Below are 122,414 nucleotides of genomic sequence, written 5' to 3' on the forward strand. Positions count from 1 at the left end.
CTTCATTCTTAGCATGTCCAGGCTTCATTTCAGGACTAAAGTAAAAGCAAAAAACTGCAGATGCTGGAAATCCAAAACAAAAACAAAAATACCTGGAAAAACTCAGCAGGTCTGACAGCATCTGCGGAGAGGAACAAAGTTAACGTTTCGAGTCCATATGACCCTTCAACAGAACTGAGTAAAAATAGAAGAGAAGTGAAATGTAAGCTGGTTTAAGGGGTGGTGGGACAAGTAGAGCTGGATAGAGGGCCAGTATAGGTGGAGATAAACAAAAGATGTCACAGACAAAAGGACAAAGAGGTGTTGAAGGTGGTGATATTATCTAAGGAATGTGCTAATTAAGGGTAGAAAGCAGGACAAGAAAGGTATAGATAGCCTTAGTGGGGGTGGGGTGAAGGAATCAAAAAAGGCTAAAAGGTAGAGATAAAACAATGGATGGAAATACATTTAAAAATAATGGAAGTAGGTGGGAAAAAGAAAAATCTATATAAATTATTGGAAAAAAGGGGGGGGATCAGAAATGGGGTGGGGATGGAGGAGAGGGTTCATGATCTAAAATTGTTGAACTCAGTATTCAGTCCGCAAGGCTGTAAAGTGCCTAGTCGGAAGGTGAGGTGCTGTCCTCATTGCTTCTGGAGGAACAGGAGATCAACCCTGGTTCAATAAAGAGTGCAGGAGGGCATGTCAGGAGCAGCACCAGGCATACCTAAAAACGAGATACCAACCTGGTGAAGCTATAACACAGGACTACGTGCGTGCCAAACAGTATAAGCAGCAAGTGATAGAGCTAAGTGATCCCAAAACCAACAGATCAGATCTAAGCTCTGCAGTCCTGCCACATCCAATTGTGAATGATGGTGGACAATTAACTCATTGGATGAGCATCTTCAGCCAGAATTGCCAAGTGGATGATCCATCTCGGCCTCCTCTGGAGGTCCCCAGCATCACAGATGCCAGTCTTCAGCCAATTCGATTCACTTCACGTGATATCAAGAAATGGTTGAAGGCACTGGATAGTGCAAAGGCCCTGACATTATTTTGGCAAAAGTAGAGAAGACTTGTGCTCCAGAACTTGCTGCGCCCCTAGCCAAGCTGTTCCAGTACAGCTACAACACTGACATCTACTCGGCTATTTGGAAAATTGCCCAGGTATGTCCTGGACACAAAAAGCAGGACAAATTCAACACTTCACCTCACTGATTCATGCCAAAACAGTACTCACCCTTCCCGGGTGCAGCAGGTCGTTGAACACAATGTCATGGCTGCTGACCAGGGCTGTCACCTTATTCCAAGCTTTTTTCTCAGGTGTGGTGGCCTCCTCCTTCCATTTCTGGGGACGAGGGAGTCCCTCCTGGTGACCACCTGCTCCAGGAGGACCGTGAGACACTCTAAGTGCCAACCTGACCTGCCCTCCTGCCTGGCGCCTGCAACCGCAGTTGAGGCCATAGCTTTGGTCTTCAGCAACGCAGAAGATATATTCTTCCTTGGCAGCCTTCAAGGAGCTGCCTGTGCTGTTTTTAAACCGCCTGGCGGGTTGCCATTGGACCCGGCGCCCGACAGGTGCCTGCCCCTGCCTGGCCCCTCCCGACCATTGGGAAGACGTGTTTCATGCTGCCGGGCATTACTTGGCCAGCCAGTGTGAAGTCGCGGTACTGGGCTAATCACGGGCGGAGGCCCGTATCCCGACTGGTCCATGGCTTGGCAATCGCGCCAAGGGTAAAATTCAGGCCAGGGTGGATCATAAATTCAATCCCAGGTCCATATTAAGTTTGATGATCTCAATTAGGATGTAGGGTCACTATAATTGACCTTGGTGTTTTCTGGATTAGGATGCAGAATGTCTGGAACTGCTGTTGAAAGTATATGTTTGAGGCCTTTGTGCAAGGACAGGGTTGAGCTTGCCTGTTATTCCCTGATAGTCAATGCCCAAGCTCACACATAAAGAATGGCTATGTAGTCAAGGTACAATAGTGTCAGCTATAACTTAGTTGGTAGCACAGAAGGTTGTGGGTTCGAGTCCCACTCTTTGGACTTCAGTACAAAAATCTAGGCTGATGCTCCAATGCAATACTGAAAGAGTGGTGTGTTGTTGAAGGTGCCATCTTTTGGCTGGTGGAATAACTCACCTCCTGACTCCCCAAATGTGTCCACCATGTACAAGGCACAAGTCAGGAGTGTGATGAAATACTCTCCACTCACCTGGATGAGTGCAGCCCCAACAACACTCAAGAAACTTAAAACCATCCAGCAGAAAGCAGCCCATTTGATTGGCACTCCATCCACAAACATTCACCACTGACGCAACGTGGCAGCAGTCAGCACCATCTACAACTACTCACCAAGGCTTCTTAGACAGCACCTTTCAAACCAATGACCACTACCATCTAGAAGAACAGCAGTCACATGGGAACACCATCACTTGGAAGTTCCCCTCCAAGCCATTCAGCATCCTGACTTGAAAATATATCTCCATTCCTTCACTGTCGCTGGGTCAAAATCCTGGAACTCCCTTCCTAACAGCACGGTGGGTGTAGCTACACCACATGGACTATAACAGTTCAAGAAGGCAGCTCACCGTCACCTTCTCAAGGGCAGTTAGGGATGGACAATAAATGCTGGCCAAGCCAGTGCGCCCACACCCCATGGATGAATAAAAAGAAAATCCCTTAGGTTGTCAGAAAAGAAATTGTAGCATTATTTAAAGAGTAGTAGGGGAGTTACCCCTGGTGTTCTGCCCAATATTTATCCCTCAATCAACAACATTAAAAAAAGATTATCTGATTATTATCATATTCATGTTTGTGGGACCTAGCTGTGCCCAACCTGGCTGCTGCTCTTCCTATATTTATAGCAGTGATTGAACTCAAAATTACTCCATTGGAAGTAAAGTACTTTGGGGTGTCCTGAAGTTGTGAAAGGTGCTATATAAATGCAATTCTTTTTTTTCTTTCAATGGGGCTACTGGTACCACTGGAGCCATATCCTAGCAAGTAGTCAGCATCTTTAGTAAAGGAATGGAAGACTTGAGAAGACAAAGCACCTCTCCATAATAAGGTACAAAGTTATATACCTCCTAGTGACTAGCTTTAGAATAGCATTAAGAGAAGCCAGAGTATAGGCTACCTCCCAAAATCTTAATTGTCAAGGAATGATAAAAAGACATGCATTTGTATGTTGCCTCATCCCATTTTTCAGAAACATCTCAATACACTGCAAATTCAATAAGTTGTTTTGAAATATGATGACTTTTACTATGTAGGAAAACATAGCAATAATTATACACATAACATTATTCCACAATTAGAAATAAGACAAATGACCAGTTAATTTGTTTTCTTTTGGTGATGCTGGTTGAGGAAGCAATCAGTCAACTGTGTGGACATACTTTCCATAGCAGCATGTGATCTATCACATCTACCAGAAATGGCAGATGAGGCCTCTGTTTAATGTTTCTGAAGGATGGTATCTTCAACAATGCAGAACTCCTTCATTGCTGCAGCTGAGCATCAGCCTAAGTTATAGGCCCAAATCCCATTAGCACTTGAACCCACAAACTTGTGACTAAAAACTGAGCCAAGCTGGTGCTTTTTGCTCAAATGGGTAGCAGAGGAAGACAAAGATAAATAAACCAAACCATCACTCTCCTCATTTGAGATAAGTTTTATTATTCATGGTATGTTTATAATGGGACAGACTGTACAAATGCTTAAATGAGAAAGAAAGGTAGGTGACAAGTAAGAGACAATCCTCCACCTCTCTCCCTTGCTACATGTCATCCACAAATGTGAGCATTTCTCTTTAACAAATTTCATGCAATATATGGTATTTTGCTTTGTTTCTATAAGTTTCATCTGATTAAGATGTCTAAATTTTTCTCTTTTATTTATTGCACTTCATCAAAAGCAGTTTACCTCTTTCTCAAATCGTGATTACTGTCTTTTTCCATTCATTCTTTTTCCATTACAGTCCCAACAATTTTCTATCTTGTGCCTGCATTCGCCATGATCAGTTAGTATGGTTTTGAATGGCAGAGTAGGCTCAAAGGGCTGAATGTTCTAATCTTGCTCCTATTTCTTATGTTCTCATATTCTTAATACATTGGAGAGCTTCAATTGTGCTGCAGATACAGGTGCAAAACATATAGGCCTGGATTTTCATGGAGTTTTGGAGACTCAGCAGTGGGGGAAAATGGGTGGGACATGCTGAGTTCAAACAGGCCTCATTTTCACTGTAGCAAGGGTCTAATTCCGCGGTGTGGGAGTTAGGACTTTTTAGAGCAGTCATAACTACTCTTGAAGTGTGGATAAAGTTTGTAGACCCATCAAGCTGTGAAGTTATTTAAATTCCCAGCCCTTTAAAAATTGATACAAAAGGCCTGCCTGTGTCAGTGAGAAGTAAAAAAACTCAACTGTCAAGTTATTTAAATCCCCAATCCTTTTAAAAAATAAAAAAAGCTGCCTGTGTCTGTGAGAGCTGAAAAAATCTGCTCTAACTTTTACAGTATCCGTTTGTTGAAATAACCCTAAGGGCTATCATTATCTCATTTTTAATGCTTGATTGCTTTCCACAACCTTTCATTATCATGTTAGGGGGAGGGGGCTGTAAGTTCAAAGCCTGATGGACAGCTCAAAGAGGTTATTAAAGCTGCCTTTGATGTGAGGTTATGAATACAACTGTTTGTTTTATAAGGGATAAAGTACTTGAGGGGATTTAATTGTATTGAATGGGCTTTCATGAATGGGAGCTTTTTTTTATATACAGTAGTGAAGTCTGTAATAGATATTCAGAGCTTTATTTTATTTCACCTCAACATAGTTCCTGAGGTCTGCCCATGATGGATACTGGGTGAGTTGGCATTAAGGTGACATAGGGGCTATAAGGGGCCATGAGGCTAGCCATGGGTTGGCTTTAGGGTCGTATAGGGGCTATTATGGGAAATGGGGTGGGTGGGGGCATTCGTTGGCATTAGGTGGAATGGGGGCTATAAGGGGCCATGCGTGGGTGGGAGGCATGGGTTGCCATTAAGGTGGCAGGAGGGCTGTAAGGAGTCATGGGGTGGGTGGGGGGCTTGGGTTGGCATGAGTTGGCAATAAGGTGGCATAGGGGCCATAAGGGGCCATGGGTGGGGGGGGGGGGGTTGAGTGGGATCATGGGTTGGCATGTTGCTATGTATGGGGCATGAAGAGTGGGTGGGGTGGTGAGGGTATTTAGGGGTGAGTTTGGATGACCTAATAATTAAGAAAACAACTGGGACAAAGTCTCAGAGAACTGAAGCTGGCCTTTCAACCAGCCAGCCTCAGCACTCAGCAGCCCTTGTGGCTGCCTTCAATCTGTGCCTGGGGGCAGCGGGCCCACTCCATCATGCACCTACCCCCCCACCCCCAAAACAAAGACCCACCACTCAGGGGAGTATTTCCAAGGGTGTGGCGAGTCGGGAGATTTCCCCGCTCCCTGACCCGGGAGTGAGAATCTGAGCCATGTCCTATGTTAGCCAGGTATGATAAAAAAAACTGGGAAACATCAGGTGGAATACCACAATAAATATAAGCTACTTGTTTTTCATACAGTTCCACTGATATGCCCCTAATTTGAGCATAGATAAATATGCTAGTACTGAAGTCAAGAAGCTTGACACCATCCAGGACAAAGCAGCCTGCTTGATTGGCACCACATCCACAAACATTCACTCCCTCCACCACTAATGTACAGTAGCAGCAGTGTGTATCATCTACAAGATGCACTGCAGGGATTTACCAAGGCTCATGAGACAGCACCTTCCAAACCCATGACCACTACCATCTGGAAGGACAAGGGCAATAGATAGATAGGAACACCGCTTCCTGGAAGTTCCCCTCCAAATCACTCACCATCCTGACTTGGAAATATATCTCCATTCCTTCACTGTTCGCTGGGTCAAAATCCTGGAACTCCCTTCATAACAGCACTGTGGGTATACTTACACCACATGGACTGCAGTGGTTCAAGAAGGCAGCTCACCACCAACTTCTTAAAGGCAACTAGGGATGGGCAATAAATGCTGGCCCAGCCAGCAAAGCCCACATCCCATGAACAAATAAAAAAAATGTTTGCTTGATATTACCCCTATATCCATGACAGAGAATCACACACCACAGGAGGGAACCATTCAATCCATCATATCTTTGCCAACTCTTTGATTCACCCAATTAGTCCCACTCCCCAGGTCTTGTAGCCCTGAAAAAAATGTTTTCCCTTCAAATATTCATCTATCTCCCTTCAGAAAGTTGCTGTTGCATATGCTGCAACGACACTTTCAGGTAGTGCACTCTAGGTATTGACAACGGATTGCGTAAAACAAAATTTCTCCTCATCTCCCCTCTGGTTCTTCTGCCTTAAATCCGCATTTTCTGGTATCCTAGATGTAGCACATAGGGCAGAATTTTATGCTGATCGGGTGGGTGTGCGCTCGACCTGATTGGACGTGAAATCCCATGAGATGACGTCGTGAGTCCTGTCATCCCGCACTCACGCGATATTTCGATTGGCGGGTGCACGCAAAAGTTGGAAGCGCGCCTGCTGACAATTAAGAGTGCAATTAATTAATGGGGTAATTGAATCCGATTTTTTGTGATCTGTCCAACTTTGCGGTTGGCGGATGGGCAAATCAGCCAGGTGGACCTTGCATTTTCCTGGAACCTCATCCAAGGGCTGGATGAGGTTTCCGTTATTAGATAAAATAAAAACATATGGACAGCATTTTTATCATCTATACGTTCAGGTGCCTGATTGTGATGCTTGCACATTTTTTTTCCTGATTTTGAAAACTTCTAATCATGACTTTTGGATCTGCAGCTCCCTGAGGCAGCTCTCTGGCCTTCAGAGATATTTCTCTCAGCACTCACCCGTGCCCACGGAAACGTCATCGCCCACCCTCCTCCCACCCCCACCCTGGTAGCGCTGAGCATTTCAGCGCACGTTTCATGCTGGCTGACCGTTAATTGGCCAGCCAGCATGAAATCACAGTCGGCGGGTGGTCCCTTTCCCTACTGCTCCCGCCCGCCAAGCTGAAAGATGTTAATGAAACAATAGTCAATCTTAAAAACAAAAAAACTGCGGATGCTGGAAATTCAAAACAAAAACAGAATTACCTGGAAAAACTCAGCAGGTCTGGCAGCATCGGCGGAGAAGAAAAGAGTTGACGTTTCGAGTCCTCATGACCCTTCGACAGAACTTGAGTTCGCGTCCAAGAAAGAGTTGAAATATAAGCTGGTTTAAGGTGTGTGGGGGGCGGGGGGAGAGAGAGAGAGAGAAGTGGAGGGGGTTGGTGTGATTGTAGGGACAAACAAGCAGTGATAGAAGCAGATCATCAAAAGATGTCACAAACAACAGAACAAAAGAACACATAGGTGTTAAATTGGTGATATTATCTAAACGAATGTGCTAATTAAGAATGGATGGTAGGGCACTCAAGGTATAGCTCTTGTGGGGGTGGGGAGAGCATAAAAGATTTAAAAATAATGGAAATAGGTGGGAAAAGAAAAATCTATATAATTTATTGGAAAAAAACAAAAGGAAGGGGGAAACAGAAAGGGGGTGGGGATGGAGGAGGGAGCTCAAGACCTAAAGTTGTTGAATTCAATATTCAGTCCGGAAGGCTGTAAAGTGCCTAGTCGGAAGATGAGGTGTTGTTCCTCCAATTTGTGTTGGGCTTCACTGGAACAATGCAGCAAGCCAAGGACAGACATGTGGGCAAGAGAGCAGGGTGTAGTGTTAAAATGGCAAGTGACAGGGAGGTTTGGGTCATTCTTGCGGACAGACCGCAGGTGTTCTGCAAAGCGGTCACCCAGTTTACGTTTGGTCTCTTCAATGTAGAGGAGTCCACATTGGGAGCAACGAATGCAGTAGACTAAGTTGGGGGAAATGCAAGTGAAATGCTGCTTCACTTGAAAGGAGTGTTTGGGCCCTTGGACAGTGAGGAGAGAGGAAGTGAAGGGGCAGGTGTTGCATCTTTTGCGTGGGCATGGGGTGGTGCCATAGGAGGGGGTTGAGGAGTAGGGGGTGATGGAGGAGTGGACCAGGGTGTCCCGGAGGGAGCGATCCCTACGCAATGCCGATGGGGGGGGGGGGGGGGGTGAAGGGAAGATGTGTTTGGTGGTGGCATCATGCTGGAGTTGGTGGAAATAGTCAATCTTCTTTGGCATTGCACACTGGGAATCAAGAGCTCATGTAGCCTTCAGGTGAAATGGGGTTAGAGGCAAAGGATAATTGGACCAGACAAACAGGCATGGGGATGGGGAAGGATTGATAAAAGCAGGCAGTTCCAAGTAGTTAGTGGTCTAAAGCAAAGGGCCATAGGCACAAGATTAAATGGAAGAAATTTAGGACAGAGTGTAAGAGAAACTTCTTTATACAGAAAGTTGTGGAACTCACTTCAGGACTATTACAGTAAAGTCCCACCTTTTGCGACTTCCCTGTTTGTGTATTTGCCTACCTGTGCTAAAGTCTTTTTACACCGCATCACCCATGGCATGAGCGTTTTCTTTCCCCCTCTCCTCTTTCCCCGAGGAAACAGCAGCCATGATGGAGCAGAGTCCTCAACAGCTATTAACAGGGAGATGGTGCTGAAGCCTGTGGAAGAGGATTCCTCTATTAGTCCTGGCTGTGGACATTTAATTCTCTTTATTTTTTAAGTACCTTTCTGACAGGGGTGAGAAGTGGTGCCTGAAATGTTTGCAGCTGAAGTGCAGCCCAAACGGAGAGATAAACCTGGAAATGTCCGAATCTCTCGGTCCAGAGCTGCAATAATGGTTCTGTTCAATTCTGAAACGTTCACAGATTTGTCTGCCAGTTTTGAGGTGATTTATTTTTTCCTTAATTGGGGATTGTCTCTTTTTAAAATTTTCAATACATGTCTTGAATTGCTTACAGGCTCCCCCATCCCCATCTGTCGTATGAAGGTACTACAATTTGCTGTATAGTAACTACACAAACTAATGCTGCCATCGCATTGCTCAACCTATCTAATTGACTCCCGTTGAAAAGCATGTTCATCCTTCGTGATTTCGCCGTTTGCGAGGTTTTGCGGAAACGTAACCCTCACGAATGGTGGGACTTTACCGTATGGAGGCAGAATCTATGTCAAGAATCTGGATTCAATTGGATACTTAGATGAAGGGTAAGAGGACGATGGTGCATCAGTAGAGCAATTTGTTAGCATGGAGGGTGAATGTCAACTGGTTGGGCTGAATTGCCTGTTTCTGTGTAACTTCTATATAAACTCAGTCCACATTTTAAAACCATACGTTATGCATCTATAATAGAAAATGCCTATGTAAACCTGTTACACTGTAATTGCACACATCAGCTTGTATTGACACTGCAGCACTTCCAATTGCAGGAAAAATATATATTCACAAGACAAGTCTACATAGGCAGTTTACGTTATAAATGTGGGCAGAGGAATTTATAACGGAAAAGGCTACAAAGACTGGGAAACGCTGGTATTCAGAGGGAGCAGGGTGGCCTTGTACAAAAATCACACAAGGTTAGCATGGCAGGTACAGCAAGCAATTAGGGAAGCAAATAGTATGCTGGCCTTTATTACAAAGGGATTGAAGTAAAGGAGCAAAAAAGTCTCCGTCCAGTTGTACAAAACCTGGGAATATTGCGAACTGTTATGGTTCCCTTGGCAAATGTATACATATGTAAGAATTGTAATAAATCAGTAGATGCATTTGGGGTCCTTTGCTTTTAATTTCTTTTAATCCGTGGGATGTTCCTTGTTTTAAAAAACATGTAATTCATATTCATTTGGATTGAATATTAATTACAAAACATATTTCTCAGAGAAAACCACAGGCAAAATTTGATAGTTGCAAAAATCTCAGCAAAAATCCAAAATTCACATAATTTTACTGTTAAAATATAATAAATTATATCCAATTTCCTAGTTTTACTCAGATCGGCGATAAATGTTCATGGTTCGCTGAAGAGGAAGTGAGAGAAAACAACGCAGACCACATAGGATGCTATTTTCATGTACAACTGAAAGAAATGTACAGAAATAAATCCTACGTGGGTCACAAAAATCCCAGAAAAGAGAGGAAGTTGTGTGTGGTATCGCCTTCAAGCAGCTCTCCACTTTGACTCACTCAAGCAGCACTATCTGGCCGTGTCTGCATTCTGCCATAAAGGTTGTTGTTATTATTATTTTGCAGGCCTTTGTCTTCCTCTTCACCCTCAATGGCCTGATTTTCCTCCTTCCTGGGCTGTTTCTCAATCATTTCCATATTTGTATTCAGGGCAACATCTGTGTTGTCAAAACTTCCTTGAATGTCTGCGATAATACTTAGTTTGTCAAATGATTCTTCACATAGATTATTAGTCTGGGGCAGCAGGAATTGACGATTCAATGAAGGTTCTTCCAGGTACTGTACAAAAAAAAATTCAAGTATTTTAGATTAATCATTCTCACTTCAGTGTAATTGAGAATCTTCCATAACATGTACCCAGTGTTACACTTCATTTTTTGTGGTGCTTTCCTGGCATGGCGAGTATTTTGGTGGTATAAAAAAAGTGAAATCCTGACAATAAATTGGAAGCTGGGAGTCCAGAAAGCAAAGATGCCCACATCTAAAGTGAAGACTGGTATATAGAATGATGTACACTTAAGGAATATTTCCTTGGCAGTTACTAATTTTATCTACTCATTTCTCTTAACCGTATGTATAGGGTTCCATTTGAACTAGATGAGCTAAATGAAGTAGAAGGCAGGGATCCATTGCTATTTGTGGGATGTTGCTGGCACAGAATTGCTGACACATTAACCTTCTTATCTGCCTTCATGAAGGACCTCTGAATATCAATTAATGTACACAACGTATTATAACCTAATGTCTGGAATTTTGATCACCACCCTAGGCACCATCCTCACTGCCAAACCATTTTCCTGGAGGCATGGAAGGGTTACTTGCCTGCAAATGGCAGGCAGTCAATTAAGGTAAGTAAAAGGCTAATTAAGGCCTATTATCAGAGACCGACTGGAATTTTTCAACAAACAGCTTCCACAATGATCGCCTGGCAGCTTTGCACGCTTTTGTGGTAATATGAGGTGTAATACACCTTTAAGAGACTGTGAGCAGATTGACCATGTGACTATAAGACCCAAGAGTTGTTTAGCGCAGGCTACCAGGCTAATGTTAGTCTAGAGTAGTTAGTCTGGCTGGAGAAGCACACAGCATGTTAATGCTCTGGCGTTTGTGTAAATATAAATGCTATGTGCTTCATTTGATATTGGGCTCGAAGTCTGATGTCAATTGTAATCGACTCGCCTGCTGACAGATAAGTGCGCAACCAGTTTGCGAGCAAAGCGACCCATAGGCAAAACATCACCAGACGATGACTCCAAGGAAAGCTGTGAAAACTCAACTGTACTGAAGTAGCCGAGCCTGCAGGCCGATTGTAAGTACATTACAATTGCAAACCTTCACCATAGTCGAAGTTATCTACCCCCAGTATGCTACAATTTGGGCACATTGAACCGTTTGATCAGACCACCGGTGACTGGTTGCATTATATTGAATGTCTCGCGTTTTTCTTTTTGGCCAATGACATATTGGGGGTGGAGAAGAGGCGGGTGGTTCTCTTGTCAACATGTGGCAATAAAATGTACAGCCCAATTCACAGTCTAACGGTACCCAACACCCCAGATTCCAAGAGCTTTGATGAATTGGTGAATCTAGTGAAAGTCCATTTCCAACCGAAACCCTCAGTAACAACGCAGCATTTTAAATTCAATTTGAGGTGTCGCGCCCCTGGAGAGACAGTCACTTGCTATGTAGCAGCCTTAAAACAATTGACAGAGCACGGTGAGTTTGGGGCATTGATTAATGACATGTTAAGAGACCAATTGGTGTGTGGGATTAACGAAGATGCCATTCAAAAAAGTTTGCTGTCTGAGACAGATTTGGATTTCAGCAAAGCCCTCGAGTTGCTACTTGCAATGGAAATTGCTGTCAGTGACTGAGAAGAAATCAAGGGAGCACAAAATGACACTGTTCTTCATGTCATGAGGGAGGCACCGGTTAGAAAAGGCACAGAAGCGCAGGGCTACACAGAAAGGCAAGAAATAGCTGCTGTTAACAGACCAGCAAAAACCAATGGCTTAATGGATGAAAACCACATTCATAATAGCAGAATTGGAAACAGCCTTCAGATGAATGACAATTCAAAAGAACCGAGTGCTTCTACTGCCATCGCAATGGGCACATGATGCGATATTGTAAAAAGAAAGATTGAAGCCAAAGTTCAAACAAAAAGGCAGAAGTTGTGAAATTTATATAATGGAGGAGCCTGAAGAAATCACAGAATCACAATGCAGAAGAGGCCCTTCGGCCATTGAGTCTGCACTGACATGTGAGAAACACCTCACCTACCTACCTAATCCCATTTACCAGCACTTGGCCCATAGCCTTGAATGTTATGACGTGCCAAGTGCTCATCCAGGTACTTTTTAAAGGATGTGAGGCAACCCGCCTCCACCACCCTCCCAGGCAGCGCATTCCAGACCGTCACCGCCCACTGGGTAAAAAAGTTTTTCCTCACATCCCCCCAAACCTCCTGCCCCTCACCTTGAACTTATGCCCCCTTTTGACTGACCCTTCAACTAAGGGGAACAGCTGCTCCCTATCCACCCTGTCCATGCCCCTCATAATCTTGTACACCTCGAACAGGTCGCCCCTCAGTCTTCTCTGCTCCAACGAAAACAATCCAAGTCTATCCAACCTCTCATCATAACTTAAATGTTTCATCCTAGGCAACATCCTGGTGAATCTCCTCTGCACCCCCTCTAGTGCAATCACATCCTTCCTATAATGTGGCGACAAGAACTGCGCACAGTACTCCAGCTGTGGCCTCACCAAGGTTCTATATAACTCCAACATGACCTCCCTACTTTTGTAATCTATGCCTCAATTGATAAAGGCAAGTCTCCCATGTGCCTTTTTCACCCCCCGACTAACATGCCCCTCTGCCTTCAGTCAGACTTCTATGGACACACACACCATGGTCCCTTTGATCCTCAGAACTTCCTAGTGTCACGCCATTCATTGAATACTTCCTTGTCAAATTACTCCTTCCAAAGTGTATCACCTCATACTTTTCAGGGTTAAATTCCATCCGCCACTTATCTGCCCATTTGACCATCCTGTCTATGTCTTCCTGTAGCCCAAGACACTCAACCTCACTGTTAACCACCCGACCAATCTTTGTGTCATCTGCAAACTTACTAATCCAACCCCCCACATAGTCATCTATGTTGTTTATATAAATGGCAAATAATAGGGGACCCAGCACAGATCCCTGTGGTGCGCCACTGGACATTGGCTTCCAGTCACTAAAGCATCCTTCAGTCATCACCCTCTGCCTCCTACAACTAAGCCAATTTTGAATCCATTTTATCAAATTACCCTGTATCCCATGTGCATTTGCCTTCTTTATAAGTCTCCCATGTGGGACCTTGTCAAAGGCTTTGCTGAAATCCATATAAACTACATCAACTGCACTACCCTCATCTACACACCTGGTCACCCCCTTGAAGAATTCAATCAAATTTGTTAGGCATGATCTCCCTCTGACAAAGCCATGCTGATTATCCTTGAGCAAACCTTGCCTCTCCAAGTGGAGGTAGATACTCTCCTTCAGAACTTTCTCCAATAGTTTCCCTACCGCTGATGTGAGACTTACTGGTCTGTAGTTCCCTGGCTTATCTCTACGACCCTTCTTAAATAGCAGAACCACATTAGCTGTTCTCCAGTCCTCTGGCACCTACCCCGTGGCCAGAGAGGAATTAAAAATTTGGGTCAGGGCCCCTGCGATCTCCTCCTTCAGCTGTCTGGGACACAAATCATCTGGACCCGGAGATTTGTCCACTTTTAAGCCTGCCAACACCTCCAATACCTTGTCACTCTCTATATCAATTTGCTTAAGAACCTCGCAGTCTCTCTCCCAGAGTTCAATACCTTCATTCTCATTCTCTTGGGAGAAGACGGATGTGAAGTATTCATTCAACATCCTAGTGATGTCCTCTGGCTCCACCCATAGATTGCCCCCTTGGACCCTTACTCTTTCCCTTGGCCCCTTATGGGCCCTACTCTTTCCCTGATTATCCTCTTCCCATTGATATAGTTATAGAACATCTTGGAATTTTCCCTTTTACCAGCCAGAGCATTCTCATATCCTCTCTTTGCTCTCCTCATTGCTTTCTTAAGCCCCATCCTGCACCTTTTGTACTCCACTAATGCTTCTGCTGATTTGCTTCCCTTGTACCTGCTAAAAGCCTCTTTTCCTTCTCATCGTAACCTGAATATCTCTGGTCATCCATGGTTCTCTGGGCTTGAGAGTCAGATACTTACTTCCTACACAATTTAAAAATGGGTAAAACACAGTAGAAGTCAACAGAAAACCCCTTCGAATATGGGTGGATACAGGGGCATCCACGACAGTCGTAGGGGAACACATGTTTAAGTATCTGAACGGAGGAGGCCACGCACTAAAGCTGGAAAACTCAGATGACAAACTAAAGACATACACTGGCAAAAACATACAAGTGAAAGGTACATGCAAGGCTCCAGTACAATATGGAAGCCAGTCTGTAAATCTGCCCATCATGGTTATAGAAGACAGAGGGCTGAGTCTCCTTGGAAGAAACTGGTTAAAAGAGATCAATATTAGAGATTACTGAATTCTCAATCAGAAGCAGGAAATGTTGCTGTTTGGGAAAAGGAGCATGTAAAGACTCAACAAAAGGAATTTGTAGGGCTGATGCTTCAGGACTGAGTTCAAGTTGAAGTCAGAACCTCCAAAAAGAAAAAGAAAAGCTGTTAAAGGACTTTCGCAAATTGCAAGATTCCCTCAGATTCCAATTTGCACCATTAAAAAGGTATGAGGAAGAATAGAAAGAATTCTGCATATCTCTGGCCGAGATGAAGAATCAATTAGCTGCAAAAGCACAACAATACTTAATTCTACCGGAAACAACGAACAAATATAAAAAAGAAATGTAAGAACTGAAGAACCAATTACGTGGAAACCAAGAAGCCTTAAGAATAGAGACCCCTGAGTTTTCAAAGGAGCTGACGGATGAGGAAATGCTGGAAGATTCAACCACTGAGTTCACTCAAGTTGAGCTCATACCTGAGCCTAGTCTGGCCACTAGGGAAGTTGAAGAGGAAGCTGAGATGAAAGTCAGCGCTGCCAAGAAGGAAACCCATCAAAAGAAGACATGTAGGAAGAAAAAGTGAAATTGCTAACAAGTTCCTGATTTGTTTTTTCACACAACAGGAGGCTGATCATTTTGTGTTGCATTTAGCCTTGCCCAACACCCAAATTCTCAGAAACTGCCTGACAGTCACCTTTCAAGTGGTTGAATTAGGAGGGCAGGAGCAGTAGGAGTGCATGTGATGAGGCCCAAAAGAGTGTGAGAACATTTCTGTTCGAACCTACACCACAGGTAAAAGGAACTCCTCCTACTTTGGAAGTACCTTCAGTATCTGTTGAGCTTGAGAGAGTCGAAGAGGCAAATTTGGAAGTTCCTACTGGGGAGCCTAGTGGACAGATAATTCCTGAGAGGGAGGCCTCAGATAAACCATCCGAAGTTGTAGAACTACGTCGGTCGACACGTTTGACAAAGCCTCCTGAGACACTAAATTTGTAAATAGTTAATTTTTGTAAATAGCTAATATATGTAAAATGTACTTTCAAGTAAATGGGGAGGGATGTGGTAATCTGAGGTGTAATACACCTTTAAGAGACTGTGAGCAGATTGACCACGTTATTGTAAGACCCAATAGCTGTGTAGCATGAGCTACCAGGTTAATGTTAGTCTAGAGTAGGGTCTGGCTGGAGAAGCACACAGTATGTTAATGCTCTGGCATTTGTGTAAATAAATGATATGTGCTTCATTTCATAATGGTCTCTAAGTCTGACACTTATTGTAATCGACTTGCCTGTCAACAGGTAAGTGTGCAACTGGTTCCTGAGTAAAGTGACACCTAGTTAAAACATAACAATTTTTTAAATCAAAAATTTTAAAAGTTACTGAGATGGCACCATTTCTCTTCCTTACCTGCAACTACAGTCTGCAGCTCCTTCGGTATTGGAGGGCTTCCTATTGGTGCTCCAGCTTCCAGAGCCTGCCTACTGTCTTTGTTTGGATGGCAAGAGTGCCCTCTGGCCACTAATTGGCCAATTCAGGAAAAATTACTGCTGGCTGACTGCTCCTGACACAGTGCAGGGTTGGGACCCCCATTTGATCCCAACATCAAGGTCCTGACTCAAAACCCAAAATCCAACCCTATCTCTGCTCTGTGTACGTGCTGAAATATCAAGCATTCACAGAAAAGATAATGTGCAAAGTCATGGAAGGAATTTAAACTCCCCGATTAACAAATATAGGGGCTACTGTCCAAATAGCATGAAGTGAAGGTTGAAAAGTGGAGGGCTCTCTTAGAAAGCATGCAGTTAACAACTATGGGTGGAATTTAATGCCCACCCCCATGGCAAGTTTGGCGGTCTGATCATTCAATCAGGCAGGCGGATGGTGGGTGGGGACCACACTGCCATCCTGCCTCCACCCTGATTAAGCCTGGAATGGAAAAGCCCTTAGATGGCCTTCAGGCCCTACTGCCAATTGAGGCCCTTAAGTGGACAATTAATGAACGTACATACGATGGGTATTAACTCGGTGGGCAGGAGGGCTTGCCATGCAGAGAGCATGAAAAGCAAAGCCGTGCAGGATTGTTTGAGGACTTCTGGGTGGGCTAGGCCTTGTTCAAAGGCACTCAGTGCCTGATTGAGGAACCCAGCACCCAGCATCGGTGGGGTGGTTGGGGGGGGGGGGAGGAGGTGCAGGGGTTCCACTGAGAGTCACTCCTTTGCCCTTGATCCCAACTCCCTCATCCCCCTCTCCTGTGACCCCTAGACCATGATGCCCTCCTCTCACCATCACTCAACTGTGGCCTGGGATCCAGTGACGACACTAGGCTTTGAGTAGGTGTTGTACTGGTAGCAGCCACCCCCTCCCCGATTGTGCTGTCTTTCAATAGAGCTGCTGGCCTCTGATTGGCCAGCAGCTCCTGGCAAGCGGGACTTCCAACCGGGATTTGCTGATCCCAAGGGTAGGCCTGCCGTTGACCTGACAAGTCCCTGAGAGACACATGATGCTGCAGGCCTTCCCTAAAGGAGGTGATATGGGGCTCTTGCCAGTTCCCCAGTTGGCAGATGAGATCCCCCAAGTCACCTCCATTAAATACTGCCTTACGTGTTGTTGCCATTAGGTGACTAGAAAGTAATAGCAGTTAATCTGGTAAGGAATAGCTAGTTTTATCTGACAGTTTTAGGGAGATTTGTCCTGTGACAGCCAGGCATTTCTGGCACCCCCTCACCCTGAAGCACCCACCCCCCACACCAGCAGTTTGTAAAACCCAACTGTTGCATCACAGTGCTGTTTATCATGGCGACAGTGGGAACTTTTACATTACAACCATGTTATTTCTAAACTTTCGAGCTTATTAAAGTGGATATAAAATTTACTAGCAGCTAACATGGCAATTTTGGACAAGAATTTCCATGGAGTTGCTGCTGTAACTTGGTGGGAAGTGCAGAGCATAAATAGGGCTTCTGGCAAAGCTAAGGCAGTGAATTGGGAGTAATTTGGAGCAAATCACATCCTTGCACTCTCATGTTAACCTTGCTTTGTAAACCTTAATACATCCCACCTGGAAAAGGATAGCTGAAGTTTGCTTACATTTGCCAAGTTACGTGAGGTTAAATTTGATAGCTTGTAAATCAGGAATGGAGATAAATGGCTGGAATAACACATACCTCTTTTATGTGTTCAGGGAGGTTGTAGGAAGGAAAGAAACCATATCTGACAGCCTTGTAAATATGAAGTGACGCATAGAAAGTTCCCATTGTTACACTGAAGACACTAAAAAGTGACATGAGAAGAAGCACAATCACCTGCCACTCTGGAACTCTACCTGCAAGCACAAACATTTGTAGGTAAAAAGCATCATTTGGCCACACATCTTAAATCCTACCTCTGTTGTGAATTGAAACTACTGTAATGAAGATAAAACATGAGGCCAAAGACTTATTGCATAAATTGTGTTGCAAGAATGGATTCTGTTAGTTGGCACAAGTCTTGCACTGATTACAAAAACAAAAATACCTGGAAAAACTCAGCAGGTCTGGCAGCATCTGCGGAGAGGAGCACAGTTAATGTTTCGAGTCTGAATGACCCTTCAACAGAACTAAGAGGTGAAATATAAGCTGGTTTAAGGGGGATTGGGACAAGTAGAGTTGGATAGAGGGCCAGTGATAGGTGGAGATAACCAAAAGATGTCACAGACAAAAGGGCAAAGAGGTGTTGAAGGTGGTGATATTATCTAAGGAATGTGCTAATTAAGGGTAGAAAGCAGGACAAGCAAGGTACAGATAGCCCTAGTGGGGATGGGGTGGGGTGAAAGAATCGAAAAAGGCTAAAAGGTAGAGATAAAACAATGGATGGAAATACATTTAAAAATAATGGAAGTAGGTGGGAAAAGAAAAATCTATATAAATTATTGGAAAAAAAGGGGGGGGGGGGCGGAATGGGAAAGGGGGTGGGGATGGAGGACAGAGTTCATGATCTAAAATTGTTGAACTTAATATTCAGGCTTTTTACTCAGTGACAGTGAAGGTGCGGTGATGTATTTCCAACTAACGATGGTCAGATTGTAAAAAATTGTACATTTATGTAAAAAGGAAGTGATTAGTGATTACTGAAGTAATACTTAGCTTTAGGGGCAGAGACAGGAGAAATTATAATGGGGATAAAGAAAATGGCAGAGCTATCTTCTAACTATCTTCACAGTAGAAGACATAAAAGCAGCTGAAATAATGGGGGGCCAAGGTTCTAATGAGACCGAGAAACTTGAAGTAATTAACATCAGTAATGAAAAAGAACTGGAGAAATTAATGGGACTAAAATCTGACAAATCCCTTGGATGGCCTACAGTTTAAGGCTTTAAAAGAAGTGGTTGCAGGTAATCGCTGCACTGATTTTGATCTTCCAGAATTCCATAGATTCTGAATGGTCCCTGTGGGTTAGAAGCTAGCAAATGTAACCCTACTGATCAAGGAAGAAGGGAAAAGGACAATGGAGAAATATAGGCTAGGTAGCTTGACATCTGGAGTAAAATCTATTATAATACATGTGTTAACAGGCGCTTAGAAAATCATAATATGATTAGGCATAGTAAACAAAGTTTTATGAATGGAAAATCATGTTTGACAAATCTATTAGTTTTTGAGAGGTGCAACTGACAGGTTAATGAGGAGGAACCAATGGATATAGTACATTTGGCTTTTCAGAAGCCACTTGATAAGGTGCCACACAAGTGGTTGTTACACACAATTAGGGCTCATGGGATTAGGGATAATATATTAGCATAGATTGCAGACTGGTAATGGATGGAAAAGAATAAATGGGTCATTTTCGGGTTGACAGATTATGGCTACTAGAATATTGCGAGGATCATTACTTGAATCTCAGCTACTTACAATCTATATCAATGGCTTAGATGAGGGGATCAGGGGTAATATATCTAAGTTTGCTGATATACAAAGCTAGTTGGGAAAGTAAGCTGCGAGGCAGATACAAACATGCTGTGAAAGGGTTATGGGCAGGTTAAATGATTGAACGAAAGGTGGCAGGTGGAGTATAATGTTGGGAAATGCGAAATTGTCCACTTTGGTAGGAAGAATGGATAGCAGAATATTGAATATTTTTTAAAAGACAAAAGGTGAGCAAATATTGGTATTCAGAGGGATTTGGTTAGAAAACTAATGTGCAGGTGCAGCAAGCAGTTAGGAAGGCAAATAGTATGCTAGCTTTTATTACAAGGGGTTTGGGGTATAAGGAAACCTTGCTGAAATTGTATAGGACTTTAGTGAGACCGCTGTGTATAGTTTAGGTCTCCATGCTTAAGTTTCCTTAGAAGGGGTGCAACAAAAGTTCACTAGATTAACCGCTGGGATGAGAGAGTTGCCTATGAAGAGATTGAGTAGAATGGGCCTATTCTGTGGAGTTTAGAAGAATAAAAAGTGGTCTTGTTGAAATGGAAAAAAATCTTAGAAGGCTTGCCAGTATAGATGCTGAGGAGCTGGTTCTCTTGGCTGGAAAGTCTAGAAACAGGGGTCATAGCCTCAGGATATGCAGTTGGTCATTTAAAAACAGAGGCCTGAATTTTACACTCCCCCACTGGCTGGTTTGAAGATGGGGAAGCATGTAAAATCCAGCGGACAGTCAACCCGCCACCCCGACCTGTCTGACATTTTACTGTGGGTGGAAAAGGCCACTCAAGGGCCTCATCCTGCCTCTGCTGGTATTTTACTGGTGTCAGGGGTAGAGCCACATGATGTGGGACGCTTAACAGCTTCAGATACATGGACTTCTATCGGGCAAGTTGGGGGGAGCTCCTTTGCAGGTCTCCCGGGCCCATTGAAGGCATCCGTCTAAAAGGTCATTCTCCATGCCTTAAACCTTCCCCTGCCGGCCTCTTGAACCCAGTCCACATAAACCCATAGAAAATTTGCAGCACAGAAGGCGGCTCATCATGTCTGTGCCAGCTATCCAGCCTAATTCCATTTTCCAGCTTTTGGTCCATAGCCCTGCAGGTTACAGTCCTTCAAGTGCATATCCAAGTATCTTTTACGTGGAATAAAGCTTTCTGCCTTTACCACCCTTTCAGGCAGAGAGTTCCAGATGCTCACTATTCCCCGGTTGAAACCATTTCTCCACAATTCCCTTCTAATCCTTCTGCTAACTAATTTAAAATCTATGCCCCTGGGTAATGACCTGTCTGCTGAGGGAAAGTGCTGAGGCACTTCCAATCTACTCTGTTTAGGCGTCTCATAATTTTATTCAGCTCAATTAAATCTCCCTTCAGCCTCCGTTCCAAAGAAAACAACCACAGTCTATCCGATCATTTCCTCAATTAGGACTGAGATGAGAAATGTCTTCATTCAGAGAGTTAAGAAGTATTTGGATGTACACGTGCGATGCCATGGCAAACAAGGCTATGGGCCTAGTGCTGGAAAATGGGATTAGAATAGTTAGGGACTTGTTTGACCGGTGCAGACTTGATGGGCTGAAGGGCCTTTTTCTGTGCTGTAGACCTCTATGACTCTATGAGTTGGGAATCTTTGGAATTCTCTACTTCCAAGGCCATGGCTGTTGAGTCGTTGAGTACATTCAGGACTGGGATTGGCCGATTTTTGGGTACCAAGTGGGATAAGGGATGGGAAAGTGGAGTTAATGTTGAAGATCAACCATGATCTTATCAAATGGCAGAACAGGTTCAAGGAGCTATGGGGCCTACTCCTGTTCTTACTTCTTTTGTTTTCATCCATTTTGTGCACAACAAAGTCCCACTAAAAGCACATGTAATTTATTTCTAACTAATCTGTTTATGATATTGTTGGGTCAGGAATAAACATTGGCTTGTACACAGATGAACTACTTTTTTAAGAATTCAAGGGGTCCGCCTAAACTATCAAAATACATTGGGCTGGTTTTTTGTTTCCAAGGCAGATGGCTCAAGTTGAGAAATTTCCTGACTCAGCAAACCCACCTTGGGGAAAAAGTGCCCTGAATGTCCCAATTTTCACTCTGGGGGGTGATGGAGGATGGAGTCAGGCCTACCGCCCCTGGAGGCAGCACAGGGAATGCTGAGTGCCGAGGTGAGCTTTTGAAAATTCCTGGCTTGGTTTTCTGGGCCTTTGCCCCAGTTGTGTGTTAAATACTAGGCAGTCTAGCCTTCACTCCTCACCCCCTATCAGCCCCCACTCACTCTACATGCCCCATTGATGCCAACTAATGCCACCACATATGACCCCTCACATCCCACCATGTCAACTCATGCCCCCATCCCCCATGGCCCCTTATAGCTTCCATGCCAACTTAATGCCAACTCATGTTGCCCTTACACCCACCATGCCAGCTCACTCAGTATCCACCATGTTGAGGTGAAATAAAGATCTAAATATCTATGACAGCTTTTACTATAATAAAAACACTCCCATTCATGAAAGTCCATTCAAAAATTTGAATGCCCCTCATGTACAAGAGATTAATTAATCTCTTACCAAAACAAACAGGCTTGTATTCATAACCCCACATAAAATACAGTGAATCTTTTAATAACCTCTTTGAGCTGCCAATCAAGCCATAAATTTAAAACACCTCCTGCACCTCCCCCCCCGGGATAATTGTAGGTTGTGGAAAGCAGCCAACCATTAATTAATGCTATAATAATAAACCTTTGTGTAATAAACAACAGTTCTTGTAACGGCTGAACAGATTTTTTTCAACCCTCACTGACACAGCAGGATGTGTTTTTCAATCCTTAATAAAAGGGCAGCAGATTTAAATAACGTCACAGCATGACAAACCTTATCCACCCTTCTTGAGCATATGTCTTCTTCATAAATTCACGACTCTCACATTGCAGGATAAGGCCATTTCTACAGCAAAACTGGGGTCTGTTTGAGTCCAGTATTGAGTTTAAACAACCCTGCTGAGTTTGAGTTTCCTGCCTATGTGAGTCTGCTCTGCCCCCTTTCCCCTACCAGCGAAAATTGGATTTGTCAGAAATGGAGGTGGGACTTCAAGACACAGGTTCCATGAGCCATTTTTTTTAAAGGCCCCTGGAGTCTCCAGAACTCCTCAAAAATCCAGCCCATAGTTTCGAGCAGCAGGAGCAGCTGGGAATATGTGATTTAGCAATCCAACATCGGTGTCTGGCAGACCCTTCCTCTATGAAGAGAAAAAAATGTATCCAAATGTATAATGGTTTTATCTGATAGTTTTCCTTTAAGAGGAGCTGACTGTATTAGTGTAAATATTGTAATGGGACAAATAGAAGAAAATAGTAATACCGTTATCCATTGTAGTTTCACAGACAATTGAACTAGGATGAGTCTTTCTCTTAGGTAAGACAGGTTCAACTCTCAGGCAGTAGGTGGTCCAAGGTTTAAGATTTATGAGGGTTTTCATCTTCTGATTAATGTTAACGCTCTCAGTCTGTGGAATTCAAAAGGTCTGTCAAATAATTACAGGAGCCAAATAGTAGAAGCAAGACAGATAAAATGAAGCATATTAAATGGAAGCATTATGAAGGGAGTACTGTCAATATTTTCATAAAACTACTTAATAGACTCACACAACAGACATAATTCTTCTCAATATACTTGCCAGACACTACTGATGAAATCATGGAACTTCTTGTTTCATTGGGTTGACCAGTTTAATAAATATTGCTGAAAAGAGAGACACGTTGCCAGAGCTTCTCGTCTTGCATTCAACAGGACAAACACAAGAATGCCAAATTTCAAATGATCACACAATTTATATTACGGGAGAAAAGGGTATTGATTGTTTGTAAGTTGACTCTGATTAGCCAAGGTGTTGCCACGGAGAAAGTAACGAGAACTGTAAGCTCCCCTAGCTCCTGGATAATTCAAAAAAGGCACAAGGCTTGAACATATTCCTTTTGTTTGCAGAGAACATATGTTGCTTCTAGTAAGTATAAATGAGTCATGTTACAAGCCCAACTGATTATGTTAAATTGAGTGTTAGTGTAGCTATTAGTGCATTCAGGACTGTTCAGTGAGTGCCTCCAAATCACAGAATCACATCCACAAGGAAACATTTTGTTTTGGGCTTTGCAAGTGCAGACTAGTTGAACACTGTCTGTACATCGCCTATTATTAACAATCGAAGGGACATGCTGTTTGATTCAATCAGCCAATTAGTGGGACATATAGCCTGCGTACCTGGCATCACACTGACACTGAACTTCATACACAAGGTTGCTCAATTGTGTGGTGAGCAGAATGTCTTTTTTGACTTACGACAACATCTTGTTAGTGGAAAATGTCACTTGTGTAATTACTGCATAGTAGCAGTGTGAAATGGCTTACTTAATCTATTGCTCAAATTTTGAAATACTTTGCCACTCCAGGTAATTTGAGGTAGACCAGGCACTTTTCAGGTCCGAAAATGGTGGCCTTTGGCCCATTTGTGAGTTTGTACGATACACAGCGAACAATGTTCTGAGCAGGGCAGCCACTGACTCACAGGATAGCAGGTTAAGCAACAAAAGGAAAATAGGCTGTGAAAATCCAGCCAAAGTACAAAAAAACAATGATGTTATGGTGAATATAACACACAGGTTCGGCCTCAACTGGAGTATTCTAAACTTCTCCCCTTGATGTTCAATGGCATTATCATCTTTAAATCCCTCACTATCAACATCCTGGGGGTTGTCATTGACCAGAAACTGAACTGGACCAGTCATATAAATACTGTGGCTACAAGAGCATTTAAGAGGCTGGGAATTCAACGGCGAGTTACTCATCTCCTGACTTCCCAAAACTTGACCATCATCCAAAAAGGCACTAGTCAGGAGTGTCATGGAATACTCTCTACTTTGCTGATGAGCGTGGCTCCAATAACACTCAAGACTTTCAATATAATCAGAACAAAGCAGCCTGCTTGATCAGAACCCCATCCAGTAACTTAAACATTCACTCCCTCCACCATCAACACACAGTGGCAACAATTTTCACTATCTAGACAATGCACTGCAGCAACTCACTGAGGATCCTTCGATAACACTTTCCAAACCTTTAACCTCTACTACCTAGAAGGGCAGGAACACATGGGAATTCCATCACTAGCATGTTCCCCTCCAAGTCACACACCATCCTGGCTTGGAACCATATTGCCATTCTTTCACTGTTGCTGGGTCGAAAACTTTGAACTCCCTTCCTAACATCATTGTGAACAAACCTACATCACAAGTACTGTGGCGGTTCAACACCAACTTCCCAACAGCAATTAGGAATAGGCAAGAAATACAAACCTTTCCAGCAAATTTCATATTTCCTGAATGAATAAAAAAGTTACGTGGAGAGATTGGAGAAGTTCGTCTAAGGAAAGATTGAGATAAGATTTGATAGTGGTGTTCAAAATCATGAGGAGTTTGGTCAGAATAGATAGGGAGAAACTGTTCCCATTGTTAGAAAGGTTGAGAACCAGAGAACACTGATTTAATGATGAATGGCGAAAGAACCAGAGACGACATGAGGATAAACTTTTTCATGCAGTGGGTGGTTAGGATTCAGAATGCACTGCCTGAGTGTGTGACAGAGGAAAATTTAATCATGGCTTTCAAAAGGGAACTGGATAGTTATCTGAGGAGAAAGCATTTGCAGGGCTATGGGTAAAGAGCAGGGTGAATGGAACCATCTGAATTGTTCTGGAAGATAACTGGCATAAACACAATGGGCTGAATGGCCTCTCTCTTTGCTGTAATCATTCTGATTCTATGAAATAGACTGTGAACAGTTTACAATCGTTAGTAGAACCAAGCTTTAATTACAGCAGTAAATTCAGCTAACTATTGTGGTCTGTTATGTAGACATTTTACATCTTATAGGAAAATTGTTCTTAGTAAGGATGACACAACATTGGTGAAAATGGCTAAAAATGATTTTAAAAACCTGCAGGAAGATGATATTATTCAACATTATATTAATAACTTTTATCAATGGATTTCTGATAAATTCTCTCTTACACAATTGTAAATAACTACAAAATGATTTTTGAAATATTGGGCAGATTGTACACACTTGCCAGTATTGACATTTCAGTTGAACTGCAACCTAATACAAAGTGATCCAACTACTTTAATGGCTTTCTAGCTCACCAGAATTTACAATTACAAGGAAGCTGTCCTTCTAAACTAATGAAAAAATGTATTTATATCTCTTTCTTCAGTCCTGTGAAATTTACCTTTTCTTCCTCTCCAACTTTCCAGTAGGACACTTTGTAAGCCAAGTCCAAAAAATATTCATGCATAGACATATTATCATTCTCATTTACAGGTTCAGAGATGTCGATGTCCAACATATCCAACCTTGGCTTCACAACCACTTTCGAAGGAGGTCCAATTTCAGCTGTATCACAAAGACACATTGCATTGGTAGTATACTTAGAAAATCATGACAAATACTCAATTTCAAGGCAAATTAAATGAAAAATATGAAAAGTAAGAAACAATCCTACTGTCTGCAAGAGGTTCAAACTCCTTGATAACAGTCCATTCAGATGTCTCATTCTCATATTCAGCCCTTACACGGAGGCAGTAACCAAACATCTTTTTTAATACATTTGACAAGTCACATTCTGTGATTCTGATGCTTGTGCAGCCTTTCTTAAAAGGTTTCTGTTTATTATAATGCATGTCATAGTAACTAAAAAGAAAATTGATAATAAAATTAGTCAGCATCATTGTATAGGTATGCCAGTGATGACTCAGTTGGATGCCTCTGGCCTCTGAGTTAGGGATGGTTTTGGGTTCAAATTCCATTCCAGACTTATAGACAAATCAAGGTATTGTTGAAACTTCAAAAGGTAAAAGTTTGAAACTGTAAATAGCAATTTAGCTAGATTAATTTTAAAACTGATAGATTTTTACTAGTCAAAGATATTAAGGGAAATGCGCCAAAGATGTTTTGGTATGGGGGTATAAGTTAGGTCACAGATCAGCCATGATCTCATTAAATGGTGGAATAGGCTTGAGGCCTCTCTTGTTCCTGCTATTTTGAAAAAGAGCAGCGGAATTATCCCATTGGGCCCGGTAAATATTTATCCCTCAACCAACATCAGAAAGTCAGATTATTTGATCATTATTACATTGCTGTTTGTGAGATCTTGCAATGTGCAAATTAGCTGCTGTTTCCTACATTAAAGTAGCGACTACACTTCTAAAGTACTGCTTTGGATGTAAAGCACTTTGGGACATCCTATGGTCATGAAAGGCTCTACATGAATGCAAGTGTTCATTAAATAACTAGATGGACATTGCAGGCATGTTACATAATGAAAGTAAAAGAGTGGTATATGTTTTCATAATTTTTATTTTCATACCTCAGCAAATTAAATATCTGGATAACTGCCCTTCTCACCAAACACTGATTGACAGTAACCTGGGGCAGAATTTTACATTCGGTGTGTGGGGGTGGGCCCGACATGCTGTAATGTAAAATGACGCGCGATGACGTATTACCACTGAGCCAAGGCTGACACTTAGAGGCAACAACAGATTAACAGCAGTTAGCATGCTTTCATTCAATATTGACAGCTGTATGGCTTCACTGCAGCTTAAATATAAGCAGTAAGCATTCAGAAAGCATTTTTTAAAATTTATTTCATCTGCCCACTTCACACTCGTTAGCCATTTATAGCCAATGATTTTGGATTTAGAGAGAGTAACCAATTAATATCATAATTATAATATAGTTTCTATGTTGTATCACTCACCTTTGATACTCCACTGAATAATGGATATCACCTTTGCGGTAAGTGACTGGGTTCCATTGAAGTAGATTTTTAAAGTTGATGGAATGCATTCTCAAATTCTGAGGTGTAGGTAGCTTTCCAAAAACTGTATTGATGATAAAACAAAGGTTTTATATGTGCGTTTCCTAAAGAGAATATTGTTTTGGATTTCCTGTCCGTCGGACTTTTCTATAGGTAGGTATTTAGTCAACTGGCAAAAAAGTCAAACGTAATCTTTTTTTTAAACCACATAAAATGCTTTCCTCAGTTTTTTCCCCCCAGCTTTTGCAATGCCATACACTACTAGATGGAAATGAGGTGAGTAGCACCCCAGTTTCTGACAGTTCAACTGTGGAAACAGCAGCTGGGAGGCATACATAGGCATCACGTGTTTTTATTTCCTTCCCATGAGGAATTTCTTTGCTTCCACTGATTACCTTCCTGGTGACCGGCTGCAATCAAGAAACTCACCCTATGGAATAATGAATATATAATTCATGTCCTAACATTTGATATTGCTTCACATCCACCATTCAAAAATCTCAATTGACACATATGGCCATAATAATGTTTTCCTGCTTTCCTACGCAGTGTCCCATTAGATGATGTCCTGAAGAGGAATACTAAGATTTAACCTGATACACCATCAGCAGAAGGGCTCATTGAGAGAAAATAGTGAATGTAAATTTTACTACAGAACTGAAAGCACAGATTAGATTTTCATGCATGTGATGCTCTGAATGTGATACAGACATTATAGGACAGGTTTTACTGTTATTGTGTTCGCCACAAAGTATTGCTGAAGCGCAGAAAGGAAAATCAGGCAGAAAAGATTGTATGCCCATTGCAGACTCCTGCTGGGACTTTTCATTTAGATTAATGGATGGAAAATCAGGTGGGTGCCATTATGAACATATGCCTCAGCTACAAATTTCCTGTCGAATTTATGACATTTTGGTAACCTGGCATAAAAGCAACAGTAAACCAGTGGCACTTAGTGCTGAAACACTCCAAAGGTGCTCCAGTTTCTGAGCAGCTTGCATCTAAGGTGAGATGACTCAATATAATATGATCAATTGTAAGAAGTCATCCACAAACCACCTCCTTTGTTTTTGGTTTATGTAATGAGCTGTTTTACAACATACTCTGTTTCAATGTGTAGTGGTTACGGCTTTGTCCCACAACAGATTTTATAACTAGTCCAATGCAAGATTACCTAAATTGAGTTTAGGGAGTTGATGTGAAAGTGTCTTAAGGAAGTTTGCTCCAAATTAGTTGCAATAGGTGCAAAGTAATATTTGAAAACTTTCAAGATTGTGCTTTGAGCTTAATTTTTAAAATTTTAATGATGGCAAAAAGCCAACCATCCTTCCAGCTTTTCCCTAAAAAAAAACTGGTTGAGGGACATACCTCATTAAATAATTGTGAACCTTGTGCAGAATTGCATTTGTTAATGTTGAAATTTCACAAATGTGAAGTTCTATCAGTGACTACTAAGGTCTGACTCTCATTTCATAATAGGGAATAAAAACTTAGCTGGTTAAGCAAGCGAATAGCTGAGTCAAATACATGACGGTGGTCTCAGGTTCAAACCTGTGAAGAGTTGCTAATCTCAGGTTGAGTCCCCAGTTAAAAGATCTAGAGAAGGTTAGAGACCAGAGGGAGGGGTCGAGGTGGGATGAGACTTCTGGGGCAGGATTTTACGGCGAGTGGGGCCGATGCATAAAACTCCCGACGTCACTGCGCCCATTTAAATTTTCAGGAAGGCGGGGGTGCAGCGAAATCAGCTGTGCACCCATCAACCTGTCAATGACCAATTGAGGCCATTGACAGTCAATTAAGTAATTAAAGGACCTGCCCATCCAACCTTAACGTTGGCAGGCAGGCCAGGAGCCCCGGCGCATATTAGAAAAAGCATGAAACCTCATCCACGGGTGGGATGAGGTTTCATATAGGTTTTAAAAAATTTTAATAAAGTTTTTGTAAAAATTATGGACATGTCCCAACTCTTGCAACATTGTCACATGAGGGGACATGTTAGGGAAATTTTATTTTTCTATTTTAAGGTTTTTAACATTTAGAGCTGATCTCCCTGAGGCTGCACTTAGCCTCAGGGAGATGAGTGTGCTCTTTCGTGCGCATGCACAAAAGAGCGCACTCTCGATTTTGGGATTTCCCCCTCCCCCCTCACCTGCACAGGAAGCGCATAGCGCTTCTGTGCGGATGTTACGCTGGGCGGGCCTTAATTGGCCGCCCACATAAAATGGCGCCCGATCAGAAGCGTGCCTGTGTGCGCCCGTCCTTCAACTTCGCCCCTGATGAGGGGAAAATTCAGCCCCTGAAGACAGGGGCTGTAGGGACACGAAGACTGCTGGCCAAAGAAGTGGACACGGAAGAAGAGCTTAGCACTGTGCTGAGCTCAAAACTCAGTCAGCTGGGCATGTAAGGGGATGATGCTGAGAGTCAATTGTTCAGGGCCATAGAGGGGAAGGTCCAAGGGGATTGTGAGAACAACTTTTCTGATCTGCCTTCTAATTTTCTCAAATAAGGATTTCTCTCCACCATAGTTGACATGTTGACCATGTCCATTTACTTTCCTGCACTTCTGCTCTCCCTCCCAGAATCATAGTTGGGTTCCCCTTGTCCTCACCTTCCACTTCACCATCCTCTGTATTTAATGGATCATCCTCCACCATTTTTTCTCCTCCAGCATGATGCCACCATCTTCCTCTTTCTCCCCTTTCAGCAGTCCAAAAGAAATCATTTCCTCCATGATGCCCTGGTCCACTTCTCAGTAATCCCCAATACACCACCACCCCTACCCACTTTGCATGGTACTTTCCTTTGTAAGCTCAGAAGATGCAATGCCTGCTAACTTACCTCCTCCCTTCCCACCATCCAGGGCCCAAATACTCTTTCAAGTAAAATAATGATTTACTTGTACTTCTTTCAATTTAGTATACTGTACTCTCTATTCACAATAGTCTCATCTGCACTGGGGAAGCCAAACTCAAATTGGGGCAATTGTTTTGCTGAACATATCTACTCAGTTCAAAAGCCTAATTCTGAATTTCTGATTGTCTGCCATTTTAATTCTCCAGCCCACTTCCACTCTGATCTCTCTGACCTCAGCCTCCTATGCTGTTTCAATGAATCTCTATATATGCTCAAGCAACAGCACCTCATCTTTCAATTGGGCACTTCCAGATCCAACACGAGTTCAACAACTTCACATCACAATTCTTCCTCTATTTTTTGGATCAGAATTGTTGGTAAAGTTTCTGCTATCGCCATGTACACCTCCATCCTTGCTTCTGCCAGTCAAATATTATACTACTAAGACAAAAACACCTGGAAAAACTCAGCAGGTCTGGCAGCATCTGTAGAGAGGAGTTTCGAGTCTGAATGACCCTTCAACGGAACTAAGTGCCAGACCTGCTGAGTTTTTCCAGGTATTTTTGTTTTTGTTTTGCATTTCCAGCATCCGCAGTTTTTTGCTATTATACTACTACGTTCTTACTGTGTCTTCCTGCTTCTGTGTAATATTACTAGTAAATAAATTCAAATTATTAATTTAATATGAATGTATTGATGTGACATTCCGTATTTTCTGATGGATGTACCATGGGTGTTAAAGCATGGTAATAGGTAACTACTAGTCACATATGGCATCTTATTTGCATAAGGGTACAAGTTTTGGGTGATAGGAGACTCTGTTTTACAGAAATGGCCTTTCCACTGTGAAGATGAATTAAAAGCATTGGGAGAAAGGCCAAATATAACAGTGAAAAAAATAAGAGGATCAAAGCTCAAAATCAATTAATTAATTGGGCTAGAATATCCTATTTATGATTAAAAAGAGAAGTGAAAATAGAAAGGAAAGGAGAATCACATTTAGAAAGAGGAAGTACTGAATATCCAATAATCCAGGCTATAACGAAAACACCGTTAACTAATACAAAGCTAAGCTAATTTACACAGCACAATAAAGTTATTCAACATTTCAAAGTTAAATTTCATGCAGTATTTGGATACTGTAGGTATTTCCCCCTCATTCACAAATCACATATATATTTTATGCTCATCATTAAGTTACCATTCATCTCACGTGATGCTTCTATCGGCTGGATAATACTATACAGTCAGTTTTCTAGATAGTTTTATTCAATAACTATGCACAGAGCAACAAGTATTGCCTGCAGTCTTAAGTAGGTATAAATAATCATTAGAATCAAAAAGACAAGTCTGAGCCTGATAACTACAGATTTAAATTAATTAAATCCTGTGATAAATGTATTTTCTTATATTAGCTCTTATACTGCATTTGGGTTTAAGTAATTGTTATGGTTGATTTTAGTGCAACAGTGATTGGAGTAGAGACCATTTAAGCATAAGTTTATGAAAGGTACATAAATTGTGTTAAGAAAACATTTCACTCAAAGGACGATAAATTTGTGGAATAATCTTCCAGTCGGGATAGTAAACAGACAAACTTTCAAAATACAACTGGATGCTAAGTTGGAAAAGTTAAGGTAGCAAAGGATAGATTTAAATTGACTAGATCGCCTTTTATAAGTTTACACTTTTCTTGTGGCTTTAATTACACACTTTAATCACTGCTCTGTAAAATCTTGAATTCTGAACACTATAGAATTGGAGTAAAATGTTTTTTCTCATTTGTAAAATAGACTAAGTAAAGTAGTCTAAAGCAAAATATTACAGATGCTAGAAATCTGAAATAAAAACAGTAAGTGCTGAAAATACTCAGCAGGTTGACAGCATCTGTGGAGAGAGGAACAGAGCTAACATGTAAGGTCTGTCACCTTTCAAATGAACGATTTTACTTAAGTGAAACAGTCTGCTGTTCTCCCCAAGTTGTGCTGTTTCCAACATTGGCCTGATAGGGGCCGGGCTTAGGGGTGGATTAGAGGAGCAAGGAAACTTGAGGTCTGGTGGTGGGGGTGGTGGGGAGGGGTGGGGGTGTGTGTGTGTGCTGGGAGTGGGGTGGTGGGGGGTCAGGGACAGTAGTGGAGAGAAGCTGTGGGAACCAGACTTTACTTGTGACATGTTTTTATTTGTGGTAGTGATCATGAAGAACTGTGACATCATTGTTGATATTTTCACGTACTCTAATCATCTATCTATCTCCGTTAACTTACACCTGTGATTCTGAGCCCTAACTCTTTGCATGTAAAAATTTGTGTAGGTTGTGGGCAAATAGGCAAAATTCTCAAATCAATGGTCCCTGCCACTTGAAGCATCAGAATGGCTCGAGGCACACTGCAACTTTGGAGTTTGGCATGAGATTACTGGAAGTTACAGTGTCGTTGTAGCCACAATAAAGATGGATATCTCAGCATTTGCCATTTTTAAAATTTATTTTTTCATGGGTGTTGCTGGCAAGGCTCATCCCTAATTGCCCTTGAGAAGGTGGTGGTGAGCCATCTTCTTGAAATGCTGCAGTCTGTGTAGTGCAGGTATACCCATAGTGCTGCTAGTAAGGGAGTTCCAGAATTTCTGATTTTGTGACAGTGAAGGAATGGCGATTTAATTCCAAGTCAGGATGATGCGTGGCTTGGAGGGGGACTTGCAGGTGGTGTTCCCATGTTCCTGCTGCCCTTGTCCTTCTAGGTGGTGGAGGTCATCAGTTTGGAAAGCACTGGTGATGGAGCCTTGGTGAGTTGCTGCAGTGCATCTTGTATATGGTACATACACTGGTGGTGGAGAAAGCACATGTTTAGGTTGGTGGATGGGGTCCCATTCAAGTGGGCTGCATGTGCTGGATGATGTCAAGCTTCTTGAATGTTGTTGGAGCTGCAACCATCCCTAACTGAGTATCAGTAAGCAGGTTATTGCTGAGTAAGTATTTCTTGATAACACTGTCAATGACCCCTTCCATCACTTTGTTAATTATCAAGAGTAGACTTATGGGGCGGTAATTGGCTGGGTTGCATTTGTCCTGCTTTTTGTGCACAGGGCATACCTGGGCATTTGTGCAAATTATCGGGTGGATGCTAGCTTTGTAGCTGTACTGGAACAGCTTGGCTGGGGGTGCGGCAAGTTCTGTAGCACGAGTCTTCAGTATTATTGCCGAAATATTGTCAGGGTCCATAGTCTTTGAAGTACCCAGTACCTTCAGCCATCTCTTGATGTCACATGGAGGGAATTGAATTGGCTGAAGATTGGCCTATGTGATGCTTGGGAGCTCAGGAGGAGGCCGAGATGAATCATCCACTCGGCATTCTGGCTAACCTGGCTGGTATGGTGGAGTAAATGCTAGGTCACAAGGTTAAGATTGTGGTTGAATACAATTCTGCTGCTGCCGATAGCTCCCAGCACTTCATGGATGCCCAGTTTGGAACTATTAGATCTGTTCTGAATCTATTCCAATTAGCACAGTGATAGCACCACATGATGGAGGGTATCCCCAGAGTGAAGATGGGACTTTGTTTTCCCAAGGACTGTTTGGTGGTCACTCCTAGCAATACTGCCATGGGCAGATGCATCTGTGACATGTAAATTGGGTGAGGACAAGGTCTAGTACTGTTTTCCCTCTTGTGTTTTGCTTACCACCTGCCGCAGGGCCAGTCTATTATTGAGAAAGAAAAATCTGGGCCATCGACCAATATTCCTCTTGGAATCAAAATAGGTGGACGAATCGCTTTTCCCCGGCCCTAAGTAATCCGCTTCCTAAATTGTGGGAGCCTATTTCTAATGTTCTCCCTCCTGTTCCTATGTAAAATAACACTTTCTATTCGGCGATAATCATTGATGTCATTTCGATCATGCTTAAAGCATAGGTCCGACAGCCTTTTCAGAGTGGCAACTGTGCCATCCAGTAATTGTTGTATCCCTGTCCACTAGCATCAACTCAGAGCACTTGTGTGTAAATTGTCTGCGACTTAGTGATACGATCCTTAGTAAGATTTTTAAATAAGCTTTCCAAACATCCTAACAGGCCATTTAATAGGATTCACTGCGGATCTGATTGAAAAGGGAAGTAACCATTCCTGCCATTAAACAGCTCACAGCGTTGAGTTTGTGGATTCCGCTCCTTCAATAAACTCAGTAACAAAAATACACCCAATTTAAAACAAGGACTGGGATAAACTGAAACTCATTCCGCAACTTTGTTGATTTCCAAGATTTCGTCGCTCAATTTGGTTCTAACTTCACGTTGACACACCACCAAACTGTTTAAAACTCTTTCCAGTCTAATTCCTTAAAATGATGGATTTCATACAACTAACCTGTAAATATTAAAGCTGCTGTGAACACGGAATGAAGCAAAGTTTTGACCACAGCCATGTCTCTCTCTGGTCGCTCTGTTTCTGATTACTGTAATACGTTTGTTTCCTCATTCTTCCAAAACAGGTGCTAAACTTGATTGGGCGGAGATTACCTGCAATCTGCATTAGGCGGCACTTCCCGAAATACGCAATAAGAGTTCGCCCTTTGGCCAATGCATTTGTCAGTTAATTGTTGAAACAAGGAAAGCCACAGGTAAGTTAAATAAAGATATGGTTGTGGGAACACTAGGCGAATCATCTATTGAAATGTTTACAAGCAAAACTGATATCATTGTTCATAGAATGATGCAGCAAAGTTAAAGGCCATTCATCTGTGCCCATGCCTGGCTGCTGACCTTGTGCCTCAATCTTTAAATTGTATTTGTTGCAGTTCAAACCTACAATAAGATGCAAATTTGTGCTTTCCGAGTGGTGCGTGCTTGAGTGTTCCTGGAACAGACCCTGCCTCCCTAAGGCCCCATGCCACATGAATAGACTTCAGAATGGATCTGGAGCTGCTCCAATAAGGGAAAAAAGTCCAGGCTAAAATTCCACTGAACACGTTTTCCATTTAAAGTAGGCAAAGCTCTGGCAAATGGAGTATAATGTGTGCAAATGTGAAATCATTCATTTTGGCAGGAAGAATAAAAAAGAAGTTTATTGTCTGAATGGTGAGAGATTACAGAGCTCTGATATTCAGAGAAATCTGGGTGTCCTAGTGCATGAATCACAAAAAGTTAGTATGCAGATACAGCAGGTAATTAGGAAAGCTAATAGAATGTTATCATTTATTGTGAGGGGAATTTGACTAGGCCTGTATTCACTGGAGTTTAGAAGAATGAGACAGCATTTCATTGAAACGTATAAAATGCTGACATGGATAGGCTGATTGCAGGGATGATGTTTCCTCTGGCTGGGGGGGTGGTCTAGAACAAGGGGTCACAATCTTGGGATATGGGGTAGACCATTTAGGACTGAGAGGAGGAGAAACTCTTTCACTCAAAGGGTGGTGAACCTGTGGCATTCTCTACCACAGAAAGCTGTGGAGGCCAAGTCACTGAATATATTTAAGAAGGAAAAGATTTTTAGACTCTAAAGGCGTTAAAGGGTTGGGGGAGAGAGCAGGAGTATGGTGAGATAGAGGATCAGCCATGATCATATTGAATGGTAGAGCAGGCTCGAAGGGTCGAATGACCTACTCCTGCCTTTATTTTCTATGTTTCTATGAATTGATTACAAAAGTAGGGAGGATATATTTCAGTTGCACAGGGCATTTGTGAGACTACATCTGGAGTATTGTGTACAGTACTAGTCTCCTTATTTAAAGAAAGATGTAAATGTATCAGAAGCAGTTCAGAGAAGGTTTACTGGACTAATACCAGGAATGTGCGGGTTGTCTTATGAGGAAAGGCTGGTCAGGTTAGATTTGTATCCACTGGAATTTAGAAGAGTAAGAGGCAACTTAATTGAAAGATTTAAGATCCCGGGAGTTCTTGACAGGGTGGTTGTGAAGAGGATTTTTCCACTTGTGGGAGTATCTAGAACTAGGGGTCACTTTTTAAAAATAAGGAGTTGCTCATTTAAGATAGAGATGAGGAGAAATTTTTTCTCTGAGGGTTATGAGTCTTTGGAACTCTCTTCCTCAAAAGGTGATGGAAGCAGAGTCTTTGAGTATTTTTAAGGCAGAGCTAGATAGATTCTTGAATAACGGGGGGGGGGGGGGATGTGAAAGGTTATTGTAGGTAGGCACAAGTGTGGGGTTGAGGTTACATTCAGATCAGCCATGATCTTATTGAATGGTGGAGCAGGCTCGAGGGACCAAGTGGCCTACTGCTGCTCCTAATGTATGTTCGTAAAGTCTCCCAATACAGCTGCATAATCTTTCAGCTTTGAAGACATGCAACTGACCTGAAACCTTTATCAATGTCATCCCTCATGTGAGTAGGGGATATGTGCTCAACTTAACTTGAGAATTTAATGTTTTAAGTGTTGATGTCTTTCTAAAATCTAGTCAAGTGTAGCATTTAGCATTTAACACTAACTGGTAGTCTTATTCAGTCTTGGTGGTAAGCCAACTGTCTGCTAGCACCAGCTGCACAGTTAATTAGATGACCAGTTAAAATAGTTCCCATAACCAGCAAGGACTGACTTAGGTCTTTGGAATTTCAGTCAATATAAACAGAACTTTTTGCTAATGCATGGAGTAAGTAGGCTGAAGGCCAGCTCGATGGAGTACAACTTTGATGGACTGCTGGACATGGGAATTTGTTGAGTGAGGGAAGAGGTGCTGTTCTGGTGTTTTACAGTAGAAGCAGTGGCCTGAGAGAGGGAACAGGATAGAGTGAGACCTGAGAGCTGAAGCCCAAAGACATTCATTAGGTAAGCAGGTAGGGGGGGTGGTAAGTGTTAAGGTTTTTTTTTCTTCTCCAAACTAGAGCAGTTGTTTAAACTAATACTGGGGAGTATTGTATTGAATCTATAACTTAACCAAGTTAGATATTTAACATAAATAATTGTTACATGTGGGAGCTTGTGGACAATCCACAGCAACCATACCTGCAGTAAATCATTGCAGCTTGAGGAACTTCGGCTCAGAGTTGATGATCTAGAGTCTGAACTTAGGACACTGATGCATCAAGGAGGGAGAAAGTCACCTGGCGCCTGGGTTAAGAACTTCAGATTTGGTTTCTGGTCAGGGACAAGAGGGTGTGACTCTGAGTGAGGCAGGTATGGGAATCCGTAAAGTCACACTGGAGGAGCTTTAGCCTTTTCACTTGTCCAATTCCCAGGTTCCAGGTTCTTGCATAAAAGCAAAGTACCACAGAAGCTGGAAATCCAAAATAAAAACAATGTGTGGGAAATACTCTGCAGGTTTGGTGTCATTGATGGAAAGAGAAAAAGGGTTAACCTTTTGAGTTGAATAAAGGGGAATAGATAAATGTTTGGATTTCCAAAAGATATTCAATAAGATGCTACACCTTTTGGTTAATACAAAAGACAAGGGCTCATAGAGTTGATGGGAATATATTAGCATGGATAGAAAATTGGCTAACTAACGGGAAACAGAGAGCCAGGATAAATGGGTAATTTTCAGGTTGGCAAACTATGATTAGTGGAGTGTCACAGAGATCAATGCTGGGGCCTTAACTATTTACAATCTGCATTAATAACTTTCTTGAAGCAACCAAGTGTATTATAGCCAAATTTGCTTATGATACAGAGATAGGTAGGAAAGCAACTTGTTAGGAGGACACAGAGTCTGCAATGGGATATAGGTAAGTGAGTGGGCAAAATATTTGGCAGATGGAGTGCAATGTGGGAAGAAGGTAGTCCACTTTGTTGGAAGAATAGGAAAGCAAAGCATTATTTAAATGAAGAGAGAATGCGCAGAGGGATCATGAATCAGAAAAAGTTAGCATGTAGTTACAGCAAGTAATTAGGAAGGCAAAGTGAATGCTGGCCTTTATTACAAGAGAGTTGGAGAATAAAAGAAGGGAGGACTTACTGCAACCTACACATAGCATTGTGAGACCACACCTGGATACTGTGTATCGTTTTGGTCTCCTTATTTAAGGAGGAATATACTTGCATTGGAAGCAGTTCAGAGAAGATTCACTAGGTTGGTTCATGGGATGAAGAGATTATCTTATGAGGAAAGGTTAAGCAGGTTGGACCTATACTCTTTGGAAGAATCAGAAATAATGTTATTGAAAGATAAAATTCTGAGGGGCTTGACAGGGTAATGCTGAAAGGATGTTTCCCCTTATGGGGGAATCTAGAACTGGAAGGACAGTTTCAAAAAAAGTCTCCCATTTAAGATAAAAGTGTGTTATGATCCTTGGCCAGACCCTAGGTTGTGGGGGGAGATCCAGTTAGGTACCAATCACGTTTTGTTTAAAGCGGATGAAGTTTGAGTTTCAAGACGCTTACTAAGTGAATAAAACCACGATTCTACGGGTTTGCAACAAACAAAAATAAACTTTATAAGTTCAGAAAGATAAAACAATTTACAATATCTATCTTATACTCTAACTTTGAGTAAGTATGACTTACATGTGAAATAACTGTGGATGAACACACCACACTAAACAATAGTTGACAGATGCGACCAAACCCAATTCCATGGATTTCTCAACAACCCACCCAGATGTTTGTCACACTGTGAGCCATCCAAGCTCACTGAAACCTTATCTTTCTCACAAATGTTTTCGATCTCCACCATTGAAGACCTTGCCTTGGAATTCTGTCCAAAAAGTCACACCAACCTGGATGGCTTCAATGATAGCCCATTTCGCAGGGTTTTAGTCTTGTCTTTTGAGATTATGTTCCCCTGGATCTCAGAGTATTCCCAAACATTAGCTCACAAGCACAATTGCAACTCTTCAGCTATGCCAAGCAGAACACTGGGGTATTTTTGCCCCAGTGGCCATAGCATGGCTGTCTTCATGGATCTTTTGGGCCCACTTCATTTAACTCTGCTAATTGTAGCCCTTTTCACATTTTTCAACTTAACGGGGACCTCTTCCTGTGCCTATCTTTGTCCTTTACATCTGGGATGTTTCCTGGCTGATTAAAAAAACTGACTCCTACTGACTGTTCAAGAAGTGCTGTTCCCTGACACTTGAACGGATCTGGTGACCTATCAAAACATTTCAAGGGGGTCCCGCCCTTGTTACTAGGCAGGAACAAATGTAACAAGCATTGGAACACCCTCTACTTTAACTGTTACAATCTCCACAGACTGCTAACTTACAAAGCACACAGAATTAATGGATTTCATAACAGATGAGAACAATTTTGTCTCTCAGAGAGTCATTAGTCTTTGGAATTTGCTACATCAGAAAGCAGCGGTGGCAGAGTCATTATTCAGGGTAGAGTTAAACAGATTTTTGATCTACAAGGGAGTCCAGGGTAATGGAGGCAGGCAGGCAGGAAAGTGAAATTAAGGCCACAATTGGATCAGCTATGATCTTATTGAATAGTGGAGCAGGCCTGATGTGCCGAATGGCCTACTCCTGCTCCGAATTCATATGTTCTTATGGATGTGAGACTGGTCCACAATGATTCTCCCTGCTGCTAGGGTATCTGGTGGCATTCGTTCATATTCACTGGTTGTTAATCAAGGTGTGTTTAATTAGGAGCGGTATCTATTAGAATACTGTTAACTTGTAATGTCATGTATATCCGTACACATATATTTTGGTTTGCCTTTGTATTAATTAATAGACCATTATAATGCCTAAAGACAAAATAAAATAAAGGGAGGAGCAAGAGGGATCTGGGTACGAAGCATACAGCATCCTAGGTTTTATTAATAGCAGCTTAGAGAATAAAAGCAAGGAAGTTATGTTAATCTTATATAGAATACTGGTTCAGCCCCAGCTGGAATATTGCATTCAGTTCTGGGTGTCACACTTTAGGAAAGATGTGTATTAGTATGAACATACAAATGAAAAAAAAAATCATTTTATGGAATGCGAGCTGCACTTCGCTCGGGACTTCAAAGTTTGTTTGTCTATTTTGCTTTGGTCAGCATTCGCAGTCATCAGCAGCAGGCTTAACATCATTTTTAGGGGGGGGTCACAAGTAGGCCTCTGCCTACCAGATCAGCCATATGTGGGTGGCTTGGTAAGGCCTTGCTTGGGAAAAGGGGAGAGGTGGCCTCAGGCAACGGAAGAGGCTGCAGGATGAGAGCTGTACTGGGGAGGGAGGGTAATCCAGGGTGTGTGGTTGTAGAGGACATCACGGTGGGCCTCCATGGTGTCCAAATGGCTTTCCAATGATGCGTCATTAAACCTGGGGCTGCAGTCTTTTTGCCTCTTTCCTGCAGTAATTGTGGGTTGGAAGCTGGACTTTAAATGTGCGCCTGGCGAGATGAAGCAGCGAGGTGATGGCATAGTGGGTGAATGACAGCCCACCCGCCATGGAAATGGTGTGTTCCGAAGAATGCATAAATAATGTGGTGGGTTTGGGTGTGAAAACCCACCATCATGGCTGGCAGGTAAAACGTCATTTCACCCACCCGCTACAACACTTAGTGCAAATGATTCTGCCCCTTCCTACTCTTGCATTCAATCCCCCTTGCAGTGAATGATAACATTCTACTAGCTTTCCTAATTGTTTGTTGTACCTGAGTATTAACCTTTTGCGATTCATGCACTAGGATACCCAGATCCCTCTGCATCTCAGAGCTCTGATGAAATCCATCAGGACCCCTCTCCCCCCTTCCACACATTGTAATCAGCCCCTCTCCCCCACCTCCACACATTGTAATCAGCCCCTCTCCCCCCCTCCACACACTGTAATCAGCCCCTCTTGTTCCTGCTCCTACCCTCCTGCCTCTGTCGTTCCAACAATTTACTCAGTGCCACTTCCCTGGTGATTGTAATTTTTTTGAGTTCCTCCCTCTCTTCCAATTCCTGATTTACAGCTTTTTCTGGGATGTTACTTGTATCCTCTATAGTGAAGACCAATGCGAAGTACCAGTTCAATTCATCTGCCCTCTACTTTTTTGCATTATTAATTCCCCAGTTCACTTTCTATAGGACCAATACTCACTTTGTTAAGTATTTTTTTTAAATATCTCTAGAAACTCTTATTATCTGTCTTTATATTTCTAGTTAGCTTTCTCTTGTACTCTAATTTTTCCCTCCTTATTAATTTTTTAGTCATTCTTTGCTGTTTTTTATATTCTGTCCAATCTTCTGTCTGGTCACCCACAATTATAAGCTTTTTCTTTAAGTTTGATACTACCTTTAACTTTTTAGTTAAATCGCGGATGGTGGGTCCTCTCCTTGGAATTTTCCTTTCTCATTGGAATGTATCTATTCTGTGTATCCTGAAATATCCCTTCAAACGTCCGCCACGGCATCCCTATTGACCTATCCCTTAACCTAAATTGCCAGTTCACTTTCGCTAGCGCTGCTTTCATGCCCTCATAATTAAAATATTAGTCTTAGACCCATTCTTCTCTCTCAAACTGAGTGTAAAATTCGATCATATGATCACTGCTACCTAGGGGCATCTTCACTATGAGGTCATTAATTAATCAATCTCATTACATAATACCAAGTCTAGTATAGCCTGCTCTCTGGTTGGTGCCAGAACATGTTGTTCTAAGGAACTCTCCCAAAAGCATTCTATGAATTTGTCATCTATGCTATCCTTGCCCAGCTGATTTGTCCAGCCTATATGTGGATTAAAATCCCTCATGATTATTGCAGTACCTTTCTGAAAAGCTCCCATTATTTCTTCCTTTATACCCTGCCCTACAGTATAGTTACCATTAGGGGCCTGTATACCACTCCACCAAGTGACTTCTCGCCTTTATCATTCCTCATCTCAACTCAAACCGCTTCTACATCTTGGTTTCCTGAATGTAGGTCATCGTTCTCTATTGTGCTAATATCATCTTTCATTAACAGAGCCATCCCCTCCATATTTGCCTAGCCTCCTCTCCTTCCTAAATGTCATATGCCCTTCGACAGTCAGGTCCCAATCTGTTATCCTGCAGCCAATTCTCTGTAATGGCTATTAGATCATACTTATTTATCTCTATTTGCACTTCAGTTTATCTGTTTTGTTTCGAATGCTAGTGCATACAGATACAGAGTCTTAAGTTATTTTTGTAGCCACTAGCCTTATCTGCTAATTTACTCTTAGATTTGTACTCTCTGTCCTTTCCTATCGTGGTTTAAATGATCATTTCCCAAATTAATACCTTCCCCTCTTGCCTTGTCTCTATTCTTTGATATATCACATCTTCCCAAATTTGATCTTTTGCCTCCACTATTTAGTTTAAAGCCCTCTCTACTTCCCTAGTTATGCAGCTCGAAAGAACATTGGCCTTAGCAAGGTTCGAGTATAGACCGTCCCAATGGTACAACCCCCGCTTTCTCCTGTACTGATGTCAATGCTCCACCATCTGGAATGTACTTCTCCCACATGAGTCTTTAAGTCACAAGTTCATCTCTCTAGCCTTATTTGCCCTATGCCAGTTTGCCCATGGCTCAAGTAATAACCTAGAGATTATTACCTTTGAGGTTCGGCTTCTTAATTTGGTGCCGAGCTCCTCAAACTGACTGCAGAACCTCTTTCCTTGTTCTGCCTATGTCGTTGGTATCTACATGGACCATAAAAACTGGATCCTCCCCCTCCCATTGTAAGTTCCTCTCCAGCCCTGAGCAGATATCCCGAACCCTGGCACTGGGCAGGCAACACAGCCTCCTGGACTCTCACTCTTTGCTGCAGAGAACAGTGTCAATCCTCCTCACTATACTGTCCTCTACTACCACTACATTCCTGTTTGTGGACCCCACTTGAACAGTTTCCTCCACCATAGTGCCTTGGCCAGACCACACATCCATCCTGCAGACCTTGTTTTCATCCACACAGGTTGCGAGCACCTCAAATGTGTTTGACAGTTGCAAAGTCTGAGGCTCCTTCACTACAGTCTGCTTAGTCTCCTTATCTGTCTCATTCACGATCACCAACTCCTGTCCTCACTGCTGACCGAAAGAGACAATCCTATTCTAAGAGGTGTGACTATTTTCTGGAACAAGTGTCTAGGTATTTCTCCCCCTCGCTTATGTTACTCAGTGTCAATAATCCTGATCTGGAATTCCTCTAGTTGCTTATACATTCTGCAGACGTGTTTGTCCTGGATTGCCTTGGTGTCCAAAATCTCCCACATTCCACAGCTGCAACATAACACCGGTCCTTCCGTTGTTACTTATGTTATTTAGTTAATATACTTTAATTACTTTCTTAATTAATTAACTTAGAATAATTCCTATGCATACTACAATTTACTGTGCTTATGAAATGCTAGTATCACCTACAACTCAAAATTATTATGTTTTTTAATTACACAGATATTTGTTTTAGGTATTTATTTTAACATTTTAAAAGTATTTTATATTAAAGTTTTAGTTTTTTTTATTTATAAATATACCTTTACTCTGGTGTCTTAAGCTATCTATTAACACACTATCCCTTGCACCAAGTATTTATTGGCCAATCAACTTACTAGTTTCCTGTGATGTCACAATTGTTTTTTCACTCAGTTTCTTCAGCAGCTGAAACGCTCCCGACTGTCTCTGCTCCCGACTCCCGACTGTCTCCGCTCCACTCCGACTCCACCCCCAGGTAGGTGAGGCTGTGCTCCAATCCCCGGGCTGTGCTTAAGGCGCTCCCATCTCCTGACCTTCTCCGCTTTGCTCTGATTCCATTCCCAGGTCGTGCAGAAAAGATTCACGATAATGGTCCAAGGGATGAGGAACTTCAGTTATGTAGATAGATTGGTGAAGTTAGACTGTTTTCCTTGGAGATGAGGAGGTTGAGAGGAGATTTGATAGTGGTATTTAAAATCATGAGGGGTCTGGACAGAGTAGATAGGGAAAAGTTGTTCCCATTGTTGGAAGCATTGAGATCAAGAAGGCATAGATTTTTTTCATACATCGAGCAATTGAATCTAGAATGGGGTACCCGAGAGTATGGTGGAGGCATTTTCAATCGAGGCATTTAAAAGGGAATTGGATTGTTATCTAAGAAAGAAGAATATCCAGGGCTACGGGGAAGGGGCACTAAGTAAATTGCTCCTACAAGTAGCCAGCACAGGCATCGTGGGCCAAATGGCCTCCTGTGCTGTAACTGTTCTGCGATGCCTAGCTAGAGAAGATAGCATTAGGACAGGGGTTGTAGAAGTGGGACAAATGAAAGAGAATTAATGGGTAACATGGCTAACTAAATTAAAAGAACTGCAGAAATCAAAGAACAGAACAACAAGCAGAGGCAGCTATGTTCCAACGTATTATTTGGAGTGTGATTAAATAGTAAGGGGGAACTGGTCTCCTGGTTCATGACAGGATGAAGGGGAGCCTTCAGCCTGAATAGTTCAGCCATCAGGTTCGCTACATGTCTACAATGTAAAAAGTGCTCCTTTGTTTTGCCACAACTGCACTGATAACAGATTTGGCAGTAGAAAATAAATGATGTTAGAGGATAGTCAAGGCCTTGAGTACATGCTATCCCATTAATTGGACAATTAGTTGCAAATCCATGGCGTACTCCTTACCTCATTAGTCTTCTCCAGGCGTGCGTAACCAAGGATACCCTTTGCTCCTCTTTCTCCAGGTTATTAATTGTTCCCCAGTGCACCATCAGTGCAGTTTTTTAAATTTGTTCATGGGATGTGGGCATTGCTGGCTAGGCCAGCATTTATTGCCCATCCCTAATTGATTTTCAGAAGGTGTTGGTGAGCTGCCTTCTTGAATCACTGCAGTCCATGTGGTGTAGGTACACCCACAGTACTATTAGGGAGGGAGTTCCAGGATTTTGACCCAGTGACAGTGAAGGAACGGTGATATATTTCCAAGTCAGGATGGTGAGTGACTTGGAGCGGAATTTCCAGGTGGTGGTGTTCCCATGTGTCTGCTGCCCTTGTCCTTTTAGATGGTAGCTCTTGTGGGTTTGGAAGGTGCTGTTTAGATGCTGTTGATGCTTCAGCTAATATTCCCCTGCCCTAGGATCCGCTCCCTAAATCTCTCCATCTTGCTACTTCAGTGCCTGCTTTAAAAAATTTTCAAAAAACACTTTTCTTTCACAATATTTTTGGCCGCTGGTGAATTTCTGTTTGCCTTTCTTCTATCTTTCAGACTTTAAGGAGAAACATCTCCATCATTTAAAGTGCATAGAAATGTTTATCTTAACCTGAGGATCACCATAGAAATGTAAGTTGGTGTTCCCTGAAGCTCCTTTCACTTCTCTTCAGAGCTGTTTGTTAACTCAATTGAAAATCCTTCCAGATATTTAGTTTAAGGTGTGTGAACTCGCGAACACATCATTCAAAAAGCAGAACACTGTGGATGTTGGAAATCTGAAATAAAAACAGAAAATGCTGGAAATACTTAGCAGGTTATGGCTGCATCTGATCTAATAACATCTAACATCACTTATTTTCTACTGCTAAATCTGTTTTCAGTGCAGCTGTTGCAAAACAAAGGAGCACTTTTTACCCTGTAGACATGTAGTGTCCCTGATGGCCTAATGATTCTGGATGAAGGCTGCCCTCACCCACCCCCCCACCGCAACCTTAACCAGTCCTGAACCAGGAGATCAGTCCTCCCCTACTCTCTAATCACATTCCAATTAAGATACCTAGACTGTTGCCTCTGCATGCTGTTCTGTTCTTTGATTTCTGCAATCTTTTAATTTAGCTAGTCATATTACCCATTAACTACCTTTTATTTTTACCACTTCTCCTACTACCCCCTTCCTAATTTTATCTGCACCTGCAAGGCATAAAGATCTCTTAATTAATACAAAGGTAAAACTAAACATATATGTATGGGTATACTTGGTATTATAGGATAGGTTAACAGTATTCTAACAGATACTGCCATAAACAGAGTGCAGAAACAGAGTTAACGTTTCAGGTCTGTGACTTTTCATCAGAACTGGGGAAAGTTAGAGGTGTGGTAAATTTTGAGCAAGGAGTGGGTGGGATAAGGGCAAAAAGGATAGGGACTGGGTGAAAGTCAGGAGCGATTGAATGGCAGGAGTGTTAGTCTTCCAGAGCCAAAGGGAATGGTGATGGGCAAGAAAAAGACAAAGAAACAAAAGATGTGTCTGGAGCAGGTGTGTTCCTGACTGGAAAAAACAAATCAAGCAAAGGAAAGGAAAATGGTGCAGAGATTTTGGTCTGTAACTGTTGAACTCGATTTTTAATTCAGAAGTCTCTAAAATGCCTAATCAAAAGATGAGATGCTCTTCCTCAAGCTTGTGTTGAGCTTCACTGGAACTGTGCAGTGGGCCAAGGACAGATATACCAGCATGAGAACAAGGTGGAGAATCAAAATGGCAGACCACTGGAAGGTTGGGGTTATGCTTTCTGTCTGAACGGAGGTATTCCATAAGGTGGTCACTCAATCTGCGTTTGGTATCCGCAATGCAGATGAAACCACATTTTGATGAATTGTTATTGGATGGAATCATCCCAGATTTGCTCTAAGTGTGATAGCAGGCAGGAAAAAGAACGTTTTACCCACTGGCCGCAATGGCGGCTTTTCATGCTGTATCATCCCAGTCCCGCCTCATAAATCACACATTTCCAGGAAACATGCCATTTCAATGGTGAGCGGGCTCTTATTCACTCATCACAGCATCACCTCACTTCTTCCTCAGGCCGGGCGCCATAGTTAAAGTGCAGCTACATGCACACCTCTCAGTGCTTCCAGCCCAGAACTGCTGCACAGACGACATGGCCCTGAAAGGCAAGAAGGCTGAAGCCCCCTACCCCCCGAATCAGTGACGCATCCCTGGGTCGTCTTCTAGACACTGTTGAGGCCTGCCGGGATGTCCTCTACCCCACTCTGGCTACAGGAGGCCCATCAGTGTCACCACTCTGACTTGGGAGGCGGTGGCAGTGGTGGTCAATTGCACAGATGAGGTTGGCCATCCGGTGAAAAAGGAGGATAAATGATCTCATCCGTGCTGCCAGGGTGAGGCAAACATCTCATTACTCTAAACTCATAGACGAACAAGGCCATCACATATTCATCTCACTCACTGCCATCTCAAGGGACATCACCACTTACTCTCTCACACACACCCTCACGTCTCTATCTGGCCCCATATCCTCTAGAGACTGCCTCCTCAGCCCTCACCCTCTTGAGGCCACTTGCACAGATCAACATGGGCCCGCACACACGCCCTGGGATAGTGCTGCCCCACCTTCCCCACCCCCCCACTTCCCTAGTAACGCCCTAGCACTGCAGCCTCTTCCTTTGCTTGATGTCACATCTCCCCTCTCCCCAAGCAAGCCATAGCCATGCAGCTGTTGAAAAGCCATTCCGACCTTACGGCTGTAAGTAGGGACCTACCACGAGCCCCCTGAAAGTGATGTGATGCTGCCTGCGAAGTCTGGAGCTGCTGATGGCAAATGCTGTCCGAAGCAAGGTAGGCAAAAAAAAAACCTTAAAATCCCGAGTGAAGTGCAGCTCGCCAAATGCACATTGCTTCTGTTCAGTTGTGAAGCATGCCGACGATGTGCTCGGATGATCCAGTGTGGGGGGGATGATTCCGATGAGCTGGGCCTATAATGATCTGCAGATGTAGTACAATGAAGTTCCCAATGTGCAGCGGCAGGAAACACGGCCCAACACTGGCAGGCGGGGCGGACAATTGCAAACTGGTTTCACGACATCGTGAAACCGATTCTCGGCCTTCCCGCCATATTATCCGCTCACGCCCGCCACCATGATGCACGGAAAATTCTGCCTATTGTTTGTAGAGCCCATAAAGAAACAGGCTCTGTCACTGAAAACTATTTAAAGCATGAGAACAACCCTGTAGATGATGGTAATGAAAGCAATGTCACTAATCACCATGCCCAATTTAGGAGCACAATGTGGATTCTACAAATTCTTATATTGAAAGTATTTGATTATAAAATGGAGAACTGAAATTAATGAGATTTGAAAATATTTCTTAACTAGTGTTTAGCCACAAACAGCTTTCACTAAGCCCACAGTCAACGTCGGATATGTTATTGTTTTTGCTAAATTTAGGGACATTTTTAACATTGTAGTTAAGCAGCCGTTAGGGAGAGGAAGCTGAAATGAGGTGTGGCGATTGTAATGATATTTCATTGTTAGGCGTAGAATAATCAAAGATAGCAGAAAAAGCTGCTGTTAAATGGGTCAAAATAAAATTTGATAATCAAGGGGTGCCACAGAAATCATTTAGGAGACATAGGACAAAGCCTGTAGCCCAAAAAGCACAGCCTTCCCTGAATGAGTAGTATCCTAGTTTCACAAATGTTTCCCCTATCCCTCCATCTCAAGAAACATGCTCACTTTTCTCTCTAACCCATTTGTACTATTTGTCTCAACAACATTTGCTGTCAACATATATACTATTAGGAACTGTATTTGAATGTGTTAGGGATAAGCTGCAGCTTTAAGTTAACCCATTTGTACTATTTGTCTCAACAACATTTGCTGTCAACATATATACTATTAGGAACTGTATTTGAGTGTGTTAGGGATAAGCTGCAGCTTTAAGTTTAAGTTTAATTTATATTTTTTCCATTTGTGGGTTAAAAAGGTGAAACCTGGGATCTAGTTTCATTTTAGAGTGGAGACGGCAAGTCGAAGCTCTGTTTGTATAGCTGCCATAGGTTTCTTTAAATTTATGAAAAAAAATTATTTTTATTGCCTTTGATCCTTTATGTAAAATAGGCTGGAACCAACTAATTGACTCCCATTGTTAGGTATGTTCATTGTACGTGATTTTGCAGTTTGCGGGGTTTCACGGGAACATAACCCCCCGCGAATGTGGGACTTTACTGTAACCATATGTCAATACAAACACAGAAGGTAATGTTACTGCGTAACTGCAGCATCTACTAAAGGAGTTAATGAGAACGATAAAGGCTCCCCTGAAAACCAAAAAAGTCGTCACCGAAAATCAAAAAGCGGCCCTTGCGAAAATCTAAAGACTGGAATAAAGGGGACAGATAGCCAGTCCCATGCTAAAGAAAAACCCCAAAAATCCAGGGGAGCGGAACAAGAGAAAGTCCAAAGCAGACGTTCTAGTCAAAGGAAGAACAGGAACGTGGGAAAAGGCCATTAAGTGAAGTTAAGAATGAGGGGCAGAGAGAAAGGTGGGGTATGGAGGTCCAGAGGTCAGGAGGGTCCGGAGGTCAGGTGCATTGGGGGCGGGGGGGGGGGGGGGGGGGGGGGGGGGGGGTGGCCACAGAGATCCGGAGGTCAGGGGGGTTGGGGGGAGTCCAGAGACATGGGAGTGGGGGAGTCCGAGATCGTTGGAGGGGGTTAGCGGGTTCAAAGGTCGGAGGTGGGGTGAGGTTGGTGTGGGGGTGAGGTGGGGTTGTCGGAGGTTCGGTGCGATGGCGGAAGTCCCGTGGGGTCATTCTGGGTCTTTACAATACTTACCTAGAAGTTAGAAAAGGCTTTAATTCTTCTAACTTTTTCTGGGTAACTACTGGTTACCTGGTGGAACCATCCGAAGTTTGCGATTTAAATCACATTTTTGGATGGTTCCCAGCACAGTGCAATTGTCCAGAGGAAATTGGCACTCCTGGGCAATTGCCGTGCAAACCTTGCCTGGGACCTTGCCAGAGGAATTCCCTAACGCATCTTTGAGGTACTCCTCCCAAATCCGACACTGGGGAGCATGGAAGTTAGGGGCCATAGTTGTGGGTGAAGGGGTATTATAATATAGTTCATCTTTTCTTGTTGAATAAATGTTTAATTCTTTTGTTAAAAGTTCATCAGCTGACTCCTGTGACTGTTCACTAGCTACTCTCCACATATCTAAACAAACAAAATAAAAGTTAGAATCTATCAAGCTGGGTTCCACCCTGGGATCAGGCTTGTCTGGCGTAATCTCAGCTGCGGATTGTAACAACGCACAAAACTCTGCTCTCCCCCTTTGCAGCTTCCCCTGGCCCGGTGGCCTTGCCTTGCATTTTACTTTCCCCCGGCCCAGCCACCCCTCTCACTGCCGTCATTCCGGTCCTTGGACCTTACTCACCACCAGTAGTGCTGATCAGCAGCAAGTGCGGAAGAGAAATAACCTGTGATTGGGGGAGCAGCTCATGACAGAATCTGTCACTCCCACATACAGGGGGTGACTTTCTTCTGGTCGCCCGTGATTTAATTTTCCAGGGCCAGAATCTTCGGGTTGGCGTTCAGGGCCGGGCCTTGCTCACCGATGTGTAAAATGACGCGCGGTGACATCAGTGTCCTGACGTCACCGCACGTCATTCAAATCTTCAGTTCGGCAGGCACACACCGGAGTCAGCTGCGCACCCACCAAACTGTCAAAGACCTATTAAAGGCCATTTAAAAACTAATTAAAATAATTAACGGAGCTCCCTGTCCAACCTTAAAGTTGGCAGGCAAGTGAAGAGCCCAGGCGGCCTTTGCATTTATCATGAAACTTCATCCATGGGCGGGATGAGGTTTCATGAAGGATTTATAAATCGAATAAATTTTTAAATTAAAATTCATTGACATGTCCCAGCTCATGTGACACTAACACGAGGGGCTTCTCCACACATGAATCCTTTGTTCCTCTTTCTGTCTGCTTTCTCTTTGTGACTGCACCTGTGTGCTGATCGCATTCACCCTCCAGCTATCCTGCTTTTAGCTCTCCTTTTCTTTTACAGCAGGAGCTTCTTCTTCTGTCTTCTCTGTAGCTGGCCACATGGCTGTGTGTATCTTAACTTCCTTCCTGTTGGTTCCGCTTCCAGATCAAGGGTTATCAGATAACAAGGACCAGTATTTCTTATTATTCAAGAAAATTACAATTGATTCCTTTACAATTGATACAAATGTTTAAACGCCCTTTCCAAAATTCTTTAAAATGTCTGTGGGATCTGTTTTTAAGAAACTACAAATTTTCCTTACTGTGCTGCTTCTGGGTCAAGGGTCAACACAAGGTGCAGTAACCCATAGGGCTCGGGGGCATGAGCTGGGAAGTGGGATTAGTCTGGATTGCTCTTTTTCAGCTGACACAAACATCTTTTGTGCCATTAATGTTTTTTTCTTTCAACAGAGGGAATGAAGTGATTGAAATTGTTGCTGGGAAACTGGTTTGATTTTTAACATTTGTTCAGATTTGTTTTTGATATGATATTCTTATTGGGGCAACTGGTGAAGAGCCATAAGACTTATATGATAAACATTCTCTACAATTCTAATTTTAACATTCTCTACTCTTATTTCACTTTTCTTTTATATTCCTATACAAAAACATTTTCATGCAGTGTGTGGTTAGGATCTGGAATGCACTGCCTGAGAGTGTGGTGGAAGCAGGTTCAATTGAGGCATTCAAGAAGGAATTGGATTATTATCTGAGAAAGAAGAGTGTGCAGGGCTATGGGGAGAAAGCAGAGGAGTGGCACTAGGTGAATTGCTCCTGTGAGTGCTGGCACAGACATGACAGACTGAATGACCACTTTCTGTGCTGTAGCAATTCTGAGATTCCTGATCTTTCCTCTACTTTTCCATGGCTGTTCTATTTTTGTGTCACATGTTTATTTTTAAAAAATATATTACTTTGTGATTCTTTTGTGATATAGCTAGTATTTTCCTTTACCACAACCTGAAATGCTTATTCTTGTAATTTTCATCTGGTCAAACTGATTTGTGTCATGTAGTCTAATTCCCCTTTACAGTTTCAACCAACATTTGGTCTATTGTGCCAGATAACAGCTACAAAATCTAAAGATTATTTTAAAATATTGAACATATGAACATATGAAAAAGGAGAAGTAGGCCATTCGGCCCCTCAAGTCCCCTACCCCCATTCAATAAGATCATGGTTGATTTGATTGTAGCCTCAACTCAACATTCTGCCTCTCCCCAATAACCTTTCATTCCCTCTGCCTTAAAAATATTTATTGATCACCATTCTTTGGGAAGAGAGTTCTAAAGATTTATGACCCTCTGAGGGAAAAAAATTCTTCTCATCTCCATCTTAAGTGGGAGACTCCTTAGTTTTAAACAGTTCTAGTCTCTTCCACAAGGGGAAACTTCCTTTCAGCATCCACCCTCTCAAGTTCCCTTAGGATGTTATATGTTTCAACAAGATCACATCTCATTCTTCTAAACTCCAATGGATAATGGACCAATCTGTCCAACCTCTCCAATAGATAAACCTCCCAATTCTAGGTATCAGTCAAGATTACATTCTCTGACCTGCTTTCAACACATTTATATCCTTTCTTATATAAGGTGACCAAAACTGTACGCAGTACTATTGATGTGGTCTCACCAATGACCAGTTCAACTGTCACAAAATATCCCTGGTTTTATATTCCATTCCCCTTGCAATAAACAATAGCATTCCATTTGCCTGCCTAATCACTTGCTATACCTGTACACTAACTTTTACTTATTCATGTACTAGGACACCCAGATCCCTCTGTACCTCAGAGTTCTGCAATCTCTTGCAATTTAAATAATATGCTGCTTTTCTATTCTTTCTGCCAAAGTGGACAAGTTCACATTTTCTGACATTATACTCCATTTGCCAAATTTTTGACTAATCATAACCTATCTATATCCCTTTGCAGTCTCCATATTTCCTCCAAAATAATGTATTGCTGGCAATGAATTGAAAACTAGGAGGGGTCAGTGTATGGGAAACTATCTACTGATGATAACATTACCAAGATTTCATTTGATTTTATTGCAACTGCAGGCTTAGGATTGAATGGAACAACTCTGAAGAAAACTTTAAAACAGTAGACTAGATAGTGGGAAGAAGCATCTGGATAGATGCTTCTGTATTAGATAGAACAATAGAAAAGTTATGGTGCAGAAGGAGGCCATTCAGCCCATTGTGTCTGCACCAACCAAAAATGAGAGAAAAAAAGTAACTAGCTGCTCCTTTTAACCCCACTTTCCGGCACCTGGTCTATAGCCTCGCAGGTTACAGCACTTCAGATGCAGATCCAGGTACCTTTTAAATGAGTTGAGCGTTTCAGCCTCAATCACCAATTTAGGCAGTGAGTTCCAGACGCCCGCCACCCTCTGGGTGAAAAGGTTTTCCTCAGGTTCCCTCCAATCCTCTTACCACTCACCTTAAATCTATGCCCCCTGGTAATTGACCCCTCACCTAGGAGAAACAGGCTTTTCCTGTCTACCCTATCTAGGCCCCTCATAAATTTTGTACATCTCAATTAGGTCACCCCACAGCTTCCTCTGTTCTAAGGAAAACAACCTTAGCCTATCCAATCTTTCCTCATCACTGCAATTTTCAAGCCCTTGCAATCTCCTCTGTACTCTCTCCAGAGCAATTATGTCGTTCCTGTAATGTGGTGAACAGAACGGTACACAAAATTCCAGCCGTGGCCTTACCAGCATTTTATACAGTTCAGCCTTACATCCCTGCTTTTGTATTCAATACCTCACCCAATAATGGGAAGCATTCCATATACTTTCTTGGCCACCTGTCCTGCCACCTTCAAGGACCTGTGGACCTGCACTCCAAGGTGTCTCACTTCCTCAACCCCTCTCAATAACTTCCCATTTATTGAATATTTCCTTGCTTTGTTTGCCCTCCCCAAATGTATTACCTCACATGTTTCAGGATTGAATTCCATTTGCCATTTCTCCACCCACTCAACCAAATCATTGATATCATTCTGGAGTCAACAGCTATCCTCTTCACTATCAACTTTTGTGTCAACTGCAAATTTCCCTTTTACTTTTACTGGAGTAAAAGTATTAAACTGTTAAAAGTATTAAAACAAAGTAACAGCTTAGCTTTTAAAGTTTGTGAGATATTTAACTGACAGCTAAAGTTCATTGAGCTTGATTAATTTTTTCTTTTCAAGGTAAGAACAGCAACTTTTTGATCATGCATAAATTAAAAAAGTTACATAACATTTTTAAAAATCTTTTTCCATGGAGTGCAAGGTGCGGCAAGACAGAGGCCAAAAAAAATTTAGATAAGGTCTGAAAATGGGTATGTGGATCACAATGCACGATTAACCCATGCACATTATTTTTAAGGCAGACAGCATGCAAACTTCATATTTCCTGCTAATTATTATGATTGTAGTGTGCAGCCTGTGCTAAACATGCTGCTGAATGGCTGCACACCAGAGCAGGATTGCAAAATCTGAGATAAGCGTCACTTTGAGCTAGCCTCCACTACTTAAAGCCAGTTTGCATCTCTTAACTGGCATCGGCAGGCCTATCAAAAATCAGATCACTGTCAAGCAGTTTGGAGGAGTGCAGCACCAACTGTGCATACGGCTTTGTACAGAGCTTGGAGTCTGTCCTGTCCAGCATGGAAATGGTGGCCAACTTTATTACCACACTTATGGACCCAACTCTGATGCAGCATCTGACAGCTGATGTCTCAGCTTCCTTTGCAGCTCATGCAGAAGCCACTCAAAGTCTGACTAGTGCAGTGGAAGCTCAGATTGAAGTCATACCTGCTGTTTGTTGTCATGCAAGTGCAACTTGCTGTTATGCCTACATGGCTGCAGATACCATTGTTCAAAGGGGTTTGCAAGATCTCAGTAGTCCAGCAATTTGTTCTCCAACACAATGAGGATTGCTGAGGTGCCACCTTGGGGGAGTGGTAGTAGTGTTGTGTCCTTTCTCAGGATGACAGTATTTGGCTTCTCACCACTGTCTCCTGCCCTTCCTGTTGCCTGTCAGCCAGTCAGCCCAGACTGCTGCTGCCTATGCGTGGTTGTGCCCTCCAAAGTTGGACCTTCTAGAACTAGAGCTGCACAAAGTTTTTCTGCAAGGCCATCTGCAGTCTCTTGTACTGAAAACCAGCTTCCTTTCGCTAGCCCTGCTGCAACCATTGATTAGCATTGCACTAGGACAATCAAAGACACCCAGCAGACAGCCAACTAAGGGAATGGAGAATGATTTGCCATTTGTATGGAATATTGGATGGTTTGATTTTATGAAGTTGGTTTGTAATTTCTATTTTGTGGTGGCTTTTATTTCAGCATTCTGTCCAAGAGAACATTATAATAGTCAGTAACAGAGGAAAGGGTAAGGTGTGGGATTGTTGTTGAATATAGAATTGGGGTTATGTTAATTGGCACCTCAGATAGATGATCCAATCAAAAACAGAACAGATAGAAAGGGGATGTGTTGATTGCCTCCTTCCTTCCTCCTCCATATACCTGGTGGCAAGCACTTTGTCCTCAACGGTAAAGTTGTGCAGGATGCAAGACAAGGAATTGTAACATACAGTGGAGAGTACTGCAGGGTCCCCTAAAGAGGTCCAGGCAGCAGGAATGTTACTTAAGCATCCCAAGGGTCTGCTCATTGGCCATTACCGTTTGCCACACAGAGTTATATGTATACTGCCCACATGCAAGTGCACCAGAGGCATGAGCCAGGGAGTTTGGTTTTTCATGGAGGCTCAGAAGTGCTGACAATAAAGCAGACTGACACAAAATAAATGCATCATGGCTGCTGCCAGGATGTTAAGCACTGACTTTCATGATGCATACCAGCTGGATGTTGAAGGAGTTTGTGATGTATCTCTGAATTTAAGTGTGGCACCTGCTATGCGAGATGTGTGCAGTCAATGCCACCCTGTACCATGGGGAAGCCTGGACTCCTGATGAAACTGCATGCTCACTCCACCTGCCTCTCTCTGGACAGAACGCAATGTGCTCCCCTCTCCTAGCACATAGAGCATGAGGTGACCTCCCTCATATAACTGTGGATGTAAAATTTTGGAGATTCCTGCACCAGCCTGGAAGGAGCCTGATGTGAATAAGTTCATGGCCATGGTGACCTTTACTGTCACTGGCACTGCTATCCTTGTCCTGGTCTGACACTGCAAGTCTGAAACAAATGGCGGATTTCAGTTAAGCACCTCCTGAGTGAAACCAAGGCAGAATTTCTCTCTTGTCGGGTGGGTGCGTGCCTGACCCAAATGAAGATAAAATAGTGCGCGATGTCAGGCGAGCATTGCTTGCTCTCGTGACATATCGCCCGATGGGCATGAGGCGGCAGCATGTTTGCTGACAATTAAGAGGCCTATTAAGGCCCTTAATCAATTAATTAAATCAGATTTTTCATTGCCCGTCCAACCGTTCGGTTGGAGGCTGGGAGAAAAGGTCAAGCGCCCTTTGGATTTTTTAGGAAACCTCATCCACGGGCAGGATGAGGTTTTCGACAGGAATTAAAAATGTCTAAGTCTCATTTATAACATGTCCCTGCTCATATGACAAGTCACATGAGGGGACACGTTCACCTTTTCTTTTAAACCTTTATTTGTACTGTTCTAAATCTTCAGCTCCCTGCCTTCATTGAGCTTTCAGTGCGCGCACCCACATGCATGTGCAAACTTCCATGCTCGCCCTCCTCCCGCCCCCACCCTGGCAGTGCTCAGTGTTGCAGCGCGTGATTCACACTGGCTGGCCATTAGACAGCCAGTGTGAAATTGTGGTTGGGGCCTGACTGCGGGCAGCGGTTGGTTTTGCGACCACTCCCGGGCCCGCTGAGGGCAAAATTCAGCCTCCAGAAGTCAGGCTGCGCCTTGCCAAAGTCAAAATAGAAACTTTCCTTGAAGATTCTGGGTGGATATAGCCTCCTGCTGAAAACCCTTCTCCACTTCCTCCTTCCTCAGAAGCTTGTCCTCCTGTGTCCTCTACTCATTCTCCCTCATGCTGTAGGCCAAGGGGGATAGAAACTACTGCACCCTGAGCAGAACGAACGAAGTGAGAACCAAGGCCTTTACCACGTGCCACACTACTTACAGTAGACTTCAGCACCTTTAAATAGCTGTAAAATAAAGCACTTAACTCGACAACTGCTAATAGAACTGAAAGTGGTTGATAGTCCCTTTAAATAGTGCTGGCAGCAGGGGTCCTTCCTTCTGTTAAACACATATTCAGTTTTGCAAGACAGTGTTAGTTGGAGCATTCAGATGGAAAGTAGCACACTAAATTCAAATCACCATTGCATGGTGAAAGCCAACTTCACATATTTCCAGTGCCTGCGTCAATGAGTTAGCTAAAATGGCACCTGGCATTGCCTGTACCAGACATGTGTGTGTACAGCACATGCATCATTTTGGACTGAAAACAGCACCAGTTAGCACCCAAAATAACAGCATTGTGGATCTAAATTTTGCAGTTTTGTCATTATGAACTATGGAATGTTTGTCCTCAAAGTTAAAGATGTTAATTATGGGGCATTAGTTAGTTTTGCATGAAGTTGAGCTAATATTCCACATCCCCGATTTAAATTTTAATCTAAGTAGCACTCCCTACCAGAGTATCACTGTAGAGGTCCATGACAATCAGTCAGCCCTTCATTCAGTTGTATTCCTGATCTCCAAATACTTAATGCTATATAAATGCATATTTTTCTTTCTTCTCCCATAGTTATGCAATGGGGAAATCAAGACCATAATATTCCCTTAAGTATGAGGGATGATGGTGCCATGGTACTCTCATGCACCTCTTGATAGCCTGCTAAGAAACTCATTGGTATTCGTAAAAGTGAGCAGGTCACCAACCACCTTTTAAAAAAGTTATTTGTTCATGAGATGTGGACGTCGCCGGCTAGGCCAGCATTTATTGCCCATCCCTAATTGCCCTTGTTCAGATGGCAGTTAAGAGTCAACCGCATTGCTGTGGGTCTGGAGTCACATGTAGGCCAGACCAAGTAAGGACAGCAGATTTCCTTCCCTAAAGGACATTAGTGAACAAGATGGGTTTTCACGACAATCGTCAATGGTTTCGCAGTCATCGCCAGACTTTTAATTCCAGATTTTTATTGAATTCAAATTTCACTATCTGCCATGGTGGGATTCGAACCCAGGTAACCAGAGCTCTGATGGAAGTGTGTGGCTTCAGAGATAGGTGACAAATACTTTTATTTACAAATTTATGATTTTCTTCATTATCAAGCAGTCGAAGTACAAAAGAGCCCTGAATCAGGGGAATATTTAATGAAAGACGTGATGTTAGACCAGAAAGGAATGTAGCGTATCAAAAGGTATACCTCCACCTTTTAAATAAACACATTACAATAAATGTTTCCAATTGAAAAGTGTAATGTCATTTAATATTTTGTCAGCTTAAAAACTACATTGGTAAATATTCACATTCTTTTCCACAATTTTTAATTTGAGAAGCTGTGTTTTATACATATAAAACTCAACTAGGCCTATAAAAATTGCAAATCAATATTTTCATTGAAATTAATAAAAAGGTAAGAATTTCCACAATACATCCTGCATAACCTGAGAGCACTCATGGCACCAGAAAGTGTGATATTATTAATCATTTTTTTCACAAAGTGGTGGCAGAAACCATGATCCTAACATTATTTCAAACTTGCCACAAGTTTGTAAACGACTAGAATGCTCATGGATAGTTCAATACTGTTCAGGTAACTTCTTAAAAGTATATTTATTCATTCCAATAGTCATAAAAAGGGATGACTTTTTATAAAAAAAGAAAAAACAGTTCTATTTTTTATGGCTGTAGTTTAGACACAAAGAGGCATGGGGTTCAGCCCAAACTACAGTGATCAAATTAAATTATTTGTACTGTGGCAAGAGACCTAGGTAAAACAAGTTTTGAGTGATTTAGATGGCTTAGCTCTCAGCCTGCTCTCTCTTTCTACCCATTGATTTATTAGCTAAGTGGAGATGCAAGGCAACTTTGGAAGGCAGTGGTGTCGATGAAGCTGTTCTGCAACCCCACCTCTTTGCAATTTGCCAGTGGGCAGGCCTGTGAAGTAAACAACATATATGGAAAGAACATAACTGTTTCCCTACCATTTTCAAATGCTGGGCAGGGCTATATTGTTAGGCCCTAGCATCCAGAGGCGAACCAAGGGCATGGCAGAGCACAAGAGCAAAATTGCTTTCAGAACAGCCATACCCAGGCCCCAGCCAAATTTAAAAAAAAAATCAATGATCACCAGCAGCCTCTCCTCTGCCACAACAAGCCCCTGCCCCAGACTAGATCAACTTTCTGGAAAAGACCAGAAAGCCCACTCTGGATAGATAAATTATTCCATCTTTGGAAATATGCCCAAGGTTAGTGAGGGTTCTTGAGACTAAAAAATGTCCAGAATCCGGTTGAAATGCACCTCAATCAAGGGCAACAAGTCAGGCTTCTGTGATAATAGCATAAATTGACACGTGTCAATTCAGGGATTGACCCTAGTTATGAGGAGGAACTACTAATTACATCCTCAAAGCACTAATAAAATTTTCAAGCATGATTTCCCTTTCATAAAATCATACTGTCTCAGTTTGTTCATACTAGGATTTTCCTTAATAAATTCCAGCATTTTCCCAATGCCTGTCAGGCTAACTGGATTTGCAAGTGCAAACTTTCTCCTATGCTGAGTGCTACATGCTAATGGTTAGAACACAATAGTGGCCCTGAGGCAGGGAGGGGGTCACTTTGCCACGAGGTATTCTGTGCCCAGCAGCCGTGTAATAATCACAACTCAAATTCAATTAAAAACATTTCGTAAATTGTAAGGTAATTTTGCATAACGCATTCTGTAAACCGTTGTATAAAATGAGAACACAATATAAAAATACAATAGGGTTTTACATGGCCATATGAAGAATGAAGACTTTTCAGCCACTGCACACCCATAGTAAGAACACCCTTCCTCTAATTGCAGTGAAATCACGACAACTTGGCTGTTTTAGAATCATTAGCTAAAGCATCATTGCAGCCAAGAAAGGAATGCAGATACCCTGTTGGTATCAATACATCCTTATGCAAAGAGGCTGCACAGCAAGCAAAGAACAAATTATTATTTGATGTCATTAGAATAACAAATGAACATACAGCAGAGTTCACCAACACGGAACATTGACTCTTGTTTCACTCACCATATCAGGCAATGCCTATGGTGAGAATTTCCAGGATTTTCTCTACTTCAGATTTCCAGTATTTTACATTTGTTTTATAGGAGCGGGTTGCTGTCAGTTTCGAAACACGTTTCCTTTGAGATGGTGAAGATAAACCATGAATAGCTAGTCAATTCCCTTAAAGATGGAAAAGCAGGTACCAGCTCCAAGAAATTCTTAATTTATAAAATTAACTTTCCCCAGCATTTCACTAAAATCTCTCAAACTGTTGAGACTGAACCAAGTGGACATTACGTGCCTTCATATTTTGAAGGGAACGAGTCATAACTAAACCTTACTGAAAATGACCAAATGACCAAAATGAAAAGTAAAATACTGTAGACCACCACAAATAAAACCAGAATGCACAAAAACAAAGTGGTCCAGAGGAGGGAAAAGCCATGCAGCACATCAATTTCCATGCATGACGATGAGATTATGGACTTCTCTCCATACCACATGATCTTCATTTTAGTTAGCTCTCACCTTCATTTCCCCACCTCCCTTGAAACCCTCCATCCCATTTATCAACAGATATCAATCCATACCATTTGTAAAATAAATTGCCAGACCTCCTATCAAGTATCTTCTTTGGTAGTTTCTTCTACATATCCACAATCCTATGATTAAAAATCTATCTTATTTGAAGCTTCTGAATTTTGCACATGTCCCTCTGCTCATTATCCAGATTGTTTTATATTCATCTCATCAATGCTTTTTATTATTCTGTCCTCACAAAAAAGGCCACTTTCTTATCTGAAGAACAATTCTTTTTCCCTCTCAGGTGAGAAATTACTCATACATTCAACCCATGAACCCCCGGCTTTGGCAGATAAACTGAAAACAGAGACACCTCGATAAAATATACCAGCACCAAGTTGAAAATTCTACTCACGTTCTATGGGGTTACATAAATACCTAACATTTTATTTTTTGCTAAGCTAGTTTAGATATTTTAAATCCTCTCAGTAGCTATTACAGATCAGAGTAGTTACTGAAAGATCTGAAAGGAAAATCCCATCAGCTGAACGTTTTAAAGTGAAGATGTCAACAACACTAAGCATCATTTTTGTCTTTAAAAGTTTGAGGATATTTCAAACGGTTTTACAAAAGTAGTTATCACACCTCATGCAAATATACTTCAACGTCTCATATAGTCAGAATGCAAAGCCTGGGGAAGTGAAGCAGCGCCTGGCATATCACAGAAACTTGGTTTCTCATACTGATAAATTGCAGCATTGTCACAAACCTTAAAAAGCAAAGGATTATTCAAATCATCACATTCTGCAATTTCAGGTTCATGTGCCTCCTGATCACACACATTTTCATTTGTAAAGTCTACAAAGCAACTGTCCGGGTCTTGGATTTGGATAGACCACAATGGGACATTAGAAACATTAATGCTTGCAGAGGCAGAACTGCTTCTTCTGCTGTGGATTGTCTGTGTCTGGCTTGTGGTCTCAGCATCTGGGCATTCATTTTGCATGATGTCTGTTGGAGCCATCTCACAGTCATTGAAATTAGTGAAAAATTGTTCAGGGACTGAATCACACAGCTGATCATCACAAGACATTTTGCTGGCTTCATCTGTTCCTAGTTTAGAAGATGCACTGCAGCTTTGAGCACTGTTCACAGTTTTAGCGAATGAATTTGGCTCATAGCCAACTTCCTGATCACTATTCATTAGTTTGTCTTCACTGCTTTCTTCAATGTTTTCAATTTTCTTTTCTTTGAAACAAACGTGTTCCAAAGTGCTGAGTTTTTCTTGCACATTATAACAATTGTAGACAGGTTGGATGTGTTTAAAATTATTCTGATGGGACAGACAAATTAAGATATTCAATTTAACTGCTAAAATGACATTAAGATTCTTAATTTTTTCCTACTACACCTCAAATTAGGGTATTGTCAAATGTGATCTAATTCTGTCTTCATCTAACATGTATTCACTTTAGCAGAATTTGTGGAAATGCACAGAAACAGGAATCTTGGATTAGCTTCCCCTCCTTCTTACTCTTAGTACATTTAGGTCAATTGGAGTAACCTCATGATCATCTGGCACATGTGGTCAGGATCAATACAAACTAGGAAAGATCAATGTTGGGCCCTTCTGGCTCTTATGGTTACGTGACACACCACATGGTACATCTATCCACTGGGGCAAGTACTCCAACTGAGATTTCATGGAGTGGCCTGGAGATACTGCTGAATCTCTGCACTTCATTAAAATGTAGCCATTAAAAAGAAATTAATGGTTTATTAAAGCTTATAACAGTGTAATTTTGGTACAATGTAGCAGCAGCATGTACAAAGTAGGATACTTAATTAGATAGCCTGGAAAACCAAAGCTTTCATGATCAGAAAAAAAGTCATTATGCTCAAGAGTCTTATCTCTTAATGCAAAAATCAATTTCATCTTATTATATCACTTTGACTGGATTGATCTGTGGCGAGTTGTTCACAATGGCAAGAAAGAACAATCAGGTCATCTCTAAGTCTTCATTCCCCACAACTTTTCTTAGCCTTCTTAGAATTTAAATTCCCAGTACTAAAAGCATCTTTATTGCATTCCTCACTGGTCCATGATGGGCAAAAATATTTTTCCCCAATTGGTTGACCAGATCGCAAATGGTACCATAGAAGAGGTCTGACTAATGCCTTTCATAAACGATACAATCTCATGTTGCATTTATAATTTTAATGCAGCCCAATACTTATTTCACTGTGCTGATGGTTTCATAAATCTAGCTGCTATAATGTCAACAACTTTTTTTTCTTTCACGGGATGTGGGCATCGCTGGCTAGGCCAGTGTTTATTGCCTATCCCTAATTGCTCTTGAGAAGGTGGTGGTGAGCTGCCTTCCTGAAACAGTGCAGTCCATGTGGTGTAGGTACATTCACAGTTCTTGATTAGTACATGTACCAGACAAGGACCTGCAAGTGCAGTAGGTATCACTAGAAACCAGGCACCGTGCAAAGAAAGGTAAAAGCTCAAAATCATGCATAGATGATAAAAATGCTTCTCTCTAGGACAAGGAATTGAACTTTTGCTAAAATTGTAAATCACACACAACTTCTAAAGATGCCACCTATTGTTAAGAAATGCTATCACTTTGTTTAAGCACCGTAAAACAATTGTCTCATGCAAGATTTCAATCTGATGAGCTTTTTGGAATTCAATTACATACCAGAGCTTGTGGACCGTATTTGATTAAGAAACAAAGATAACCTCCTTTGTATAATACTACGATGACGATGAGCAAGCCAACACCCAAGATGCACAAAATAAATATTAGTGGTGTTTGTAGTGGTGTTTGTGATGCTGCAAAAGAATAGGATATATCAGAAACATTCATTTGTACCAGTTTTCCTCTGCCTTAGGATTATCCAAATTAATTCAGTGGCAAGTCCCATTCCTTTATTTAAACACAGTAAATATCGTCTTCATTTAAAACTTAAATGCAGTCAGACTTCCTTGCAAAAGTCTGTTTGGTTTCTTTAATCCGCACTAGCTAATATCTGAAGATATACAAACATTAGCATCTGAAAATTGCATAGGATACATGCACAAAAACAGGCCATTTGGCCTACCCAGTCCATGTGTTCATGATCCACTTGAGCCTCCTCCCATCTTTGCTCATCTAAATCTACCATATCCCCTTCTCCCTCAACTGCTTTTCTGGCCTCCTCTTAAAATCATCTATACCATTTGCTTCAACCATTCACTTTGGTAGCGAGTTCCATGTTCTTACCACTCTTTGGGTAAAGAAGTTTCTTCTGAATTCCCCATTGGATTTCTCGGTGACTATGTTCATGAGATAATCCTTTCTCCTCCATTTTTATGGGAATGTTAATAAGTTAAAGCACCAGACTACAGGATGTCATTATTGGTGACTAACAATGGTTGCTTGTGAACTTGGGTAAAATCATGTTGTACTGTATTAGCATACCAGTGTATGAAATCACTTTGCCTTCTCTTTTGGGCAGTCTGGTTTTGATGCAAAGCCAGGTCAGATTTGACAACTTGAATTGCACAAATAGGGATAGGAATTTCTTTTTAGAAACACAGTTACATAGGTTGACAAAACATCTGGGCGAGCTCTAATGGGGTTCTAGATTAACATGGCTTTGACTCTAACTGGCAAAGCATACTTGAAACACACCTTATTGAAAGTGTTAACAGTTGAGTCGCTTTCATAGTTTTTTTCCCCCCAGTGAATCACTGAGCCATACAGTTTAAAAAAATGTTAGGATTAGGATTGTGTGGAGTTAGCAAATTTTGGCTCAAATGATAGGAAGAAAATAATCTGATGCTCATCACTACACAGCTAGTTTAACATCAGTTTTGAGAAAATGACTAGAAACCACTGTTAGAGATTAATACATGCTTCTCCAAATGAAAATTTTATAAGTTATAGCTAGCACAGATTTTTTAAAAGGCAAACTGTGAGAGACTAATCTGTTGAGTTCTTTGATGAAGTATCAAAAGAAGTAAGGCTGTTCAGTGCAATGGTATATATGGGCTCTGAAAAGGACTTTGAAGTATCACATAACTAATGTTTGAAAAATGGAAGTACATGGGACTAAAAGGTCAGGAATAAATTGAATATTTAATTGATTAAAGGGTAGGAGGCAGAGGGTAGTGGTGAACGGATGTTTATTAGACTAGACAGAAGTATGTGGTGGGGTCCATCAGGGGTCAGTGTTAGGACAATTGCATCTGTGAAGAGAGCACAATTTTGAAATTGCAGATGATACTTGGCAACATAATGAGTAAAATAGTAGCTGACTTCAGGAGGACATGAATTGGTGAAATGGCAGGCATATGACATATGTAATTTAATGTGGATCATTAAGTCAATATTTGTCCCTCAAGCATCGTTAAAACAATTTTGATATGGCTATCTATGGGAGCTTGCTAGGTGCAACTTGCTGCCACATTTCTTAAATTACAACAGTGATTACACTGGCTGTAAAGTGCTTTGGGATGGCTCAAAGTTATGAAGTGCTATATAAAAGCAAGACACTATTTCTTTTCACAATTAAGTGTGAGGTGATTAACTTTAGGAAAAACAAGAGGCAGTATAATATAAATTGTACTATTCTGAGGGGGGTGAAAGAGCAGAGGAATCTGTTGGGGGTTGGGGGGGAAAAAGAGTGCATACTTACAAATCTTTGAAAGCAGTAGGGCTAGTTTATATGGCAAAAAGTAGGGGATATTTGGTTTTGTAAGTAGGGGCATTAAGAAGAAAAACGAAGAAGTCATACTAAACCGAACAAATCTCCAATAAGGTTTCAGCTGGAGTATAGTGCATAATTCTGGACACCACACTTTAGGAAGGGTTTCAAAGCTGGAGAAGGTTCAAAGGAAGGATAAGGGATTTCAATTATGTGAAGTGATTGTAGAAGCTGGCTTTGCTCTCCTTACAGCAGAGAAAGCTAAGGGGGGATCTAATACAGGTATTCAGAATTGAGGGGTTTTGATACAGCAAGTAACTGTTACCTTTGGCAAGTGGATCAGTAACCAGAGGTCATAGATTTAAAGTAAGTGGCAAAAGAACTAGATGGGAAATGAGAATTTTTTCCAAGGGTCCGCACTTCAAAAGGACGATGGAAGCAAATTCTATAGGAATTTTCAAAAGGCAATTAAATATGGGCTTGATGCTAATTTGCAGGGCTATGGGAAAATAGCTTAGGGGTTGGACTACAATAGGTAGTTCTTACTACAGGTCAGCACAGGCATGATGCGCTGAATGGCCTCCTTCTGCGCTGTGAGACTCTAATTCTACTTCTGCTAGAAATAAAGCAAGGGCAGCTTTGGAGTTAATTGTAATGCCCTTACAAGTGAACAGCCTGCCAACACTTAGTATTCAGGTATACATATGAAGAAGTCATCAAAACAAGATACCAAATGGCATCCAGCACCCACAGAACCATGCTCCAGTAAAAGCTCAATGCCTTTAAGATAGGAAGTGAGCGAAGAAATTTGGAGCAAAATCCTTGAGCTACATTGTGAACCATCTCCAATACAACATCATGTGGTAACAAACTGGGACAAAGCGAGCAAGGTCAAATTTTTCTTAATGCCTCTCAAGAAAATTTATTTCAAGAGACAAGACTAATCAAGATTCCATAGAATGCATTACAATTGTGCTTAAATGATTTTCATGCCAAAGCAGATTAAGGAGGCAAGTTTAACCTAACCCGCTTAATGCTGTCATATTTGCAATCCACCCAATCCAGTCAATTTCCGGCCAGGAAGGTTAGGTTGAAATTACACCAAGATTCAGTTACCTTACATCAATTTTAAACAACTTGGGTAAATCTTAATCCCACCCCACACCCAAAAAATGCATGAAGTCAGATAAAAATCTGGTAAAGATGGAAATTCTTGGTTATTTTAACTAAAATTCGGGGGTTTAAAATTTAATGAAGCTGAAACCCTGCCAACCCATGTTGTGACATCATTCTGTACCTTTAAGGTCCCTCTCATACTGCGTGACTATACATTTCATTTCCATAGGGTCAGAGTGATCTTCTTCATAAGTAAACACTTTTACTGCAATGCAGTAACTGGTGTTAGGTTGTACGTTTTCAATTCTTTCTTTAACACGTACTTCTTGTGTGCGTCCAAACATATCTCTAACCTGTTGAAGGAAAGAGGCCAGAGTTACATCCAGATCAATACAGGACAATTTAAATTCCAAACTTAAAAAATCTTCCATGATTAGCACAACATTACATACAAGTGCTGTGTTTGTAGACCAGTTTGTAGTATGCAATGATAGTTAAATTCAAAACAGGTATTAGCAGCGCTGATTAGATCTAAATTTTAGCAATATTATTTCCTCCATTTAAGTTTTAAGCCTCCACAAAGAATTGGAGAATTTTCTCTAAATAGGTAGATAGGTAGAAAGCTCATTTTGACAAACTTATCTCACCCGTAAACCCAACACCAACTCCCTCAATCATCTCATTTACCTTTAATCTTTCCATTGAGAAAGAAAGACTACCAAAAGGATACAACAGCAGTGGCTAGCTAAGGAAGCTAAGGGTGGTATCAAATAGAAAGAAAAGGTGCACAATGCTGCGAAAATTAGTGCAAGGCCTGAAGATTGGGGAAGTTTTGGAAACAAGCAAAGGATGACTAAAAAAGGAGGAAATTGAAGTATGAGAGAAAACTAGCAAAAAAAAAACAGGAAAAGCTTCTACAAGTATAAAAAAGGAAAAGAGTAACTAAAATGAGCAATTGTCCCTTATAGAGCGAAGCTGGGGAATTAATAATGGGAAACAAGGAAATGGCAGAGGCTTTGAACACAGTAGGAGACAAAAAACATCCCAATAGTGGAAAATCAAGAGGAAAAGGCAAAGAAGGAACTTGAAATAATCACCATCACTAGAGAAAACGGGAACACTAATGGGACTAAAGACTGACACATTCCCTGGACCTGATGGCCTGCATCCTAGGCTGCAGCGATAGTGAATGCATTTGTAATCTTTCAAAATTCCCTAGATTCTGGAAAGGTCCAACTAGATTGGAAAATTGCAAATGTCGCACCTCTGTTCAAGAAAGGAAGGAGACTGACAGGTTAGATGCTGAGAGGATATTTCCTCTATCTAGAACTAGGGGACACAGTTTAAAAATAAGGGATCTCCCATTTAAGAAAGAGACGTGGAGGAATTTCTTCTCTCAGAGAGTGGTTAATGTTTAGAATTCTCTTCCCCAGCAAGCTGTGGAGGCTGGGTCATTTAATATATTCAAGCTTGAGTTAGACAGATTTTTTGTTGACAAGGGAGTCAATGGTTATGGGGAGGCAGGAAAGTGGAGGTAAGGCCATAATCAGATCAGCCTTGAATGGCAGAGCAGCTCGAGGGGCGAAATGGCCTACTCCTATTTCTTATATTAAGTTTTTAAGTTAATACACTTCATTTGACAAACAGTTGGTGGTTTCCTTTCAAAATCAGTCATCAATCCCTCAGCCACCAGTCCATTCAACTATTCATCCCTATTTTTCTTTACCTCTTCACAATTCTTTGACTTCTGCCACTGATAGCGCTGACCAACATAATTTACATCCTCTGTAAACGTGCTACATTATTCTGAATCTTACTTACAATATTCAATGCAGTTGACCACTCCAGTGTCTATTGTCTGTCAGTGCAGGCCTTGAATAGCTCCATTTCTACCCATCTGTACACAGCTAATGAATATCTATTAATGAGGTTTCTTCCCTCTCTTGTACCGAGACACCAATCTTGCTCCCCTTCTTTTCCACCTGCCGCCTTTGACAACATCATTTGCTGAGGGTCATTTTTAACATTTATGTTGAACATTCACAACCCTCCCTCTCTTCCCACTATTCTTCCTCAATCATTGGCTCAGTCTGCATTGCCACCAAGTACTGAATAAAACAACTTCCTCCAGCTCAACATCTGACTTTGGTCTTTGGTACACAGCACAAACTATTCTCTTGCCACTAACTCCACCCCTGTCTTTACACTCTCTCAAGCTAAACCAAACCATTTGCAAACTTGGTATTTTGCTCAAAGGCTGAAATTTTAATTGTCACATTCTATGTAACATCATAAGCATTAATAAATGTTTGCCAGGAGAATTCCTCCCCTTCTTCTTTAAATAGTACCATGAATATTTTACATCCATCAAGAGTGCAGATGACTCAACTTGGTTTAAACAACAGACATTGCTGCAATCCATCAGTAGTACACCAGCATCAGCCTACATTATAAACTGAGTCTCTGGAGGATGATTTTTGACTCAGGTGGGAGTATAACCACTGAGATAAGGCATTATCCAGACTACCTAGTCAGGTATGGCACACAACAGATGTGAAGTAGAGCTACCTTTATACTAGACACAATCTGCCACACCATCACTCTCATAACCAATGTGAATGCTTCAATTTCATAATTTGGCCAGCTTAATGTATCTGTTAATAGTACCAGCTTAATTTATGATGTGGATTCACCCTACTAGAAATTGGCTCCATGGCTATACAGCAGAAAGGCACATTTAACCCAGGCTCTAGCTAATACTCACCATCAACTCAGCAATTATACTGCTCACTACCCCAAAATTCTGTACAATAATTCTTTCTTAAAATCATATCAAAAATGACAATTACAAATTTATGGGTGGTGTTGCATAGTTTAATAAACTATGTACTAATGGCAAGAGTAAGTTCATAAACTTTGGTAGCACACCACCTGTATTTTCAGCATGATGGGTAATGTTTCAGTATCATGATGGCAATTACAACACACACTTCTGGTACAGACTGCCCTGAATGCCATTTCGAGTAGGTCTCCAGTGTAAGTACTAAGAGTCTACAATGGTGGTGTACAGGGTAGGCATGTCAGTGCTGATCTGACATCGTAAGCGTAATTTTTGGGCGCTCCAACTAACTCTTAATCATACACAACTGAATATACATTCAGTAGCAGGAAGGACCCCAACCCTCCAACACCAGCAGCGAAATTTAAAAGGCCTTCAGCTTAGTTGCTGATTTCTACTTGTGGCTTCTGAATTAGAAGTATTTGGAAAATTTTAGTTATTTAAAGTTAGTGAAATCTACAAATCTACAGGGGGTGGTAGTGAACGTGAAGGCCTTGGTTCTCACATCAAGGGTTTTGCTCAGACCAGTCATGGGTGCAGTAGTTTCTAACCCCTTTCATGACAGGGAAAATGAGCAGAGGTGACACGGAGGAGAACAAGTTGCTCGAAGAGGAGGAGGAAAGGTTGGGGGGGGGTGGGGGGTGGGAGAGATAGAGGGAAGGGCTTTCAGCAGGATGACTTATCCACCCAGGATCTTCAGGGGGAAAATCTGGAGTACGTTGGGCCTATACTCATTGGAGTTTAGAAGAATGAGAGATGATCGTATTGAAGCATAAAATTTTCTGAGGGGACTTGGCAGGGTAGTTGCTGAGAGGATGTTTCCTCAAGGGGGAAATCTAGAATTAGGGGGCAGAGTTTCAAAATAAGGGGTCTCCCATTTAAGATGGAGATGAGGAAAAATTTCTTCTCTTAGAGGGTTGTTAATCTTTGGAATTCTTTTCTACAGAGAGCAGTGGAGGCTGGGTTATTGAATGTATTAATGGCCAAGTTAGACAGATTTTTGATCAACAAGGGAGTCAAGGGTTATGGGACAGGCAAGAAAGTGGAGTTATGGCCACAATCAGATCAGCCACTATCTTATCAATGGGAGAGCAGGTTTGAGGAGCCGAATAGCCTACTTCTGCTATTTCTTTTGATTTTATAAATTCTCCTACCTCAACCTCAGTGAGGAACAGTGTGTGAAATATCTCCACTTCATCAATGAGGTCCTCCCTGAAATCTGCCATCTGTTGTAGCCACAACTGCAGCTTCAGAGCATGGCAAGGGTGGAGCGAGCAGCTTTTCCCATGATGCAGAGTGCCACTGACTGTATTCACCGCGGATACTGCATGTCAATTTGGAGATGTACTGCAAGTGGAAGGGATTCTACTCCCTTGACATCAGCTGGTGTGCAACTACACTCAGCACATTACCCTGGCAGCAGTCATGATGACTTCATTCTATGCCAGTCTGCTGTACCATCTGCTGTGAAGTCACCATAACAAACTAGGGGGTGGCCACTGTGTGACATGGGCTATTTGCTGATCCCCTGCTCTATGATTCAGCTTGCAATCTAATCACACGTGGATTTCATCATATGATGCTGTCCATGTTTTCACAAGGATCGTAATCAAGCAGACCACTGAAGTGTTTAAGCAGCAGTTTTGGTTTCTGGACCACACTGGAGGGGCCTTGCAGTACTCGCCAAAGCACATCAAAATTTGTCCTCTGCTGCATGATGCACAACCTCGCCATCATTAGGGGATAGCTCTTGTCACCAGTGTACAGTCAGCAGTTGAGGAAGAGGCGGCAATCAAAATAGCCTCCGTCTGGCGGATTGTGCATAACTGGCTCATCTAACTGCGGTACCAATGGAGTCCAATTCCTCATTCAACAAAAGTATTACACCTTACAATCCGATTAAAGCAAAATACTGCGGATGCTGGAAGTCTGAAATAAAAACAGAAAACCTCAGGAGACCTGACAGCATCTGTGGGGAGAGAAACAGAGTTAACATTTCAAGTCTGTATGACTCTTTTTCAGAGCCCAACTTCGGAATGCACCACATCAGCATGGGCAACAGCAGTCTGGGCTGGCCAGCTGACTGGCCATCCTGAGAGAGGACAGGTTTGTTCTCCACAGAGCCACGACCATTCCTCCACAGTAGTATTTCAGCAATCTTAGTAATATGGAGGACAGATCGCTGGACACCCTACAAGCACCTTTGAGCACTGGTGTCTGCAGCAATGATGGCAGCAGTCTGAGTGTGTCTCACAACGATTTGCACTTGCATGGCAACAAGCTGAGTTTCCATTGCAACACTCAGATGTTAGGCAGCTTCTGCTTGTCCTGCAATGGTAGTTGCGCTATTGGTCGTCACATGCTGCACCATTTTTCATTCCACAAGTGTTCTCATTCAGTTCTCACCGCATCCTCTTCAGCAGAATTCTTGCACAACCTCACTCTCTGACACCTGTATTACCATCCCCCTGCCTTGGTTGCATGCCAATTGTACCTGGTGACTCACCATGTGCAGATCCAACCTCTAAACTACCCTCTAAAGTTTGTGCAGCATCAGTAATTGAATAGGTGGCGACAGTGTTTCTTCATCACCAGTCTACATCTTGCTGCTGCAGCATTGGTTGCAGTTCTTGGGTATGTAAAAGAAGAAAGGCACAAGGGTAGAGTTAAAATGAGGGGAGGAAAGCAAGAGGAGCATCCAAAGGCCATTTGTAGCTGGTAAATCGGAAGAGATTATGGGATGAGGAGGAAGTGAGCTGCAAGGAGGAAGGTTCTGCGTCTGTCATTCTTGGGTAGCTGGCAATGTTTGCAAGCTGAGAAATGTGGGTGTGAGGCTTGTAGCAGTGTTAAGTGTGTTAGCAATGGGGGTGTGGTGCATTGCGCAAAGCTACTGGTACAGTTGACAGAGTATAGAACTTGAAGATGCATTCACTAACCTTGATCACTTGTGTGAGTTCACTGAATTTTTTTTTTTTTAAACAGCAGTGCCTGCAGGTCCTCGGGCCTACGCTGCTGGCATGGACTGCAATGGCTCTCTGTTCCTGTTGCCTTTGCAGTGTGTCTGTAGATAGAGGACCTCTGTTCTCCTGTCCACCTCCAACACTGGGGGCTCCAGCACATCGGAGAGCCTTGGAGCATGCTCTCCTTGCTGGTGAGGCATTATTCAGTATGCTTCATGCTCAGGCACTTTCCCCCAGTTACCTTCAGCACCTGCTGCAGCCAGACTGCACCTCTGCTGTAAGGGTGCATATCCAAGCTCCAGTAAGCAGTGTTGAGTAAACAAACTTTTGAACGAGAAAAGAATGAAGGAACACATGTTTATGTAGCACAATCTCAACCTATAAATTAATTTTGATATTTTGCACAATGTTTTTAATTACACTTGAAGACATCCTACAGGAAAGCTGTAGATCTCCACACAATAGATCAATTATAAAGAAAACTTTAAAAGATTCAAATGCTGCAAGTTCAAAATTGACCCTTTGTACAATCATATTAAACTTCCCAGGTTTGAGCCAGTATTTTGAGGGAAGGCTTCCCAGGGAGCAAACAAAGTAGTGCTTATAACAACCAGAACAGAGTTACAAAAAAAATCATTCCATCACGTTATTTGGAAATTAACTTCTAAAACTGCATTTTTCTAAAACGTGACTATTAGTCATTTTTTAAACCATACCTGTTCCAACTCTCCATTTTTAAATACAGTAATGTGGTAATACAATGCCGAATGGATAGCTATTAATGATTTGAATCCTGAGTCACGTAGATATGGCGGGACTGCTGGAAAATCAAAGTTAACTTTAAGGACTCCAAAAGGGATCTCCGACAGATGAACATTAACTGGTCGTATTTTTGCTGTAGAAGATAAATAAAACTGAATTAAATGAGGTAAAAGCACACAAGTTAACAGCTTTAGACCGCATTATCAAAATAATCAAAATTTCTTTCAGTTTCAGAAGCTAGTTTAAAGTTTCAAGTTTAAGAAAATCATATGTATTCTTGCTCTATTGAAATGAATGCAACCTAAAAAAAATTGCATTCAATTTTTGCAACCAAAGTTTTATTAAAGTGAATTAAACTTACCAATAAGTTAGTTGGAATTTGGCTTATGTTTAGGGGTTTCTTTTTTAATTTTCAGTGTGAGCAGAGTATGCAATGGCAAGGGTTAGTGTTAACATTTAAAATACAGTTAAACAAATAAACCTGCCTGTTTATCTAATATTTATTTATTTGAATAAGATTTCCCCATTAAAGTTTCCACAAGTCTGAAAAAAGTACAAACTAGTATGAAATGGTAAAATAGGTAAAAATTAGTTAGAGAGAACTTGTGCAAAAGTATATTGGGGCAAGGTGTTATCATTTAAAATATTACTTTCTCTGTATATGTACAGGATAGTTTTAAATAAAGTCTTTGTACATTTGCAATAACAATTAATACAATGAGCAAGCCATATATGATTATGGTCCCAAGAAATGCTGCTGTATGTATCCAAGGACAAAGATGACATGCTTACTGTGTTGAAAGGGCTGAAATTCCTCTGAGGGAGCCCATTTGGATTCATCCATTTCTGTAACTGCTTTCACTTGAGCGAAGTAAGATTCATAGATGTTAATGAAGTCATTAGTTAGATCGCATGTATGGTTCGTGATCAATGAACAGTTTTGCGCAGGAAACCATAGACTCTTTTGATCATCTGTTTGGTTCTCGACTGGCCAGTAATTTTCTGAACCATGTATGCTGTTTGGAATTTAAACAAACATTTTGAACACAGGAGATATATCAAGGCAATGTTGTGCCAAAGCTTCAACCTATTATGTATTAAGTGGTTATATGCAAAAATAAAATTATGCTATCAGCTATTTGATGAAGGAGAAGTACTAGCCAAATAGTTAATTTAGACTAGAGCACAGTTATAAGATTACATTAGATATAGAGCACACAAACAAACCATTCGCCCAACCAGTCCATGGTGGTGTTTATGCTTCACTTGAGCCCCATCCCATCTTTTCTCATATAAATCTATCAATATAACCCTCTATCCCCTTCTCCCTCATATGCTCGTTTAGCTTCCCCTTAAATACATCCATTCTATTTCCTTCAGCCACTACCCGTGATAGCAAGTTCTACATTCTTACCACTCTTTGGGTGAAGAAGTTTCTTCTCATTTCCCTACTGGATTTCTTGGTGACTATCTTACATTGATGACCTCTAGTTATTCTCACTGTATCCATTCTATCAAAAACCTTCATAATTGGAAATCTCTCTATTAGGTCAACCATCAGCTTTCTTCCTTCAACAGAAAAGAAGCCTAGTTTGTCAAACCTTTCTTGATATGTATACCTGTGCATTTCTGGTATCATCCTTGTAAATCTTCTCCACACCCTCTCCAGTACTCTTATTTCCTTTTAATAATATGGTGACCAGAACTGCATGCAGTATCCTAAGTGTTGTCTAAGCAAGATTCAATACAGGTTTAGCATAACTTCCCTACTAGTCAATTCTATCCTTCTAGAAATAAAGCCTGTTGCTTGGTTTGCTTTATGGCCTTGCTAATCTGTGATGCAACATTTGGTTATTGGTGTATCTGTACTGAGATCCCTTTGTTTCTCTACCCACCTAGACCTGCACTATCCAAGTAATAGGAGACCTCTCTCTTCTTCCTACCAAAATGTACTTCCTCACATTTATCGGAGTTGAATTTCATTTGCCGATTCTGCAAGGTTATGAATGCCCTCATGCCTCAACCCATGCATTTTTGACAAATCTATTGGAATTTTGAGAGGATGTAACTAATAGAGTTGATGAGGGGGAGCCAGTGGATGTGGTTTATTTTAACTTTCAGAAAGCTTTCGATAAAGTCCCACACAAGAGATTAGCATGTAAAATGAAAGCACATGGGATTGGGCATAGGGTATCGAGATGGATAGAAAACTGGTTGGCAGACAGGAAACAAAGAGTAGGAATAAACGGGTCATTTTCCGAATTGCAGGCAGTGACTAGTGGGGTACCGTAGGGATCAGTGCTGGGACCCCAGCTATTCACAATATATATTAATGATTTAGATCAGGGAGCTAAATGTAATATCTCCAAATTTGCAGATGACGTAAAGCTGGGTAGAAGAGTGAGCTGTGAGGAGGACGCAGAGATGCTTCAGTGTGGTTTGGACAAGCTGAGTGGGTAAATGCATGGCAGATGCAGTATAATGTGGATAAATGTGAGGTAGCAAAAACAGGAAGGCAGATTATTATCTGAATGGCTATAAATTGAGAGATGGGAATGTGCAACGAGACCTGGGTGTCAAAGGTAAGCATGCAGGTGTAGCAGGCGGTAAAGGCGGCAAATGGTATTTTGGCTTTCATAGCAAGAGGATTAGCGTGCAGGAGCAAGGATGTCTTGCTTCAATTATACAGGGCCTTGGTGAGACCACACCTGGAATATTGTGTACAGTTTTAGTCTCCTTATCTAAGGAAGGATGTTCTTGCTATAGAGGGAGTGCAGCAAAGGCTTACCAGACTGATTCCTGGGATGGCAGGACTGACATATGAGGAGAGATTGAGTCGGTTAGGATTATATTCGCTGGAGTTCAGAAGAAAGAGGGGAGATCTCATAGAAACCTATAAAATTCTAACAGGACTAGACAGGGTAGATGCAGGAAGGATGTTCCAGATGGTCGGGGAGTCCAGTCACAGTCTGAGGATACAGGGTAGACCATTTAGGACTGAGATGAAGAGAAATTTCTTCACCCAGAGAGTGATGAGCCTGTGGAATTTGCTACCACAGAAATTAGTTGAGGCCAAAACATTGTATGTTTTCAAGGAGGAATTAAATATAGCTCTTGGGGCGAAAGGGATCAAATGATGTGGGGAGAAAGTGGGAGCAGGCTATTGAGTTGGATGATCAGCTATGATCATGATGAATGGCAGAGCAGGCTTGAGAGGCCAAATGGCCTACTCCTGCTCCTATTTTCTATGTTTCAGTATTGACTTTCCCCACTAATTTAGTGTATCTGAAAGTTTAGAAATTTCAAGTAGGATTTAGAAAAATAAATTACAAGATTGCACTATAGTCCCCATTTCTGGGACTTTTTGTAATCAAGTGATTTAGATGAATTGTTATTCATTAAACACTTCTGTATTTATTATGCAATAATGGACAGTACCATTACAATATTCATTAGCTGTTCATCAACTCTCTCCTGCTACATGCAAAAAAGGAGGGTAGCTTGGTTACAAATATGTTGGAGCAATTTTACTAACTCAGGTAAGAGTAAGAGTTAAGTAAAAATATTTTTACATGCTGTAACAAAACAATTTATATGCTCATCCTAAAATGAGCTTTTGACCTTATATTCGTGCCACCATTGCTCGACTTCGCCCCTGTGTCAGCTCACCTTCTGCCGAAACCCACATTCATGCCTTTGTTATCTCTAAACCTGACTATTCTAACGTACCCCCAGCTGGTCTCCCACATTCTACCCTCCATAAACTTGGTCATCCAAACTCTGCTGTCCTTAACTTGCAGCAAGTCTGATTTCACTATTACCCTTGTGCTTGCAGGCCTTCATTGACTCCTGGTCAAGCAACATCTTGATTCTCACCTTTGTGCTCAAAACCCTCAATGGTCTTCCCCCTTCCTCTTTTCCAATCCCACAACCCTCCGAGATACCTGTGCTCCTCTAATTCTGGCCTCTTATACATGCCCAATTATAACATCCAGCATTGGTGGCAGTGCCATCAGCTACCTAGACCTCAAACTCTAGAATTACCTCTCCCACCTCACTTTTCTCCTTTAAGACACTTAGTAAAACTTAGCTTTCTGACCAAGCTTTTAGTATCCGACTCAATGTCTTCTTAAGTGGCTGGGTGTTATACTTCCCTTTATAACGCTTCTGTGAAGTGCCTTGCCTTGAGACATTTCATCACATTAAAGGTGCACATAAATGGAAGTTGTTGTTATGTATATAGCACCTTTAACAAAGGTTCCAAGACCCTTCACAAAGGCTTAGTTGGGCAAAAACGGATAGCAAACCAAGTAAAGAGGCTTGGTCAAAATGTGCATTTTAAGGGTTTCAGCAGAACTCCAAAAAGGATCACCAGTCTGAAACATTAATTGTTTCTCTCTCCACAGCTGTTGCCAAATCTGCTGACTATTCCTAGTATTTTCTGTTTTTAATGCATCTTATTTAGCTGGTGAGGATCTTGAACTCTCTCCCCCATCCCCACCCCCTTTTTCCAATAGTTTATATAGATTTTTCTTTTCCCACCTATTTCCATTATTTTTAAATGTATTTCCATCCATTGTTTTATCTCTACCGTTTAACCTATTTCGATCCCTTCCCCTCTACCCCACCCTCACTAGGGCTATCTGTACCTTGCTCATCCTGCTTTCTACCCTTAATGTCACCATTAACACATATCTTAGCTAATATCACCACCACCACCAACACCTCTTTGTCATTTTGTCTATGACATCTTTTGGCAATCTCCACCTATCGCTGACCTTCTAGCTGTCCCAACCCCCCTTAAACCAGCTTAATATTTCACCTCTTTTCTATTTTTCCTTAGTTCTGATGAAGAGTCATTCGGACTCGAAACGTTAACTGTATTCCTCTCCACAGATGCTGTCAGTCCTGCTGAGTTTTTCCAGGTATTTTTGTTTTTGTTTTGGATTTCCAGCATCTGCAGTTTTTTGCTTTTATCTTAAGATATATAAGCAATTTTATTCCCTTGCCTTGAATGCATATTTCCCACTCCTGATTTCATCTTAAAGGCTGCTCCACTGTAATCTCCACAGGTCAATGATCCTTGGAACTATTTTACACAGTAATGAGATTTGAAAAAATTGGAAAAGACCAGAGGGTACAAACCTTAAAGCTAAGTATTCCACAGTGTAGCGTGTATCGTTTGGTGTATCTGTCTCTGCTTCCCACATTAAGATGTGATGGAAGTTTTCTGATGTAAATGATAGATTGACAGGTGGAAGTAGTACAGCAATAACTGGAACAATTAAAAAAATCAGTAAAAGGATCAAATGCTATTTAAAAAATCTAATAGCAAAAGTAAGCTCATGCATAAAAGTACCTCAAATTCCTCTTAGTGTTGGCGGTAATCTGGACAACGGTGTTCAGATAGTAAACAACAGGCACATGCTAAATTCCAACATTGCGGGTGCCCAGAGGGGAGTAATCTTCAATTTGTTATAATTGGTGGAACTAATAGTCTACTTCAATCGCACAGCATTATATAGTATTCACAACATAGAAACGGGCTGCTTAGCCCAACAAGCCAATGAACATCCTCCTACACTTCAAGCTACTCCATCAACATGTGCTTCTAAACCCATCTACCTTTCCCTAAAATACATGTTTGCTATTTGCCTCAACTACACCTTGTAGTAGTAAGTTTCACATTATTTCCACTCTCATGATATAAAAGTTTCTCCTGAATTCTCAAATGGATTTATTTGTGACTATGTAATATTTACGGTCCCTGGTTCTGGTCTCCCCTCCAAATGAAAACATCTGTTTTACCTCTGTTTTATTGAACCCTTTCCTAATATTGAAGGCCTTTTTAATCAGGTCACCCTTCAGTCTTCTCTTTTCTAAAGGAAAAGCTCCCCCAATAAATTTGGAGTTTATTATTGGGAGAGCTCCTCAGCCCTTCTCTGAATGGTGCCATAGGATTTTTAAAAAATCAGCCACCTGAATCAGCAGGCAGTGCCCGGATTGAATGTCTCATCAGAAATTCAGCATCTCTGAGAATGGTATCCTGCATCAACAAAGGTTGTGTAATAAAATCCTAGACTTGGCCTTGAGCCACACTTTTAAGGTTAGATAGCAACAGCAGCATCACTTGAGCTTAGTTCAATACAAAAGAGAAGCAGGAAGGTGGAGCAAGCAAGGTCCACTAAAAGGTCAAGGTACAGCTTTATGCCTAAAGGGATTATCTGAAACATTAACAGTTGCTACTTTTTTGTTGATAAAACAATAACAGAAACTGCTGGCTTGAGAAAGGTTACAGCAACCCCTCTCAGCTCATTTAGCCTCTCAGCTAAAGGACATAGCATTTCCTCCAATAAACACGAGTAAGGCCATGAGAGATTTGCCAGTGTTCATAATTATAAGCAACGGATGGTACAATAAACAAAACTAATCTAGTAGAGGCTGAGCTTTCAATTATCTTATGATTCCCTTTTACGAAAGGAAGGAAAATAAAGAATTTTAGGAAGAGCTTGTATTTATATAGCACCTGTAACAATATTAGGATAACACACATCACTATATTAGGACATTCCAAAGTGCTTCACAGCCAACCAAAGTACTTTGAAGTGCAGTCACTTTGTAACATAGTGAAACGTGGCAGCCAATTTTACACAGAGTCTTATAAAGAGTCATGACATTAACGACTAATCTAGAGTCTATTTATCGGTGCCATTTATTTTAGTAATAAAATAATTTAATCTATTTTAGTAATATTGGTTGAGTAATATTGGCCAGAACGCTAGAAGCACTCCTTTACTTTTTCTTGATTTGATCTTTTATGTCCACTTGCGAGGGCAGACAAAGACCCTTGGTTTAAAGTCTCATCCAAAAGGCAGCACCCTTGACAATGCAAACCTGCACCAAAAGGTCAAACTAGATATCTCAAATCTCTGCAAGGAACTTGAACCCACATTTATCCATTTCAGAAGAAGGAGTATTACTACAACGCCAAGATTAACACCCAAGGTAGCAACATTTCAATATTAAAATAATTCATAATATTTTCCCCAAAATTCTCAAACACAGCGTTGATATGGCTTGCAAATACTTCTAAGTTTAGAAACAGATTTCATTCTGGAAGCTTAATATGAAAGGAAAGATTTTAACCACGATAAATGGGATATTTTTCAGGAGAGAAAAAAACCTTCAAATAAATATTTTTCCAGTAGATACAATGTGGAAAACGTCTATGAAGCAGAAAAACATTTTAATGATACTCTTAAGCTGAAAAGTAACATATTTACCAGAATTCAGAAACTGATGAAGGTATAAGAGGCCCACTATTTTAAACATCATCAAGGCGAATTAAAATGTTAGCACTCTTCTTGTTTCATCCTATGATAAAAATAAAATTCATGATAAAGTACAATTGATTACATCATGTAATTAAAAGGTACAGTTTTGTGATCTGTCTCTTGTAGACACAAGTTCAAAAAAAATTAACCAGCTTTTTGAAGCAAAAATAGATGATAAGACTTATTTTCCACCTGGGCCACCTTTTCTCCGTTATTGGCTAAATGACCTGCAGTATAAATGAGATGATTTTATCAGATCTTATCAAGAGGAATAGGAATTAAATAACTAGTGCTGCTTTCCAATGTGATAACATGCCCTCCAATCAACTTTGAAAGAATTTCAAACCTATAGACAAATCTAGTGATTCTTTACCCGTTGAAATATATTACACTAAAGTGCAGACAAATCAACTAGTATATGATTTTAAGCATGTAAATTCTGTAATACCTGATACTTACTCAATTCTCTTTGCTGTTTTTTGATTTGGTTCCTTCAGCTTTTGCCTGCTTTTCATTTACTTCTCCAAGTGGAATATTGTTACTAAGTATCCAACATGGCTGCTACTGCAGAGATAACAGAGTTTTAATTTGTCAGGTGCTTGTGGCTTGTAATGATAGTGGATCACAACCAGAGCATAAAGAACTTTTTGAGGAAGACATGCATTTTTTTAAAAAGGACATACAAACAAAAGCTGGCTACGACTGTAAGTAACCACCTTCTGGAAAATTCCTATGTGGATTATATTTGACCGACCAATCCAGAGAGGCTCTGGGATGTTGCATCTCACAAGGTGTCAAGGCCTACTTCAGACAGAGACACTTGAAAGGGGGAGATGTAATGCAAAAAACTGAATGCTAATTTCCTGTGGTTGTGGAGACAATGGAGATGGATTACCACATCTCAGCAGAAACCATCCCTTGTTGAGTTATGTGTCAGAATGTGGACATGATCTGAGTTGAAAAGAAAGCAAATGCTAGATGAAAGACATTTTTTTCCCTTCCAGGAATGCACAAGGAAAGGGTTTAAAATGCCAGCTGCCAGTTCTGGGGTGCGAGTGAGTGCTGTGAAGGTCACAGCAGAAGAACAGCAACTAGGCATCCCTGCGGTTTGCAGGTAAAAGTCTTTTCTCTCTCTGGCTGGCGGCAAGTCATCAAAGCCACAGTCAAAAAGGAAACAGGACAACTCCTTCAGCTAACCTGTAGAACCAAATGCTCCAAACCAACTGCTCAACTGCCAAAGTCACCTCTACTAGAATCGCTCAACGGCCACAACGTTTCGCCAGCTACTCCCCACGGACAAGCTAAAGATGGATTCATATGTCTTTTTAGCTTTTATTTTTAGACTCAACTCATTTCTAATCTGCATATGTTTATGTGTTGCGTTTTTAAAATTTTTTTCCTCAGGTTTTTAGTAATTAATAAACTTATTCTTTCCTTGACTCAAGAAAGCCTGGTTAAATTGGCTTCTTCTAAAATATAAAACAATGATTGCACTGAACGGGGTGCAGAGGAGATTCACCAGGATGTTGCCTGGGATGAAACATTTAAGTTATGAAGAGAGGTTGGATAGACTTGGGTTGTTTTAGTTGGAGCAGAGAAGACTGAGGGGCCACCTAATCGAGGTGTACAAGATTATGAGGGGCATGGACAGGGTGGATAGGGAGCAGCTGTTCCCCTTAGTTGAAGGGTCAGTCACGAGGGGACATAAGTTGAAGGTGAGGGGCAGGAGGTTTAGGGGGTCGAGAGGAAAAACTTTTTTACCCAGAGGGTAGTGACAGTCTGGAATGCGCTGCCTGGGAGGGTGGTGGAGGCGGATTGCCTCATATCCTTTAAAAATTACCTGGATGAGCACTTGTCACACCATAACATTCAAGGCTATGGACCAAATGCTGGTAAATGGGATTAGGTAGGTAGGTCAAGTGTTTCTCACGTGTCGGTGCAGACTTGATGGGCCGAAATGCCTCTTTTGCACTGTATGATTCTGTGATCTAAACTGGGAAAAGGTATCCAGAAGGGAAGGGATCCTTTTAAATTGTTGTGACCAAATTGGGGGTTTGAATGAAGAAGGGGAGCCAGTTCATCCCTCCACACCCCGGAGCATAGCAATTTGGGGTATCTCATCCAAGATCATAAACTGGGGGACCTCGCCTGGGGACCGGTCGTAACAAGCTCGACAGAAGTTATCCTGAATAATGACAAACCTTAAACCAGAAATTTGGTTACTGAGCTATAATCTTTCATTTAGATATATATTTTTAAAAGCACAAACATATATAGCAGAACAAGTTGACGGTCTCGTTAGGCTTAATTTTCTAACAGAAGGCATTATGACTGATGTGAACTATATACAGTAGATTCCTCATGTTGCTAATATTTAAGGTTTAATTGAAACATAACTTAATTAATTGCAATCCTGTCACATTTTAAACTAGAAGCTATTAATCACAATATTTAGATTATAATTAATTTTAACTGCACTTTCTTGGGTAAAACATATGCCATGCTTTGTGGAACATCAAATTAGCCAGAACTTTCATTTCTGATTGTGGTCTTTTAATAGCAATTCAGCACTAAAAAACTGACCAATTTCCAGTTAGGGTTAACAGGAAGGTTCCAAATTTCTGATTTTCAAGCTTTTACGAACACTTAACATTTTCTTTCGCAAACATCAGCTTAGTAACCCCATGGCTTAAAGGTGACCTACAGGTAAAACTATTTGAAGAATTGCTTCAGAATTAACTTCAGTGAATTCACGACATCTTTTTCAGCCTCGTTTCAGTAAATGGCAAGGAATATTTATCTTGTTTTTACACTAAAAGCAAGGGGTAGAAAACCTTTGGGAACTTTTCTGCTGAGTGCCAAAGCGATCAGAACCATGCGGCCACGACATTGTTAATGATTTTTTTCCTCATGCACTGTCCCTATCTTTTTTAAAATGTTTATCATCCTCTCTTAATCCACCCAACCTCTCCAATATGCTGCCCTCTCTAATCTGCCTCGCCACATTAACCTTTAACATATTATTTACCAGCTGCATGTTATTCTCTATTAAAGCACCCTTTTGGAATCCCTCCAAATCAACTAGTTCCTTTTGCACAGAACCAAAGATCTTCTTTGGCTGAGGTGCCTTATTTCTCTTTGTTCAACATGGTTGATGTATTGTTACCCAATTAAGGAGGCTAGTACAGGTATGATATGAGTTGACTAAACTTAAAAGCTTGACCAAGCGTTAGGTATCGGCATGCTTTGCAAGGCCAAGACATCATTTTTCAAAGTAAATTGTACTGCTGAATTCTGCAAGCTGTCTTTCACAGATAAGAATGAACCATTGGACCACACTGCCAAAAAAACACATGCCACAGAGGAAGACTGGCTATGAGGCCCACAGCAGAATGTGAGATTAAAGATAAAAACAGCTATATGAACATACAAACAAGGAGCAGGAGTAAGCCATTCAGCCCGTTGAGCCTGCTCCGTCGTTTAATAAGATCATGGCTGATCTGATAGTAACCTGAATTCTGCATTCCACCTACCCCTGATAACCTATCACCATCTTAATTACCAAGAATTTATCAACCTCTGCCTTAAAAATATTCAAAGACTCTGCTTCCACCATCTTTTCAGGAAAAGAGTTCCAAAGATTCATGACCCTCGGTGAAAAAATTTCACCTCATCTCTGTTTTAAATGGGCAACCCCTTATTTTTAGTTCTAGATTCTCCCACAAGAGCAAACATCCTAGGAACATAGACCATTCAGCCTGTTGAGCCTGCTCTGCCATTCAATATGATCATGGCTGATCGAACACTTCAAAGCCTTTTACCCACATTATACAACTGAAGCATAACCTCCCTACTTTTTCATTCAATTCCCCGGCAATAAATGATAACATTCCATTGGCTTTCCTAATTACTTGCTGTACCTGTATACTAGCCTTTTGTGATTTATGCACTAGGACACCCAGATCCCTCTGCACCTCAGAGCTTTGCAATCTCTCACTATTTAGATAATATGTTTCTCTTTTATTCTTCCAGCCAAAATGGACAATTTCACATTTTCCCACCTCCATCCCCCACCAGGATGGTCTGAGGGCCCTTAGCTTCTTCCTCGAACAGAGGCCCGAACAATCCCCATCCACCACTACTCTCCTCCGTCTGGCTGAACTTGTTCTCACGCTGAACAATTTCTCCTTCAACTCCTCTCACTTCCTCCAAATAAAAGGTGTGGCTATGGGTACCCGCATGGGCCCCAGCTATGCCTGTCTCTTTATGGGGTATGTGGAACATTCCTTGTTGCAGTCCTACTCCGGCCCCCTTCCACAACTCTTTCTCCGGTACATCGATGATTATTTCGGTGCTGCTTCATGCTCTCGTCAGGACTTGGAAAAATTTATTAATTTTGCTTCCAATCTCCACCCCTCCATCATTTTCACGTGGTCCATCTCTGACACTTCCCTTCCCTTCCTTGACCTCTCTGTCTCAATCTCTGGTGATAGACTGTCCACCAATATCCATTACAAACCCACCGACACCCACAGCTATCTCGACTACAGCTCCTCACACCCCACTTCCTGTAAGGACTCCATCCCATTCTCTCAGTTCCTTCGCCTCCGTCGCATCTGTTCCGATGATGCTACATTCAAAAACAGTTCCTCTGACATGTCCTCCTTCTTCCTTAACCGAGGTTTTCCACCCACGGTCGTTGACAGGGCCCTCAACCGTGTCCGGCCCATCTCCCGCGCATCCGCCCTCACTCCTTCTCCTCCCTCCCAGAAACATGATAGGGTCCCCCTTGTCCTCACTTATCACCCCACCAGCCTCCGCATTCAAAGGATCATCCTCCGCCATTTCCGCCAACTCCAGCATGATGCCACTACCAAACACATCTTCCCTTCACCCCCCTTATCGGCATTCCGTAGGGATCGCTCCCTCCGGGACACCCTGGTCCACTCCTCCATCACCCCCTACTCCTCAACCCCCTCCTATGGCACAACCCCTTGCCCACGCAAAAGATGCAACACCTGCCCCTTCACTTCCTCTCTCCTCACCGTCCAAGGACCCAAACACTCCTTTCAAGTGAAGCAGCATTTCACTTGCATTTCCCCCAACTTAGTCTACTGCATTCGTTGCTCCCAATGTGGTCTCCTCTACATTGGAGAGACCAAACGTAAACTGGGCGACCGCTTTGCAGAACACCTGCGGTCTGTCCGCAAGAATGACCCAAACCTCCCTGTCGCTTGCCATTTTAACACTCCACCCTGCTCTCTTGCCCACATGTCTGTCCTTGGCTTGCTGCATTGTTCCAGTGAAGCCCAACGCAAACTGGAGGAACAACACCTCATCTTCCGACTAGGGACTTTACAGCCTTCCGGACTGAATATTGAATTCAACAACTTTAGGTCGTGAGTCCCCTCCCCCATCCCCACCCCCTTTCTGTTTCCCCCTTCTTTTTTTTTTTCCCAATAAATTATAAAGATTTTCCTTTTCCCACCTATTTCCATTATATAAAAAAAAAAAACCCACTAGAGCTATACCTTGAGTGCCCTACCATCCATTCTTAATTAGCACATTCGTTTAGATAATATCACCAACTTTAACTTTAACACCTATGTGTTCTATTGTACTATTGTTGTTGACATCTTTTGATGATCTGCTTCTATCACTGCTTGTTTGTCGCTACAACCACACCAACCCCCTCCACCTCTCTGTCTCTCTATCTCTCCGCCCCCCACACACACACCTTAAACCAGCTTATATTTCAGCTCTTTCCTGGACTCGAACTCAAGTTCTGTCGAAGGGTCATGAGGACTCGAAACGTCAACTCTTTTCTTCTCCGCCGATGCTGCCAGACCTGCTGAGTTTTTCCAGGTAATTCTGTTTTTGTTTTGGATTTCCAGCATCCGCAGTTTTTTTGTTTTTATTCCCACATTATACTCCATTTGCAAGATCTTTGCCCACTCACTTAACCTATGTCTTTTTGTAGCCTCCTTTATGTCCTTGTTACAGTTTACTTTCCTACCTTTCTTTGTGTCATCAGAAAATTTGGCAACCATACCTTCAATCTCATCATCCTAGTCATTTATACAAATTGTAAACAGGTGAGGTCCCAGCACTGACCCCTGTGGCACACCACTCATTACACCTTGCTAACTGGAAAAAGACCCATTTATGCCTACTCTCTACTTCCTGTTAGCCAGCTAATCATCTATCCATGCCAATATGTTACCTACTATACCATGAGCTTTTAGTTTCCACAATAACCTCTGATGTGGGCATTTTATCAAATGCCTTCTGGAAATCTAAGTACAGTACATCCACTGGTTCCCCTTTATCCACAGGACATGTTACTTCCTCAAAGAACTCCAATAAGTTGGTTAAACTTTCGCAAAACCATGTTGACTCTGCCTGATGACCTTGAGCTTCTCCAAGTGCCCTGCTATAACTTCTTAAATAATAGCCTCTAACATTTTCCCTACAACAGATGTTAATCTAACTGGCCAGTTGTTGCCTGCTTTCTGTCTCCCTTCCTTATTGACTAATGGAGTGACATTTGCTATGTTCTAATCTAATGGGACCTTGCCCAAAACTAGGAAGTTTTGGAAAATTAAAACCAATGTATCAACTATCTCACTAGACACTTCTTTTAAGACCCTAGGAATTAGTCTATCAGGACCTGGGCTTGTCAGTCTGCAACACCAATAATTTACCATTACTACTTGTCTGGTGACTGTAATTTTCCTGATTTCCTCCCCCAATTCCATTTCCTGGTTTATAGCTGCTTCTAGGATGTTACTTGTATCCTCCATAGTGAAAATTGATGCAAAATACCTGTCCCATTCATCTGCCATCTCCTTGTTTTCCATCATCAATTCTCCAGACTCATTTTCTATAGGACCAATGCTTACTTTGTTAACTCGTTTCTTTTTTAAATGTTTATAAAAACTCTTAACTATCCATTTTTATATCTTTGGTTAGCTTTCTCACATTCTCTAATTTTCCCTCCTTATTAGTCTTTTAGTCATTCTTTGCTGTTCCTTATATTCTGTTCAATCTTCTGAGCTACCATCTGTCTTTGTACAGTTATATGCCTTTTCTTTAAGTTTAATACCATCTTTAACCTTTCTGGTTAATCAAGGATAGCGTGTCCGTCCCTTGGACTTTTTCTTACTCGTTGGAATGTATCTATTCTGTGCATTCTGAAATATCCTCTTAAAAATTAGCCACTGCATCTCTATTGACCTATCCCTTAACCTAATTTGCCAGTTCACTTACGCCAGCTCAGGGTTCATGCTCTCATAATTGCCTTTATTTAAAGTTTAAAAACTTAGTCTCAGACCCACTCCTCTCTCCCTCAAATTGAATGTAAAATTCAATCATACTCTGGTTGCTGCTACCTAGGGGCGTCTTCACTATGAGATCATTAATTAATCCCATCTAATTGCACAATACCAGGTCTAGTATAGCCTGCTCTCTGGTTGACTCCATAACATGCTGTTCTAAGAATCTATCCCGAAAAGATTCAATGTGCTCCTCATCTAGGGTATGTCTGCCCATCTGATTGAGAATCTATATGTAAATTAAAATCTCCCATGATTATCGTTGTGCCTTTCTGACAAACTCCAATTATTTCTTCCTCGATGATCCATCCTACCACGTGGTTACTGTTAGGGGGTCTGTACATAGCTCCCAAAAGTGACTTCTTGCCTTTACCATTTCTCATCTCTACCCAAACTGTTTCCACATCCTGGTTTCCTGAACTTAGATCATCCCTCTCTATTGTGCTAATACCATGATGAACAGAGCCACCCCTCCACCTTTTCTTCACTTCCTGTTCTTCCAAAATATCCTGTACCTTCAATATTCATGTCCCAATCCATGTTCTCCTGCAGTCATGTCTCCGTAATGAAGATATACTTCGAAGCTGTGTTAAATCTTTCCATTGACCATGCCTAATTAAGGAATGTTTGCTAACGGTGAAAGTTAATTAGCATGTAAGCCTTAGTGAAACACTGTTTCAATAGCTTGATGAGAAATCAAAATGGGTGGATTGGATAACAGGAACACAGTACCTAGGGGCCAGCTCCTTCATTCATGGCTCATCTGGTTCTGGTCTCAAATAAACAAACAAACAAATAAATAAATAATTAACATTATGAAACAGCTCTGAACATAAATAATAATAAGCCAATAAGAATAATTAAACCCTGAAAGCTGGTTCAAAGATCAGAGTTGGGAAACTTCAAAGAGTCATAAAACTAGTATTGGGGAACGGTGCAAGATAAAAAGGAAGGGAAGTTGGTTTAATTTTGTGCAAATTCATTTTCAAGAATTTCTTCATACAGCAAAACAGAGTTAAGAATATACTGGATTGGATATTTGTACATAAACATTTTAATTTGAAAAGTTAACTTTTATCCCTTATTTTTTTAAATTCTACTATCCTAATAGTCATCAGTCACAACTAATCCAATGAAGCTTGTGTGAAATAATATAAAAGCACAGCTTTAAAGAACCAAGACATCTCTAATCTATTTAAAACCACCCGTCCGTTTAACTCTGGCATGTCTTTCACTATTGACTGGCACAACCAATCAACTGTGACTATCAATGAACCACAATTAAAACATAGTATCCAAGCTGTAGGTGACTCGGACTGCAGGCCACAGTTCACCCAAATAGGTGCGGCACTGCTCTGCTGGTTATTGATTTCTTTTTGATGAAATAGATAACTGTAGCATTTTCAAATACTATTTTCAAATTTCAGAGCTTCATCCCGTTTTACGTGTCCCAGCATCCTTGTCCATATCTTTCTGTGTATCACTTCATCCTTCCCGTCTCATGCTTTGGTCCACCAATTATCGTAGAAACTTTTGTCCTGCTCTGGAACTCTTCATGTCAGTCCCATCACTTGTCACCTCAATCACTTGTCATCTTTTCAGTCGCCTCAAACTCCTACTCCTTGACCATCATTCCTCTTCTGTGCACACTTGGTACATTGTATTAAAAACGTTAGAGAAATGCAAGTAAATACAGAAAATGCTGGAAAAACTCAGGAGGTCTGACAGCATATGTGGAGATAGAAACAGAGTTGTTTCGAGTTGTATGACCCTTCTTCAGAGGCTCGAAACGCTAACTGTTTCTCACTCTACAGACGCTGTCAGACTTGCTGAACATTTCCAGCATTTTCTGTGTTTATTTCAGGTTTCCAGCAGCCGCAGTATTTTGCATTTATCTTAGGGAAACGCAAGTCACTGATATACATGCAGTTAATTCAACCCTATTCCTGAACATTACAGTGAAATAGAAACAAGAACCCGGTACAGAAAAGCTACGATCTGTTCAAAAAAAAGCCTTTAAAAACAAGCACGATTATAAAGTTTGTCAAGTACCTTTTCCATGAACAGCGCCTCAGAAACCCAACACTCTCCTTAAATACACAGCTTCCAACCTGATAGTTGCCCAACCTCGGACGGCCCGCTTCTATCTCCTACCCAAAATCCACAAACAGAACTGCCCCGGTAGACCGATCGTCTCAGCTTGCTCCTGCCCCACAGAACTCATTTCTCGTTATCTTGACTCCCTTCTCTCTCCCCTTGTCCAGTCCATTCCCACCTACATCCGTGATTCCTCTGACACCTTACGTCACATCAACAATTTCCAGTTCCCTGGCCCCTACCGCTTCCTCTTCACCATGGACGTCCAATCCCTCTACACCTCCATCCCCCACCAGGATGGTCTGAGGGCCCTTAGCTTCTTCCTCGAACAGAGGCCCGAACAATCCCCATCCACCACTACTCTCCTCCGTCTGGCTGAACTTGTTCTCACGCTGAACAATTTCTCCTTCAACTCCTCTCACTTCCTCCAAATAAAAGGTGTGGCTATGGGTACCCGCATGGGCCCCAGCTATGCCTGTCTCTTTATGGGGTATGTGGAACATTCCTTGTTGCAGTCCTACTCCGGCCCCCTTCCACAACTCTTTCTCCGGTACATCGATGATTATTTCGGTGCTGCTTCATGCTCTCGTCAGGACTTGGAAAAATTTATTAATTTTGCTTCCAATCTCCACCCCTCCATCATTTTCACGTGGTCCATCTCTGACACTTCCCTTCCCTTCCTTGACCTCTCTGTCTCAATCTCTGGTGATAGACTGTCCACCAATATCCATTACAAACCCACCGACACCCACAGCTATCTCGACTACAGCTCCTCACACCCCACTTCCTGTAAGGACTCCATCCCATTCTCTCAGTTCCTTCGCCTCCGTCGCATCTGTTCCGATGATGCTACATTCAAAAACAGTTCCTCTGACATGTCCTCCTTCTTCCTTAACCGAGGTTTTCCACCCACGGTCGTTGACAGGGCCCTCAACCGTGTCCGGCCCATCTCCCGCGCATCCGCCCTCACTCCTTCTCCTCCCTCCCAGAAACATGATAGGGTCCCCCTTGTCCTCACTTATCACCCCACCAGCCTCCGCATTCAAAGGATCATCCTCCGCCATTTCCGCCAACTCCAGCATGATGCCACTACCAAACACATCTTCCCTTCACCCCCCTTATCGGCATTCCGTAGGGATCGCTCCCTCCGGGACACCCTGGTCCACTCCTCCATCACCCCCTACTCCTCAACCCCCTCCTATGGCACAACCCCTTGCCCACGCAAAAGATGCAACACCTGCCCCTTCACTTCCTCTCTCCTCACCGTCCAAGGACCCAAACACTCCTTTCAAGTGAAGCAGCATTTCACTTGCATTTCCCCCAACTTAGTCTACTGCATTCGTTGCTCCCAATGTGGTCTCCTCTACATTGGAGAGACCAAACGTAAACTGGGCGACCGCTTTGCAGAACACCTGCGGTCTGTCCGCAAGAATGACCCAAACCTCCCTGTCGCTTGCCATTTTAACACTCCACCCTGCTCTCTTGCCCACATGTCTGTCCTTGGCTTGCTGCATTGTTCCAGTGAAGCCCAACGCAAACTGGAGGAACAACACCTCATCTTCCGACTAGGGACTTTACAGCCTTCCGGACTGAATATTGAATTCAACAACTTTAGGTCGTGAGTCCCCTCCCCCATCCCCACCCCCTTTCTGTTTCCCCCTTCTCTTTTTTTTTCCCAATAAATTATAAAGATTTTCCTTTTCCCACCTATTTCCATTATATAAAATAAAAAAAAAACCCACTAGAGCTATACCTTGAGTGCCCTACCATCCATTCTTAATTAGCACATTCGTTTAGATAATATCACCAACTTTATCTTTAACACCTATGTGTTCTATTGTACTATTGTTGTTGACATCTTTTGATATTCTGCTTCTATCACTGCTTGTTTGTCGCTACAACCACACCAACCCCCTCCACCTCTCTGTCTCTCTATCTCTCCGCCCCCCACACACACACCTTAAACCAGCTTATATTTCAGCTCTTTCCTGGACTCGAACTCAAGTTCTGTCGAAGGGTCATGAGGACTCGAAACGTCAACTCTTTTCTTCTCCGCCGATGCTGCCAGACCTGCTGAGTTTTTCCAGGTAATTCTGTTTTTGTTTTGGATTTCCAGCATCCGCAGTTTTTTTGTTTTTAACTCTCCTTAAATATGCGTTCGCCCTGCGATTCTGGCTGGCTTTAAACTGTTTCTTTTCACGTGACCAATAAATTGAACATTTTAACCGTTAATTCTGGAACATACATGCTAACATTTCCTCCCGCCAATACTGGGCAAGCTGATTAGCAAGAATAAAAAATTGGTGCGCGAAACCCCTTTCCTATGGGTTACACAAAATATGATTTTAATCAAATTAACAAAATAAGTCACCTTGACTTTTTTTTCAAACAAGACAATTCTGAATCGCACCAGGAACTTTTAAAGAGGTCACCTATGTTTAATAATAAAACTTCACACTTACAACACCGCAATACTCAAAACAACTGACCTCACCCAGTCCCTGCCCAACAAACAGCTGCGGAGCCAATGCACCTTCTGATTACTTCTCTCCCTTTCGGCATCTTACCTGATGTCGGTGAGTGAAAATGTTCGCTGTTGCATTAGCGGGGGAGATAAAGGAGAACAATACCTAGTCCCCCCATACAAATTAAGCGACTTCCTCCCCAACCATCGCCAACCTCTCCTGCTGCGCAGATGCGGAACTTGCTCTGCCAGCTTCCCGTCAGTTTCCACAAAGCCCGGTGCCAGTGAGTAACCTCTTGGCTGGCAGGCTTGGAAGGACGCCAAGATAAAAACAAAAAAAACTGCGGTTGCCGGAAATCCAGCAGGCTTGGAAGGACGCCAGGTGGGCGGGACAGGGCGGGCCCCAGGCCTGTCACTCACAGCGCCGGGCGGTGACGTCACAAAGCCCGCAGCTGTCAGCCTTTACCGGCAATCACGTGACCCAGGGATTGACTTGCTCTGCAGCGGAACAAGAAAGCGAAATGTTGCGCAAGGCTTGAAACCTGAACTAAAAATAAACGGAAGATGCTGGCATTTTAGGTGCTTATTATAAATGGAAGCTCCTTTAAAGATGTGTCTCTTGTCAGCTATACTGAGGAGAGGGTGGCAGTAGTGGTATTATCACCTGACTAGTAATCAAGTGGCCCAGACTATTCCTCTACAATAGTCAAATCCCACCAGGGCAGCTGATGGAATTTACCTGGCAGGGGAGAAACCATGATCATGGTTCTCCCAGGGCAAGGTCGTGAAGCGATGGCTATAACCAGTCGAGCCCCATACCATGGGGTACCTAACACGGTCCGAGTCACTGTGAATGACAGTGAAGGAGGAGCACCCATGGATCGGGCCTTCTTCATCAAGTGTATCCTTTTGAAGGCATGTGGATTTGAAGCAGAGGAGATCTACTCCCTGCAGGACTTCCCCAGCGCTGGATATTTCGACGTGACCTTCAGGAATGTTGCTGCCTGCGTCAAGTTCCTGAAGGTGTTCGAAGAGAAACGAGACCTGCCGGAGATCAAGATCCTGACGGTGGAGCCGCTCTTTGCTCTGCCGTCGCAACGGGATCGTGTGGTGACGGTGCATCTCTACAATCCCTATGTCCCTGTCGCCGACATACTCACCTTCCTCGCCAGGTACGTCGATAAGGTTGGGAGCTGCACCGAGGTTAGAGACGCCTTTGGGATTTGGACATGCAAACGCCAGGTTAAGGTCACACTCAAGACCGACAGTAAGGGAGCCATCTTCCACCCTCCTTCCAGCTTTGCTATCGGGGAAAGCTGTGGCTACCTTGTCTACGCTGGGCAACCCAAACTTTGTCGCTCATGCGGCAAGTCTGGTCATGTGGCGGCCAACTGCAGCGCTCCCCTATGCAAGAACTGCAAACAGGAAGGGCACCAGGCAAAGGACTGCAAACAGACTAAGTGCTGCAACCTGTGTGGCGAGGCAGGTCACCTCTACAGGACCTGCCCCAAACGCTGCCTCACTTATGCACAGGCAGCCAAAGCCAACGAGGGGGAAGCAGAGGAAATGCTTCATGTCACTACAACCAAGGACACTTGCAACACTCCAACCACCATGGCCTCCAGTGAGAACAACAGGACAAAGGAGGACAGGGAGAGAGACAAGGTGGAGGAAAAGATTGAGGCAGCAGAGAGCTAATCAACAGCACTGCCCCCTGAACCTCTCACTCCTCAGGAGAGCGAATCAATGGAGGAGGAGGCAGCAGCAGAAAATCAGCAGGGGGAGTGGCAGCTGGTGAAGAGAGCCAAAAGGAAGAAGGAGCTAAGAAGGGACCAAGCCACTTCCCAGACAAGTGGCAAGAGGCGTCTCCCATCTGACATAGATGACAAGGGCAGCTGCTCTTTGGACGAAGAAGGGCCAGGGCGGCACCTACAGAAGAAGCAGCAAAGCTCTAGGGAGTTGGAGGACGAGACACCCGAGCTCCAGAATATTGGAGACAATGAGGAGACCAGCACACCCCAACTTTGCCCACAACCCGAAGAGGCCAGCGCACTCCAGCCCCAGGAATCTGGGAGCAGTGAGGCGCTCAGCGCACCCCAGCTCCGGGAAGCCGGGAGCAGCAGAGGGGGAGAGGATTGGAGAAGCTTCTCCAACAAAGGACATTTCAAATCCTGTTCTCTGCACGAACTCCCAGATGCCTCCTGAGCAGAACATCTCCAATGGGGAAGTTCAGGACAGTTTCCTCAGCCCATCCAAAGTGAGGCAATTTCTGCACACTGTGAGTATGAAGGAGCAGACCAAAGGTCTGGGACTCTCAGAGACAACTGTTTTGGTAAGAGAATAAATGCTTTAAAATGGGGGGTTCTCCCAGGATCGAGGGACTGGGAACTGTTTAGAGCCCCCGGGCTGTACAGCTCAAAATGAATGTCTGCAAATGATTGTAATATTCATTGATTGTATTGATGCACCTCGTGATACATGTTGTAAAAGTTGAACCTGATTGTACTTTTGGTCTGATGATTTTGAAATGGTTTGGAATGTTCTTGAAAATATTTTATGAATAAAGTATATTTTTGCAAAAAAAAAAGCTGATGGGATTTAAAAAATGGATCGTGTCCGCAGGGACACAATGTACAAGCCTCTAGATAAGGGGGGAAAAAACGTGCTCAACATCGCCCTCATACCGATGGCCACCTTTGCGTGCAGCTGCATCAAGATGTGCGTAGACCCTCGGTACACAAACACCAAGTGTCACTACGTGCTGAGGTTCTACCTTTCCCTGGTGTTGCGAAGGATGGGTCTGGCCACGCTGCTGCAGAACACTCCGAGAGTTGGACCGTGCCACACCACCTGTCCCTCGTGGAAAAATTTATGCAGAGAAACACCTTTGACCACAAGTCCATCAGGCAGTGGTCGGCACGTAACGTCTTAGAGGCCCTGCGGGCAAAAGGAGAGGGTGGATCCTGTGGGATGGTTCCCCGAGCAGACTGTCAAAGTCATTTGGCAGAATGCCTCATCGCCAAAACTTTCCAACAAGCACCAAGACGTAGCTTGGCTGGTGGTGAGAAAGGCCCTCCCCGTCAGATCCTTCCAACACACCAGGAGTCTCACCCCCTCAGCACATTGCCCCCGAGGTGGCTATGGTAGGGATGAGACCGTTGTTCACCTCCTTGTGGATTGTGCCTTTGCAAAGAAGGTCTGGAGAGAGATGCAGTGGTTTCTGTCGAGGTTCATCCCGAGCAGTTCTGTGACACAGGACTCTTGTGCTCCAAGGGCTGTTCCCAGACACACCAAGACAAACATCAACTGTAGCTGGAGGATCATCAACATGGTGAAAGACGCTCTTTGGTCTGCCCGAAACTTGTTGGTCTTCCAGCTGGAAGTGTAGTCCCCGACCGAGTGTTGCAGTCTGGCACATTCCAAGGTCCAGGACTACGTGCTGAGGGACGCACTAAAGCTTGGGGCAGCCGCCGCAAAGGCGCAATGGGGAAAGGTCACTGTCTAAGACCTTTCTGCCACTGTGCACCGAGGGACTGGGAACTGTTGAGAGCCCCTCGGGCTGCACAGCTCAAAATGAATGTATGCAGTGAATACTAATTGTATTATAATTGTATGGAAGCACCTCAATAACTCCAATACCATTGTCTGATTGTCTGCATTGACCAGATTGAAATGATTGTAATATTCATTGGTTGTATTGATGCACCTCGTGATCCATGTGTAAAAGTTGAATCTGATTATACTTATGTGATGGTGATTTTGAAATGGTTTGGAATGTTCTTCCAGATATTTTATGAATAAAGTATATTTTTCAAAAAAAAAGCTTTTGGAATTTAAACTAAATTAATACGTCTGGACATAAAAGCTGTTCTCAGTAACGGTGACCACTGTCAATTGTTGTAAAAACCCATCTGGCTCACTAATGCCAATCTGCCATCCTTACCCCAGTCTGGTCAACATATGATTCCAGACCCACAGCAGTGTGGTTGACTCTTGGATGCCCTCTGCAATGGTCTGGTAAGCTACTCAGTTCAAAGGCAACTAGGGATGAACAACAAATACTGGCACTGCCAATGATGCCCACATCCCATGAAAGAATACATAAAACAACGCCGTATCCTTGAAAAAAACCAAAAATATTGGAAACGGTCAGTTGGCCAGTCAGCTCTGATGGAAAGGGGAAGGTTAATGTTCCAGGTTATCAATTTGAAATGCAATTTTTTTTCTTCCCACAGTTCTCTCTGACCTGTTGAATCTTTCCAGCATTCTCAGTTTTTATTTCAGATAAGCGGAGTTATCTAAAAGGGACATTTTCCTTTAAAGGAGCTGCCAGTCATGATAAACAAAAGTGAAAGCCTTTGCAATCTCAAACATATGCACTTACTTTTTTTATAATAAAAAACAAAGCACAGGAAAAGCTCAGCAAGTCTGGCAGCTTCCAAAGAAGAGTCATGTTGGACTCGAAACGTTAACACTGTTTCTCTTTCCACAGATGCTTCCAGACCTGCTGAGGTTTTCCAGAACTTTCTGTTTTTCTTTCAGATCACCAGCATCCACAGAATTTTTCTAATTTTCTTTAAGTCAGCCAGGTCAGAGATATTGGGCGGAATCTTCCATTCTAGAGACTAAGTCTGGTGGCGGGCTGGAAAGCCGGTGTGATTCCCACTGTGCTGCGAGGTGGCTGAACACATGTGACCTTCTGCTTTACAGCTCATTAATTATGCATCCGTGAGGAGCTCAGTGAATCTCGTGGCAGGGCAGGCAGGAAGTTGCCTGCTCCGTCATTACCTCATGGGGTCAAAGGTCCTGGCACTATTTTTAAATGGCACCCAGACAACCATTCACTCACTGCAGGAGCTCCAGATTCTGCATCAATCAGAATGTCTAAGAGAAGAAAGCAACCTTCACCTCGCAGTTCAGTGATACCGCCCCTGGTGACCCTCCCTCAGGCTGTTCAGGAAAGGCAGGAGGTGCTCTTTCCAAGGAATGGGAGCAGGATGCCTTCCCAACTAACTATGGTGGCCTGGGAGGAGGTTGCTGGAGTGGTTTGTGTCAGTGGGGTTCAAAAAGGACCGGCCTGCAATGCAGGAAGAGAATGAATGGATCGGGTAAACGAAACATTGATTCACTTCAAACTCACATTCTCATAAGGGCATCAGTCAGCTGAAGAGTTAGAGTACACAGGGATGTCACACACGACCAGCGGATGGGACGTTAGCACTGAATGTGTGCCAGCCACTTTAAGCTCTCCATCTCAGATTAGTTCCTGGACAAACAGATTCTTAAGCACTTACTGGGCATGGATCAGCAGTGGCAATATGAGCCAATCATTCACCCAATGGCCTCACAATCAATCCTTCTGTCTTTTTGTAGGACAAGATATCTCATAACAAGAGAGATCATGCAAAGACGGGAGGTAGCACCCTGGAAATCAGTCCCCTCAGTACTTTCAAGGATTAGGCTGCGGAGTTGGTATGAGAGGAGAGCGACCTGCCAGCATGGAAGGCAAGTTTGGCCTCCCCCAACAGCCCAGTGAGAATGCATCCAGTATCCATCTGCATTATGTGGGCAATGATGTGAATATTCCTGTTCTCACTCTTGTTCCCTTCAATGTGGATGTTCCTAAATCCATCGTTAATCTGACCCCTCTCCTTCTGGTGGCCACCTACACCTTTACTTTCAGAGACCCCCTTATTAGATCACCCAATACCACCTCCACCATGACCTTAGAATTAACACTGTACCCGATCCAAATGCCTCCCCTGAATGTGACTTTTCCCTATGTGCCCCAGTATCATGCACCAAACTCCCAGGACCAAATCCTTAGATGACTGACCACACAATTCTGTGCATGACCATCAATGCCCATAGCGAGGCCTTCCTGCACCCAAAGCCACAACCAAGGCATGTGTGCCATGGAGAGCCCTCTAACATGGCCCAAACAGTGTGGCCCCATTTCCTGGACAGTCTTTGACCCTTCCCCAGTCATTCTTTTAAACATGCTCCCTGGGCATTCTTTTACCCTTCCCCTCTGGTCCTTACCCCCAGTCCTGCCTCCATCTCACCCCTCACCATTGACTATGCCTCCTGTGTCCAGCCTTGGTGCAGCTTGTGCTACAGGTACCAGATCTGTATCAGTGATGGGATAAAAGGAAAGCAAAAGCAGCACCTAGAGGACTCCAAGTCGAGGATGAAGTGAAGCTCGCCAGGTGCATGCAACTTATATACAGTTGGAAAATGGAATGTTCTAATTAGCCGCTGTCAGGGAACTTAATTTGGAGAGGGGTGTGATTCCGGTGAGCTGGCCTTTTAATGAGCATTCATGACGTGCTAATGAATGCAAATGTGGTTCCCGACATTACTCAGCCGGAAACTTGATCCACCTTTAACTCGCCTTGAAAATTGGGAAAACAAAATTCCAAACTATTTTCCCACCATCAGGGAACTGATTTTTTGATTCACGCCAAATTAAGTGCCCCCACCTGTCACAATTCCCACTGCTGGTGGGAGCAGAAGATTCATTCTATTGAGCATGATATAAAAATACAATTTCTCCCCTCCATTCTTTAAGGCATTGTATTATGTTTCTGTAAGCTGGACAATTTACAATAGTGGTTTTCTATGTGGGCAATAGACCCTAGCCATGTTGATGCCCTCTCGAATTTGTCATACACCCTGAAGATCCCCATCATAACCTAATTATGCCTCATCTGAAAGGCCACATCAGTGAGTTGAAGCTGCTTCTGACAGTGCAGCATTCCCTCAGTACTGCACTGAAATGTCAACCGAGATTAACTGCTCAATTCTCTGAAATGGTGCTTGAAACCACGTCCTTGTGCCTCAGGAGGCAAGATGGCTACTACTGAGCCAAAACTAACACCTTCTATCGACTTTGGAGACCCAAGGATCCCTTATAAATGCCCTAGGATCCAGGGATCCTACTTTGAAAATGTGTGCCCTGCAGTAGAGGTGTCCAACGTGTAGCTCCATTTATCTGTTCTACAAAGCCCTTGCTGATCTCTATATATTTAAATGTTTGCATGCAAAGTCAATTTAGACTTCAGCTCAACTTCAGTCCTTTAAAATTAGACTGGAGCGAATGGCAAGGGAAAAAGGGAAATGTGTGAAAATAGCAGGAACTGGGTTGACACAGTAGAAAGTAATTTCATAGAGGAACTTTATTAGCGTGGGTAGATAATGAAAATTTTCATTGTATCAGCTTGGTTTGGATTTTAAATGTTTTCTGATTGTCAGTATTCTCTGTTCTTTTCATCCCCAATGCAGCCATACCTTGCCCCATTTTTAATGGTGTCTGTAGCTGTACTAGTGCGTTGTTTAAAGTGTGAGATAAATGAAAACATATTAACTATATTTTGGAACAGAACATAAATAAGTCTCATGTAAAAAGAATGAATCTTGGCAGATGTGCTCAGAAACCAAATAGCTTCTCCTGGCAATATTTGATGTTGGTTTTGGAGGGAAAAGAGCCTCCATTTTAATTTCACTAAGCTAAGCAATAAACCGTGCATTTGTGAGGTGTGTTTCATTTGTGAAGAGTGAATTTGTTCCATCTGACTGGGTTGTATAAACTTGCCTCTTAAATTCGCAACTGTCCTCTTACTTTGTCAGGAGTGGTACGATTGTCATGCTGAATTGAATGGACAATGAACCATTTGATATTCAACAATCATACAATGACATAGAATTTACAGCACATAAACAGGCCGATCAGGCCCAACACTCTACTACTGTTTATGCCAGGTTATTGATAATGGGCCAGTTATATTAATATTATTTCTCCCCCTCCATTCCTTAACGCATTGTTTCAGGCTGGGGTATAATTTGCAATTTCTAGTAGGGTTACAAAGCCAAGTGGTTATGGTACTGGGCTTGTAACCCCAAGATCAAGAGTTCAAATCTCACAATGGCAAACTATGAAACAATGTAACTTCATCTGAAACAGATGGAAACGTGTTTGTACTCGAAAGAGTTACAAAGTACTGCAAAGTAATTATAGCAGAGAAATGGACCATTTGGCCCAACAGCTCCATGCTGGTGTTTATGCTCCACATATGGCCTCCATCCACTTCATCTCATCCCATCAACATATTCTATTCCTTTCCCCTTATGTACCAATCTGGCTTACAATGCAGACTGTCCCAACACCATTAATGCTGATAATGCAAGGCAGCAAACCTCATGTAGGGCAGAATTTTCTCCTGCCGGGCGGGCAGAGCTGGAGCGGGCGCGGACCTGATCGGTGCCCATGATTGTGTCTGTCCTGCCAATTAAGGCCCACCCAGTGTATTTGCGACTCCTGTGGATAGCGGAATGTGCAGGCGGTGGCGGGTGTGCATAGACTGCCGGGTCCAATGGTGACCCAACAGTCTGTTTAAGGGAAGGCCTGGCAGCCTCCTGTAGGCTGCTCACAATGGCCACTTCGAGGTCACATTGCAGGGGGTTGGCTGAGCAGGCCAGGCTGGAGGGAAGGGCAGAGGAGCAGGCCAGGCTGCAAGGTCTGCCACAGGAGCAGGCCAGGCTGCAGGGTAGGCCCAAGGTGGGGGGACCAATGCACCCCTCACCTTCAGATGATTGCCTTGCTGCCCTCCTCAAGGAGGTAGCAGCATGATGGGAGGTGTTGGTCCCCCAGGATGGGAGAAGGAGGCTCCCCACATGACCAAATGTGCCTGGGAGGAGGTGGCGGAGGTGGTGAGCTCCTGTGACGTGGTGCGGCGCACCTGGATCCAGTGTCGTAAGCGCTTCAATGATTTGTTGCACTCTGGAAGGGTGAGTGCCATGTTGGCATTGGGCATTTAACCCAGCAGGTAGCCTTAGCCTTTAAGGACCACCCCCCCAAGTCTTATTGTTGTGACTGTATTGAATCATGTTGGGCATTTTTCCTATGCTCGTTGGGCAAGCAGATAGTGCCCATGCTTAGATCAGCCTGAGTGGTTCATGAGGAGATGAGTTCTCCCCTGCACCATGTGTTGCTCTTAATCACAAATGACTAGTCTGGGGGCAACCTGCAGGAGATGCAGCTAGGCGCATATTTAGAACTCCAACACATGTCCTATTCACAGTGATGAGATAGTGGAAGGGGAGCCTCAAGGTGCCGTGGCCAAGAACCACCTGCTGCCCTTGACGCTGCTATGGGAGCAAAGACCATGTGTTTCCTAAAGTGATGTATGCAGAATGTGTCCAAGGTGGCCGTTGGGGGGGTTGGGAGCAGGCGTACTATCTTTGTGTGTCTGATCATCAGGGGAAAGGAGGCACTGAAGGCCTGATATGTGCCATTGTGGTTGAGGTTCAGCGTGTGCGAGCAGAGTCCGTGTGCAATGAATGATGGTCTCTGTTTCTCAGGAGAAGAATGCTCATAATGCGTCTGAGTGTTCAAGGACTGGAGGTGGCCAGACCCACCTCATGAAGTTAAACTGCTGCGAACAGCAGGCCCTGGAGATTGAGCGGCGCCATGCGCCAATTCAACTGGTGTTGGTGAGGCTCGGGTGGAACGGCCAGGTATTTGAGGCCAACAGTGAGATCTGCAATTTCCTCCCAACATTCATAGCACTGATGATTGTTTAATTTGTTATTGTTGCAACATTGCTCGGTCACAGAGTGATAGAGTTGTGGATCATAGAATAAGGACCTTCGGCCCTTCAAGGAAATGCGCGTCAAACACGTTCCTAAGTCTCTTAACCCATTTCCCAGCACTTATGCCCATGTTCTTGTATGCCATGACATCGCAACTGCACATCCAAATACTTATTACATGTTAGGAGGGTTTCTGCGTCCGCCACCCTTTCAGGCAGTGAGTCCCACATTTCCAACACCCTCTGTGTGCAAAAGTTGCTCATCACATCCTCTGTCAACCTCATGCCCCTTACCTTAAATCAATGCCACCTGGTTACTGATCCCTCCACCAAGGGGCAAAGTTCCTTTCTGTCAACCCTATCTATGCCCCTCATAAGTTTATACCCCTCAATCATATCACCCCTCAATCTCCCCTGCTCCAGGGGAAATAACCCCAATCTATGTTATCTCTCCTCATAAGTCAAACTCTCCAGCCCAGCCAGCATCCTGGTCAACAACCTCTGCACACTCTCTCCACACCAATCACATCCTTCCCATGAAGCACATTTCAGAACTGCATGCAGAACTATAGCTGTGGCATAGGCAGTGTTTTCTGCATTTGGAACATTACCTCCCTGCTCCTATGTTCTATGCCTCAGCTAATAAAGGCAAGTATGGCATTTGCCTTCTTAAACACCTTATCTACCTGTCCCGCTACCTTAAGGGACCTGTTGACATGCACAGCAAGGTCCCTCTGATCCTCCTTGCTTTCCATGGTCCTACCATTCATCGTGTATTCCTATGCCTTGTTTGTCCTGCTCAAGTGCATGACCTCACACTTAATCATATTACATTCCATTTGGCATTCATCAGCCCATCTGCCCAGCCCGTCTATATCTGCCTGTAATGTAAGGCTATCCTCCTCACTATTTGCCATCCCACCAATGTTCGTGTCCATTGGTTCTGGGAGGTTGAGCGCATAATGAACCGGGGGAAAGGGATTAAGTGTGTCATTGTGTGCGCGCTAACTGATCCGCTGTCCTTGTTGTTAATTTCAGCATCGTCAGAGCATGGCCACCAGGAGGGTCTGCAAATGCCTCCTCTCAAATCTGAGGGCCCTCAAGTGTCACCTGCGTCACACCATTTTTGCGAGGCAGGCACCAGCGCAGATACTAGCACCTTGGTGGGCATTGGAACATTAGCTAGTGCCCCGGGGCACAGTGGAGAGGGCACTTCACAATCGCTGGAGGAGCTGGCAGAGACAGAGAGTGCCAAAGGCACCAGCAGTCGGAGGACTGCTGGGGACCAGGCATATGCTCGGTGTGTGATGATGTGCCTCTGGAGTTGTCCATGGCACAGCAGCTGCAGGAAATGCGGCCGGGTGTGCAGGAGCATCTGGGAGTGTTACACGAGGCTGTGCTTTGCTTGGTGTCCGTGGTGGAAGAGTCCACATGGAACATCACTGATGCAATAAGCCTCAGGGCAGAAATGTTAATTGTCCAGCCAGCGGTGGGGGCCTGATCGCGGGCGGCCGACCATTTCGCAGTCTGCCTGCCGTGCCCGCCTGTCCACCCGACAAGGAAAAATGCTCCCCCAAGTCCCTGAGGTGCTCTTCTTGTACGGCTAGAGCGGTGTAGCTCTACCACTGGAGACTCCTGAACAGGATCGGCAGGATTTGGAGTTGCACTATGAGACTCCTCATCGGAACCAGTCAGTTCAGTATTTAGCAACGCTCCTGAAACATCTGGAATGTCTGTTCTAGGTCGATCACACAGCTCAGAAGTCGAGAGTTCAACGTTAATCACAGGTTGATCAGTTCATTGTTGGAAAGTCTCTCTGGCACGGATATGATCTATGTGCTTATGGACGATCCTATCTCCCTGTACTTGTACTTGGAAAGATAATGGACCAGTCTCTGAAACAATGGCTCCCGGAGCACAGACCATTCTTCCAGAAAACATTCTGTCATGTTCGGAGGAACAGTACTGTCAGTTGCTTTGGGATTCAGTGTTTTATTCTAGCTCAGTGAGCTTCAATGTTGGATTTACATTTGCCAATCTTATTTCTGTCTTTTCTTTCTCTGTCTGCAGCAGAGCTTGTCCTTGTCCTTCACTTTGGTTTCACAGTTGGCCAAGTCTCTCTCCCGTGAAGTCTTAGCTTGCTTCAGTTCTGTAATTGTGCTAGTCATGTCTTCATTATCCACTCACATCTTGGAAAGTCCATGACTTTTCCTTCCAAGGCCTCTTTTGTTTCATTCAGCTGGTTCTTCAGTCTCTTTCTTGTATCTCTTTGCCTCCTCCTGGACTAAAGAACATTGCTGAGTCTTCTCTGTCAACTATTTCTTCAGTTTGTTCAGAGTGGCATTAAATTCATCTTGTTTCTCTTCATAATTTTCCAGTGGAACAAACTTAGACCTGAGAGATCCTTGTAGCATGTAAAAGCTCTTCTGTTTTCCTAACTTACCCCGAGAACCCATGTTGTATCTTTTTAGAAGTTCTGGGATTCCATCTGATGAGTTTGATCTTCTGTAGCCAATCCCAACCTAAAAAGACTGGGTCCCTCTTGGGATGTTGTGTTGGGAACCTGACATAATCCCACCCACTTCCCGTTTGACCCAGTTGGGTTTGCAGACCACTCGGGAACTACTATGCAGCTTTAATAATTAAAATATTCAAAAAGGCAATTAACTGGGAATTTGAGCCAGTACATGGATTTCCTGAGCTGTCAGCAACTCACCTGCAGGAATGCTGAGAAAAGCACACACATTTCCCATTGGTGCTCCACTTTCCCTTTTATAGATAACTCCTCAGGCTCAACATTTATGTTCATCTGAGCAGAGTTTAGAGTGTCCTGCACCCTCCAAAGGGGACTCTCCACTGTTGTCTCTGTCTTCAACATCTGCTCCTGCTCATATATGATGTGCTCCTCACAATTTGACAACCTAGCTCTCCCTACTGCACTGCGCTGATGGAGGGTGCACAAGAGTCATGTGACAATGCATCCTGCGAGCATTTGCCCTCCACTGAGGACTCCTTGGCCTGGTCCCTCGTAAGGTCGTCCATCATGCTTTAACCATCTGTGAGAGGTTAAAAACATGACAGTGCTGATTACGGGTACAAAGTCAGCAAAGTGCATATCATGACATTTCTATAATTGGTGACATCAAATCAACATGGGTGACCATTACGTGCCAAGTGGCAGTGATTATCAAATACTATCACCAGGTCTCTTGGTCATCTCTGTCTCTCTATCACTGAAGCCTAGTGTGTGTGCCACCCTGCCTATCTCTAAGGCATCCTCCTCCATTGCGGTCAGGTTGGTTATGGTTGCAAGTCCACCCTGGTTTTCTGACCCTCTCTGGAGTTGTGGGATCTCCTCCTGCAATTAGAGAAAGCAGAGTTACAAGTGTGAGAAATAGTGGAATGTATGTTGAGGATAGAATGGGAATATTTGAGGAGGGTGACTGTGAACGATGGATGTGAAAGGCCCATAGGATGAGAGTTTGTGTGAGTGTTGACTATTCAGCTGGAGATTTGAGGAGGTGCCTGGAGAGGAAGGAATGCGTAGAATGGCAGGGTGTGTTGGTGAAGTGTGCTGTGTAGAGAATGCTAGGGAAGTCAGAGAGTGTTGGATGCCACTTGAAAGTGGTATTCCACTCACCTTTCTTGATCTAATGAGGTTATTAAACCTTTTCCAGCAATTAATTCAGGTCCTAGGCACTGTACACCTGCCACTCAGTTCTGCTACTTTCAGTCACAACTGCTTTGTTTGGTTGGCTGGTCTCTTCCTGCTGTTCACACAGAAGAGAACCTTTGTTCTGGTCCTCACTGTCCCCAGCATGATCATCATGGGTCAGAGAATCAGGGTGCAGCCTTTCCAGACCTTCCTTCCATTTTCATGCCTACAGGTCCTTCAGAAACAATGTTTTCTGATGCTATTCTGGTCCCTGGCAGCATCCCTTTAAACGGAGAGCCCTCATTGACAGTTAGTGTGGGTCAAGACACCTGGGTGCTAATGCGGTGGCTGAGAGCTACAGCAAAACCCGTTTCAATTAGAAACAGGTACCTGACCTTCTACTGGCCTCCCTGCTGCATGTGGCTGGATTCAGTTAAGATTCCGGCCTTGGGTTATGTTTATTAACCAAGAAATTGGAGTTTTTAATTGGAATTAGGAGGTTCTTTTACAGAAACTGGACTGTGGGGTATGATTATGTCACCTGTTGTAATTCAAAATGGTTCTATGCATTTTTACCCTTCAAAATTCCTGTTTATTTTCTTACCTGCTATAGATCACCTCTGCTCAGAGCTGTAAACCCTATGTATGAGATTTTCAGCCAAATGCCAGATACCTGAAGCAAATTTGCAAGCAGCCTTTCTTTAAATATATAATTCATTTTCTGTGACCAGTGTTTTATGCTCTCCCCATGGCGAGTTTGGAGGAGGGGAGGACATTTAATCGGGCACCACCCTCATTAAGCCCATGGCAGGAAGGTCCATGGATAGCCTTTCCACATCACTGCCAATTAAGGTTCTAAAGTGGACAATGTCATGATATGGCAGGTGGTAATTGCTGGGCTGACCAAATGCCAAAGGGAAACTTGGCTAAGCTATCACAATGTTTTGCAATTTGTATTTTTATTACGAGAAGGTATTTTCACTGAAGTTAGAAGTAAAGATTCCACTACCACTTTTGGAGATTTTAAATATTCATTTAAAACATTTATTAACAAAAGAAAAGAAAAATTAAACACACAAGATTACAGTTACACAGTTAAATTTAGTCTTACAACATTTTCTAAAAGACTTCTACTTAACTAGACTTCCAAAGTAAACACCCTGTTTCAGGCAACAGTCCAAATAGATTCATAATCTATAAAACCCCAGTAATATTACCGCAAGGCACCCACTGTTGCGATAAGGGAGGTATTTCACAGGGCTTCCCTCTCACTCGACAATTGAAATCCAAGGCTTGTAACAAGACCTTGCTTTCTGGAACAAACAAACACTTATCTGGGGTGGCTAGTGGCTGTATTCCACAGGTCTGTCTTCGCACAGTCCACCCTCAATATCTCACATAGCCACTCATCTCATACAGCTTTCAGGAAAAATAAACTTAATAACTTGCCTTATTTATTTATGATTTTTCAGTTGTAAAACTTCCTGTTATGCCTCTTTGAAATTCAACAGCTAACAATTGACCCCTCATTACCTCCTAATGCAAATTCCCATTCATACTGTACCTACAGGGATCTCGTCTTAGCTCATCCACCTCCATTTCAAAATGCTTGCTTTTACACCTAACGCCTTTGTTGATTTAAGCCTTGCAGTCTGACTGTATTCCGTTTAATTAAATGAATCACACACTCCCAACACACACAGTCCCCACAAGCCTGCTTCACAGTACCCCACAGTAATATTGGAAGAAATTTATATTTTTTTTACAATAATTCATGCCCAATTAAGGGCCTCATCCCACTGCTACTGATATTAAACCAGCAGCGAGTGGGCCTGTTGCCACACAGGCAGCATGACAAGCAAATCTGTGTGGTCTTCCGGCGAGGTGGGGGGGGGAGGGAAGCAGCGGCTCCCTCATTCAAAGTCATTCAATACCTGATCAAGTGATCAGGCATCGGGAGTGGTGGGGGGTGGTGGGCGTGTGGGGAGTGGGGGGGGGGGGTGGTCACTGAGAGCCAGCCTGTTGCCCTTGCTGATGAGCTCCCTCCTCCATGACCCCTGCCAGGCGAAACCCCTCCTGCCATCATTCACCTGAGTCCAGGGAGCCAGTGAAAATCCAGGCCCCTGTTGGGTGCCTTTCCTGCAGCATCCACTGCCTTCCTGACTTTGCGGCTGAGGAAAAGAGCTGCTGATCTCTGATTGGCCAGCATCTCTCGGTGGGCTGGACTTTCCGCCTCCAGGGCCCTGATCCTGTGTGAGGTTCGCCAGTGACCTCTCCACTACCTGATTTGGCACGTAATACCGGTGGACCTTCCTAGGAGGAGGAAACATGGCTCTCTCACTGGCTCCTCAGCTGGTAGCTGGGACATCTTGCCTCCATAAAATTCCACACCCCCAAACTGACCCCCCCCCCACCCCACCGCCCCCCCCACCCACCCCCAGCATATTTCATCTGTTTGCCTCTCGATTTATTTTTTTCTCCCCTTAGAATCCTCTGCTGTTGATTGGCCTTTCTGAATGTTAATTTCTCTTTTTGTCATTTTAAGCCTTTTTTCTTTCTCCATAAGGCATTTTTTTCAGCCCACCCTCCTATTTTGTGCATCATGTTGCTCTTTTGTTGCTGTCAAGTATCTTTTTAATTACTATTTATTGCTGAAAAAAGCGACATGTCGAAGCTTTTCATCTTGCACTTGTCAGGGCACTTCGCAAGAATACCAAAATAAGGGGAACGCAACAATCTATACTGTGTATGAAGAGAGTGCTAATTGGTTGGAAAGTGGACTCTGATTGGTAGAGGCGTTGCCATGGGAATGTACCAGTGATGGTGACTGACAATTAATTGCCAAGCATTGTTTGAAATTTAAATCAGGCAGCTTGACCCTGATTGGTCAAGGCTGAGGAATGAGTCAGCGAAAGGCTGTCACTTACATTGTTTAGTGGAAACAGGCACAATGCATGTACAAGTTCTTTTTGTATCCAAAGAACAGGGCCCTGTGCACTTATATATGTAGCTTGCATGCAAATGTGCCACACTGCGATCCCGAGTGACAATCTTAAATTGGTTGTTTGCATAATTTTTAGCACATTGAAGATTATTTAGCAAATGTTGTCCAACCGCGGAATCACATCTAATGTTGGACACTGTGTTTTGAGTTTTGCAAGCACGGGCTGGTTGGATACGGTCTGTACCCCGCGTCTTGCAAACAGTGGCTGGGACATGCTATTTGGTATGATCCACCATTCTTTGGGACTTACACCCTACGTACCTGGCATCACACTGGCATCACACTGGCACTGAAATTCATATACCACATTACTCATTTGTGTGATAGGCAGATTGTCTTTTGCCTGACGTCAGCATCCTGTTAGGGGCGAATACCACTTGTGTTGTGATTGTATAGTAGCAGCTTGAAACAGCTAGCTTCACCCATTGCTCATATTTTTGAGATATGTCTTCCAGGGTAATCTGGGATAAACTGGGCACTTTTCGGGGCCAAAAGTATCGGCCTTAGGCCCGTTCATACGTTTGCGTGATATACAGCGCAAAATGATCTGATCAGGGTAGCCATTATTCCACAGGATGCCTTTGATGCCCTATTTCAGCATCAAGCTTGTATGGTGAGCAAATAGATCAGGCCTTATTTACAAGGGTGCCAATAAGACCAAGCTTATAGCGTGTGGAACTGTAAGAATCCCAATGCATATATTGATCAGTAAATGTAGGCTTGTGGTAGACCGTGGTAGAGAAGCCCCTGGAAGATTTCTCAATTAGTACTTTAAGGAAAGGGAGTTCATTTGACTGCCCCATTTCAAAGATGAACTTGAGTGCAGGATGGAGCCCATTAAGACATGTAAGGAAATTATTATAGATTTAACTATAGCGAACTTATCATCCACATGTCGTAAATATGTGAGGAGTAGGAAGTTAGGTGTCATTCCATCGAAGAGACGTTTCTCATGGAACTCAGCAAAGTTGTTTTGCAAGAACCGGGCCTAGAGTAATACTCAAGCTCTGTACTACCAAATTATTATTTAATTTCTCCAAATTATTATTAAGCAAGATAATAAACATCTACTAGTATCAATGAGGAAAAACATTTTCTCCTGTACTTTCCAATGTTATAACAGGACTTTTTGTCTTTATTGTATAATTAGCTACAGTTAAAATGGACACTGCTTTGCTCACCCTGGCGTAAAGTGGAAGACTGGAGGCATCCACTGTGTGAAAAGAAACAACAGTTTTTTGGTTTGACATCAATTTAAGGTAAAGACATTGTACTTTTATGCCCGAAGAATTCAGGACATTATCAGAAAAAGTGCAATTTCCTGTTACTGTAAGTAATATCCAAGTGAGCTATCATATTATCAGGAAGTCAGCTGTTCTGAGAAATTGGGGGGAATCTGCCACTGCTGCCAGCAGCAGGAATCATTGTGGGTGGGGGCACATTTGGCATGAAGGAAAAGCCAGTTTCCTGTCGATGAGAGATTAGTTAGGAATTTTGTTCTCCTAACTTTCATGGTGGGTTAAAGGCAGATTGACTTTCCCGCTGATTTATGTTTGGAACCACATTTGCATCTTATGAATGCTCATTAAATGGCTAACTTCTCCCTCCAAATTAAGTGCCTCGCCAATGGATAATTAGAACGGTCTGTTTCTCGATCATATTAAATGGTGTGCTTCACTTCATCAACTTGATGCTTCTTTCACCTACCTTTAACTGTGTTGCTGCGAGATTTCGGCTGCTTGTTTCACAAGCTGTGCCAAGGCTGGGCACAGAAGGCAAGACCAGAGGGGAGGGGCAAGACGGAAGTAGGATTAGCAGGGGGTGGTGGAACATGGGAAGAAAGGGGGAAGATGGGGGCAGGACTCGGGGGGAGGCGGGATGGTGGTGGTGGTGGGGGGCGGGTGGGGGGGGGGGGTTAGTGGAGAGCGTGGTGGTGGCAGGGTGAAAGGAACAGAGTGGAGTAGTGAAACACTGACCTGGGGCAAGAGTTATAAGACTGTCCAGGGTGGAATCAGAGACTGTTCTGGGATTGAGGCCATGCTGTCGGGGTTTATTGAACAGACTGTCCTAGGGCTGTCTGGACCAAGTTAGAGGGCTATGCATGGCACACTGGTCTTGGCCCAGGCTTGGGCATGGGTAGGCCTCTCTGGGCATTGGTGGCCTAGGCTGTGGTCAGTCATCTATGGAATTTAGTTCTGAGGGTAGGAATGGTACATGCTAGAGCCACAGTTATGGTCAGGGGAGGCACCTGCATCCTGTAAGCTGGGAGCTGACAAATTATGGTGTGGGGGCATGGGACATCAACATTAAAAGCTTCAGGGGGGAAGGATAGGAATATCAACATTAATAATGATGGGGTCAAAGATAATAAGGGGAGGTTGGAGAGTGATAGGAGGAAGGAAAATTAGGAGGCGGTGAGAATGCAGGAGGATGGGAGGGACCTGGTGGGTGATAGAGGGAGGTTGGAAGCTGGTCTCCCACGTGAATATTAGTAGCACTATTTTCAGCTTTACCTTCCAGTGATGCAGTTTGAAAATCAAGCTAGAAAAATATCGGTCAGGGAGGGGTCTTGGGGCGTGTGAGAGGACTTCAGCACAGCAAATCTTGGCCAATTGAAGGGGTACCCTATAACTGTCTTGCTCAAACTATGGAGAGCATGGCTCAGTTGAGTGCTGGTCATGCATAATGAATGACCTTGGCTCCTCTTCTAATGATGCGCATTCAGGTGAGAATCCACTAAGTTTAGCTACTGTGCTGCATATGGCCTTAATTGGCATCTGATCCTCACAGAGGCATGTCAGAATAGATGCAGAACCAATGGTCATATCTGCTACATGGGCGCAGCATGGGCCCTACAAGCCTACATCTTCTCAGTGCATTGGTTATGGCATTCAAGGCACCATGCTTGCAGTCTGGACAGAAGTGCAAGGATTGGGTATCCATAGTTGTTGTAAAGGCCACTGGAGGACAACCAACACAGCGCTGATTGGGGCTCCTAGGTTTTGGGTCTTTTAATCCTAATTAAGACGCTTGTGAGAATGCGCAGTCACGTCTGAGGGGAAATCTCAGCCATGTGTCGTCCTCCAGGATGATATTATCCTGCAAGGGTTGGCTTTGGTATGTGATGTGCAGACTGAGGGAAAGTCAAGGGCTGGAGAATGCATAGCTGCCTCACATATGGAGGAAGACAAACCAATGAGAACTAACATTGATTACACAATTGTATCGATTCACAGAAACCAGGAGGAGTTGAGAATGTAGGCTGCAGGCAATGCTGCCTTCTTGATAGCTTTGCTGCAAATGAGGAGAAGAAGGGCCTGTTGCTGTTTGGCACAGCTCAGGGAAGACAATCGCCCTGAGGAACAAGAGCCAGTATGATGTAGTTCAAAAATCAAGCTAGAAAAATATCAGTCAGGGAGGCATCTGAGGGCATGTGAGAGGAGTTCAGCACAGCAAATCTTGGCTGATTGAAGGTGCACCCTATAACTGTCTTGCTCAGACCATGGGGAGCGTCACTCAGCTGAGTGCTGGACTCAAGGATCTCATGCGGAGCCCCAAAAGACCCAGGTGTTGCTGAGGAGGGACCAAGTCCATGAAAATTTATGTCAAGGGTCAACAGAAGACGTTGCTCACATATGGAGATGAGAAAAAGACAGTTCCACTGACATCTTCGCTTGTCTAGAGATGTGGTAGCTCATATTTGCCACATTCTCCATGAGGAACTCAAGTTGCACAGACTGGGAGGGCGTCCAATGCCAGTTGCATTTAATGTTACTGCCACACTCTACTTTCTTGTTAATGGATCCTGCCAGGGCTCCAATGGGGACGTCTGTGGAATCTCACAGTCCGTGATACATAAGCGCATAAGGGAAGTGACCAATGCCCTTTTCAATAAAGCGCACCATTACATGTAGTTCCGCATGGATGAAGCAAGCTTGGCTGCCAGAGCTGTGGGATTTGCATCAATCTCAGGCTTGCTGCAAGTACAGGGTGCCATCGACTACACACATATGGCCTTGGGAACCCTGGCAGCAGCCTCTGAGATTCATTAATAGGAAAGGATTTCACTCTTAATTTCCAGCTTATTGATCACAGAAAGCAGATCATACATATTTATGCTAGCTATCAGGGGCCTCTCATGACCCTTACATTTTGAGTCACTCGCAGGTGCCACAGATCTTTGAGCGCACTCAGTGCATAGAAGGTTGGCTTCTCAGTCATAAGGGGTGCCCACTAAAGACATGGCTAATGATGCCTGTTTGTCATCCACAGAGTGCATCTGAGGAGTGATACAAATGCTGCACATTCAGCCACAATGCCCTTAGTAGCACAGATTATAGGCCTCCTAAAGATGCGTTTCAAGGAGGTTCAACAGTTCAAGAAGGCAGCTTGCCACCACCTTCTCAAGGCCAATTAGGTATGGGCAATAAATGCTGGCCTACCCAGCAATGCCTATATCCCGTAAAATGAATAAAAAATAGGATGTTTGGACTGATCAGTTGGGGGTCTCCTATACTCACCACAGAGATCCTGCATCATTGTTGTTTGCTGCGCCCTACACAACCTAGCGTTGCAAAGGGGGGTGCAGTGCCAAAGAGAAGGACGTTAAACATGATGAATTTGCAGACAGCCAAGATTCAGATGAGCCACATGAGAATGCCATTGGATGTGAACGAAATGGAAGATATGCCCATGATAATCTCATACCTACAAGATTCCAGAAGGAATAAGATGAAGAAGATGAGTTGATATGAGCGCAGTTTTCCTCATGCTTCATGCAGAGAAGATAATAAGACCTTCGTTGTCATCTTCAACACCTCATGAAAGGTCATCAATCTGAAAATGATAAAGGAGGAAGCATAAGTCACCTTGAGCCCTAACCATGAGGGCATCCTTGGAAGCACAGTATCCTAGGGCTGCTGTGTAATGTGATAAGCACTCCACTAGCAGACACCCTTAAGCAATTACATATAGTGCAGTCCTTTCAACCATGCAGCACAAAAGTTAGTGCCCATGGCATCCTTCAAGAGGCAGAAATATGATTGCACACATCAATGCTCTCATGCAAGTGTGACAGGAGCTTAGCAATGTGGTTCTGAGAGGAACAAACATCCATTACTGCTTATTGCTTGACCATTTGAAGATGGAGTTACATCCGGACAGCAGCATCTCTCCAAACTCCAGCTGTCACGCATGATTAATGCAGAGGCCACATCTTGATAATAAGCCCTAAGATGCCATCGGGCATCAGGACACAGTGATCTGTAACATGACAGATGAACGCAAACCTACAAGTTAAGTTAGTATTGTACTTACACAGAATGGTTCAGCAGGACCATTGTGTGATTACTGTTAATCACTCATGAACCTGCACTCATTGGAAACCTGCCAAGTTTATATCCTGCATTGCCTTGGCATCTGGGAGGGATGTTGCCCACTCAGTTTTGACATGGCAGTCAATGATGACTTACTCACTTCATATATACTGATGAGCACTCAGGAGATGTCCTGGAGTATTGCTTTCATACCATTACAGTTCTCAAAACTGTCAATTTCACAAAGGTCAATCCTTGCTATTGAACCCTAAAACATTGCACAGTCATAAAATGAAATCCCATATCGATTGGCGTTCTGTTACCTCACAGAGGGATTCCATCAAGCAATGCTAGGCAGCCATTCGGAGCAAAGTAACATCCTCACAGGCTATTGGACAATTTCATCAGGATGCACATTAGCGGGTATGCGCTCACTGAAAGCTCTCTGAAGGCACAGAGCTGCCTCAGGGAGCTGAAAGATTTTAAAATGAAAAATAAAGATTTTAAAAATAAGGGAAATGTCCCCAGATGTGAATCAGTCACTTGAAGAGGGACATGTTAAAAATGAGTTGAAAAAAATGTAATTGTGTTTTTATTCACTGTTGGAAACCTCATCCAGCTCGTGGATGAGGTCTCGCAAAAAATGCAAAGGCTACCTGGCCTATTCGCCTACCTGCCAACCATAAGGTTGGATGGGCAGTGAAAAATTCAAATTAATTAATTGATTAATGAACTTAATAGCCCTCTTAAATGTCGGTGTGCGCCCACTGACCAAAATATTGCACGAGTGCACAATGGCATTAGGATGCTCGTCCCACGTCATCGCACACTATTTCATATTCAGGTGTATTGGGCATGAGCCCACACGCCAAGTTGAAAATCCTGCCCTTGATTTATAATCATGTGAAATTGTTTATATGTTAGTGGATTGTTTAAATGTTCTTCTGCAAAAAGTAATTGTAAAAAACTAAAGGCAGAAGTGTGGTAACTGGATGTATAGTCACTCCCTTCTGTCAATCACAGGTCATGTGATGTAATGTAAGTGTTCCGGCCAGTGAGCCCTTAGCCAGGCAATCCGCGGGGCGAGGCTGTGCCGATGAGAGCTCTGGTTGATCATGCAAGCACTGAAACTATCTCTGTAATAAAGTTTAACTGTTTCTTGATGAAACCTGCCTGCTCCATAGAGTCATCACAAACCTTGTCAGCCTTTCTGAGCTTCTTCTTTCCAATTCCCACTGGTGCACATTTCTACTGCAATATTATGGCATTAATTACATTTTGATTCTGATCGATAATTGCAAAATTATGTAATCTTGTTTCATGTAGACAAAGATGGCTTCTGCAAACTTTTCTGTTCTTGCAGTCGCACAGTGGTTTGTATGCAAATTAGCATTTCCATTTAAAAGATACAACTATACATCGTTAGAAGTATTTCAATAGGCATGCACCAGCATCGTTGAAGAATGTTAGAGATAGCCAATAGATTATGTTAGATTCAATTTTTTTTTTTGTTCATTCACGGGATGTCAGCTTTGCTGGCTGGGCCAGCATTTATTGCCCATACCTAATTGCCCCTTGAGAAGGTGGTGGTGAGCTGCCTTCTTGAACTGCTGCAGTCCATGTGACGTAGGTACGTCCACAATGCTGTTAGGGAGTGAGTTCCAGGATTTTGACCAGCGACAGTGAAGGAACGGCGATATATTCCCAAGTCAGGATAGTGAGTGACTTGGAGGGGAACTTCCAGGTGGTGGTGCTCCCATCTTCTAATATTTCAGAATGATTTGCGGGCTGAATAATAGCCCAAAAGCCCATGGTGTGAACTCTTCTTCCATTATCATTACACCAGCTGATTGTATGGATTTGTGGAATCCCGCTCTATGAGAGGGAGCTATGCACACCCACCGGACAGAAGCATTGCACTGGAATTCAGCCCAGAATTGAAAGTTGGAGTTTTGGGTTTGAATGCTGCACTTTTCTGGTTCAAAGGGAAGAATGTTTTCACTAAAGGCCCACTGCTGCTTTAGGGAGTCGAGGGGGGACATACACAAAGGACAATTTCAATTTCTCAAAAATGGTTACATGATAGCATTACCAGAAACGTAAGAGCAAGTTACCTGTCCTCTAGATTCGGCTATTGTAAAATTTGAGAATCCAATATCAACGTGACTTGAAGCTCCAAATGCTTCATATTATTGAAAACTCTGTGTACATACATTTCAAATATAAACTGCTATCTGAACTAATATTGCAAAGACTGAAATGTAACTCTGTTAGTTACTTTCCTTTGTTTGGACCTTGTTTTGTGCTATGAAGTTCTGATTCTCATGGTATTGTGGGTGATAACTGAGCAAACCTCCCAGAGAGGCATCATTAACATATTAAATGCAACAGGCCAAGACCATTTAGCTAAATACCTCAAGCTTTCCAAAGTTGCAGAAATGCAAGTGGGGTAACTGAGGAAGCAGACAGAGGTTGGTATTGATTGATTTGATCTACAAGGAGATCTGCAACAAGAAGACTTATGTCTCAACATTAACATCTTGATATAGAAGGCTTTGATTCCAGCCTGAGCTATTAAGCATTGATATGGCAACAATTCACCTCACCCTCTGCTTAAATGCTAGAACTAATTATTGATCCATATTTTGCTGGAGCATCATCACATGATGTGCCCCATTAGTTAGACTTTTCCCTTACTCTTCAGTTGAAGAAAATTTTGTCCTCCAAATTGCTGGGAGTACAAACTCATAACATCTGGGACCTTGGTGAATAAAAGGACTAACATTCTATCACCTTAATCAATGATATTTAAAGATTGAGAAAGAAACAGAGGTAAGGTGGAGAAGGAAACAGAATGAATTAGGTTAAATCAGGTGCAAAAAGAGAAATAAAGAGAGGAAAGAAATATTGGATGAAGTGAGGGAAAAAGATGCAGAAAAGAAAACCAATTTGCAACACCTTTAACAACAATTTCCTGCCTGTAGGAATGAGACTCTAAAATTTAAATTGTTCCCTTTCTGGCCCAGAGCAGTTGCATGGCATCGCAGGAACATAAATCTCATCATTAAAAAAGGTGAGCATGTTGTTAGGGGTCAGTGCGAACATTCTGCAGTGAGCTTAATTGGCAATTAATGAGGGCGAGCAGCCATTTTCAATCTGACAGCACACATTCGTGCCTGAAGAGCAGACATTTAAATTGTAACTGAGTGTAACAACTTGCACCACTCAGTGTCATGCATGGAGAAGGTGGGAACTAAAAAAATAGTAATGTTGGGTCTTAAAAACAGAGATGAAATAATGCTGCAGGGAGACATGAAAGGCTATAGATCTCCATGATGATGAATAATTTTACGAAAACCTTACGGTCATAAAATAAAGGCTATTGCAAAATACACTTGGGTGAAAAGACTCCAACGTGTGCCGTGATAAATACTTATAACATTCACAAAGAACAGACGTCAGTGTGGCGACATCAGGATAATCATTAACCTTCCATGAACAATTCTCATGAAGTCATGTAAGGTGTTACATGCATATTATCCAGCCATCATTTTCATATAGGAAGTGCCTTTATTGATGTCACTGATGTGGAACTAAAGGTGACTGACTGTGATGAGATTGTGTGAGACCTCGTGGAACTGAGGGACAAGATGTGGGATAATTGGAGGGAGTGTGCATTTGGCACCCTTGAATGAACGCAGGACACTGCATCACATCCATGAGTCATTCAATAGCTGAGATTTGGAGAGGGATAAAAGTGAAATATATTTACAAAAATGAGAAGTATATACAATGATTCAAAACCTGTGCCACCACTGTGCATTCACAACTTCTTAATTTTCCTATCTCTACCTTCATGTCTCGATGCAGCCCTGACATCTGCAACAGAGGTGGAGGTAGCCTGCTGACTGCTATTTCCTGTTGTCTGAGATTACTTTGGCATGCGTCCTCTGGTGCCCCAAGCCCTGGAGGGCCCTGGCCTGCTAAGGGTCTCCTGCTCTGGGCAGGTGGACCCTTCTCAGCCTGACCCGCTGGAGTTGATGGGGTCACAGGCAGAGGGAATTTGGAGTGGCAGAAGAACACCCTTGAAAATCCTTGGGTGGATGCCCCCAGTGTGTCTGGTTGGTGCTGCTCCTTCTTTGGGTGCTCGAGGGCCCATCCCTGACTTCCTAAGGAGAAGGGGCACCTGGAGGGAGGTCAAGTTGCCCCATTCCCCTCTTGCCTAGCTACTGCTGGAGTGACAGAGTGCAGGTCTGAGTGTAAATCCAGCAGGAACTGTGCATTCTGCTGGACCTGGGTCTCCAAGGTGGCCGCCATCCTTCGCATGGATACTTTGGTGCGCTCGCATGCTGGAGCCACAACATCAAACAGAACGTGGACAGGCTCCTCCATCGGTCTTTCCAGTCTGTTGACACCCCTTTGACAACCCTACCTATCTTTGCATCTCCAACATTTCTTTTAGGGCCGATTGCAGAGGCTCATCATCAGACTTGGGTTCTGCAGGGCCTGGTCTCCAGCAGTCTTCCGAGCGTCAGAGACCTTACCTGACACTGTCTCCACCTGTTGTGCACATGTGTCTGTGAGGTTATCACCAGATTGTGAACCTGAGCCAAATTTAGAACTAGGATCTCCTGAGGTGTGTGCAATTGCGCTGGTGGAGACTGCAGGTGATGTGTCTTCCTCGGATGCTTCTTCAGAATTCTCATCTGGGGTCTTCTAGTGACTGGGGCTGAGGTGCTTGCTGGAACTCTCTTTCCCCCTATTCTTGCTGGTGGCTGGAATAGAAAGAAGAGAAAATTAGTGATTGACTAGGCATTATAGGTCACTCATAGTCATTTTCCAGATGTTGTCAATGTATACTCGATGGACCCTCACTAGCTTGTTGGGGAAAGCCGATCTCACCTTCCATGTAGGAACAATCTCTGTCTTCTCCAGCCAGTTCTGCCGCTGGTTCCTTGTAAGGGAGAGTGCCCTTAACTCTGGCACCTTCTGATCATTGATCTTTCCCTATTGTGGTAAATCTTGTCCTGCATAAAGACAGATGGATTTACTGTTAGCACCATGGATGAAAGAGCAGTTCAGAAGTGTGCATGTATGTGCTGAGCCTTCCCCAGTTTGCGCAGGATCATGCATGAGATGGTGATCTTAAAGTGGCTGGCAGACATTCAGTGCTGCTGTCCCATCTGTGTTGACATCCCTGTGGACTGTAACCCTTAGACTGCCTGATGCCCTTTTGAGAGTGTGAGTTTGGAGTGAAAAGAAGATTCACTTAACAAAAACAGAATTACCTGGAAAAACTCAGCAGGTCTGGCAGCATCGGCGGAGAAGAAAAGAGTTGACGTTTCGAGTCCTCATGACCCTTCGACAGAACTTGAGTTCGAGTCCAAGAAAGAGTTGAAATATCATATTTCAACTCTTTCTTGGACTCGAACTCAAGTTCTGTCGAAGGGTCATGAGGACTCGAAACGTCAACTCTTTTCTTCTCCGCCGATGCTGCCAGACCTGCTGAGTTTTTCCAGGTAATTCTGTTTTTGTTTTGGATTTCCAGCATCCGCAGTTTTTTTGTTTTTAAGAAGATTCACTTACCCTGGCGGAGTGGATCAGATCTTTCATCCCTTTCTTGCAGTGCAGAACAGTCCTTTTTTTTTTGAGTGGTACGGGTGCCGATCTCCCTGGTGACCTCCTCCCAGGCCGGCATGATTAGGTTGGTGGACCTCCTGCTCCCATCCCTCAAAAAGAGGACCTCCCACGTTTCCTGGATGCTCTGGAGGAGAATCCCGTGGGAGGTCTCACTGAACTATGGAGTGGAACGTTTTGTTCTTTTGGTTGCCATTGAGAAGCAGAAGTTCACAACACACCTGGGCTGCAGTGAATGAATGTCTGGCTGGGTGTCATTTAAATATAAATAGGGGAGATGGTGGTGTAGTGGTATTGTCACTGGACAATTGGTCCAAAGACCTAGGGTAATGCTTTGGGCATCTGAGTTCAAATCCCACCATGGCAAATAATGAAGTTTGAGCCACAGAAAAGTTATGGTGCAGAAAGAGGCCATTCAGCCCATTGTGTCAGTGCTGGCTATGGAAAGAGGGAAAAAAGAAACTAGCTGCTCATTTTTAATTCCCCTTTCCAGCACCTGGTCTGTAGCCTTGCAGGTTATAGCACTTCAGGTGCATATCCAGGTACCTTTTAAATGAGTTAAGCGTTTCAGCCTCAATCACCAACTTAGGCAGTGAATTCCAAATGCCCACCACCTTCTAGGTGAAAAAGTTTTTCCTCATGTCCCCTCTAATCCTTCTACAAATCACTTTAAATCTATGCCCCCTGGTAATTGACCCTCAGCTAGGGGAAACAGATTTTTCCGGCCTACCCTATCTAGGCCCCTCATAATTTTGTACATCTCAATTAAGTCACCCCTCAGCCTCCTCTGTCCTAAGGAAAACAACCCTTTCCTATCCAATCTTTCAACATAGCTTCAAATTTCAAGCCCTGGCACCATTCTTGTAAATCTTCTCTGTAATCTCTCAAGAGCAATTATGTCCTTCCTGTAATGTGGTGATCAGAACTGTATATAAAATTCCAGCTGTGGCCTAACCAGCGTTTTATACAGTTCCACCATTACATCCCTGCTTTTGTATTCAATATCTCGTCTAATAAAGGAAAGCATTCCACATGCTTCCTTTACCACCTTATCCACTCTCCTGCCACATTCAGGGACCTGTGGACATGCACTCAAGGGCTCTCACTTTCTCAACCCCTCTCAATATCCTCTCATTTATTGAGTATTCCCTTGCTTTATTTGTCCTCCCCAAATGCATTACCTCACACTTTTTGGGATTGAATTCCATTTGCCACTTTTCCACCCACTCAGCCAAACCATTGATACAATTCTGTAGCGGTTCAAGAAGGCAGCTCACCACCACCTTCTCAAAGGAAATTATGGATAGGCAATATATGCTATGCTAGCCAGTGATGCGCACATCCTGTAAATGAATATTAAAAAATAATAATTCTGGAGACAACAGTTGTCCTCTTCACTATCAACTACATGGCAATTTTTATGTCATCTGCAAATTTCCCAATCATGCCTCCTGCATTTATGTCCAAGTCATTAATATATACAACAAACAGCATGTGCCTCAACACTGAGCCCTGTGGAACATCACTGGAAACTGCTTTCCACTTGCAGAAACATCCATTGAGTATTACCCTCTATTTCCCTTCACTGAGCCAATTTTCGTCCAACTTGCCACCTTCCCCTGTATCCCATGGGATCTCACTTTTCTGACCAGCCTGCCATTTGGGACCTTGTCAAATGCCTTGCTAAAATCCATGTAGACAACATTGACTACACTACCCTCATCAATCTTCCTCAAAAAATTCTATTAAGTTAGTAAGTTAGTAAGACACAATCTTCCCCTAACAATGCAAACTCAGCCCTGCTGACCCTGCAAAGTTCTCCTTATTAACATTGGGAGAGCTGTCTCACAGACTAACCAAGCAATGGCCTGACATAGTCATACTCATAGAATCATACCTGACAGATAATGTCCCAGACACTATCTCTTTGTCCCATCCCTGGGTATGTCCTATCCCACCGGCAGGACAGACCCAAGCAGGTCATCATCCTGAAGCATTTTAGTGCAAGAAGTGGGTGTCAGAAAGTCTACTTGATCCCAGCCAGGAGGTGGTGGCCAGACTGAACGATGCCCACTGCACCTAGAAACAAATGCAGGAGAAGACAGCACACTTTAAGGGATCTGACAATGTAACACAATCATTTACAAGGTAGATGGCAAATTCCGCAAAATGTAACTAACCTATCCACGTTTACTACTTGCTCATACCATGAGACTCCCACTCAATATCTACATTGTTTTCTGTTGCTACACTAATGCGTCTAGAAAACAGTTATGGTGATCTGTCACCTAAATGCAAAAATCACATATTTCTGTTAGATCCTTTGGCATTAACTGAAAGCAGCTCTTTCCTTAACAGCTCACAAAGAAAGAACTTGTATTTATGTAATGCCTCTCACAGCCTTAGTATTTCCCAAATCACTTTACAGACAATTAAGGGCTTTGGAATTAAAGCCAATGTTGAAATCTGGCTGTTTGTCATACGAACAAGGAACAGGAATAGCTCATTCGGCCCCTCGAGCATGCTCCGCCATTCAATAAGATCATTGCTGATCTGATAGTAACCTCAAATCTGCATCCTGCCTACCCGCAATAACCTATCACCCCATTGCTTACCAAGAATATATCCACTTCTGTCTTAAAAATATTCAAGGACTCTGCTTCCACCGCCTTTTCAGGAAGAGAGTTCCAAAGATTCACGACTCTCTGAGAGAAAAAATTTCGCCTTACCTCCATTTTAAATGGAAGACTCCCTATTTTTAAACAGTGACACCTAGTTCTAGATTCTCCCACAAGAGGAAACATCCTCTCCACATCTACCCTATCAAGAGCCCCCTCAGGATCTTACATGTTTTAATCAAATCACCCCTTACTCTTCTAAACTCCAGCTTAGAAGCCTAGCCTGTCCAACCTTTCCTCATAAAACAACCTGCTTATTCCAGGTATTAGTTTGGTAAACCTTCTCTAAACTGCTTCCAATGCATTTGTATCTTTCCTTAAATATGGT

General features: G+C 42.8%; 2 protein-coding genes and 1 long non-coding RNA gene across 15 annotated transcripts; 1 reads left to right on the forward strand and 2 right to left on the reverse strand.

Moving 5' to 3' along the window:
- Positions 1–9,712: 9,712 nt before the first annotated feature.
- Positions 9,713–44,020, reverse strand: LOC121290564 (interleukin-10 receptor subunit beta-like). 4 transcript variants are annotated; one of them, XM_041211121.1, is made up of 7 exons: positions 43,745–44,020; positions 27,410–27,533; positions 26,153–26,340; positions 25,880–26,043; positions 22,960–23,104; positions 17,860–18,017; positions 9,713–10,409 (listed from the first exon to the last, which is right to left on the reverse strand). In XM_041211121.1, exons 2-7 carry the CDS (start codon positions 27,496–27,498, stop codon positions 10,131–10,133), a joined length of 1,023 nt encoding a protein of 340 aa, XP_041067055.1. In that variant the 5' UTR covers positions 27,499–27,533; positions 43,745–44,020; the 3' UTR covers positions 9,713–10,130. The 4 variants fall into 4 exon arrangements, with proteins under 4 accessions (XP_041067055.1, XP_041067053.1, XP_041067052.1 ...); XM_041211119.1 differs by lacking the exon at positions 43,745–44,020 and adding an exon at positions 38,982–39,316; XM_041211118.1 differs by lacking the exon at positions 43,745–44,020 and adding an exon at positions 38,770–39,316.
- LOC121290565 lies at positions 34,823–81,711 on the forward strand. The gene is made up of 4 exons (XR_005945841.1): positions 34,823–34,930; positions 43,782–43,863; positions 45,372–45,446; positions 81,317–81,711. It is a non-coding gene; the product is annotated as an uncharacterized LOC121290565 (long non-coding RNA).
- Positions 58,279–92,577, reverse strand: LOC121290563. 10 transcript variants are annotated; one of them, XM_041211110.1, is made up of 11 exons: positions 92,311–92,577; positions 89,058–89,295; positions 88,379–88,420; positions 80,772–80,876; positions 80,262–80,352; positions 78,124–78,253; positions 73,771–73,994; positions 72,933–73,111; positions 66,599–66,770; positions 63,312–63,445; positions 58,279–61,936 (listed from the first exon to the last, which is right to left on the reverse strand). In XM_041211110.1, exons 5-11 carry the CDS (start codon positions 80,311–80,313, stop codon positions 61,265–61,267), a joined length of 1,563 nt encoding a protein of 520 aa, XP_041067044.1. In that variant the 5' UTR covers positions 80,314–80,352; positions 80,772–80,876; positions 88,379–88,420; positions 89,058–89,295; positions 92,311–92,577; the 3' UTR covers positions 58,279–61,264. The 10 variants fall into 10 exon arrangements, with proteins under 10 accessions (XP_041067044.1, XP_041067048.1, XP_041067045.1 ...); XM_041211114.1 differs by lacking the exon at positions 89,058–89,295 and having other exon boundaries at positions 80,772–80,873; positions 88,379–88,415; XM_041211111.1 differs by lacking the exon at positions 89,058–89,295 and having other exon boundaries at positions 88,379–88,415.
- Positions 92,578–122,414: the final 29,837 nt, after the last annotated feature.

This window comes from Carcharodon carcharias, chromosome 18, assembly GCF_017639515.1.
Source record: "Carcharodon carcharias isolate sCarCar2 chromosome 18, sCarCar2.pri, whole genome shotgun sequence".
Taxonomy (NCBI): domain Eukaryota; kingdom Metazoa; phylum Chordata; class Chondrichthyes; order Lamniformes; family Lamnidae; genus Carcharodon; species Carcharodon carcharias.

Excerpts from the sequence above, each read along its gene's own strand:
- LOC121290564 (XM_041211117.1), bottom strand. The coding sequence starts at position 34,735 with ATGGCTGTGGTCAAAACTTTGCTTCATTCCGTGTTCACAGCAGCTTTA. Across the intron at positions 26,341-27,409 it reads TATTCAGTGGAGTATCAAAG|TTACTATGACATGCATTATA; the intron begins GTGAGTGATACA and ends TTTTCTTTTTAG. Across the intron at positions 10,410-17,859 it reads TCCCTGAACACATAAAAGAG|TACCTGGAAGAACCTTCATT; the intron begins GTATGTGTTATT and ends TTTTTTGTACAG.
- LOC121290563 (XM_041211116.1), bottom strand. The coding sequence starts at position 80,313 with ATGATGTTTAAAATAGTGGGCCTCTTATACCTTCATCAGTTTCTGAAT. Across the intron at positions 78,254-80,261 it reads TCATCAGTTTCTGAATTCTG|TTATTGCTGTACTACTTCCA; the intron begins GTAAATATGTTA and ends TAATTGTTCCAG. Across the intron at positions 73,112-73,770 it reads ATTTCAGCCCTTTCAACACA|CAAAAATACGACCAGTTAAT; the intron begins GTAAGCATGTCA and ends TATCTTCTACAG.